Below are 144,179 nucleotides of genomic sequence, written 5' to 3' on the forward strand. Positions count from 1 at the left end.
TTACCTCTTGACGGGAAATTCTAGGAAAAGTTCGTTACAGTGAGTTTCTCATAAAGTTTAAATTAAAAAGAAAATACCTTTCCATTTTTGTTATTGCTTTATAATTTTGGGCACGCTAATCTCTCATAATTTTAGTATTTTTGTAATTTTTATATGCCATCAAAATTTGCTTTTAAAATAAAGTCTTGACTTGATAAATTAATTTTAAATTTAATTTTTTTGCATAGTAGTAAAATTTATAATATATATTAATAAAATTTAAAAAAATAAAAATAAATTTTATAAGATGAATCAATATTTGATACTCTCTTATAATTTTTATACTCACCCAAGTAAAAAAAAACATTAAAAAGCACCCAAAAAATAAGGAATATAAAAATTTGACGTATACCAATTTTGGTTCTTCTTACTAAATTTATTTCATTTATTTAATTTTTTATTCTATTTTAAAATTATCATGAAATATATTTTTTCCTTATAAAATTTAGCATGAAAATAATAATTTAAAAGTTACCCAATTTTTCGTTACATAATCCCATTAAACTTTCTTAATATTTAGAAATAATATTTTTTATTTTAATATTATATCTCATACCAAATCATTATTTCAAACTAAAATTTTGAGGTATACTAAAATACAAGTGCCAAAAAATTGAGGGAGTAAAAATTTTGAGGAAATATAAAAATTATGAGAAATACAGAAAAGTATAAGAAACTACCAAAAACTTGAAGAACCACAAAAAAAATGAAAGAGGAAGTACTAAAAATTATTAGAGAATACTAAAATATACGAGGAACTAAAAAAACATGCGAAACTATAAAAAATATAAGAAAGTATCAAAAATCGGAAGAAGTACAAAAAATGAGAAAGTGCGAAAAGGTATGTGAAAGTACCAAAAAATGAGGAAGTGTAAAAATTATAAGGATGTACCAAACCATACAAAAAATAAAAAAATATGAGGGAATATTAAAATATGAGAAAATAACAAAAAAAATTATGAGAATGTATCAAAAAATAGGAAGAAATACAAAAATTATGAAAATATCAAATAACATGAAAGGTCATCACAATAATTTTTGCATTTATTTAATTTTTCATATATTTTAAAATTATCACGAAATATAATTTTTTACTATTTTTAGAATTATAAATTATAAATTTTTTAGTTATAAAATTTCATTGAAATTTCTTAATATTTAAAATAATTTTTTATTTTATTCTAAAATTATACCTCATACCAAACCAACTATCAAAATATTTAATTGGAATAAAAAATTATGAGTATACAAATATACCGATTATTACTTCAAACTTCACAAGTATTCAACTAGTTCGGACTTGTTTAGTGTTGAGTTGGAACCAAGACAACAAAAGTTCTTTCGCCGAAGTGGTCTGTGCTTCCTTTGTTGAAGTAAGGACAAATGGCCTGATTCGAGATTTCCTAAGAATCAACTTAGTGAAATCTCAAATTTTTTATATCAGAAAAAGAAATAATTCGTCAGGTTCAGAATTGATTTCTGGTAATAGGTCAGATCGTACCAATAAAAATCCGTTTTATTCAATTTATTCCAACGCAAGGATTCAACAATCGTTTAGCAAAAATCACGAAACTATTCATACGCTCTTGAACAGAAATAAGGAATCCCAATATTTGATAATTTTGTCATCATCTAATTGTTTTCGCATGGGCCCATTTAACGATGTAAAATATCACAATGTGATAAAACAATCAATTAAAAAAGATCCTTTAATTCCAATTAAGAATTTGTTAGCTCCTTTAGGAACAGCCCCCAAAATTGTAAATTTTTATTCATCATTTTACCCTTTAATAACTCGGAATCAAACCTCGGTAGCGAAATATTTGGAGCTTGACAATTTAAAATAGGCTTTTCAAGTACTTAACTATTATTTAATAGCTGAAAATGGGAGAATTTATAATTTCGATCCGTGCCGTAACATCTTTTTGAATGCAGTCAATTTGAATTGGTATTTTCCCTATCATCATTATTATCATAATTATTGTGAAGAAACGTCCACAATAATTAGTCTTGGGCAGTTTATTTGTGAAAATGTATGTATAGCCAAAAGCGGACCACGCCTAAAATCGGGTCAAGTTTTTATTGTTCAAGCTGATTCTATAGTAATAAGATCGGCTAAGCCTTATTTGGCAACTCCGGGAGCAACTGTCCATGGGCATTATGGAGAAATATTTTACGAAAAAGATACGTTAGTTACATTTATATATGAAAAATCGAGATCTGGTGATATAACGCAGGGTCTTACAAAAGTGGAACAAGTGTTAGAAGCGCGTTCAATTGATTTAATATTGATGAACCTAGAACAGAGAATTGAGGGTTGGAACGAATGTATAACAAGAATTCTTGGAATTCCTTGGAGATTCGTGATTGGTGTTGAGCTAAGTATAATGCAAAGTCGTCTCTCTTTGGTTAATAAGATCCAAAAGGTTTATCGATCTCAGGGGGTACAGATCCATAATAGGCAAATAGAAATTATTGTACGTCAAATAATATCAAAAGTATTGGTTTCAGGAGATGGAATGTCTAATGTTTTTTTACCCGAGGAATTGATTAGATTATTGCGAGCGGAATGAACGAGGCGTGCTTTAGAAAAAGCTATTTGTTATCGAGCCGTTTTATTGGGAATAACGAGAGTATCTTTGAACACTTAAAGTTTTATATCTGAAGCAAGTTTTCAAGAAACTGCTCAAGTTTTAGCAAAAGCTGCTCTCCGGGGTCGTATCGATTGGTTGAAAAGCCTGAAAGAAAATGTTGTGCTTGGGGTATGATACCCGCATGGTGCGGATTCAAAGGATTAGTGTACCGGTCACAGCAACAAACAACATTCTTTTGGAAACAAAAAAAAAAGAATTTTTTCGGGGGAGAAATGAGAGATATTTTCTTCCACCACCGAGAATTATTTGACTCTTGCATTTCAAACAATTTACATGATACATCAGGCCGCTCTTTTATAGGTATAGAATTTAATGATTCTTAAGATAATTTGTTGTGGTCATTTGAGTTGTTAATTTGTTAATAGTAATAAAGAGAATAACGAATAGAAAGTAATGGCTTGGCTCGTAGATAAACGACCAATCCCCGGTAGAAGAGAAGGTTCCATTAGAACTATTATTTATTTTAGGGTGTTTTGTCTCTCTTTTTTTTACTTAGAGAGAGAGAGAGAGAGAGAGGAGGGAGGGAGGGAGGGAGAGAAGTGAAAACAGAAATGGCAAGAAGATATTGGAACATAAATTTGGAAGAGATGTTGGAAGCAGGAGTTCATTTTGGTCATGGTACTGGGAAATGGAATCCTAGAATGGCACCATATATCTCTGCAAAACGTAAAGGTATTCATATTACAAATCTGACTAGAACCGTTCGTTTTTTATCAGAATCTTGTGCTTTAGTTTTTGATGCAGCAAGTAAGGAAAAACAATTATTAATTGTTGGTACCAAAAATAAAGGCGCTGATTTGGTGGCGCAGGCTGCAATAAGGGCTTGGTGTCATTATGTTAATAAAAAATGGCTCGGTGGTATGTTAAGAAATTGACCCACTACAGAAATGAGGCTTCATAAGTTCAGGGACTTGAGAACAGAACAAAAGATGGGGGGACTCAACCATCTTCCGAAAAGAGATACAGCTATGTTGAAGAGACAATTATCTCGCTTGCAAACATATCTGGGCGGGATTAAATATATGATGAGATTGCCTAATATTGTAATCATTGTTGATCAGCAAGAAGAATATACGGCTCTGCGAGAATGTATCACATTGGGAATTCCAACAATTTATTTAATCGATACAAATAGCGATCTCGTCTCGTAGATATTTCGATTCCATCAATGATGACGCTATAGCTTCTATTCGATTAATTCTTAACAAATTAGTAGTCACAATTTGTGAGGGTCGTTCTAGCTATATACGAAATCCTTGATTAATAATAAGATAAATAAATTATTTTTTGGAACTACATAGATTTATGAAACCGGTTACTATATCTTGAATCGCACAAAAGAGATAAAAAAACTGTGAATATTGTGTGATTAGTTTCGTCGGTGTAAAAAATATAGAATTTGAGTAGGCAAGAGAAGATTTAATCAAAATAATTCTTTTTTTAAGTAAAGTTCTATTTCTGTTAAAGGGCAATATGAATGGTATATCAAACGCACTAAACGGGTTATACGATATCTTTGATATAGAAGTAGGCCAACATTTCTATTGGCAAATAGCAGGTTTCCAAGTCCATGCCCAAGTATTTATTACTTCTTGGGTTGTAATTGCTATCTTATTAGGTTCCACTGTTATCACTGTTCGGAATTGACAAACCATTCCAACCGCCGGTCAAAATTTCTTCGAATATGTTCTTGAATTCATTTGAGACGTAAGCAAGACTCAGATTGGAGAAGAATATGGTCTATGGGTTCCCTTTAGTGGAACTATGTTTCTATTTATTTTTGTTTCTAACTAGTCGGGTGCTCTATTACCTTGAAAAATCATACAATTACCTCAGAGAAAGTTAGCCGCACCCACGAATGATATAAATACTACTGTTGCTTTAGCTTTACTCACGTCAGTAGCATATTTCTATGTGGGTCTTTCAAAAAAAGGATTGGGGTATTTCAGTAAATACATTTAACCCACTCCAATTCTTTTACCTATTAACATTTTAGAGGATTTCACAAAACCCTTATCACTTAGTTTTTGACTTTTCGGGAATATATTAGCTGATGAATTAGTAGTTGTTGTTCTTATTTCTTTAGTACCTTCAGTCGTCCCTATACCTGTCATGTTCCTTAGATTATTTACAAGTGGGATTCATGTTCTTATTTTTGCAACTTTAGCTACGGCTTATATAGGCGAATCCATGGAGGGTTATCATTGACTAGTTTTTGTTTTTGAAATAGTCTAGCCCTTTTTCAGCTTAGCTTGGTCCAATCCAATGTATGCGCAACTCAAGATAATCTACTTACTTAGGGACCATAAATATACAAATACGACGATCTAGAGTAATAACAAAAAATATTACGATATTAGAGAATTGTAATAAAAAAAGGAAAAGGATCTAATTGAAAAGATATTTTTCCTAAAATTCAGGGTTGGTCCATTTTTTATTACTTATATTTATATCATATTTACCTTCAATCAATACTATCTTTATCTTGATATTGTTTTTGTTTATTCAATTTTAATATTATAAGTCCTAATTAGAACAAGAATTCTTATGATATTAATTTAGGGTCTATGATTTTTAAAAGTTGTTCTTTATATAGAATGATTTCCATTTCAGTCAATTTCTTCATTCAATTCAATGATTGACCAAAAGAATTTTTTTCATAAATAATAAAATAAATTGCATGAACTTAGCTCAATCAAATACTGATATTGATGTTTTATTTGTATACAATGATTTGGTCTAATGAATCCATCCATTTAGATTGTATCCATGTGAGATAATGGTAAATAAAAATAAAAGGAAGAGACGAAATTACATTACAAAAAGCGATATAAAAAATGATTAGGAAAAGAAAGGGGGTAAAATTAGGTATATGGGATCTAATCGCTATAAAACAACTCTTGTCTATCCTTTGAGGAATAATTCTAGAATCCAATTGAATCTAAGACATGAATAGTTGGTTTATGTTATGTAAGAAACACATGTATATGGGATATTAGATATTGACTAATTATATACGAACTCAAAATATTTCTAATCCAACCTACTACTGTCGATTTAGATGGGTATTCCAATAGAAGAATAGAAGTTCCTCTGTTTCGTCTTTGACTCTGAATTGAATGAATAAAGAGATAAAATAAAGACAAAAACAAATAATTCAAAGCAAAGAATGGGTTGGAAAAAAGAAAGGGAAGAACAAAGTATGTGCAGATTCAAAAAAATCTAGCGGATAGGACCTAAAAAAAGATGTCGAAATAGTTCAGACGGATCAATAATCTTCTCACTTCCATTCAGAGTTCTTCGTTACTTCGGCAGGTTAAATCTTAGCGATGGAATAATATAAAAAAGTCAAAATTCATTAGATGATTGTATCATTAACCATTTTTTTTATTTTGGTGCGAGGAACATATCATGAATCCACTGATTTCTACTACTTCTGTTATTGCTGTTGGGTTGGCTATCGGGATTGCTTCTATTGGACCTGGAGTTGGTCAAGGTACTGCTACGGGCCAAGCTGTAGAAGGTATCGCAAGACAACCCAACGCGAAGGGAAAAATACGAGGTACTTTATTGCTTAGTTTGGCTTTTATTGAAGCTTTAACAATTTATAGGTTGGTTATAGCATTGGCACTCTTATTTGCGAATCCCTTTGTTTAATCCTATAAACGTGAGAATTTTGTATTTTTTTTCTTATTTTATAGCTTGGGACTTACTCCTCGCTTTTTTGAATTCTATCAAGATTTCACCCTACAATTAATTATTTGTTGGGACAATAATCCATGGGAAGGATTAATTTGAAGATGAGGAATTATCACACTGACTCGCTTTCTTCCTTCCCCTTCTTAGTTTCAGGGTTAATACCGATATTTTAATAACAAATCGAATATATCTAAGTGTAGTACTTGGTGTATTGATCTTTTTTGGAAAGGAAGTGTGTGCGAGTTGTTTATTTCAAGAATAGGCTAGATTCACTCAGTTGTACTTTTTTTCATTATAACTAGGAAAGAAAAGAGTGCATGATCTCGCAAATTACTTCTGAATAAATTTTTAAAATCATATTATAGAACCATAGCATTTCATGATTCATTGGTACATCGACTTTGATTCTTTATTAACCAACAATCTGGGACCATTAACATGGTTAAGGCCAAACCCGTGTGAAGTTCAGATGTAGTAGGGTACTCTTTCTACTACTATGTTACTAAATACAGAAATATTTTCAAAACAAAAATGTTTTTTCGATGTAAAACACTCATGTCGATAAAACGATTTGAGCCCCTTTTTCCAATGCTGAATCGATGACTTATGTATAAAGGGAGAAGAATTCTTTGAATTTGAAGAAAAAAAAAGAAACAACTTTGCTGAAAAATTACAATTATACATTATACAATTCTAAGTCCAATTAGAAATTCCAAATTATATGTAAAATTTTTATTTTTTATTTTTTATTTTTTATTTTTTATTATACTTTTTAGTTTTTTGATATATTTTCTATTTTGGTCAGAAGAATCCTCCGAATATTCTGGTCTTGGATTAGCAATCAGTTTTGATATTTTGGAATATGAATAGAGACGAGAAGGAGAGGGTAAGCTCATTACATTAGAAAAAAAAAGATATTGGGAATTAATTCCCAATAAATAAGAAATAAATGAGCGTGAGAGCCAAATGAATTGAAAGGTTCATGTTTGGTTCGGGAAGGGATCATGGAATTTTTGAAATAAAAAAATGAATGGAAAGATAATCTAATTTCATTAAGTGATTTATTAGATAATCGAAAAGAGAGGATCTTGAATACTATTCGAAATTTAGAAGAACTACGCGGGGGGCTATTGAACACCTGGAAAAGGCCCAGGATCGCTTACGAAAAGTAGAAATAGAGGCGGATCAGTTTCGAGTGAATGGATACTCTGAGATAGAACGAGAAAAATTGAATTTGATTAATTCAACTTATAAGATTTTGGAACAATTAGAAAATTACAAAAATGAAACCATTTATTTTGAACAACAAAGAGCGATTAATCAAATCCGACAACTGGTTTTCCAACAAGCTTTACAAGGAGCTCTAGAAACTCTGAATAGTTCTCCATTAGTGCTAATATTGGCTTGTTTGGGGTGATGAAAAAAATAACTGATTAGTCCTTTTTTTACCCTTTACTTTATTGTAGATTGTAGGCATTATTTTTTTTCTTCCAAAAAATAATTAGGAAATGCTCATGGTAACTATTAAAGCCGACGAAATTAGTAATATTATCTGCGAACATATTAAGCAATATAATAGAGAAGTAAAGATTGTAAATACTGGTACCGTTCTTCAAGTGGGCGACGACATTGCTCGTATTCATGGTCTTGATGAAGTAATGACAGGTGAATTAGTAGAATTTGAAGAGGGTGCTATAGGCATTGCCCTAAATTTGTAATCGAATAATGTTGGTGTTGTATTAATGGGTGACGGTTTGATGATACTAGTGAGTGAAGCTTATTTGGGTCGTGTTATAAATGCCCTAGCTAAGCCTATTGACGGTCGAGGTGAAATTTTAGCTTTTGAATCACCCCAGGTATTATTTCAAGATGTTCCGTTTATGAGCCTATTCAAATAGGCCTTATTGCTATTGATTTGATGATCCCTATAGGACGTAGTCAACGAGAATTAATTATTGGGGATAGAAAGATCGGTAAAATAGCAGTAGCCATGGATACGATTTTCAATCAGCAAGGGCAAAATGTAATATGTGTTTATGTAGCTATTGGTCAAAAAGCATCTTTTGTGGCTCAGGTAGTGACCACTTTCCAAGAAAGGGGAGCAATGTAATATGTGTTTATGTAGCTATTGGTCAAAAAGCATCTTTTGTGGCTCAGGTAGTGACCACTTTCCAAGAAAGGGGAGCGATGGAGTACACTATTGTGGTAGCCGAAACGGCGGATTCCCCAGCTACATTACATTACCTCGCTCCTTATATAGGAGCTGCTTTGGCTGAATATTTTATGTATCGTGAACGACACACCTTAATCATTTATGATGATCTTTCCAAGTAAGCATAGGTTTATCGCCAAATGTCTCTTCTATTACGAAAACCGTCGGGCCGTGAAGCTTATCCAGGAGATGTTTTTTATTTTCATTCGTGTCTTTTAGAAAGAGCCACTAAATCAAGTTCTCAGTTAGGTGAAGGAAGTATGACTGCTTTACCAATAGTTGAGACCCAGTCAGGAGAATTTTCAGCGTATATTCCTACTAATGTGATTTCCATTATAGATGGACAAATATTCTCATCCGCCAATCTATTCAATACTGGAATCAGAATTGCTATTAATATAGGGATTTCCGTCTCCAGAGTAGGATCGACGGCTCAAATTAAAGCTATGAAACAAGTCGTTGGTAAATCAAAATTGGAATTGGCCCAATTAGCCGAATTAGAAGCCTTTGCACAATTTTCTTCTGATCTTGATAAAGCTACTCAGAATCAATTGGCACGAGGTCAACGATTATGTGAGTTGCTTAAACAATCCCAATCAGCTCCTCTTACGGTGGCAGGACAGGTAAGTACTATTTATACCGGAACGAATGGTTATCTTGATTCATTAGAAATTGGACAAGCAAGGAAATTTCTCGTTGAGTTACGTACTTACTTAAAAATTAATAAACCTCAGTTCCAAGAAATCATATCTTTTACTAAGACATTCACGAGGAAGCGGAAACGCTTCGAAAGACGCTATTCGAGGACCAAATGGAGCGTTTTCGACTTGAGAACAATTATAAATAGGAAATTCTAACTTAATGGAATATAGAGAAATTGATTCTAAATTGCGTCCAATAAGATTTGAACCTATACCAAAGGTTTAGAAGACCTCTGTCCTATCCATTAGACAATGGACGCTTTTCATTAGGATTTTTTGACATTTTGACTTTTTTTCTCTTGTTCGGTTTCTTCTTTTCTCTTGGTTGGAAAAACTAAAGAACATGTGAAAAATTGTATTGTTAGGAATTGCGTATTTATTAATTCAATTCAATGATGCTAATGCATCGTTGAATTGAATTAATAAATATTCAAATAGATAGAATAGATAGAATTCGAATATTGAGTGGGTAGCAGGAATCGAACCCGCATCGTTAACTTGGAAGGCTAGGGGTTATAGTCGATGTTGATTCATTATTTTTAGAGTTTCTAATTCAAACCCGAACATGAAATTTTGGTTTCATTCGACTCCTTTATGGAAGATGGATAAATAAAATAAATAAATAAATAAAATAGAATATAAATAAGATAAATATAAGGCAGGAACGAAATGAAATAAGAATTCGGCCTATAACATCTATGTTAGCTTTTCTGTCTGAATGCATTCAAAATAATTCGCTTTCTTGATGATCCTTCTAGAAGAGTGGGATTAGAATAGAACAATTTTTCTAGTTACTTCGTTCTCTATTTCTATTTGAGAAAATCCTTAGGAAAATCATTTTGTTTCCGTTGAGCTAAGACAAGATGTAAATGTCTCTAATAAACCAAAGTTATCATTTAATAGCTATTTTGCTTCAATCTATCCCATTAAAAAAAACTGAAGATTTAGTTACGATTAGAAATACATTTTTCTATCTTTATCCATGGATTTTTTCCTCATACTTATTCAATTGGAAGTATTGATCCAATTGAAAAAAAAATTTATGTTTCGTAATTTCATAATCCAATTTTTCAATTTTTAGTTAGAATATAATTAAAAAATTATATATAATTTAATTGGCCCTTGGATCCAAAACACGAGAATGTATATTCTTCCTTAAATCTTTCGTTGAGAGGTAAAAGATTAAATCCTTTTAAGAAATAAAGTTTTTGCTCAAAATATGAATCAAACCGAGGGACCCCTTAACTCTTAGGGGGATTAATAGAACGAATCACACTTTTATCACAAACTATACCCGCTAGAATGCGATTATTGTATTTATTGTATATTTATTGTATATAAATGGACCCTTTGTCGAACAGGGGAATTGGGCGTAATCAAGATAGGATTACAAGATAGGAGCCTAAAAAATCCTGAAAATTAGGGCCTTGCCACCTTTGGTCAGAAGACTTTTGTTATAGGAGTTTTGATAGATAGGATTCGACAAAAGGACTTAGTCATAACATAAATAACATAAAAATGGATTGTGCAAAAATCCATAGTTTTATTATTATTATTTATTCTAGTTATTCTAGTAAAATATAAAATAAATGGAAATAAAAAGAAATAGGAAGAAAGAAAAAGAATAGAAATAATATTTTGATTCTATATCATAGGAAACGAAAATAGGACTTCTTCTGCTTCTGATTGTTGATTCAATGCAATAACAAGATTTTTTTTGTTACAACAAGTCAGATCGTAGAATCATAGAAAAAATGAGTTATTTGAGTTGAAAATAAAAAATGAGCCCCACCGGGTACTAACCAAGCCGGTCTGTGGAAATTGGAAATTAAAAAGTCCATTTTGTGCGAAATCAAAGCGATATTCTTTTTTTTTATTTGAGATATTTCTTTAGAGCCATTTTTTATTTAAAAATATAAATGATATAGAATATAATATAAATGAAATGGAATTACTGATAAAAGTTCTATATCTCTATAGAAAAGTTGGATATATCTATATAATCAATCTATATCTATATAATAATAAAATTTAAAATCTATATATCTATGGATTAGTAATACTCTATACAGATAAATAATAATCTATATAACATGATTTATATAACAAAGTAAAAAAGGGGTTTTTTCAAGCCTTTCTTTTTGCGTGCTGTAACATAGTAATTATCTTTTCTCAATTAGGAGAGATGGCTGAGTGGACTAAAGTGTCAGATTGCTAATCTGTTGTGCGAGTTATTCGTACCGAGGGTTCAAATCCCTCTATTTCCGTTTCGGTTTTTGGTAGTGTAATAGATCAAATTCTAATACCATTTCTAAAAATGAAGCAAGGAACTCTCCCTTTTTTATTCTTCGCGTCCAGGATTACGTCCCAGATCATTAGATAGGAATTCGAAGATGAAGAGAGAAACAAAGAATAATACTACGGTGTAAACAAAGAGTTTAAGAGTAAGCATTACACAATCTCCAAGAGCATTTTTTTGGAAAAAGAAGAGAACAGATTCCCCATTTTTATACCACATATCCTATTTTCTTTTGATTTTAGCACTAAGAAATAAAGTGATTTCTAGAATTTCTAGAAATCGAAAAGAATTTTCAGAAATTCACTTGTAATAAGAGTTGAGTTTTTCATTACAAAAGAAAATTCTTTCATACCAACAATTATATATTGTGGCGGACTCTAATCTATATAGGGTTCTTCGGCGAAAAGGGTCAGAATGAGGAAATGGGATGATCCAGATTTATCAGGGCTATCTAAGAATTTTAATCTTTGAAATGAGGGTTCGTTCATAATGTAAGACTTATCTGATCTTTTCAATTGTTAGAATTTTTTTCTTGAATCACTCATGAATTTAAGACTTATCTGATATTTTCAATTGTTAGAATTTTTTTTTCTTGAATCACTCATGAATTTTTCTAGGACAGTATTAAGGATCTCATCGAAAACTTATAGCAGCTTGCCAAACAAAGACTAAGAGAACAGATATTACTAGCATAAAATCTACAATTGGATTCAAAAAAGCATCGGCCTCGGGCAGTTTGGCGAATAAAAACCTACTCGAAAAAAGGGCAAAATTAAAATAGATACAGATCAAATTAAATATATTAAGCATAACAAAATCTTGTTCTTGGAGATAATTTTGATTGAGTTATTAATATGTTTTTTGATAGAAGGAAAAAATGAAGAAAGGAAAATAAGGCAGACTAAACAATACTTCTTTGAACTCACCTAATCAAAAAGCCTTCAATTCTTACAAGAGAATAGAAGAAATCATACTTTTATACAATATCTTAATTCGATTTAATTCTCTATCCATACGTGCAAAAAGCGTAGCAAGAATCTATTCCATAGCTATAGCTATTTGGAACTGGAATTGACGAACAAGGAATACCCATATTAGTGTTTAGTAGTTTCAAATAGAAATCTAAATAGGGCGTGGCCAAGTGGTAAGGCAACGAATTTTCGTCCCGCTATGCGGAGGTTTGAATCCTTCTGTCCCAAAGCATATTCTTGAGTCAGTAATGAGTTCGCTTGAAAATCATTTTTTTCGTAATGAATTAATCTGTCTTTTTCATCTGAATCCCATTTTGTTAAATCTTTATTTTGAGCCAGATAGTGTTGACTGACTCTATTTTGCCATTGTCTTGGTACTAATTTTAGCCATCTATTCTGAACTATACTCTATTTATATATCAGAATAACCATATCCAAATCTAAAGTTACTCAAGTAAATTTCTTTAAAATATCGTTTTTTAAAATAATTATTGGATTAGAAAGTATTTTCTAAAAATTACAGGATTAGGCCGAAATAGCGAAAACGCTTATAGAGAGTATTGATAAATAAAAAAAATACTTCCAATTGGAAGCATTTTTTGTCCCTAATATCTTTTTGTTTTAGTGTCACTTATAGTGAAAATATAGATTCATATCTCATATCAGTTAAGAAAACAAGAAAAATGAGACTTGAGCATTATATAAAAATATGTTTTTGTAAGTTTTATTTTTAAAATAAGTTGCACAATAAAATAAAAAAAATATTCGGTAAAGAAACTCACAGCAGAACCTCTCCCTTTTGACCTTTGTCTAGTTTCAAAAGAAGAATAAAGTAACAGAACAGGAAACAACGGCGGTGAATGCCAAAAATTGTGCTTGAAAAAACCAATAAATTTGATCAATATTAATTTATTGCTAAAATAGAAAAGTTGGTAACTTTACTTTTCACTCAATGGATAAAGATAAAAGAATAAAAAGAATGATTATTCCAATTTCCGACATCCAAGCAGAGCAGATAGAGAAAACAAAAGGTTAAGTGAAGATGGGAGCAGAGCAAGCACTGAAGAGAATTCCACGCATTAAGTTTCCTCAAAGACACCCTAAACCCTCGCCTTCAGGTTGCTCCTCTCTTCTCTTTTTTTTAATTGAATTTATTATCTTTTGTTTTAATTCTTGCTTTGTCTTCTGAATTTCAACGTCAAGGTACTAAGCTTGTTCTTTGTTTCTTTGATCTGTTGCAAACGTGAAGTACAGATGCTGAATTTAGTATATACTGAGTTAGATTATTTCTTTTTTTTTTTTTTCCTTCGGTCTCGTTCTTGGGACTTGCTATTTTTGTGCCTTTGATGGAAGGAGCGAGTCAGATGAGATGGATATTTGCTAACAGCATATACTGATCGTTTTGATAGAAATTAGATGGTATGCACAGTAGAGCTTGAGGCAAGTGGGATAGATTTGATTAAAGGTCGAATTCCAAATTAGATTTTTGTTGATGGGAGGATTTTGGACTGCATTGGCGATGAAGTCAGAGTTGAAGATCGAATTCATGCTTTTATTCTTTTGAAAATGGTGAGGGGAAGATGTCCCTCCCTCTATGTAACCACATTCCAATGCTTAACTAGTCGATGTGGGATTGTTTTTCCCTCTCAAAACTAGCCTCTTAGGTAAGCGTGTGAACTGTCGAGATCTGGATGGATCCAAGACACGTTACCACAGGTAGCGTCGTTTGTTTACACTTCTTCTGGTAGAGAGCTGAGCTGGAGGTCGAGTCTTTGGACATGTAAGTTGAAATGGAGCTGCTGAGCTTCCTACAAGATGAAGGTGAGCTAAGGGGCGTAATAGTTTGTCTAGGGGTCAGGTCTACTAATAAGGATTGGACTGTGGCTACATATAGCAAGGGTCACCTTTTCATCATCATTGGCTTTTCTCGAAAGGACAAAAGCATAAAGATAATCTTCTCCTTCAAAGCAGATATAATTACCTACAGTATTGAAACATTGCTGTGATAGTATTACTTTTCTTTTTGGATGAGGATGGGCTATTGGGATAAGTTTAGTGATATTGCAAGTTCCTAGGTGGTTTCCAATTGTTTTTCGGGTTTCTCAAGTTTAGATTTTTACTTTTTTCTCAGATTGGATTTGGGATTTGTGTTTAGGCTTGTTAGATCATTTTTGAACTTTTTATAGAATATGTATTGACTTTAGCTTATTTTTCGAGTTTGGGTTTGGATGGGATGAAGTTTTGGATTTGGATTTGAGCTTTCTGAAATTGGGGTTTGTTTATCGCCTCTACTTCTAACAGCAGAACCAGATTGAAACCACATTTACTTGAACTTTGCTCTGTTTGTTGGTCGACTGAACAGGATAGAATTAGGATATTTTAGTCCCTGTAGTGGCATGTGGTCTTTAAGTTGCCATTTTATATTTTAAACCACTTTTAAGGTTGTGTTGCTGTATAGGTTCAATCTCTGAAACACAAGCAACACGCAAAGATGGAGGTGTCATTGGTAACTTCATTGCAAGGTCAAGGTTGAGCTCAGATGTTCCTGCTCCGCCCAGCAACACTGCTGTAGGAGGAAAAGCATCTCTTTTGCCAAAACGTACTCCTGTCTCTGAGAGGGAAATCGAGGCTATTCTGGTAAGTAAAATTGATCTCCTGACAAGCCGCCTCTCATCATCGTAAATGCAGCTAATCTTTTCGAAATTCAAATCTCAACCTCTACAATCTCTTCTCTTATTCGTGAACTTCCACTTTTGAAATACCAAATTAAGGCCTATAGATGATTCTAACATGTATTAAATCTTACCACCTTGCAGTTAGGCGGCTGCTTCTGAATTTTCAGCTGTCAAAGCTAGCTTTCCCGAAGCTCGAAATAAAATTTCTGATCTGTTATTTTTCTCCCATCTTAGGTCTCTGATATGTAAAGAACTGTTTACTGAAGTTTAAAAAGCTCAAAAGAATCAAAATTTGTCTTAAAAAATCATTGTGGGATGAGACTTCATTCTCAGTGAAATAATATGTTGAAACTCTATTTCTATTTCGACTCTGTTTGATCTTCTAAGTATTATTCCTTCCTATGCAGCAAATATGAAGTACCACTCAAATACCTGGGTTAATATTATTAACACGTCAAAATAGAATAAATACAAAAGAAATACAGGATTTATCAGTTCTATATTTTAGGCATCATACTGCTGAGCTGCAAACCTTAAAACAAGCTGGGCAAAAACTATAAACAAAGATGATAAATAGGACGATGTTTATTGATTATGGTAAACCTGTCTTTACCCTACGAAACCTTCCCAAATCATTTATCTCTACTAAAATATCCCATCTGATTTATCCACAAGACGATGGTTAATTCCCCATGGAAGCTGTTTCAGCACGTTTTAGAAAACAATGAAGATCACCTTTTGGTGCCATCAACAGCAGTGAGGTATTTGTCAACTTGTGCAGCTGCTTGCCTTCCCTCTGAGACTGCCCACACAACTAATGATTGACCTCGTCGACAATCTCCAGCTGCAAACACTCCTTCCACATTGGTTGCGAAACGCCCAAACTCTGCCTTAAAGTTTGATCGGTTGTCTTGCTCCACACCTAGCTTCTCTGCCACCGTCTGTTAAAAGAAAGCAAATTACATACAATAGCTGGATCTTGAATGGTTCAATGAATTAACAATGCTGTTCCCTTTTTTAATATTTGTAAAAGTTTTAATACTCACCGACTCAGGCCCAAGGAAACCCATGGCTAGCAGGACTAGGTCAGCCTCGATTATTTCCTCGGAGCCCTCAACTTCCTTGAATTGAAACTTCCCACTGGCATCCTTTTCTCAATACACACGTATCATCTCTATCCCTTTCACAGCTCCATTCTCATCTCCCACGAACCTCTTTGTCAAAACCTCATACGATCTTGGGTCTTTTCCAAATTTGGCTGCAGCTTCTTGGTGCCCATAGTCTACACGGAATATCCGAGGCCACTGCAGTTCCAACAACAAGTGGAAACAAACGCAGAAGATCAAATATTCCACTTCAAATGCTATTCCATGTAGCATCTTAATACATTTTGGTTGTCTACAAAGATTAAGCAAAAAAGGAAAATGAAAATAAATAAAATAAATGACAATTTCTGTCATCATTATTAATCTAACACGAGCTTTCATTTCACATCCGAAGCTATAGCATATAATTTGATAAAAGTATTATGAAGCTCTTTGTATTAAGAACTAGATTGAATTTTGTCTTCTTTATTAAAAAAAGACAAATTAATCCCTATAAATCAAATTAAAGAATAAATTAATCATTTCTATCAAAAATTTAATTCATTTATACTATTAAAAACTGGTATTGTTGACAAAATAACTAATAATGACATTTGACGTGCCATGAGTACCTCATGCTGACGAAACAAAAAGACCAATTCACCTAATGTACAATGACTAATTTGTCTATTTTTCAAATAAAGAAGATAAAATGCAATGTGACTCCTAATGTAGGGGCCTCGATGATACTTTTACCCATATTGTTGTTGGAGAAATAAGATAAACTGTAACCTGTGGCCAGGAATTGCCAGGAGCTCTAGTTTGTGGCGGCCGAGGAAGCAACTCTAGGTTCACAATACTACTACATCCATGGCGGATGGATGTCCCTATGCAATCTGTACCAGTGTCACCTCCACCAATGACCACTACTTTTTTGCCCTTAGCAGATATATAGTGACCATCTCGGAGATTGCTATCTAGCAAGCTTTTAGTGTTTGCATGAAGCAATTCCATCGCAAAATGAACACCGGATAACTGCCGCCCAGGAACAGCAAGGTCCCTGCATCATGCAGATAAGTGCATTAAATTATTCAACCATAAAAAAATAATGAATATCAAGTACTGACTATCTAAAGATATAGTTTTCTTTGTGGCTAATCAATCCACCATCATCTGATTGTGGAGACAATAAAGAACTCAAAAAAACAAACAAAAAAAAAAGCTATTAGAAAAGAAATGAAAAACATCTCCTAAGATTATCACTAATCAACAGCTTTCTTCCCTCTAATAGTTACCTGGGTTTTGTGGCTCCAACTGCCAAAACAATGGCATCATTATCCTCTAGTAGCCGGTCAAGGGAGTAGGACGGGTCAAGTCCAACATCTGCGTTGACCACGAATTTAACTCCTTCATCAGCCATAATGTTAACCCGCCGCTGAACGATATTCACCTTGTCAGTCTTCATGTTAGGGACTCCATACATCATAAGCCCCCCAATTCTATCGGCACGCTCATACACAGTCACCGAGTGACCCGTTCTGTTCAGCTGATCAGCAGTAGCCAAACCAGCCGGTCCGCTTCCAATAATAGCTATGTTTTTGCTGTGGTCATATATTCAAGTCATACTCTTTAGTCTTTAGTAAATGCTTAAACTTCAAAAATACATCAATCTTGCAATGCAGCACGCATCTCAACTGAACCATGCCCAGGAACTGATTTTTAAATGTGAATACCACTAACGAAAACCAAATGTAGTGGTTTGAAGTGAACAAGTATAGAAATAGCATAGCCTTCTAGATAGGGCAAAGCAGGGCCGTACCCTGTTCTCTTGAGAGGAGGTCGTGGCACCATCCACCCTTCCTCAAATGCCTTGTCTATGATAGAACATTCAATTCTTTTGATGGACACAGGGTTCTCAATAATACCCAGAACGCATGACCCTTCACATGGAGCAGGGCATACTCGGCCAGTGAACTCCGGGAAGTTATTTGTCTCTAGAAGACGATCCAGTGCTTCACGCCACCTGTTTTGGTACACTAGCTCATTGAATTCTGGTATTTTGTTTCCAGGAGGGCATCCAGAGTTCTCCTGCATTTTAGATTTAAGTTATCTTTCGTTCAATTAAATTTCCAAAATGACGAACAAGAGTAAAAAACAGTAATACCTGATGGCAGAAAGGAGTACCACAGTCCATGCATCGAGCAGACTGTATTTTCAGAACTGGGCCAGGTCTTGATTCCTCCATGAACTCCTTCCAGACATTCATCCGAACATTAGGATCCCTATATTGAACGCCTTCACGATCATAAGCAATAAAACCACGATTTTTCACAGCATCTGAAACCTGAGTAGGCTTCTTGACTGGTTCAGCCTCTACTTTCTACAAATTCCACAAAGTCAAATTAGTATGTAAAAATACATATAGCGCAGGGTAAAAACAGGATAGTATGTTGAAAATAGTGAAAACATTTGGAAATAAGTTAACACAAAAGTTCAAAATAAAGAATGCAAAAGAAATGGGGAAAGAAGAAAAGAGGAAGAAGGCAGGTTTACCTCATCAACACGAATTTTAATTTAAAAAAAACTTAAATTGGAAAATGTGGAAAGAGTTGTTCATTCAAGAAGCAAAAGCATAGACCTTTTAAAGAGATATGACTTAAATAAGAACAGATAATACATACTTGACTTGCTTTCTCGTTCAAGGATGCAGCTGCCAACTTTTTGAGTTGTTCAAAAGCATCTTTTTCCACCAACTCCACCTCATCTTCATTTTCAGCGCGTTCAAGTGCCTCCTTGGAGGCTTCTTCATCTTTCATCTTTGCTAGAACACGCTTGTAATCCCTGGGGAAGACTTTAATGAATTGGGGCAGAAGATTCTCAAAGTCAGCAACTACTTCTCTGGCTAACTGGCTGTTTGTATGACGCTGATGTTGCTGACTCATTGTTCTAAGAGTAAAAATATCCTCTTCTTCTTCAACTTTATCAAGGTCTACCAGCTCAGGATTGCATCGAGATTGAAATTTCCCATCCAAATCAAAGACGTAAGCGAGTTTTCCCAAGCACAACAACAATCTCACCTGTCATGTACTCACAACCATGATCACCAACACCTTCTACAACTGCTTTGGCACCTGAATTACGAACACAAAATCTTTCTTCTGCTGTTCCATTGAAATATGCTTCCCCAGTAATAGCTCCATAGAGAGCCACATTACCAATTACTACGTTTTCCTTAGGATCAAAATGACTTCCTTTTGGAGGATAAACAACAATTCTGCCACCTGATAATCCTTTTCCAACATAATCATTGCTATCACCCTCAAGCTCCAGCGTGATACCATGGCACAGGAAAGCTCCCAGGCTCTGCCCTGCGCTTCCAAAGAGTTTGATATGAACCATACCAGCAGGAAGTCCCGCCAGATGGTAACGCTTAGTAACTTCATGGCTAAGCATTGTTCCAACTGCACGGTCCACATTGTGTGTTGGTATTTCAATGTATACAGGAAGACCTTTCTCTAGAGCAGGTTTAGATAGCTCTATGAGCTTTTAGTCCAAAGCCATATCCAAGCCATGATCACCTTCGAATACAATATTGAGCGACTTGAGGCGAATGTCGTGAGCAGTCCGAGAAGCAAGGAGAGTTCAATATTCTGAAGCTTCTCATTATCACTAAGGATTTCCTTATCAACTTCAAGCATATCTGACCGGCCAACCATCTCATTAAGTGTTCGGAAACCAAGTTGAGACATTATTTGTCTGACCTCCTCAGCTAGCATAAAGAAAAAGTTAATAACATGTTCCGGTTCTCCAGAAAATTTTTTTCTAAGCACAGGATCTTGGGTAGCAATGTCCTGGGGCATTTTCGCATCATGATGCAACCCATAGTTATGAGAGAGGCAGTGCTGAAGCCAAACTCTTCAGCACCAAGAAATGCTGCAATGGCAACATCTCTTCCTGTTTTAAGTTGGCCATCAGTCTGGAGAACTGTGCGACCACAGAGATCATTGGCAACTAGAGTTTGGTGGGTCTCTGCCAAACCAAGTTCCCATGGGAGCCCAGCATGTTTTATGCTGGTCCATCTAGCAGCCCCAGTACCACCATCATGACCAGATATTAAGACATGGTCAGCATGTCATACAATCTCGCCTCGGTGAAGATTTGAGTCATTTAGATTGCCCGATCGTTAAAATGAGAAGTATCGTTCAATTTAGAACAAAGGGGTTAAATTTGGCTAAGTGTGGTATTTAGTTTCCTAAAAAGGTTCAAAATGGCTGAGTAAGTTATGTGATGGATTCGGCTAAGCAAATAAAGAAAAACTTATAAGATAGAAGGTGGAGACGGAAGTTAGAACTCAAGCGTCAAGAACGATTCGATACTATAGCGAGTATCGCCTCGGAACTTATATGGCTTAAGGGGAATGATGGAAAAGGTTGATGGACCTCGACCCGTTACTTAGCAAAGTAGGAACCGAATGTATATTTAGATGGACGAACGCCACACCAGGGTTGGTGATAAGTTCGGAAATAAACAGAATGATGCCACTAGCAAGCTAGATAAGTCACGCTGAGTCTAAAACGAAATAGGAGAGTTGAAAAACTCACAAAATGTTATAAAAATTAATCAAAGGAGCAAAAGTCTAAACAACTAGCAAATAACACAATGTTTATAGCAAAAATCCTAAGGCTAGCCGAATAGTCTTTTAGTAACTAAATGGACATTTGATTTCAGCTTTTAATGAGTTGAAAATTCCAGAATATATTCATGAAGGTTCCATGAAACTTCTCCAGCCTTGAGAACGTCATTGGACAACTTCTAAGGTGTCTTCATGCAGCTAGAATTAATTGGAATGAATGAGAGCTGATTAGCCACATAGGTAACCGAATGGGCAGCTTGTGATTCAGCTAAAAGAGCTGAAACTTCCTTGAAGGTTCCTAGCAACTTCCTAGAAGTTTCTCCAGCATTGGTGATGCCAATGGACAAGTCTTTGATGATTTCAATCAGCTAGAATTAAACAAAATTAATTGAGGTGCTGAATGGAGCTGAATGAGGTTGCTAGATTCGGTCATAGTGCTTGAATGACTTAATTGTGCTGCTTTGGTTAGCTGAACAACCTTGTTGATTTTAATGGTGTCTTGAGCACTCCAATGGCCATCAGGTGTGAAAGCTGAATGTGAGCAACCCCTTGTGTGTGAATGCACAAAACCGAACAGCCATGCCTTGTGAAAAGAACCTCCAACAATGTGAAAATAATTAAACAGCTAAATGGTCAGCTTGGGAAGAGAAATCAACAGCTCTTTTGCCAAAAGGTTGCTTGGAAAAACTGAATCACCAGCACACCATATTCATACAGTCGATGCATGTACCTGAAGCAAATAAATCTAGCAAATTAATTCTCTGTTAGACATATTAATTCAGCAACTAAAAACACATTAATATGATGCATTCAGCTAGGACACATTAAAGCTATTAATAACTAAGACATTAAACAGAAATAAACTAAGACACATTTAAAATCTGCACTTAAAAGTTCAGCTTAAGACACATTAAAATGTTGTAGCTAGACATATTAAAAACATGTATTAAAAATTAAACACATTTAACATTACATTAATAAGACAAATTTATTAACACTTATTTATTAACTTAAACTAAACTAACTGAATTAACTAAATGCATTTATTTTATTCCAGAATTGCACACATGAGCTAAAGCATGAAATTATTCCAGCAACTACGAAATGCATAAATTAAAATAAAATAGCATCGAGCTCAATGAGCTAAGATTGAGCTGAATTGAGCTCAAGGAACTGAAATGTGAGCTGAATCAAGCTCAATAAGCTAGGATCGTGCTGATCAACTAGAAAAAGATTGGAATGCTCGCTTGGGAAGCTTGGCCAAGGTCGTTCGTAAGGCGTAATCGTATCATCCCCTCCCTCTTTAAGGCGATTTGTCCTCAAATCGGGCCACTTGCTCGAAAAAAATTTTCATCGTCACAGCCCCCCTGGTTGACGAAGTTGGCAACGCTGCTCCCGATATCCTAAAATTCACACTTAGCTTGAACACAAGTCAAGTTATTTGCAGGCCCTCCCTCTTTAGGAGTGATCCATTCCGACGTGCCACCTACACGAAATTTAAATAGATTAGCGGTAGCATGGATTGTAGGCTCAAAAATACTTGCTGTAATCTCATTAAAAAATGAAACATATGAATCGATGGCAGGATAAAAAATATGAATTAGCCTTACCGTTTCACAATGGATAAAAAGGCCTATCATTGACGTCAAAACAGAAACATAAAGCGTTCGAGAATTATGATTTTGGAGAAAAAAAGTCCATGACTCAAATCCTTTGAACAACAATGTAGAAACAAAGCTTTGATTTAGCATTTGCAACTTACCATAGTTCAACATCTTCATTTTCAGTTTTAAAGTCATAACATCAAGCAAGCACAAATGGTTCACACATCTATTCACACGAAATTCAGAGTGCTTGATTGATCTCAATAATGATCCAAAATAACAAAGCCTTCGATAGTTATAGTCATGAAAATCAAAATCCATTGGTTCAAATCCTTCAATCAATAATAAAGAATAATAATCACCGGGATCAAAAACGAAGTTTTTGCTTACCATATCACATTGACTTGAATATTTCTTGGCTGGCAGCATGGTAGGAACACGTAGCAAACTACAGTTATAAGTATGCAATTCATGTTCGAATCCCTTAAACCACAATATGAAGCAATTTCTAGAATCATAAATCGAATTTTGTCTTTGCAAGCCAACGATATTCACATGCTTTGCCTTCACACATAACGATAAAATTCAGAAAAGATGAGAAAGTTCAACACATTTATTCCAAACAAAATCACAGTACTCACCTTTACTTAGCAACAACTTAGGTTCGCATACTCTAGGCTTAAAAACATAGTTTTGGTCACTCGTTCCACAATGCAGCAAGAATTTTGTTTTCACAAGGAAATCACACATGCCAAATAGAGAAGATTTTGGCATAAACAAATTCAAGCAGTCAAACCTCTTAAAATTCTTCCACATACATGAGGATTCTATATGAAACTTTAGAAAGTTCACATTAACATCACATTCAAACAAATTAATCACTTTACGTGAAAACTCATTATTAAACAAGATCATATTTTGTATTTGCCGATTTAACCGAACGTCATCAACAGATTTTTCAACACAAAACACATCAAGTGAACAACTTTTTATACCTCCACTTAAAACGAATTTATCAACCAAATCAAGATGAATAGCTCTTTCACACCCTAAGTCTCCGACTTTCTCATCAATACCATTCAAACAAAATTGTTGAGACTTACCTTTAGAGGCTTGGGATCTAAGGTTATCGATGTTCTTACCTGTCTCGATCAATCGAAATCGCCTCTCACCAGAAAGGTAATGAAGCTGGAATTTATCGACCGATTCTTTAAAAACCTGAGAAGAAGCAACATGAGGAAAACTCATATGTTGGTTAGTAAGAATGTTCCTTGCTTGTTCACTTCCATCTTTTTCACTTACTTCTTTTTCTAACTCATTTTCAAATCCTCTCTCTATTTCCATAACATCGTTTCTTTTGCACTCTCATTTCTTTCTTCAATCTCACTCTCTTTTTCAGTTTTCTTTTCTTCTTCACACTCTTTTTCTTTTTCTTTCATTTTTCTTCTCTCAATTTCATTCCATATTTGTAATGACCCAAATTTAAGGTTATCAAAATTTGTGGTTTCGTAACCACAAATCCAATTTAAAGAGAAAATTATTATTAATTTTAAGATTTATCGAGTGATTAGATATAAGTATTAGAGTATTGATAAGAAATTTTATTGATTGCATGCCTAAATTGCCTATTAGGACTTAATTGCAAAAGTGGGTAAATATGAACTTTAGATGATAAAGGATTTATTTGAAGTTCATAATCAAAGTAGGCATGCATAGATAAAAATAACTAAAGTTTTAATGAAGGGTATTTTAGTAAATGAATAATAAAAAGAATAAAAAGGGAAAAAGATGGCAAAAATAGAATCTTCTCCATAGCTTGCTGCCAAATTTGGAAAGACACCATAGCTAGGGTTTTCACACTTTTTCAAGCTCATAGTAAGTGATTCTAAATCCCGTTTTTAATGCTTTTTACATTTTTGAGATCCTAATAGCTTAATTTAGCTTATTCTAGCAATAATTTAACCTAGGGTTTATATTTGGAAAAATACCCATAGGTGAAAAGTGTTTATTTTGATGTTTTATGATAGAATATGAAGCTAGAAATTATGTTAAACAACTTTTGCTAGCCGATTTTAAGCGAAAACGAGTAAGTTGACATAATCGGTAAAAATCCCTAATGTACATAAGTAAGTGTTAGAGTGAGAATTTGATGTTGTCATAGAAGAGAAAAATGTTCAGCATGTTATATAACATAAGAATATGAGATGAAGTTTAATTTTCGAACTTTGGGGCAAAAGCATAATTATGTAAAAGTTTAGGAGAAAAATTGTAATTTTGCCAAAGTTAGAGTCGAGGGCTGTTTTAATGAATGTGAGTATTAAATAAGTTAAATTTGCTATTATAGATCAAGAAGAACGGAATTTGAGGTTAGATCGAGGAAAGAATAAAGTTGAAGACTAAATTGATAAGTTTGGCTATATTTGCTACCGAGGTAAGTTTACGGTAAATAAATGTAATATTTCAATAATTATTATTAATGCTGCTATTTTCCAGCAATTATGTATTTATTTCATGAAATTATTTAATGTTGACTTAAGTATGAGATGACAGAGAATCAGTGATAAAAGCCTCGTTGAAACATTAGGAGTGTATTGGATACAAATGTCATGACATTTGGGTAAAGTGATCCCATGTAATACCATGTCTGGGACATGGCATTGGCATCCTTGAGATCATGAGAGGTCCCATGTAAGACCATGTCTGGGACATGGCGTTGGCATCGAGACAAGAGGTCCCATGTAAGACCATGTCTGGGACATGGCGTTGGCACCGAGATGAGAGGTCTCCCGTAAGACCATGTTTGGGACATGGTATGGGCACCGATATGAGAACTTCCATGTAAGACCATATCTGGGATATGACATTGGTAGTACATGAAACATCCCATGTAAGGCCATGTCTGGGACATGGCTTTGGCATGTTATTATCAGAAAGAGACCCAAGTATCCTTATTATTCCAATGTGGTTCAACGGGCTAGTAAATAACTTATGTCCATGAAAGTTCAGTTAAAATCATAAATGGCAAGTTCAAGTGAGTTATAAGAGTTAAGAGTATATTATGTTACCCATTGAGAATCAACATTTCAGCAAGAGAAAATTAAATCACAATTATGAGTTATCTAAGTAAACAAGTAAGTGAATGAGTAAGAGATCAAGTAAAGAGGAAATTAAAGATTATGTTACTTGGTTATTATTATTTGTGTTTAATATTGCTATTTATTTACTTGTAAACTTACTAAGCATTATGCTTACTTTGTTTATTTTCTTTTTATATAGTATTATTAATCAAAGTCGAGGATCCTTAAGATGTCGGAGATCGTCCACACTATCAACCACAACGACTCGGTATTTTATGATGAACTATATTTGAACAATGGCATGTATAGGGACTTACTTATTTTGAATGTTGTATTATGATTTTGGTAATGAATGATGTGTAAATATCTAATGATGGATGGTTGTGAAAATGGCTAAGTATGAAGGTGTTTGTTGTTATACATGTCTATGTCATAAATTATGCATAGAAATCATGAAAGAGTAATAATTTGCAAAGAAACAGATTTCGAACAGCAGCAGTGACGTGATTTTGAAAAATCACTTAGGATAGTATAAAATGAATTAGAGGGTGTATGATATATAGAATGAAATCTTGTTGAGTCTATTTTCATGGAAAAATAACGGTTTAGCAAAAGAAAGTTTATATTTTGAGATATGTGAATTTTGGTGAGACAGGGTTAGAACTGTTTTTGGAGTCCCCTGTTCTGAGTTTAGAAAATCACTAAAAATTGTAAAAAAATAGTTATGAGTTTTAATTTATATTTATAGATTTCTTATTGAGTCTATGTTCTTTAGAAACAAGTGAGAACACCATATGAAAATCTTACAATGAGAAAACTTATTTTTAGTGGCAAGAGGTCAGGACAGTCGAGTGGTGAAACAGGGAAGATTTTAAATAATAAACTGTACTAATTGGCTAAACAATTTATGGTAAGAAGATATTTGAGTCTAGTTTTAGGAAAATTTTACGTATTTAAATTTTGAGTTCCGTAGATCGAGTTATAAATGATTTAGTGACTGCTGCGCTAGTGGACAGCTTTATCATAAATAGTGTGATAAATTTTAAAAGCAAATTTTTATGCCCCGAACTAATAAGTTAAGTAAAGTAATGCCTCAAGTTCGACTCCGGATACGGTCTCGGGTAAGGGGTGTTACAATATTCACTCATTTTCCTTTATTAACAACTGTTGCCTCTCTTTTCGTTTTATTTCTTTTTGTCTCTTCATTTCATTACAAGATAGAGATGTTACAAATGAATCAGAATGGAAAGACTCTTGTTGGGTATGTATGGAATGACGTACATACAAAAAATGATCACCTTTTCAAGATTGATTCTCGGTGGACGAGTACCTTGGTGCATACGAAGGATTACTTGTGATTTCTTGTTCGTCACTTTGAAAAGCTTCAAACTCGAAACTTGCTTTGCATCGTCTTGAATTCCTCGTTGAATAAGAGTCATGATATGAATCTCTTCTCACCAAATCATTGGATATTTGTCTCCCCGATGATCTTGTTTTCCTCCCTCGACTTGAAGAAATTCGCTCCCATTGGAATCGTTCATCCAATTGCTTCAATCGTTCTTTAACGGGTTCCAATTTTCTTTGATGCATTTGACCCACCTCGTGAATAATTGCTTGATACGTTAGGTCTGACAACACATCGCCATAATCATCAATCCATTCGGAACTTCTTAACATTTTGTTAAATCACACAACAAACCTCACACTCCTTTCTCAAAGAAAATTCACACAATTCAGCTTTTCAACACTCTAATAATCTCACCGAACTCTCGTGCCTTTTACCACTCGATTCTCCTCTCGAAGTTCGTAGAAGACTCGTTTAGACTTACAAGCTAGTCTAGGGGTCAGCTTCAAAAGGTTTCAAGGGTAGTTGACATTTTTGGGTGTTAGGTAGGCTGAAAGAAAGATTATGGTGCTAAGTGTGGCGATTGGTTTGTTTTTGGTAGGAAAGAACTTTTGACGATCGAAAGAAACTATGAACACTTTCAAAACACTTTTTTTTCTTTTTCTTTTTGAAATTTCAAATTTCACTCTTTTTTTTTTCTAAAATGCTGAATGTATATAGATTCTTCGTTGTACACGATTTTTTATTTTTTTTTCAAAATTTTTTGTTTTTTTTCAAAACTTACCCCGTGATGCTCGAACGTCCGTACTCCTCGATTTTATCTAGCTTTGATACCACATGATACGATCTCACCTCAGTGAAGATTTGAGTTGTTTAGATTACCCGATCATTAAATTGAGAAGTATCATTCAATTTAGAACAAAGGGGTTAAATTCGGCTAAGTGTGGTATTTAGGTTCCAAAATAGGTTCAAAATGGCTAAGTAAGATATGTGATGGATTCGGCTAAGGAAATAAAGAAAAATAGATAAGATAGAAGGTGGAGATGGAAGTTAGAGCTCAAGCGTCAAGAACGATTCGATACTATAGCGAGTATCACCCCAGAACATATATGGCTTAAGGGGAATGATGGAAAAAGGTTGATGGACCTCGACCCGTTACTTAGCAAAGTAGGAACCGAAGGTATATTTAGATGGACGAATGCCACACTAGGGTTGGTGATAAGTTCGGAAAGAAACAGAATGATGCCACTAGCAAGCTACATAAGTCACGCTGAGTCTAAAACGAAAAAGGAGAGTTGAAATACTCACAAAATGTTATAAATATTAATCAAAGGAGCAAAAGTCTAAACAACCAGCAAATAACACAATATTTATAGTAAAAATCCTTAGGCTAGCCGAACAGTCTTTTAGTAACTAAATGGACATTTGATTTCAGCTTTTAATGAGCTAAAAATTCTAGAATAAATTCATAAAGGTTCCATGAAACTTCTCCAGCCTTGAGAACGTCATTGGACAGCTTCTAAGGTGTCTTCATGCAACTGGAATTAATTGGAATGAATGGGAGCTGATTAGCCACATAGGTAACCGAATGGGCAGCTTGTGATTCAGCTAAAAGAGCTGAAACTTCCTTGAAGGTTCCTAGCAACTTCCTAGAAGTTTCTCCAACATTGGTGACGACAATGGACAAGTCTTTGATGATTTCAATCAGCTAGAATTAAACAAAATTAATTGAGGTGCTGAATGGAGCTGAATGAGGTTGCTGGATTCGGTCCTAGTGCTTGAATGACTTAATTGTGCTGCTTTGGTTAGCTGAATAGCCTTGTTGATTTTAATGGTGTCTTCAGTACTCCAATGGCCATCAGGTGTGAAAGCTGAATGTGAGCATCCCCTTTTGTGTGAATGCACAAAACCAAACGGCCATGCCATATGAAAAGAACCTCCAGCAATGTGAAAAGAATTAAACATCTAAATGGTTAGCTTGGGAAGAGAAATCAGCAGCTCTTTTGCCAAAGGGGTGCTTGGAAAAACTGAATCACTAGCACACCATATTCATTCCGTCCATGCATGTACCTGAAGCAAATAAATTTAACAAATTAATTCTCTTTTAGACACATTAATTCAGCAACTAAAAACACATTAAAATGATGCATTCAGCTAAGACACATTAAAGCTATTAATAACTAAGACATATTAAATGAAATAAACTAAGACACATTTAAAATCTGCACTTAAAAGTTCAGCTTAAGACACATTAAAATGCTGTAGCTAGACATATTAAAAACATGTATTAAAAATTAAACACATTTAACACTACATTAATAAGACAAATTTATTAATACTTATTTATTAACTTAAACTAAACTAACCGAATTAACTAAATGCATTTATTTTATTCTAGAATTGCATGCATGATCTAAAGCATGAAATTATTCCAGCAACTACGAAATGCATAAATTAAAATAAAATTGCATCGAGCTCAATGAGCTAAGATTGAGCTGAATTGAGCTCAAGAAATGAAAATATGAGCTGAATCAAGCTCAATAAGTCAGGATCAAGCTGATCAACTAGAAAAAGATTAGAATGCTTGCTTGGGAAGCTTGGCCAAGGTCGTGCGCAGGGCGTGATCGTATGAGCATGCCCCTTGACAACCCCACTAGCAATTACTCCCACTTCAGCTTCAGATACCAATTTCACACTGATTTGAGCCCTCGGATTAGAATTCTGAAAAACTAGAGAATAACCATTGAATACTGACATCATAGAAAATTGCACCTAGGAAACGAGTACCATAAACCAACTTTGAAAAAGAAAGGAGGAAAATAATATGCTTGAAGAGCATATATGAATAATGCATGCAGAAACAAGTGAAAGAGCAGAAAATGCAATGACGTTGTGGTTCGTTGAACAGTGATAGATTCATAGTTCAAATTACTAGGATTAAATCCCCGGTAGCCTCAAATATTTTTTTTTAAAAAAGGACAATAGAAGGCAGTAGATGCTCTTACCTTAAGATCATGAATTAGCTGTAAAAGGTCTTCAATTGAATAGATATCGTGATGGGGAGGTGGACTGATAAGTCCCAGACCAGCTGTAGAGTTTCTAGTAACTATAATATCTTCTATAACCTTATGACCTGGAAGTTCACCTCCTTCACCAGGCTTGGCACCCTATATAACAAAGAAAATTGAAGTTAAAAATAATCAATCTACAGATAAGAATTTACTTTAGTTCCATCTTTTAATCTCACCAAATATTAAATATGGTATCAGTTAAAGATGCAAAATCATTCAGAAGTACATTGTAGATACAATATCATCTGTCAAGAACATAAATCCATAAATAAGAGGAACCTCTATTCCAAATGGAATACAAGCACTAAATACAAATAGACAGGCGGCGACCGAAACAACATACAATAGGTACATATACCATAAACAATATAATAGACTGATACCTGAGCCATCTTTATTTATAGTTCATCAGCATTTGTAAGGTAATAACTTGAAACTCCAAACCTTCCACTTGTAACCTGCTTGATAGCACTTCTTTTTGGATTCCTTGAACCATCAGGAAGAGGTTTCATCCGAGATGGTTGCTCGCCACCCTCACCTTTCAGCAAAATTTGAATAAGAACATAGAAAAAGATGATGAAGAAAAAAATGTGCATTCGAGATAAGAATATTTTGTAAGAGTCCAGGACTTAAAACAACAAAATTTCCGCAAAATAGGTTCATAACCATTTTTAGAATAAAAGTTGGACATAGGGATCTAGAATGTGCACAGTCTATGTGAACCACTTTTCTAACAATACTTGTATTTGATTTGCCCCCAATTGCATTCATAGCAATTGTTAGGGTTGTGTGTGCTTCCAATGATATTGATCCATAACTCATGGCCCCGGTAGAAAATCGTTTCACAATTTCACTGGCAGGTTCCACCTCATCCAATGGAACTTTCACCTCTGCCTCTTTGAACTTCAACATCCCGCGTAGATTGCAGATTTTGTTCAATTCATGAATACGTTTGGCATATTCCTTATAGGCAGCAACACTATTACTCATGGTAGCTTGCAGATTTGCTATAGCAAGAGGATCATTCAGGTGAACTTCACCACCTTTCCTCCAGTGATAATCTCTAAGATTGGGAAGCGCTACAGCTTCAGCACTTCCTGGAGTGAAAGCCCGAGATGAAAATGCTAACTCATGCAAGTGAAGCGCATCACGAGCCAACATCTCAAATGTTGCCCCTTCAACTCTGCTTGGAGCGCCTGCAAAGCACTTCTCAATCATTTCTGAAGAAAGGCCCAGTGCTTCAAAGATCTGAGCACCCTTATAGGAGGCCAAAGTAGATATCCCCATTTTGGAAAGAACTTTCATCATTCCATAGTTGCTTGACTTGAAATACTTCTTGACCAGCTCATTCTTTGAGTAGAACTCACCACTTGATTTTGGAGGAATCTTCCCATCTACCTGCAATCTCCAAATGGCTTCTATGGCCAAATATGGGCATATGGCATCTGCACCAAATCCAACCAGTGTGCAGAAATGGTGCACTTCACGTGGTTCTATAGATTCAACTCTTAGTCCCACTCATGTACGCTCAAGTTTTTTAACAAGATGGTGATGAACAACACCAACTGCCAAGAGGGAGCTCACAGCAACACGCTTCAGCGAGAAGGCTACACATTCAAAGTGGGGTTTTGGGGGTGGGGGTGGGGGAATTAGTACATTTTAAGTATGATACGTGAACCATAATATATAGGAAGGGAAAAAATGGAAGGGGAGTCCCGTGCCACATAAACTCTAGTTTTATCATTTACTATTGGGAAATATGTAGTACCTCTGTCAGAAAGCACCAATAAAGAATAACCATCCTTAATTGCATCTTGTGCTTCGGCACAAATCCTGTTTAGGGTTTCCTCTAATCCCTTCCTCCCATGGTACTTTGAATAAGTTATGTCAAGAACTTTACTGCGCCAACCTCTGTAATTCATCTTTTTAATTGCTTCTATCTCTTCAATTGATAAAAGAGGCCCCTTCAGTGAAAGACGATGACATTGCTCTTCCGTTGTTTCCGTTAGATCTCTTTCTGGACCAATCATGCATTCCATAGATGTCACTATTTTCTCTCGAAAAGGGTCAATAGGAGGATTCGTTACTTGAGCAAACATTTGCTTGAAATATTCAAATGTTAACTTCTCTCTGTTGGACATAATAGCCAGAGGAGTATCATTTCCCATTGAACCAAGGGCCTCTATACCATCTTTAGCCATAGGAAGAAGCAGCATCTCCAAAGCCTCAGTAATGTATCTGTGCATGTGCATGAAGACCAGAGACGAATATTACAGATTGTTCTATAATGGCATTGTGATAGATACAGAGTTAGTAGCAGAGCAGGACATGCATTCTATGTTACTCCAGTTCTTTATTATTATTATTATTATTATTTAAGTACCTGTGTCCAACACTCATGTTTCACAGATGGATATGGAGATATAACCTCCAAGAATCATCTAAATAACTGGAAAACCTTTAAAAAGTCTGACCATATTGTGCCAGACACATTCGTGAATGACACTTACACTCGAGCCCAAGTAAGTCAGATGACATTTACATACCCAAAAGCCTTCAATGGAGCTAATAAACCATGAATTCCCATGTTTTCCAGGTTGTCATCATTATTATAAGCCTTCACAAGTTACAGAGATTCACACATCAATGACATTTGATCAGAAAGAGAACTCTACTTGGTGAAGATGCAAGAAATAATTATAATAAGAAAATGAAGAACTTACTGGCATAGTTCCAGCTATTGCTGGAATGGCCCTTTCTGATTCCTGAACTGAATCAACTATGTCATTGAGTTGAATTTTTTGCCTCTCAAGCCATTTACCGTAAGGCCTAGCAAGTGAATATTGTTCCTTTAGTTCATCATCATCAACAACAATATGCTTATCAAAATCTACCAAAAGAATCATCCCAGGGTTTAGTCTTCCTTTTCTGAGCACATCTTCAGGTGGGATATCCACAACACCAACTTCACTGGCCATTATAACCCGTCCATTATGCATTACATAAAATCGACCAAGACGAGTCATTGCGATCCAATGTAGCTCTAAGGTAGTGACCATCAGTAACTACAGATAAGTTTTTCATTAGTTGAAGAAAGTTAAGCATCATATTAAGGCTTTTGACAAGTAATCTCAATTACATGATATGAGAGCAGGCCCATCCCATTGCTCCATTAGAGCTGAGAAATACTCGTGCAAGGCCTTCCGATGAGGATCCATATTTTTTATTATTTTGCCAGGCTTCAAGGTGTTAGAGTATGCCCAAAGATCAATCATGAGATGGTTGTAATAACATACTTGATTTATCATGTTTATTAATATAAGGCGTTACCATTATTATTTCAGTTTCTTTTCTGTGTATATAAATAAACTGTTTTATAATAATGTCCTGAGAATAATATGATTATTCTTAAAAGTTCCTTAGTCAAGTATTGTTGTTGGATAGGACAACGATAATGCATTAAGACTAACATGTAGTTGATTGATGATAAAGAGTTATCATTGATATGGAATGTCAGAATCGATGCATGAATATGTGTGTTAGAGAACAACATATTGGACTGACCCATTATGAGTATGTTTCCTAGATTATTATGTAATTGTCACAACATTACTCGTAGTGATTAATATGTATATGATCCTCAGACTTGAGATCATCATAATCCCAACGTCGTGAGTAGTATATTTTGATACGATCAAGCGTGCAATCGTGAATCGGTTGTTCTATAAAGGCTGATGTTGGATATACCACAATCGATGTAGAGGGATATGGTTGGTCGATATAGAATAAGTCCCTCCTACATAATGGGAGTAATATCTTGGGCCACTTGATTAAGTGAGACTAGAAATGCATGGCCATGCTCAAATAAGTTGATATGATATGTCATACTTATTTGTATATTGTAGTCTGCTTAAGGTATCAAGGAACATGGAATGGACTATACTAGTGTGACTATTCCATGACTTGTGTCCAATCTAGAGATAAAGGACTTAAGGATTATTGCATAAAAGGTTAATCATAAAAGGTTATGTCGAATCATGATCTCTTGTGACTTAGGTAGCAATGATGCATTGCTAGATGCCACTCATTGTTTGTAACATTGGAATCGTTCTAGTATTACTTGCTAATGTTACAGAACCTCTGAGGTCACACCTATAGTTGAAATGAACGGAATAAACCATAGTTGGTATTATTTTTGGGTTTCGCTTGAATTAAATTAATTATAGAATTAATTTAATTGGTAATCAAATTTCCAACACATTATGTACAAGTTTGTTGTACGCATAATGAGGCATGAATTTGGTTAGCATATGAATTCAAATAAATATATGGTTTACCGAAATTATATTATTATTAATGTAATTATAATATTCGGTTTAAATTATTATTATATTTATTTAATGCCTAAAAACCCTAAAATAATAAGATATAAGAATCCCGTTTTTCTTTATTTTTGGTCTAGCAGCCGTCAAAAGAAAAATCACTCTCAAAATTGTTTTGGGGATTTCTTCCGTTCGTAGTCAACTGGGTGGATTACGTAGAGGTCGGAGTCTCGATAGATTGCGGCTTGGTTCGACTGTAAATCAGACTACACATTGTTGAGAAGTTGCTGTCTACTCAGAACAAACATTAGGTAATTTCGTAACCCTCTTCACCTCGATTCATTCCTCACACATGGATCCGTGGTTAGGGTCACCGATTATTTTTTTCGCTGCGCCGTAGGGGTGCCGGTGATCCAACAGTGGTATCAGAGCCACTTGTGTGATACAGACTCGGGTTTAAATACTTGGGTGATGCAATTGTATGAGATGCATGCTTTAATTTTAGTAAATTTTGACTGTTTAAATCGTTTAATAGTAACCTGATAACCATTCCTTTTGACAATGGATTAAATGTTAATCATGATGTTATGGCCTATTTGGTTTTATGTTATTACAGTTAAGTGTTAACAGATCTATAATGGTGCGACGGTGGTGTTGACAGTTTCCAGAATGGATTACATGTTTGTGGAACAAGGGTTGTTCCGGCATGAAACCTCAGGGATTAAAATCCCAAAAACACGATTTTGTTGATAAAAGTTATCAAATCGTGAGGTTTCACTTGAATGGCCCGCTCCCTCTGTCGCCTCAGCCCCCATCTTCTTAAATTATGTTTATGATAAATAAAACTTGGTAGGCCATAAAAGTTGAAAGGATATGTTATAATTCACCTTAATAAAGTGTTTAATTATGTATGCTATTTTTGACTTGCACGGTGTTTGAAATGCATAGTTATAGCCCAACGGCCCATTTGATAAAAAGGTTGTAATTTTATAAATACGGCCTGCGTGTCGTGCCTTGCTACTATTCTATTGTATTTCTCTTCTCATCTTACTCCCTCGTATGTAAAACGAGTTTCTACATATTGTAATTTGTAAGAGTTGCTGTGGGCTAGCCGAGAAGGAAGATGGGCCAACCAGTGTGGACTGATAGCTTGAAACTGGCTTACACCTTTAGGTTTCCTTTTGGTTCTCCCATTGGCTTGGGTTACGCCACCATAGTTTATGGGCTATAACTATTACATTTATTTATTGCTTTTTTCATGTATGAGATGCTATGGATGTCTAAAGCATGCCAGATTTTAAACATGTTAAAATTTGATAATAATAAACCACATTAATTGATGAGATCAATTAAATGGCTAAATGGACTATAGTAAACCATAATTGGTGAGATGAAACGATCTTAATAAAATCCCTCTATTAAAATATTAAGTCAACATAGCCTTCCAATTTTGCCCTCGTTAAGGCCTCGATCAATACTGTGTAGGTTTTGCTAAAGCGAAGTACTAGTATTTATCTTGGTTAAACGCGAAGAATAAACAAGTGATATTTGCTGGTTAAAATTGGTTAATGACTTAACTAGGTTATTCTAATAGGATTAGAAACCTAGAGGCGAGTGATTTGGATAAATCATAAGATGATTAGAACAAGAGTTGTTCACCAAACTTTAGGAGTTACATATGATGTAATTAGCAAAGTGTTGCTTACCTAGATAGCCATAATCTTGAGAGTAAAGCCAAAGCTGACTTAAGAGGAGGTGAAATATGGATCCTTAACCCACTTGAAATGCTTTTCGAGAAAGCCTTTCCGAAACTAACGTATGAGGGTATTAGTTTTGTAGTAAAATAGTGGGAACATCATTTAATTAAGTCCTTTTAATGATTAATATAAATTTGATAAACTTTCACACGCATAATTTCATTGTTGTAGATATATTATGGCTGCAAACACAAATACATTATCATTGCGATCGGTCCTTGAGAAGGACAAGTTGAATGGTTTAAATTTTCATGACTGGTTCCGTAACTTGAGGATTGTCCTCAAACAAGAACGGAAATTATATGTCATTGAACAACCAGTTCCTAACGAGCCACCCACTAATGCCTCGAGGGCTGATAGAGACGCTTACAGGAAGCATCTCGATGACATGGTAGACGTTGGATGTCTTATGCTTGCCACTATGAATCCTGAGCTTCAGAAGCAACATGAGGACATGGTTGTTTTTGAAATGATTGAGCACCTGAAAGAACTTTATCAGGGGCAAGCACGGCAAGAGAGGTTCGATATCTCTAAGGCCCTATTCCAATGTAAGCTGGCTGAAGGAAGCCCAGTAGGACCTCATGTCCTTAAGATGATTGGCTATATTGAAAACCTGTCTAAGCTTGGGTTTCCATTGAGCCAAGAGTTGGCCACTGATGTTATTCTGCAATCGTTGCCAGATAGCTACAGTCAGTTTGTCCTCAATTTCAATATGCATGAAATTGATAAGACTCTGCCACAGTTGCTCAGTATGTTACGAACTGCTGAAGGCAAATGAAAAAGGTTGGACCCAAGCCTATACTGATGGTCCGTAATAATAAGGGCAAGGGAAAGGCTAAAGTTCAGACAAAGCCCAAGGTCAAAGGTAGGCCCAAGCCTGGAAAAGTAATGGCTGGATTGAAACCTAAAGGAGGGGTGGCTAAGGAAGAAAATTGTTTTCATTGTGGTGTGACTGGACATTGGAAGCGGAACTGCCCTATCTATCTTGAGGAAGTCAAGAAGGCCAAAATAAGCGGAACGTCTGCTTCAGGTATTTATGTTATTGATATTAATTTATCAACTACTACTTCATGGGTATTAGATACTGGTTGTGGTTCTCACATTTGTACTTCTGTACAGGGACTGGAAAGGAGTAGGACTTTGGCTAGAGGAGATGTGGACCTACGAGTTGGAAATGGAGCAAAAGTTGCTACATTAGCTGTGGGAACATATAATTTATCTTTGCCTAGTGGACTTGGTTTAAGTTTAGAGGATTGTTATTATGTGCCCAGTTTGACTAAAAACATTATTTCAATTTCTTGTTTAGACAAAATTGGTTTTAAGATAATTATTAAGAATAATTGTTGTTCCTTTTATCTCAATAATGTTTTCTATGGTTCGCCACAATTGAATAATGGCCTCTATGTTTTAGATCAAATGAATCCCATCTACAACATAAATACTAAAAGATCAAAAATAAATGACTCAAATCAAACTTATCTATGGCATTGTCGTTTGGGCCACATAAGTGAGGAACGCATATCCAAGCTCCATAAAGATGGTTTCTTGGATTCATTTGTTTTTGAACAATTTGAAGTATGTGAATCTTGCTTATTGGGAAAAATGACTAAGTCTCCTTTTACTGGTAAAAGTGAACGAGCTAGTGATTTATTGGGCCTAATACATTCTGATGAATATGGGCCAATAAATATACAGGCTAGAAGAGGATTTCATTACTTCATCACTTTTACTGATGATTTCAGTAGATATGGGTATGTTTATCTCAAGCGCCATAAGTCTGAATCCCTTGAAAAGTTCAAGGAATTCAAAAATGAAGTACAAAATCAACTAGGAAAAACTATCAAGACACTTCGATCTGATCGAGGTGGGGAGTATATGAGCTTAGAGTTTGATAATCTTTTGAAGCAATGTGGGATTGTCTCACAACTTACTCCTCCTGGTACTCCTCAATGGAATTGAGTTTCTGAAAGAAGAAATCGAACTTTGTTAGACATGGTTCGATCCATGATGAGTCATGCTGATCTGTCGACTTCCTTTTGGGGACATGTACTTGAGACAGCTGCTTTCACACTAAATCGTGTTCCATTTAAATCGGTTCAAAAGACACCATATGAGATATGGACAGCAAACATCCCAGTATGTCTTTTATGAAAATTTGAGGTTGCGAAGCTTATGTTAAACGTCAGACGTCTAATAAGCTTGAACCCAAATCTGAAAAATGTATTTTTGTGGGGTATCCAAAAGAAACCAAAGGATATTATTTCTTTAATCCCACTGAGAACAAAATACTTATTGCTCGGACTGGTGTCTTCCTAGAGAGAGAATTTGTTTCTAGAAAAGGAAGTGGGAAAAAGATTGAACTTGATGAAGTTCGAGAATCGCAAAATACCACTGAACCAGAGATAGAACAACAGCAAGTTCCACAAGGGGTTGAGGAACAAGTAATTGCTGTAGAAACACAACCACCGCGTAGATATTTGAGGGAATGCCAAGCACCTGAGAGATATGGATTTCTCGTTACAACGCATGGTGACGTTCTACTGATAGATCAAGATGAGCCTAGGACTTATCAAGAAGCGGTGACAAGCCCAGAATCTGAGAAATGGCTTGAAGCCATGAGATCTGAGATGGATTCCATGTATGAAAACCAAGTATGGACTTTGGTTGACTCACCCGAAGGGGTTAAGCCCATAGGGTGCAAGTGGGTTTTCAAAAAGAAAACTGACATGGATGGTAATGTACAAACATACAAGGGGCGATTAGTCGCTAAAGGTTTTCGCCAAGTTCATGGTGTTGACTATGATGAAACCTTTTCTCCTGTAGCTATGTTTAAATCCATCAGGATCTTGCTAGCTATAGCTGCATTTCATTACTATGAAATCTGGCAGATGGACGTCAAAACAGCTTTCCTTAATGGGAAACTTGAAGAGGATGTGTACATGACACATCCTGAAGGTTTTGTCAATCCAAAGGATGCTGGAAAGGATGTAAGCTACAAAGGTCGATTTATGGATTAAAGCAAGCTTCTCAAAGTTGGAATCTTCGTTTTAATGATGTAATCAAAGAGTTTGGTTTTATCAAAAATGAAGATGAGCCATGTGTTTACAAGAAAGTTAGTGGGAGCACTATAACATTCTTGGTACTGTATGTGGATGACATACTTGTCATAGGAAATGACATACCTACCTTGCAGTCTATTAAGACTTGGTTAGGAAGTTGTTTTTCTATGAAGGACTTGGGCGAAGCAACTTACATCTTAGGAGTAAAGATCTATAGAGATAGATCAAGACGACTACTCGGTCTAAGCCAAAGTACATACATAGACAAAGTACTGAAAAGGTTCAGTATGGAAGAATCTAAGAGAGTATTCCTACCTATAAGACATGGTATTTCACTCTCGAAGGAAATGTGTCATTCAACTCCACAGGAGAGAGAACGCATGAGTAAAATTCCATATGCTTCCGCTATTGGATCTATCATGTATGCCATGTTATGTACCCGTCTAGATGTCTCATATGCCTTAAGCATGACGAGCGGAATCTTGAGTAGATCCGGTGAAGGTCATGGACCACGATCAAGAATATCCTTAAGTACTTGAGAAGAACTAAGGATGTTTTCCTAATATATGGAGGTGAGGAAGAGTTAAGTGTAAAAGGTTACACTGATGCTAGCTTCCAAACCGATCAGGACGATTCTCGATCACAATCAAGTTTTGTGTTTTGCCTTAATGGTGGTGCTGTGAGCTGGAAGAGTTCAAAGCAAAGTCGATGAGTCGATTCTACAACAGAGGCCGAGTATATTACTGACCGGTGAGGCAAAGAAAAGAAGTCATTTGGATCAAAAAGTTCATTACTGAACTAGGGGTTGTGCCTAGCATATTAGATGCTATAGAACTCCGATGTGATAACAATGGAGCCATTGCACAAGCTAAAGAACCTAGATCTCACCAGCGATCCAAACATATACTTAGGCGCTACCATCTTATTCGAGAGATTATCGATCGAGGGGATGTAGAGATATGCAGAGTACCTACAGATGATAACATTGCTGATCCCTTGACCAAGCCTCTGACACAGCAGAAGCATGATCGTCACACTAAGTCACTTGGTATTAGATATATAAGTGATTGGTCTTAGTGCTAGTGGGAGATTGTTAGAGTATGCCCAAAGATCAATCATGAGATGGTTGTAATAACATACTTGATTTATCATGTTTATTAATATAAGGCGTTACCATTATTATTTCAGTTTCTTTTCTGTGTATATAAATAAACTGTTTTATAATAATGTCCTGAGAATAATATGATTATTCTTAAAAGTTCCTTAGTCAAGTATTATTGTTGGATAGGACAACGATAATGCATTAACACTAACATGTAGTTGATTGATGATAAAGAGTTATCATTGATATGGAATGTCAGAATCGATGCATGAATATGTGTGTTAGAGAACAACATATTGGACTGACCCATTATGAGTATGTTTCCTGGATTATTATGTAATTGTCACAACATTACTCATAGTGATTAATATGTATATGATCCTCAGACTTGAGATCATCATAATCCCAACGTCGTGAGTAGTATATTTTGATACAGTCAAACGTACATAATCAGAATCGGTTGTTCTATAAAGGCTGATGTTGGATATACCACAATCGATGTAGAGGGATATGGTTGGTCGATATAGAATAAGTCTCTCCTACATAATGGGAGTAATATCTTGGGCCACTTGATTAAGTGAGACTAGAAATGCATGGCCATGCTCAAATAAGTTGATATGATATGTCATACTTATTTGTATATTGTAGTCTGCTTAAGGTATCAAGGAACATGGAATGGACTATACTAGTGTGACTATTCCATGACTTGTGTCCAATCTAGAGATAAAGGACTTAAGGATTATTGCATAAAAGGTTAATCATAAAAGGTTATGTCGAATCATGATCTCTTGTGACTTAGGTAGCAATGATGCATTGCTAGATGCCACTCATTGTTTGTAACATTGGAATCGTTCTAGTATTACTGCTAACGTTACAAGAACCTACAGGGTCACACCCTATAGTTGAAATGGACGGAATAAACCATAGTTGGTATTATTTTTGGGTTTCGCTTGAATTAAATTAATTATAGAATTAATTTAATTCTGTAATCAAATTTCCAACACATTATGTACAAGTTTGTTGTACGCATAATGAGGACATGAATTTGGTTAGCATATGAATTCAAATAAATATATGGTTTACCGAAATTATATTATAATTAATTTAATTATAATATTCAGTTTAAATTATTATTATATTTATTTAATGCCTAAAAACCCTAAAATAATAGGATATAAGAATCCCGTTTTTCTTTATTTTTGGTCTAGCAGCCGTTAAAAGAAAAATCACTCTCAAAATTGTTTTGGGGATTTCTTCCATTCGTAGTCAACTGGGTGGATTACGTAGAGGTCGGAGTCTCGATAGATTGCGGCTTGGTTCGACTGTAAATCAGACTACACATTGTTGAGAAGTTGCTGTCTACTCAGAACAAACATTAGGTAATTTCGTAATCCTCTTCACCCCGATTCGTTCCTCACACATGGATCCGTGGTTAGGGTCGCCGATTATTTTTTTTCGCTGCGCTGTAGGGGTGCCGGCGATCCAACACAGGGATCATCATCATCATGGCTTCTGGGAGACTTCTACCAACTTTAACCAGAACCTCAAGTACACAATCAGAAGCCCCTTCAAGGCAAAGAAACGAACAAAAATAATCAAGTAGATGTCAGTTTAAATACACTCGGAATCATCTACTTGGCATCCAAAACTTTGAAATAGGAAAATGGATAATGCAAGCATCCTGCAAGAATATATTTAAGAGATACCCACAAGAAAAGATGTAGAAGTTTACCTGAATCAGATGAACTTACATCCACAATGGGCAAAAGCTTTTTCCTTGCATTCCTCGATAGCCCAAGCTCCTTTCACTTTAATAATCCCTCACGTGCCTTCATCCTGATAAAATAAAAGGATTTCAGCCAAAGCCCTTCAATCATAAAAGATGCAAACAGAAAGGAAAACAACCTATTATATACCGTTTCACCAAACCAGCCAGTAAAATATTTTTAAGCTTTTGCACAGATAAAACTTAATTAACAGTAGAAAATTGGCAAAATAAAGATGTAGTTAGCACCCAAGTTATGAACCATCAAGAACATAACGTAGACACAGAGATTGTCATTCCAGGAATCATATGGCATCATATACCTGTTTATTGAGATTCTTTGATTTATTTGAGAGCATTGAATACTTAATCTTTTGGAATTATAGCTTAGAGATATTATTTCCTTACATGATTCAATACTTCATGTATATATATTTGTATATATAGATAATATTTTAGTGAGTTTTTTTTCAATATATTAGAATATTTATCTCTAATTTCAACATGGTATCAGATTTTTAATCCATTTTTTTGGATAATTATTTTATTTTATTTTTAAAGTTTTGTTCCAAAAACCTTATAAACATTAAATTTGTACTTTCAACCCTAGCCTTTATTTTCTCTCCCGTCGCCCCTACCATTGGGGTCAGAATCCACTCATCAACCAAACTCCAAAGTCCGGTGAACAGAAGACCTGTGCGTGGGCTTTATGGGTCATCACAAGGTTTTGCCTCTTTATTTCATGCGCCACGCATGGCCTTCGCCTGCTGTCCCCGTGTTTTTCAACGTTGTCGCAGTGCTCTCTGTTCCCTTTCGGTCATTCTCCTCTGATTGGTGGCGTATTTCGACTAAGTTTTTTGTCTGAGATCTCTTTTGTGTTTTCTTGGAGTTATAATTTTTCCAAGCAGATTTTTTGGGATATTAGTTGTTTTTTTCAGCATTATGTCGAAAGACGAGAAGCTCGTGATTCCAACATGTGAAAATAGGACAACGATAATGGCAGTGTATCGCAAATAAAAGAGAAAATAGAACACACATAATTTTACGTGGAAACCCTTTCAGGAAAAAACCACAGCTAGAAGAGAAGAAAATTCACTATGTTGAATTCGAATGATATAAGAGGAGAGACGATTACGTCTATTTATAGGTTTAAAACCTTATTCTAATCAAAGTCAAATAGAAGTAATGCAGTAAGGTTAAAACACCTTATTCTATTCAACACCAAATAAAGGAAGTAAACTTCTATACAGATTCCACTTGTGCAGCCTGTACCGTACCGCGGGAGTTTTCGCCCTTATAGATCCCCTTATCTTGCCACTTGTATTTTTTGTTTAACAGGAATTTTGGTCAAACAACTTCTAATACAACTGATAATCTCTTGTTGCAAATTAGTCCTGTGGAGCTTGATGGACGTAATTACCTTGCTTGGTCAAGGTCTTGTTTGTTGTTTATCAAGGCTCGTGGATTGTAGGGATACATCACAAGTACCATGTTGAAACCTGAACACACATTCAACTTTTAGTCAGTGAGATTCAGCGAACTCTCTTGTTATTACATGACTTATCAACTCTATGCAACCCCATATTTCCAAAACTTATTTGCTACTTGATACTGTGGAAAAAAATTGGAATGCTACTGTTACCACCTACTATCATATTGGAAATGATGAGTAAATTTTTGAGATTCATAATAAAGTTCATGGTACAAAATTGGGGGAGCTAACGATTTCTCAATATTTTGCTGAATTAAGTAGCTTGTGGCAAGAACTTGATTATTATCAAGATTTTTAGGCAACTTGTACCAATGATGCCGGGAAATTTCAGAAGATGATGGAGAAGGAGCGAGTTTTTGATTTCTTGGCTGGGTTAAATACTGAGTATAATCATATTTCGGTTCAAGTTCTTGGCAAAAATTTGTTCCCTTTTCTCTATGAGGCATACTCTTATGTACAATAGAAGGAGAGTTGACGTGCTGTTATGCTCTATAATCCACCTATTGAGAAAGCTGGTCTCATTGCTAACCAAGATGGTCCATCGGGTGGTAAGTCTAACAATGATCACTTAACGTGTGACTACTGTGGTAAGCCTCAACATACTAAATATTCGTGCTGAATGTTACATGGTCGCCCTGCTTAAGGTCGTAGTGGAAAGCGATGGGGTAATTCTTGGTCTTACGCAATTTTGTCAGGACCTCCAGAGAAGGAAGACAATTGACAGTGGTAGATTGTGTGATGGCTTATATCTTCTGGATCGATCGTCCTGTAACATCCCAAAATAGGGCCTTAACGGAACAGGGGTTATGAAACCACGGATCTGAGATAGAAAAGTTTATTGTGATTAATTTTTATGATTTACCGATTGATTGGATGCATGTGTTAGAGTACCGATAAGAAATTTCAGCGATTGCATGTCTGAATTGCATATTAGGGTCTAATTGCAATAGTGGGTAAATATGAGTTTTAGATGATAAAGGATTTAATTGAAGTGCATAAATGAAGTAGAGGTCCTTAAATGGTAATTAAACCATTAGATTTTCATGGACAAAAATAGGCATGCAAAGATAAAAATAACTAAAGTTTTAATGAAGGACATTCTAGTCATTTGATAATAAAAAGAATTAAAAAGGGAAAAAGATGGCAAAATGTGCTCATCTTCTCCATAAGGGCCGAATTTTAAGAGACTCTATAGCTACGGTTTCTTCACTTTCTCAAGCTCATAGTAAGGGCATCCAAGCCCTGTTTTTAATGTTTTTTTTATGTTTTTGAAGTCCTCGTAGCTCGATTTAGCTTATTCTACCATTAATTTATGTTAGGGTTCATATATGGAAAAACCTATAGGTGAAATGTGTTTATTTTGATGTTTTATGGTAGAATATGAAGCTTGAAATTATGTTAAACAACTTTTTCTAGGCGATTTTAAGTGAAAACGAGTAAACGATATAATTGGTAAAAATACCTAATGTTGATAAGTAAATGTTAGAGTGGGAATTTGATGTTGCCATAGAAGGGAAAGATGTTCAGCATGTCATAAAACAAAATAATAAGGGATGAAGTTTAATTTCCGAGCTTTAGGGCAAAAGTGTAAATATGCAAAAGTTTAGGGGCAAAATCATAATTTTACAAAGTTCGAGTCAAGGACTGTTTTGATGAATGTGAGTATTAAATAAGCTAAATTTTCTATTATAGATCAAGAAGAACGAAATCCAGAGTTAGATCGGGGAAAGAAAAAGGTTGAAGACTAAGTTGCTAGATTGAATCGTATTTTGTACCGAGGTAAGTTTATGGTAAATAAATGTGATATTTCAATAATTAATATTAATGTTGTCATTTTCTAGAAATTATGCATTTATTTCATGAAATTATTTAATGTTGACTCAAGTATGAGATGATAGAGAATCAATGATAAAAAGTCCCATTGAAACCTTAGGAATGTGTCAGATTCAAATGTCATGACATTAGGGAATGAGACCCCATGTAAGACCATGTTTGGAACATGGCATTAGCATTATTGAGGTTATGAGAGGTCCTACGTAAGACCATGCCTGAGACATGGCGTTGGCACCGAGATGAGATGTCCCCTGTAAGACTATGTCTAGGACATGACATGGGCACCGATATGAGAACTCCCATGTAAGACCATATCTAGGATATGACATTGGCAGTACAGGAAACATCCCATGTAAGATCATGTCTGGGACATGGCTTTGGCATGTTATTATCAGACAGGAGTCCTGAGTATCCTTAGTATTTCATATGGTTCAACGGGCTAGTAAATGGACTATGTTACGTGAAAGTTCAGGTAAAAGCATAATAAATATATTCAGGTGAGTTATAAGGGTTAAGAATATTTTAGTTATCAGTTGAGAAAGAAATTTCAGCAAGGGAGGAGTAAGTTATAATCATGAGTTATTTAAGTAAGCAAGTAAGTAAACAAGTAAGAGAGTAAGTAAAGAAGAAGCAAAGACCATGATACTTGATGATGATTTATGAGTATAATTATTTATGATAAATGTTGTTATTTATTTTCTTGTAAACTTACTAAGCTTTACGCTTTATCCCGTTATTTTCCTTCTTTTTTCTATAGTATCGCCAAGCAAATTCAGGGATTATAAAAACGTCAGAGATCGTTTCACACTATCAACAGATCAACTCAGTATTTTGTGGTTTGAAACCTTTTAAGTTATGGCATGTATAGGGACTTAGTCATTTTGTTTGTGTGTCCGTATGATATGGATAATTAATATCGTGTAAATATTTGATAATAATTAGCTATTTAAATGGCTATTTAAGAACATGTTTTAGTGTCATGTACGCCTAAATGATAGTTAATACAAAGAAATTATAAAAGAGTAAAAATTTGAAATGGAACAGTTTTTGGACAGCAGCATTGACGTGATTTTGAAAAATCACTAAGGATAGTAGAAATGGAATTAGAGAGTGAATAAGATATTGAATTAAAGCTTATTGAGTTTATTTTCACACGAAAGAAACGATGTAGACAAAAAAATTTATATTATGAGATATTAGAATTTTAGTAAGAGAGGGTCAGAATGGTTTTTGAAGTCCCTTGTTCTAAATTTAGAAAATAATTAAAATTTTACATAAATAATTATTATTTATAATTTATATTTCAAGATTTCTTAGTGAGTCTAGTTTCAATAGAAACAAACGATAACATTATCCAAATTCTGTACAATGAGATAATTGATTTTTAATGAAGAGGGGTCAGAACTGTCGAGTAGTGAAATAGGGGAGAACTTAACGAATAAACTGTACTAATTGGCTAAACAAAAAAATTCTAAAAATTTTATGGTAAGAAGATATATGAGTCTAGTTTCAGGGGAAATTTACAGATGTAAATTTTTAGTTTTATAACTCGAGTTATAATTAAATTAGTGACTATTACGCAGGTGAATAATTTTATTATGAATAGTGAAATAAATTATTTTGATTTGTTTAAGTATTTGGAAAATTTTTAATGTTACCGTTTGGACCTGAACTGTTTTCATTGCAGGTTTTAGGGTCTTAAGGGTCCTTTTTAGGGACATATTTATTGAACGTGAGCGAATTAATTTTAAAAGCAAATTTTTATGCTCCGAGCTAGTATGTTAAGTCAGACAACGCCTCGTGCTCGACTCCGGCAACGGTCTCGGGTAAGGGGTGTTACACGTCTAGTATGTCTCAAGCCTTATTTGGATAGAATAAAAATGTCAACCAGGAGATAATTCAGTGGCATAGGCGGTTAGGACCTCCATCATTTACTGTTCTTGCCGAGATATTTCCTACTTTGCTTTCAAGAACTTAGTTGGATTCTTTAGTTTGTGATGCAGGTGAGTTTGCTAAGCATACAAGAAACAATTATCCTTTACGTAATAATAGAAGTACTATTCCTTTTTAGATTATTCATTCTTATGTTTGGGGCGCTACTTGCCTTATTTATTTATCTGGTAATATTTGGTTCGTTACATTTATTGACTCTTACACTTGGATGATATGAGTTTTTTTTATTAAAGTCCAAAAGTGATGTTTATTCATGTTTCCATTCTTTTCATAAATTGATTACTACTTAGTTTGATTCTAAGGTTAAGATTTTACGAATTGATAATGGATCCGAGTACAACTTTAATGATTATTTAGAATCATATGGATTCTACATTAGACTAGTTATGTTGGTACAACTGCTCAGATTGGTGTTTTTGAAAAGAAAAAAATGACATCTTTTGGAGGTTGCTAGATCACTTATGTTCACTATGAACCTCCCAAAGACTTACTGGGGGGATGCAATTTTTCTTGCTACTTATCTCATTAATCGGATGCCTCTTCGAGTCCTTGATTTTGAAAGTCTCATTGAAATCTTACAAGACAAGATAGATTACCTGGTTTCACCAAAGGTATTTGGTCGCGCTTTCTTTGTCCATCTTCAACATGAAAGCAACCTAAATCCTTGTGCAGTCAAATGTGTTTTCATTGGATACTCTCCCACACAGAAGGGTTACAAATGTTATCATCCGCTATCTAGAAAGTATTATGTAGCCATGGATGTAACATTTTGTGAAGATGAACCCTAATTTTCTTCATCACAACGATCTCTTCAAGTGGGAGTTATTGAAAATTGTAACATCTCGAAATAGGGCCTAAACAAAACAGTGGTTGCAAAACTACGAAGCCTAAATAGAAAAGTTTATTGTGATTAATTTTTATGATTTATCGATTGATTGGATGCATGTGTTAGAATACCGATAAGAAATTTTAGCGATTGCATGTCTGAATTGCATATTAGGGTTTAATTGCAAAAGTGGGTAAATATGAGCTCTAGTTGATAAAGGATTTAATAGAAGTGCATAATTGAAGTAGAGGTCCTTAAATGGTAATTAGACCATTAGATTTTCATGAACAAAAATTGGCATGCATAGATAAAAATAACTAAAGTTTTAATGAAGGGCATTTTAGTCATTTGGTAATAAAAAGAATTAAAAAGAGAAAAATATGGCAAAATGTGGTCATCTTCTTCCATAAGGGCCGAAACTTCAAGGGACTCCATAGCTAGGGTTTCTTCACTTTCTCAAGGTCATAGTAGTGCATCCAAGCCTTGTTTTTAATATTCTTTTATGTTTTTAGAGTCCTTGTAGCTCGGTTTAGCTTATTCTACTATTAATTCATGTTAGGGTTCATATTTGGAAAAATACCCAGAGGTGAAATGTGTTTATCTTGATGTTTTATGGTAGAATATGAAATTTGAAATTATGTTAAACAATATTTGCGTGGCGATTTTAAGTGAAAACGAGAAAAATGACATAATCGGTAAAAATACCTAAAGTTCATAAGTAAATGTTAGAGTGGGAATTTGATGTTGCCATAGAAGGGAAAGATGTTCAGCATATCATAAAATATAAGAATAAGGGATGAAGTTTAATTTCTAAGCTTTTGGGCAAAAGTGTAAATATGTAAAACTTTAGAGGCAATATTGTAATTTTGCCAAAGTTCGAGTCAAGGACTATTTTGATGAATGTTAGTATTAAATAAGCTAAATTTGCTATTATAGATCAAAAGGATCGAAATACGGAGTTAGACTGGGGAAAGAAAAGGGTTGAGGACTAAGTTGCTAGATTTGATCGTATTTTGTACCGAGGTAAGTTTACGATAAATAAATGCAATATTTCAATAATTGTTGTTAGTGTTATTATTTTTCCAGCAATTATGTACTTATTTCATAAAATTATTTAATGTTGACTCAAGTATGAGATGATAAAGAATCAGTGTTAAAAGTCCCGTTGAAATATTAGGAATGTATCGGATACAAATGTCATGACATTAGGGGGATGAGACTCCATGTAAGACCATGTCTGGGAAATGGCATTGGCATTATTGAGGTTATGAGAGGTCCCACGTAAGACCATGTCTGGGACATGGCGTTGGTACCGAGATGAGAGGTCCCCCGTAAGACCATGTCCGGGACATGGCATGGGCACCTATATGAGAACTCTCATGTAAGACCATATCTAGGATATGAAATTTGCAGTACAGGAAACATCCCATGTAAGACCATGTCTGGGACATGGCTTTGGCATGTTATTATTAGACAAGAGTCCCGAGTATCCTTAGTATTCCAAATGGTTCAACGGGCTAGTAAATGGACTATGTTACATGAAAGTTCAGGTAAAAGCAGAATAAATAGATTCAAGTGAGTTCTAAGGGTTAAGAATATCTCAGTTACCAGTTGAGAAAAAATAATTTCAGCAAGACAGGAGTAAGTTAGAATCATGAGTTATTTAAGTAAGCAAGTATGTAAACAAGTAAGAGAGTAAGTAAAGAAGAAAGTAAAGATCATGATACTTGATGATAATTTATGAGTATAATTATTTACGATAAATGTTGTTATTTATTTGCATGTAAACTTACTAAGCTTTATGCTTACCCCCTTTATTTTCCTTCTTTTTATAGTATTGCTAAGCCAATTCGGGGATCATAAGGGCGTCGGAGATCGTTTCACACTATCAACAGACCATCTCGGTATTTTTTGATTCGAAACGTTTTAATTTATGACATGTATAGGGACTTAGTCATTTTGTGTGTGTGTCCTTATGACATGGCTAATGAATAGCATGTAAATACTCGATAATGATTAGCTATTGAAATGACTATTTGAGAACATGTTTTGGTGTTATGTACGCCTAAATGATAGTTAATACAAAGAAATTATAAAAGAGTAAAAATTTGCAATGGAACAGTTTTTGGACAGCAACATTGACGTGAGTTTGAAAAATCACCAACGATAGTAGAAATGGAATTAGAGAGTGCATAAGATATATAATTAAATCTTATCAAGTCAATTTTCACATGAAAGGAACGGTGGTGGCAGTGGAATTTTATATTTTGTAATATTTTAATTTTAGTGAGATAGAGTCAGAATGGTATTTGAATTCCCCTGTTCTAAATTTAGGAAATCATTAAAAATTATACAGAAAGAATTACGAGTCATGGTTTATATTTATAGATTCCTTAGTGAGTCTAGTTTCAATAGAAAAAAGCGAAAGCACCATATGAAGCCCGTACAATGAGGTAATTAATTTTGGTGAATAGGGGTCAGAACCATCAGACAGTGAAATAGAGGAGACTTTAACGAATTAACTTTACTATTTGGCTAACCCAAAAATTCTGAAAATTTTATGATAAGAAGATATATGATTCTAGTTTCAGGAAAAAATTACAGATCTAAATTTTGAGTTTTTTTTAACTCGAGTTATAATTAAATTAGTGACTGTCAAGCAAGTGGACAGTTTTATTGTAAATAGTGAAATAAAAATTATTTTGATTTGTTTAAGTATTCAGAAAATTTTTAATGTTCCCGGTTTGGACTTGCACCATTTTTGTTGCATGTTTTAGGGTCTCGAAGGCCCTTTTTAAGGACATATTGATTGAACGTGAGCAAATTAATTTTAAAAGCAAATTTTTATGCTCTGAACTAGAAAGTTACGTCAGATAATGCCTTGTGCTTGACTCCAGAAACAGTCTCGGGTAAGGGGTGTTACATTTATTTCTATTAGAGCGAGAGTTTAGTCAGTTCTCAAAATATTCAATATGAATAAGAGTCTAGCTATACATGTCATACTTGTAATTTGATAGTGTGACGACTCTTGACGATTTTAAAATGTTTTTCTTTTATAGTTATGGATCCCGAACGAGTTGGTACAGATGATGTAGAGAATAATGCGCCTGTTCCCGCAGAAGGGACGGTGCAACCAGATAGTAGTGAAAGGCCCGTTACAGTTAGTTAGGGAGGAGGGGCTCGAGAATCCTTCTTCCAAGCTATGAATGAATGGTTTATCGAGTTAATTCGTATGAATTCGACTGTTAGACCTCCACCCCTCATGATTCTCTGATCCCCCATGTAGCTGCCCCAGTCACAGGTACAGTTATAAGAGAAAGGCCACCAGTTGATAAGATCAGAAAATAAGAGGCTGAAGAGTTTCGGGCTACTAAAGATAATGATGTAGAGAGAGGAGAATTTTGGCTCGAGAATACTATCAGAATCTTTGATGAGTTATCCTGTACACCTGAGGAATGCGTGAAGTGTGTTGTGTCACTCCTTAGAGATTCGACCTATCGTTGTTGGAAGACTCTTGTGTCAGTAGTACCGAGCGAGAGAGTTACTTGGGATTTCTTTCAGGAGGAGTTCCGTAAAAAGTAGATCAGTCAGAGGTTTTTTGACCAGAAAAGAAAAGAGTTCCTTGAGTTAAAGTAGAGTAAGATGACTGTAACCGAGTATGAACATGAATTTGTTAGACTCAGCAATTATGCTTGAGAGTTTGTGTCTATAGAGGCTATCATGCGCAAAAGATTTGAGGATGGGCTCAATGATGATATCCGACTATTAGTTGGCGTTCTAGAGATAAAAGAGTTTGTTATTCTAGTTGAAAGAGCCTATAAGGCAGATGAGTTGTTAAAAGAAAAAGAAAAGGGAAAAGCTGAAATTGAGGTTCAAGACACGAAAAAAAGGCAGATGAGCAGATCATTTCAATCTACATCCAAGAGGCCTAGAAAGTTCTCTATTAGATCAAATTTTTCAGCCGGGTATCCTAGCCAAAACAGAGGTAGAAGATTTGTGGGTTCAAGAGCTCAGACTACTACAGTCGCAAGTGTGGGTAGTACTCGACCACCTAGAACAGAGAGTGCTCAATGTGGTAGACGTCATCTCAGTGAGTGCTGAGCAAATGAAAGTTCTTGTTTCAGATGTGGTGCACTAGATCATTTTATTTGGGATTGTCCCAAAATAGTTAAAAGAGAAGCCATACCGAGTGCAAGATCGGGAAATGCTCCCAATAGATGCAGACCACAGAGGAATCTAGGAGTTGGAGCAAGTAACAGGGGTACGTCCAGAGACTCAGCAGCTAGACCAGATGTTAGAGCACCCGAAAGGACTTATGCTATTCGCGCTCATGAAGAGGCATCCTCCTCCGATGTGGTTACGGGTACATTTTCTCTCTATGATACTAGTGTTATTGCTTTGATTGATTCGGGTTCAACCCATTCCTATGTTTGCATTAGATTGATGCCTAGTATGAACATGCCCATAGAATCTACTGAATTTGTGAGTAAAGTATCGAATCCATTAGGTCATTATGAGTTAGTAGACAAAGTATGTAAAAAATTCCTTTTGATGATTAGAGGTCATTGTTTTTCGGCTGATCTCATGCTTTTGCCATTTGATGTGATTCTTGGTATGGATTGGTTGACTGCCCATGAAGTGATAGTGAATTGTGGAAAGAAATACATTGAGTTTAAATGCAAAAATGGTGATATTATCTGGGTTAATCCAGATGAATCAGATAGTTCTCTTGCCATGATTTCTATTATGTCTGCTCAGAAATGTTTGAGAAAAAGGTATGAAGCTTATCTTGCTTTTGTATTAAAAAATTCATAAATGAAGTAATTAATCGTGGGGTTACCATTATCCTATTTGTAGTGACAAAGCTTGTATGTGTTCCTAATACTAAAGATCCAAAGTTTAAAATTGAATCAGTGCCAGTAGTTTGTGAGTTTTTTGACGTGTTTCCAGAAGAATTTCCAGGTTTGCCTCCTATCGGAGAAGTTGAGTTTGGTATTGAGTTGGTTCTAGGTACCACTCCCATTTTTATTACTCATAGAATGTCCCCGTTGGAATTGAAAGAATTGAAAGCTCAGTTGCAGGAATTAACTGATAAAGGTTTTACAAGGCCTAGTTGTTCTCCGTGGGGCGCACTAGTGCTTTTTGTGAAAAAGAAAGACGGTTCGATGAGGTTGTGTATAGATTATCGACAACTTAACAAAGAAAAAATAAAGAATAAATATCCACTACCTAGAATTGATGATCTGTTTGACCAATTGAAGGGAGCCACTGTGTTCTCCAAGATAGATTTGAGATCTGGTTACTATTAGTTGCGGGTTAAAGAGTCAGATGTTTCAAAGACTGCTTTCCGGACTAGGTATGGTCACTATGAGTTTCTTGTGATGGCATTTGGCTTGACTAATGCTCCTGCCATATTCATGGTTTAACGAACAGAATATTTCAACCGTATTTGGACAAGTTTGTAGTTGTGTTTATTGATGATATTCTGATTTATTCTCTTGATGAGATTGAACATGCTGAACATTTGAGAACAATTTTACAGATTTTGAGAGATAATCAATTATATGCCAAGTTTAGCAAAAGTGAGTTCTGGCTTTGAGAGGTCAGATTCCTTGGACACATTGTCTCAGGTGATGGTATTAAAGTTGATCCGAGTAAAATTTCAGCAATTGTTGAGTGGAACCCAAAAATGTGTCAGAGGTTAGAGGTTTTATTGGATTAGCTGGTTATTACAGATGATTTGTAGAGGGATTTTCCATGATAGCTACCCTATTGAAAAGGTTATTGCAGAAAGATGTCAAGTTTAAATGGACTGAGAAATGTCAGCGGAGTTTTGACAAGTTAAAGGAATTGTTGACTGAAGCTCCTGTTTTAGTATAGCCAGAACCGGGTAAAGAATTTGTGATTTAGAGTGATGCATCCTTGAATGGATTAGGTTGTGTACTTATGCAGGAAGGTAAAGTAATAGCATATGCTTCTAGACAGTTAAAGGCACATGGGAAAAACTACCTGATGCACGATTTAGAGCTAGCTGCCATTGTATTTGCGTTGAATATCTGGAGACATCACTTGTACGGTGAGAAGTGCCGAATATTCACTGACCATACAAATAATTGATGACTTAGAAATATTTGAACTTGAGGCAAAGAAGATGGCTAGAGTTGATTAAAGATTATGAGCTAGTGAACTATTATCACCCGGGTAAGGCAAACGTTGTTGCTAATGCCTTGAGTAGAAAGTCTTTATTTACATTGAGGGCTTTGAATACTGGTTTGGCTTTATCAGATGACGATTTTATTTTAGATGATTTGAGAGCTAAACCGATGTTTCTTGAAGAAATCTGTAAAGCTCAGAAAGATGACAGTTAGTTGCAAGCTAAAAGAGCTTAGTTCGAGTTAGGTGTAGAGTCTAATTTTCAGATCGGTTCTGATGGTTGTTTGATGTTCAAAAATAGGATATGTGTACCGAAGAATGATGAGCTTATTCAAAAGATCTTACAGGAAGCACATAGTAGTTCTTTGTCTATTCACCCAGGTAGTATAAAGATGTATAATGATTTGAAGAAAACGTACTGGTGGGTAGGAATAAAAAGAGATATTTCAGAATTTATTTCTAGATGCTTGATTTGTCAGTAGGTAAAGGCCGAATATCAGGTACCTTCAGGTTTATTACAGCCTGTGTTAGTTCCTGAGTGTAAATGGGACCGAGTTACCATGTATTTTGTGACAGGGTTGCCATTGACATCAAGAAAGAAAGATGCAATATGGGTTGTGATTGATAAGCTAATAAAGTCGGCCCATTTTATCATAGTTCGTATGGATTATTCACTTGACAAGTTGGCCGAGTTGTATACTTCAGAGATAGTCAGACTACATGGAATACCGTTATCAATGATCTCAGACAGAGATCTGAGATTTACTTCGCGGTTTTGGAAGAAATTGTAGGAAGCTTTGGTCACAAAGTTGAGTTTTAGTACATATTTCCATCCTCAGATCGATGTTCAGTCAGAGAGAGTTATTCAGATACTTGAGGGTATGCTCAGATGTTGTGTTTTAGAATTTCAAGGTAGGTGGGAGAAACATTTGCCGTTGGTAGAGTTTGCCTATAATAACAATTATCAGTCGAGTTTGAAGATGGCACCTTATGAAGCTTTGGATGGACGTAAGTGTCGTACACCTTTGTATTGGACATAGCTTAAGGAAAATTAGATTTACGGGGTTGATCTAATCAAAGAAACAGAAGAGAAAGTAAAAGTCATAAGAGATTGCTTGAAAGCAGCTTTAGATAGACAAAATTCCTATGTAGATTTGAAAAGAAAAGAGATTGAGTTTCAGGTTGGTGACAGGGTACTTTTGAAAGTATCCCCGTGGAAGAAAGTTCTCAGAATTGGCAAGATAGGCAAACTAAGTCCACGTTTTATTAGACAATTTGAGGTGACTGAAAGAGTTGGGCCCTTAGCATATCAGCTAGCTTTGCCGACTGAGTTAGAGAAGATTCATGATGTGTTCCATGTGTCTATGTTACGCCGTTATCGTTCAGATCCATCACATGTGATTTCTCAGACAGAGGTTAAGATTAAGCCAAACATGACTTACGGTGAAGAATCGGTAAAGATTCTAGCTCGAGAGGCCAAGCAACTAAGGAACAAAAGTATTGCACTTGTGAAAATATTATGCAATAGGCATGGGGTAGACGAGGCTACATGGGAGTCCGAAGAGGCTATGCGAAAACAATACCCAAATCTCTTCACAGGTAAGATTTTTGGGGACGAAAATCCTTAAAGGGGGAGAAATGTAACATCTCGAAATAGGGCCTAAACGGAATAGTGGTTGTGAAACCATGAATCTAAGATAGAAAAGTTTATTGTGATTAATTTTTATGATTTATCGGTTGATTGGATGCGTGTGTTAGAATACCGATAAGAAATTTTAGCGATTGCATGTCTGAATTGCTTATTAGGGTTTAATTGCAAAAGTGGGTAAATATGAGCTTTAGTTGATAAAGGATTTAGTAGAAGTGCATAATTGAAGTATAGGTCATTAAATGGTAATTAGACCATTAGATTTTCATGGACAAAAATTGGCATGCATAGATAAAAATAACTAAAGTTTTAATGAAGGGCATTTTAGTTATTTGGTAATAAAAAGAATTAAAAAGGGAAAAATATGGAAAAATGTGCTCATCTTCTTCCATAAAGGTCGAAACTTCAAGAGACTCCATAGCTAGGGTTTCTTCACTTTCTCAAGGTCATAGTAGTGCATCCAAGCCCCGTTTTTAATTTTTTACATTTTTAGAGTCCTCACAGCTCGGTTTAGCTTGTTCTAACATTAGTTCATGTTAGGCTTCATTTGGAAAAATACCCGTAGGTGAAATGTGTTTATTTTGAGGTTTTATGGTAGAATATGAAGTTTGAAATTATGTTAAACAACTTTTGCTAGACGATTTTAAGTGAAAACGAGTAAAGCGACATAATTGGTAAAAATACCTAATGTTCATAAGTAAATGTTAGAGTGGGAATTTGATGTTGCCATAGAAGGGAAAGATGTTCAACATATCATAAAACATAAGAATAAGGGATGAAGTTTAATTTCTGAGCTTTGGGGAAAAAGTGTAAATATGCAAAAGTTTAGGGGCAAAATCATATTTTTTGCCAAAGTTTGAGTCAAGGACTGTTTTGGTGAATGTGAGTATTAAATAAGCTAAAATTGCTATTATAGATCAAGAGGATCGAAATCCGGAGTTAGACCAGGGAAAGAAAAAGGTTGAGGACTAAGTTGGTAGATTTGATCGTATTTTGTACCGAGGTAAGTTTACGGTAAATAAATGCAATATTTCAATAATTATTGTTAATGTTGTTATTTTCCAACAATTATGTACTTATTTCATGAAATTATTTAATGTTGACTCAAGTATGAGATGATAGAGAATCAGTGTTAAAAGTTTCGTTGAAATATTAGGAATGTACAGATACAAATGCCATGACATTAGGGGCATGAGACTCCATGTAAGACCATGTCTGGGACATGGCATTGGCATTATTGAGGTTATGAGAGGTCCTATGTAAGACCATGTCTGGGACATGGCGTTGGTACCGAGATGAGAGGTCCCCCGTAAGACCATGTCCGGGACATGGCATGGGCACCTATATGAGAACTCTCAGGTAATACCATATCTAGGATATGAAATTTGCAGTACAGGAAACATCCCATGTAAGACCATGTCTGGGACATGGCTTTGGCATGCTATTACTAGACAAGAGTCCCGAGTATCCTTAGTATTCCAAATGGTTCAACGGGCTAGTAAATGGACTATGTTACATGAAAGTTCAGGTAAAAGCAGAATAAATAGATTCAAGTGAGTTCTAAGGGTTAAGAATATCTCAGTTACCAGTTGAGAAAAAATAATTTCAGCAAGACAGGAGTAAGTTAGAATCATGAGTTATTTAAGTAAGCAAGTATGTAAACAAGTAAGAGAGTAAGTAAAGAAGAAAGTAAAGATCATGATACTTAATGATAATTTATGAGTATAATTATTTATGATAAATGTTGTTATTTATTTTCTTGTAAACTTACTAAGCTTTATGCTTACCCCCTTTATTTTCCTTTTTTTTAGAGTATCGCTAAGCCAATTCGGGGATCGAAAGGGCATCGAAGATCGTTTCACACTATCAACAGACCATCTCGATATTTTGTGATTCGAAACGTTTTAAGTTATAGCATGTATAGGGACTTAGTCATTTTGTGTGTGTGTCCTTATTATATGGCTAATTAATAGCATGTAAATACTCGATAATGATTAGCTATTGAAATGACTATTTAAGAACATGTTTTGGTATTATTTATGCCTAAATGATAGTTAATACAAAGAAATTATAAAAGAGTAAGAATTTGCAATGGAACAGTTTTTGGAATGGAACGATAGTAGAAATCGAATTAGAGAGTGAATAAGATATAGAATTAAAACTTATCGAGTCTATTTTAACATGAAAGAAACGATGTAGGCAAAGGAATTTATATTTTGTAATATTTGAATTTTAGTGGGGTTGGGTCAGAATGGTTTTTGAAGTCCCCTGTTCTGAATTTAGGAAATCATGAAAAATTGTACAGAAAGAATTTTGAGTCATAATTTATATGTCTAAAGTCCATAGTGAGTCTATTTTCAATAGAAAGAAGCAGAAGCACCATATGAAGCCTGTACAATGAGATAATTGATTTAATGTGAATAGGGGTCAGAACCGTCTGACAGTGAAACATGGGAGACTTTAGCGAATTAACCGTACTATTTCGCCAATCCAAAAATTATGGAAATTTTATGATAAGAAGATATATGAGTCTAATTTCATAAAAAAATTACGGATCTAAATTTCAAGTTTCATAACTCGAGTTATAATTAAATTAGTGACTGTCACACAAGTGGACAGTTTTATTGTGAATAGTGAAATAAATTATTTTGATTTGTTTAAGTATACGAAAAATTTTTAATGCTCCCAGTTTGGACCCGAACAGTTTTTGTTGCATGTTTTAGGGTCTTGAGGGCCCTTTTTAGGGACATTTTAATTGAACGTGAGCAAATTAATTTTAAAAGAAAATTTTTATACTCTGAACTAGTAAGTTAAGTCAGGTAATGCCTCGTGCTCGACTCCGACAATGGTCTCGGGAAAGGGGTGTTACAAAAATTAAGAGATGACACCTTCCCTGTTACTCTTCTAAGGGAGAATTTAGTTCCAGCCAAGTCTTTGGTTCAACAGAACACTAGTGGACGGTTGGTTGATGGGCCTAATTTAAGGACATAAATTAGAGAAGGCAAGAAAGAAGATGTCATCATACAATCTACTTTGTGCCCTGACTATTCACTACTAGGTGAGTCTTTTTTACCTGAATTTGCTACTGATTTAGAATTATCAATAGCCCAACGAAAAGGTGTTAGAACTGTCACTTTACATCCTATTTTTGACTATGTCTTTTATGTTTATCTCCATCCTATAGAGCTTTTGTTTTGTCCTTGTCCTCTATGTCTGTTCCATAGGATTGGAGATAAGCTATCACTGATCCAAGATGGAAGAAGGCCATGATAGAAGAAATGTAGTCTTTAGCAAAAAATGAGACGTGGGAACTGGTTAGTCCTCCTAAGGGGCTAAAAATGGTTGGCTGCAAATAGGTGTTTACTATCAACTATAAGGTTGACGGTTCAATTGAAAGACTCAAAGCCAAATTATTAGCGTAATGATTCATTCAGACATATGAAACGAATTATTAAGAAGCATTTGCTCTGGTTGCTAAATTGAACATGATTAGGATGTTCGGGGTTGATAAAGTTATCAGTATGAAATGAATTATCAGTACATGTTAGTTGATAAAGTTTGTAAAAACTTTCCTTTAATGATTCAGGGTTGCAACTTTCTGGCTGATATGATGTTACTACCCTTTGATGAGTTTGATGTGATTTTGGGTATGGACTAGTTAACTCTGCATGATGCTATTGTGAATTGTAGATGAAAGCATATCTTGTTGAAATGTCAGAACGGTGAAAAGCTTTGAATTGAGTCAGATAGATTGGACAGTGTATCTAATGTTATGTTGGCATAGAAATAAGTTAGAAAAGGTTGCGAATCGTATCTTGCTTATATATTTGATCCTAAAGTTTCTGAGTTGAAGCTAGAACCGGTTCCAGTGGTATGTGAGTATATGGGTGTGTTTCCAGAAGAGTTACCAGGGTTATCACCAATCAAAGAAGTTGAGTTTGCTATTAAGTTAATGCCATGAACATCTCCGATATCGATAGCTCTGTATAGAATGACGCTTACTGAATTGAAAGAGTTGAAAGCACAGTTGCATGAGTTGACATATAGGGGTCTTGCTCGACCGAGTTTTTCTCCTTGGGGTGCTCTTGTGTTATTTATTAAGAAAAAGGATAGATCCATGCGGTTATGTATTGATTATTGACAACTCAACAAAGTCACGATCAAGAAAAAATATCCATTGCAATGTATCGATGATCTATTTGAGCAATTGAAAGGTGCGACAGTATTCTCAAAGATCGATCTTCATTCTGGTTATTATCAGTTATGGGTTAAAGACTCAGATGTTGCAAAAACTACATTCAAAACCAGGTATGGATATTATGAGTTTCTTATGATGCCATTTGGTTTGACTAATGCACCTGCTTTATTTATGGACTTGATGAATAGAATATTTAGACCGTTTTTAGATAGATTTATTGTTGTGTTTGTTGATGATATTCTGATCTATTTGCAAGATGAGACAAAACATGTCCAACATTTGAGAATTTTTTTGCAAACATTTCGCGAAAAACAAATGTTCACTAAGTTCAACAAATGTGATTTCTGGTTTCGAGAAGTCAGATTTTTTGGACATGTAGTACCGACCAATGGCATTAGAGTTGATTCGAGAAAAATTCAGTTGTGGTAGACTGGAAACCTCTGAAAAATGTATCTGAAGTCAGAAGCTTTCTAGGTTTAGTGAGATATGATAGAATATTTATTAAGGGATTCTCGACGATTTCTACACCGTTGATGAGATTGTAACAAAAAGATGTCAAATTCGAATAGCTTGAGAAATGTCAACAAAGTTTTAATCAGTTGAAAGCTTTGTTAACTGAGGCACCTGTGTTAGTTTAGCTAGAGTCCGACAAAGAATTTGTGATTTATAGTGATGTTTCATTGAATGGTTTGGGCTGTGTTTTGATACAAGAGGGAAAAATGATAGCGTATGCTTCTAGATAGTTGAAACCACATGAAAAGAATTATTCGACTCACGATTTAGAGCTTGCAACTATTGTTTTTGCTTTGAAGATTTGACGACCCCATTTGTATGGAGAAAAATGTCATATCTTCATGGATCATAAAAGCCTGAAATATTTGTTGTCACAACAAGATCTGAATTTGAGATAGCGCAGATGGCTTGAGTTATTGAAAGATTACGACTTGGTCATTGACTATCATCCGGGAAAGGCTAATGTTGTTGCGAATGCTTTGAGTAGAAAATCTCTATTTGCTTTGCGAGCTTTGAACGCGCGGTTAACACTGATTGATGATGATTCAATTTTAGCTGAATTAAAAGCTAGACCGACGGTTCTGCAACAGATTTGTGAAGCTCGGAAATGTGATAATGTTTTGATAGCTAAACGGAAATAGATTGACACGACACCTGATTCAGATTTTCATGTGGGTTCAAATGACAGTTTGTACTTCAAAGACAAAATTTGTGTTTCAAAAAATTTTGATCTTGTTCAAAAGATCTTACAAGAAGCTCACAATAGTAGCTTACCTATTCATCATGGTAGCAATAAAATGTACAGCGACTTGATACAGATGTATTGGTGGCCAGGTATGAAACAAGAGATCTTAGAGTTAAAGCTAAGCATCAGGTACCTTCAAGTTTATTAGAGCTAGTGATGATTCTAGAGTGGAAACAGGAATTGACACGATGGATTTTGTATCGGGATTGCCTCTATCTCTGAGAAAGAAAGATATTGTGTGGGTTATTATTGACTGTTTGATGAAGTCCGCACATTTTATTCCAGTGCGTATGGATTTTTCACTCGAGAGATTAGCAGATTTGTATGTTGCTGAGATCGTTAGATTGCACAGTGTACCGGTTTTTATTATTTCTAACAAAGATCCGTGGTTTATGTCTTGATTCTGGCGCAAGTTACATGAAGCTATAGGTACACGATTATATTTTAGTACTTCATTTCATCCTCAGATCGACGGTCAGCCCGAGCGAGTAATTCAAATACTTGAGGATATGCTTCGATGTTGTGTTTTAAAGTTCGAAGGTAATTGGAGAGATTTTTACCGTTGGTTGAATTTGCATACAACAACAGTTATCAAGCGAGTATTAAAATGACACCGTACGAAGTTTTGTATGGTCGAAAGTGTCGAACTCTGTTATACTGGACTGAGCTCAGTGAGAAAAATTTATTTGGTGTTGATTTGATACGAGAAACTAAAGAAAAGGTTAAAGTGATACGTGACAGTTTGAAAGCAGCTTCGGATTGACAGAAATCCTATGTAGATTTGAAAAGGAAAGATATCGAATTCTAAGTCGACGACAAAGTGTTTTTGAAAGTATCACCTTGGAAAAAAGTTCTTCAATTTGACCGTAAAGGCAAGCTTAGTCCACAGTTTATCGGGTTGTATGAGATCATAGAGAGAATCAGACATGTAGCTTACATATTAGGTTTGCTGTCAGAGTTAGAAAAGATCCATAATGTATTTCACGTATTCATGTTACGACGGTATTGATCAGATCTTTCACACATGATTTCACTTGTTGATGTTGAGACTCAGCCAGATATGACATATAGTGAAGAACCGGTCATAATTGTAGCTTGAAAGGTTAAAGAATTGAGAAATAAAACCATAACTTTAGTGAAAATTCTTTGGCAGCATCATGGTATATAAGAGGCCACCTAAGAACCAGAAGAAGCTATGAAAGTGCAATACCCGAACCTCTTTTTTGGTAAGATTTTAGAGGACAAAAATTCCTTTGAGGGGGAGAGTTGTAACAACCCGTTTTCAATGAAATCAGAGCAATGATTTTAGAACCACAAATCCGATGAGTAAATTATTATTTTAATGTCTATGGGATGTTAGTAAGATCATATTAAAATATCGTTAAGAAATTTTGACGTTTGTATGCTTAATTATGTGAAAAGGACTAAATCGTAAAAGGTGTAAAAGTGGAGTTCTATTAGTTTAAGGTATCAATTAGCTATGAAATTTAAATGTGAGTGGACTTAGATGGTAATAAGACCATTTAACTTGTTAGTGGACTTTTATGAACACAAATTAAGTTCTTGATAAGTTAAAATGAAAGGTTAATAAAGTAAATTCATAAATAAGTTAAAGTAAAATATCATAAACAAATGTATTATCTTCTTTAACTTTTATTTCCACCGGAAATGAAGGAGAAGCCATAGCTAGGGTTTGAAGCTTTGGTTATTCATTTAGCTTGCATGTAAGTATAACTTTGTCCCGTTTTTAATGATTTTTATGTTTTCGAGATCGTTGTAGTTTAATCTAGCTAGCCTGGGGATTAATTTGCAAAACTGTTAAAGGTTTAAGGTTTGGCATGTATGTTCTTGCATGATTCTTGATGTTTTATGAAAGATTATGTGTCCTTGTTGATAAATAAACAAGTTTTGTAAAGTGATTTTTGATGAACATGTCATTTAGGGACTTATTTGTAATTGTAGTAAAAGTTCTTGGTAAATTTGTGAAATGATAAATGGTATGGATTGATATGGGTTCATAATAAATTCGAATAGCATGAAATGAGGATGAAAATGCTTAGATTTCAATTTATGAGCTTAAGGACTAAATTGTGAAAATTTAAAATATTAGGGGCAAAATAGTAATTTTGCAAAAATATGAAATATGGACTGAATTGAATAATAGAAATGTTAAATGGATTGAATTTGTATATTTAGACCAAGATAGACCTCATACGGATTTGGATCAGGGAAAAGCTAAAGCTTCAATTAGTCGACTTCGTTTCTACGTCTTTGTTATCGAGGTAAGTTTGTATGATTAAATATCTTTTTAATCTTATAGTAATCTATATGTTAATGTGTTATTTTCCATGCAACTAAAATATGTATATCCAACGATGTCACGATGATTATCGAGCCCCGTTTGAACCTTAGGAATTCGTAGGATACAAATGACATGTCATTGGGGTTTTCATGTTTTGGGTGCTGGTCTTGAATGTCCTGCTGATGGCTGAGATCCTGCCTTTGTTGCAGGTACTCCACAACTCGTGTGAGCAGTATCGTGTAGCTTACATTCCAACCCATAGCTCATGTGAGCAGGCTCATTTCACAGCTCGTGTGAGCAATGATGTAAATGAAAAGGAAATGTTACGGTTATATGTTTAGCACACTTTGTGTGGGCTTTCCCGTATATCTGATATTATTATAAATGGTTCAACGGGCATGAAAAGAAAAGGAACGGTAAGTGTCAACTGAACTATTTCATGAATCTATAAAAAGGATTGAAATGGAAATGTTCAATGAAAGTATATCTATGTTTATGAAAAGGATGAATTCAAAAATAGTATTTTCATGTACAATTAGCTCATCTTATGATAATTCAAGTGAATTATGTGTTAATTCACTAACATGTGTTGTTGATGATGCTTAGGCTTGCGCCAAGCTTATGGTTGGATTATATTATGCTTAATCTTAATGTTATGCATTAAATTGGTAAGTTATGTTCATATTTTACGAACTTACTAAGCATTATGTGCTTACGTAGTTTTCTTTCCTATGTCTTATAGATAATTGGAAACTCGATCGGTTTGGAAGCTCGTCAGAGATCTATCACACTATCCAACGATTATATCGGTAGCTTTTGATGTTTTGGTCAAGGTTATAATGGCATGTATAGGTGGACTTGTGTTTAATGTTTAGTTGAATGCTTAGATGTTGATTTTGGTATGTATGAGTTGGTTGTTTTGGTATCATTTTGATGATGGTTGAATTATGTCAATTTGGTACATATGATGCAAGAATGGTAGGGCTCAAATGGTAAGTTTATGTTAAAGTGATATAGGTCAAGTTATGATATGCTTTGAGATGGAAATGAGCTAAATGATTATGAATGAAATGTGGTCAAGTATATGTATATGTTTAAGTAAGTTTGTATATTTGCATTTGAGGTGCCTTGTATGGCATATTGGTTGAATGGATTTGGTCTTTTGAATTGGTCATTTCATACATATTTTGGTAAAGTTTTTATGCTTTGGTCATGGGTATAAAATGCTTTTAGGTACATACTTAATTTGGTGTTGGAAATGGGTTGATTTTGGCCAATTTCATGTTCATATGGCCTGAGACATGGGCGTGTGATTCAGCCGTCGTGACACACGGCCATGTTGAAGGTTTTAATGCATGCAAGTCAGGCTGTTACATGACGTAGTACACAGCCTGGGACACAGAGAGTTACACGGCCTGGCACATGGTTGTGTGGCTTGGTTGTGTGACTCAGAGAGTTACACGGGCACAGACACGGGTTGGGACACAACCGTGTGTCCCTATTTCGAAAGATAGATGACCTGAGACACGAGTGTGCGTCTTAGCTGTGTGAGTCACACGGTTGTGTGACCCCTACAGTTCAATTTTTCCAACTTTTTCCTAAATGTTCCAAATGTTCCCAATTTAGTCCCAAATTGTTTCTAAAGTGTTTTTAAGGCCTTGAAGGCTCGATTAAGGGACGATATGCATGTAAATGAATGAATTATGCTATGTTAATGTTAATGTATGAGATGTATGTTTTAAAGTTATGTTTTTACGATAATGCTTTGTAACCCTATTCTGACGATGGATACGGGTTGGGGTGTTACACTCAAAGTGTTTGTGAGCTTTTATGGTTGCGAAAGATATTGGAAGAGCTAAAGTTGTTGAAGAAAAATGGATCAACTTTGTACTGTGATAGTAAAGCGGCCATCAACATAGCTTAAAATCAGTGCAACAAAATAAGGCCAAGCACATCGAAATAGATTGCCATTTTATCAAGTAAAAATTAGCTAGTGGTGTCTTAAGTCTATTTTATCTAGTATCCCAAAAATAGTTGGTTGATGTTTTTACTAAAAGGCCTAGCTGTAAGACTTATCATAATCTTCTTTGCAAGTTGGCCGTTCGAGACATCTATGCACCAACTTGGGGGGAGTGTTGAGAATCTTTGATTTATTTGACAAAATTGAATAGCTAACCTTTAGGGATTATAGTTGATTTTTAGAGATATTAATTAGGGATATTCTTTCTTTACATGATTCAATGCTTCATGTATATATATCTATACATATTTATGAGAAATAGATAATTTTTGAGTAAATTTTTCCTCAATATATTAGAGTATTCATCTCTAATTTTATCAGTGTTAAGCATGCACAATCCGTTTCATTTATCAGTTGTTGCCATAAGAGGAGCAGAATGGCAGGTGACAAACGACAAATCAAAAGGTGGGATGTAAAACTTAGACAACCAAAAAGTTATGATAGAAATGAAACTATTATGTTGCTTCAGTTAAAAGAGTATCATCTTTTCTAAGATTTATATTAGTTTTGAAATTTAAATATATATTCTCAACTATTCCAGGAAAAACAGAAATAAGAGTAAAACCGTACATATAAACCAATTAATCCAAAATTCACAAACTTCACGGATACATACCAGTTCACATTGCCTTTTAGTGTATTAGTTTCCCCGTTGTGCCCAAGACACATAGTGGTTGGGCACGTTCCTAGTTAGGAAATGTATTTGTTGAAAACCTAGAGTGTACCTGCATCAAAAGGATCAGAATTGTCATTTACAATTTCCTCGCCTCTACTAGGAATGTAGGATTTGGTTCAATCGGCATACGATTTCATTTAAGTTATCAAGGGAGTGGAAGAGCTTAAGAGATCATTCAAATTTCGATGCCTATGAAGTCATCCCTCAACCTTGCATCTCTTCAGTTACTGATTGTTCCATGCTGTTAGTAGATAAAGAAAGAAAGTAAGTAAATGGATAAAATATTTACCAGGGCCATGTAGCTGGTAAACCTTTCATTGCCAAGATCAGCATAATAGTAGTTTTGTAGTTGATCAGGCTTTAACTGGCCCTTATAAACAACATTTTTGTACAAGCCAGATCATAATTTTCACGTGCATAATCACTGGGCAAATTTTCTTGGATATTAGAACTCAGCTTTGTTAAAGACAAACCTTGATGAAAGAGAACATATATAGAAGTCCCTAACACCACCATGTTGGAGGTTTAGAGCAGCTCGGATAGCAACCATTGAAACCCTCCTTAGTATATACATCTGTAAAAAATTTACTATGTTAACAATCTACTTGAGAAATAGAATCAACTTGTCTGCACGTTAGTCTTATTACTTAATTTCCCTTGAATAACTCCACTTTTCAAATATCTGTACTCTAGTCCAGATAAAATCATGCTTACCATTTCTAGCGTTAGTATCTCGCATTGGGGTGCACCAGTTTTGTTCGTTAAGAAAAAGAAAGGATCAATGACATTATGTATTGATTACCGTCAACAGAATAAGGTTACGATCAAGAATAAGTATACATTACCGTGAATTGAAGATTTATTTGATCAGTTGAAAGGTGCAATGGTATTTTCGAACATTAATTTACGTTCTGGTTATTATCAGTTGCGGGTTAAAGATTAAGATGTGCCGAAAACTGCATTTAGGACCAGGTACGAACATTATGAATTTCTGGTGATGTCGTTTGGTTTAACTAACGCACCTGTAGTATTTATGGATTTGATGAACACAATTTTTAGACAGTATTTAGATCAGTTTGTTGTGGTCTTCATAGATAATATTTTGATTTATTCTCGAGATGAGTTTGTGCATGCCAAGCATTTGAGAATTGTATTGCAGACCCTACATGAGAAGCATTTGTTTGCCAAATTTAGTAAATGTGAATATTGACTCCGGGAAGTCAGTTTTCTGGAACATATAGTATCAGCTGAAGGCATCAGAGTTGACCTGAGTAAAATATCAGTATTTGTTGATTAGAAATCTCTGAGAAATGTATCAGAAGTTAGAAGCTTTTTGGGATTAGCTGGTTATTAAAAAAGATTCGTCAAAGGATTCTCGATGATAGCTACTCCAATGATGTGATTATTACAAAAAGATGTGAAGTTTGAGTGGTCCGAGAAATGTCAGCAAAGTTTTATCAGTTGAAAGCAGTGTTGACCAAGGCACTAGTTCTAATTAAGCTTGAATCGGGTAAAGAATTTGTGATTTCCAGCGATGCCTTTTTGAATGGTTTAGGTTGTGTTTTGATGCAAGAATGCAAAGTGATAGCTTATGCTTCCAGACACTTATGCTTCCAGACAGTTAAAGTCGCATGAAAAGAACTATCTGACACATGACTTAGAGTTAGCAGCTATTGTGTTTGCATTGAAGATCTGATGACATCATTTATATGGCGACAAATGTCATATTTTTACCAATTATAAGAGTTTGAAGTATTTAATGTCACAGAAAGATTTGAACCCGAGATAGCGCTGATGGCTCGAGTTGTTGAAACACTATGATTCGATTATTGATTATCATTCGGAAAAAGCAAATGTAGTGACTGGTGTTCTAAGTAGAAAATCTTTGTTTGCTTTGAGAGCGTTGAATACGCAGTTGTCATTGTCTGTTGATGTTTCAATGTTAGTTGAATTAAAAGCTAAACCGTTGTTCTTACAATAGATTTGTGAGGCTCAGAATAGCTAAACGAAAATTATGTGAGTCGACTCCTGATTCAAATTTTTAAATTGGATTTGATGATTGCTTGCTTTTTAGAGACAAAATTTATGTACTGAGGGATACAGAGTTAATTTGGAAAATTTTACATGAAGCTCATTGTAGTAGTTTGTCCATTCATCCTGGTAGTACTTAAATGTACAATGATTTAAAACGAATGTATTGGTGGCCAGGAATGAAGCGTGAGATTTTAGATTTCGTATCGAGATGTTTAGTATCTCAACAAGTTAAAGTTGAACATCAGGTACCCTTTGGTTTGTTGTAGCCAATAATGATACTGGAATGGAAATGGGAATGAGTTACTATAGACTTCGTATCAGGTTTACCCTTATCTCTAAGAAATAAAGATGCCATTCGGGTTGTCATTGATCGTTTGACGAAGTCAGCACATTTTATTACGATATGTACAAATTACTCCCTTGAGAGACTAGCTGAGTTGCACATCTCTGAGATTATCAGATTTCACGGGGTGCCAATTTCTATTATTTCAGATATAGATCGGCGGTTTACATCACGATTTTCAAGCAAGTTACAAGAAGCTTTAGGTATGTAGTTACATTTTAGTATTGCATTTCATCCCTAGATAGATGGTCAATCCAAGCGAGTAATTTAGATACATGAAGATATATTTAGTTGTTTTGTATTAGAGTTCGAAGGCAATTAAGAGAAATATTTACTGTTGGTTGAGTTCGCGTAGAATAACAATTATCAGTTTAGCATAAAGATGGCACCGTACGAAGCTTTGTATGGTCGTAAATGCCGAACTCCTTTCTATTCGACCAAGCTTAGTAGAAAAAGATAATCCGTGATAGTTTGAAAGCAACTTCAGATCGACAGAAGTCATTGTAGATTTGAAACGTAAAGATATTGAATTTCAAATTGGCGACAAAGTATTTTTGAAAGTATCGCCTTGGAAGAGAGTTCTTCGTTTCAGTCGCAAAGGGAAGTTTAGTCTGCGATTTATCGGGCCGTATGAGATCATTGAAAGAATAAGGCCAATGACGTATCGGCTAAATTTACTGTCAGAGCTGGAAAACATTCATAATGTGTTTCATGTATCCATGTTACGATGGTACTGATCAGATCCTTCACATATCATTTCACCGGCAGATGTTGAAATTTAGCTTGATATGTCGTACAGTGAGGAACCAATCAGAATTTTGGCCCGAGAGGTTAAAGAGTTAAGAAATAAAAACATAGCTTTAATAAAGCTTCTTTGGCAACGTCACGGGATAGAGGAAGCCACGTGGGAGCCCGAGGAAGCTATGATAAAGCAATATCTGGATTTATTTTTTGGTAAGAATTTCGGGGACAAATTTTTCTAGGAGGGAGAGTTGTAACAGCTCATTTTTAGTGAAATTAGAATAGTGGTTTTAAGACCACAAATCTGACGTCAAAAAATTTATTTTCTTATTATTTTAATTTCTACAGCATGTTAGTAGTGTCGTATAAAAATTTCGTGAAGGAATTTTATCGTTTGCATGCTTAATTTGATAAAAAATACTAAATTGCATAAAGTGTAAAATTAGTGTTCTATTAGTATAAGGTGTCAAATCGCTATGAAATTGAAAGATGAGTGGCCTTAAATTGTAATTAGACCATTAATATTAATGGTGGACAAAGGTGGACATCTTGTAATGATTTTAATGGTTTAATGATAAGGTTAATTTAGTAATTAATAAAATAAACCAAACTTAAAGTAAGAAAAAGAAAGGTATCATCTTTCTTCTTCATTCTTCAACCGAATATAGCAACTAAGAAGCTATTAAAGACCCTCCAAGCATTCGGCCAACATATCTTAGTGCATGTAAGTGCATTTTTATTCGGTTTTTGCAATTTTTATCTTTTTGGAGTCATTGTAGCTTAATCTAGTTAGCCCGGGGACTAATTTCCAAAACTGTTAAAATTTTAGGGTTTTACCATGAATGTATGTTAGTTTTTTTAATTTTTACTGGATGAAAATGAATGTTTGATAATAGTTGAACAACTTTTGTGAAAGGATTTTTGATGAATTTGTCAATTAGGGATTAAATTGAAAAATAGAAAAATGCCCATAGTGGAAATGTGAAATAAATGAAATATAGGGCTTGCTATAGTCGGTTTGTACTAATTTGCATGAATTTTCATTTTTATGAGCTAGGGACTAAATTGAAATGAATTCAAAACTATAGGGAAAAAGTGTAATTTTGCCAAAACATGATTTTTGGATTAAATTGAATAGAATGAAATTTGAATGAGTTAAATTTGATTATATAGATCAAGAAAAGCAACGTAAGAATTTAGATAGGGGAAAAGAAAAAGTATTGGATTAATCGATCGTGTTTCTCCGTTCGTATTTGAGGCAAGTTTGTTAATTTAAATAACAATGAATTATGTCGATTTAAATGCTTTTATGCTATATATATTGATATTATAACTCTACTCAAATATCCAACGAAGTTTCGACAACTTTCGGATCCCGTTTGAACCGTAGGAATATATAGGATACAAATGACATGTCATTAGGGGTTACCATGTTATGGCTGGTCTTGCATGTCCTACTGGTGGCTGATTTTCGGGCATGTGTTGTGGTTACTTGACAGCTTATGTGAGCAACACTGTGTAGCTACGTCTTGACCGACAACTTGTGTGAGCAGATCCATTTATGGCTTGAGAGAGAGCATTGATATGAGATATGAGAAAGTAGTGGTTTCGACCATGTGTTAGCACATAGTGTGCGAGATTCCCGAGTATCCAATATTATTCTAGTGGTTCAATGAATATGTAAAAGGGAATGTTCGACAAATGCTTCGATAAGTGATGCTATAAAAATATGAAAACGTATGAGTTGATGATGTTTTAAATATGCTTAGCCATGTGCATGAAAGTATGAATGCTTATAAGTAGTGTGCATAAAAGCTCTGATGTTTTGAGATGATTTACTAAGCTATGTGGTTATCTAACTTGAAAGACTGTTGTTGCTTAGGCTAATGCCAAGTTATGTTAGATTGTCTCAAATTATTTTTATGCTTATATATTGAAAAGGTAAGCTTTGTTTATGAAATTTAGTCATGATATATATATGTGTGATAATAATAATGTATGGATGATTATATTATTGAGTTGCATTTATTAATTCGGTTTAGGTGATGGAAATGTCAAGAACATTTGTCTTTGATATGTGACGATCATGTAATGCCATGAAAATTTGTTTAATTGTGTGGTTTAAAATGTATCTATATTTTGTTATGTAACTTATTTTGTAATCTATTTGACAAATGATAAAAATTAATTCGGTTACTAAGTGAGGTGAATTATGATTTGTGAAGCATATCTATATTCGGCTGTAGAAGCCCAAATTTGTTGGCCCAGTAAAAATAAAAACAATGGCCCAAAACAAAAATTAAAAAAACCTAGCCCAACTAAACCCAAAACCAACAGCAAAAAGATAGCAGAAAAAGAAAAGAGAACCCTAGGTGCGCCGCACCTAGGGCATATAAGGCTCCGCCATTGCCACTTGCCTCTTTAAATGCCGCCAAGACGCCTCCTCCACGCGTGTCGACACTGCAAGAGACCACTAAACAAGGCAACAACAGTAATAAATGGCAAAAGACAAGGATTGGAAACAGAACGGTTTTTGTAATTTGGCTATAAAAAAGCCACAATATCTCTTTGTACTTTTTTTACGAACACCCATCGATAAATCGAAAATCAGAAACTGAAGCTCCAAAAGGTTGTTCTTCTTTAAAAAAATTGTTATCTTCGTTCTCTTTTTCATAGTTTTTGTTTTTTTTTCTTTTCTTTTATTTCAAATCTATTTAAAAGTAATTAAAAAACAAAAAAAAGGACAAAGGAAGGTTACCTGAATCGGCCCCTAGGCTGCCGTCGATGGTGATTCACCGTCACGGATGTGGGTTCAAGGAGGGGCCAAGTTCTTCTCTTTCCCTCGTCTCTTCGCTCCATGGCCTCGTCCCATGAGCGCGCTTTCAAAGCGCCGATAGGAGCCTCTTCAGACAGCCTCGATCACCGGGCGGTGGGAGGCGTGATTGCCCATGACGGGCTCGAACCCAAGCAGAAAAAGGGAGACCTACCTTTTATTTTTTTTATTTATTTATTTTTTGTGTTTTTGCAAGGGAATGAAACTGCAGAAAGTTTTTTTGTTGTTGTTGTTTTTTAGCTTTTAAGGTAATTAAATTGGTGCCGTTTGAAGGAGTCGGACCGGCGCACTCATGCCCTAATAGGTAATTTCGCCTTTGGTCCCTCTAATCCTGCGGTGCATTCAATGGCGCCTTTTGCTTCTTTTTAATTTTGGCCACCTATTTTTTCGCTTATTCCAATCTGGTCCCGCGCAAATCAATGCACATACGGGACGGGAATATTATGTAATCGGTCCCCTGTGTCCTCAAAGACCTATTATTTCAACCCTTTACCACCTATTTCAGATATTTGTAGTTTAAGACCCGTTTTTTTATTCTGCTTCAACCACGTCCTTAATATGTTTAATTTTTTTATATATATGCTATTTTACCATTATTTGTTTTAAGCCTTTATATTTATCATTTATTTGAAATTGCTTTGCATTAAATTTTTTATATATTTAAAAAAACTGCTTTTTATTGTTTAAGATTTTCTTTTGTATATTGTTGTATTTTAAACTATTTTGGATTGACTAGTATTTATCTAAAGTTTTATCTTATTTATTTGGTTTAAATTTATATATTATCATCTTATATATTATTATCTATGTTAAAATATTTTAATATTAAATTGTTCATACATTTTATAATATATATTTCCGTACATACTTTTCATTTATTATAAATATATACTTTTTATATTTTATATTTCATATTTTCATATATACATAGATATAGGTATAAATATACACATTTTAATTCATATATATATATGTGTACTTGTACATATTTAAATATATTTTTCATATTTCATAATTTTATATACTTACATATATGTATACATATTTTACTTCATATACATACTTATATATATTCTTTATATTCTCAAAATATTTTTAATTCACATATATATTTTCTTACATTATTACAATTTGTAAATATATATACACACACATACTTACATTTTATTTTACAATACTTATGATTTTTTTTTATATGTATATATTTATATACGTTTTCATACTCTATAATTTATATGCATTTCTTATTTTCATGGCTTAAAATTATACATGCATACACATTGTTACATAATTGTGTTTATTGTCATCATTGTTATTTGGTGTTTGTTTCTTTATTCATGTACACTTTCACTTTTCTAAAATGTTAGTTCTATCTATTTATTCGTTTGCGTTGTTTATGTAATCGCCTCGTCATTTCATTTTGCCTATTGTATTGTTGTTACTCACATTACTTTGTTTACCTTGTCGTATTCGTTATTGTTTTGTCATGCATTAACACCAAACATCAAAAGGAAAGTTTTTTCTAAATAAGGCAATATTTCGCGTTTGGAAAATCAAGAAAACGTGCCCTAACGTGTTGGGTTTCGATTTCTCGTTCGACCAAATAGCCAAATATCCTTTTTAAACTTTTAAAATAAGGCAGTATTTCGCGTTTGGAAAATCGAGGAAATGTGCCCTAATGTGTTGGGTTTCGACTTCTCGTTTGACCAAATAGCCAAATATTCTTTTTAAACTTTTAAATTAAGGCAATACTTCGCGTTTGGAAAATCGAGGAAACGTGCCCTAACGTGCTGGGTTTCGATTTCTTGTTTGACTAAATAGCCAAATATCCTCTTAAAACTTCAAAGTATGGTTTCATTAAATTATAAGGTGATCTTGGTTTCGATGGTTTAGAGTATCGTGTCCTAACGTGCTGGATGTGATATTACTTCGGAACAAGAGAATCTTATATTTCAATTCACGTTATCAGAGTTTCTTTCAAGGATCGTATTTTTAAAACTCTTCAAATTTTCAATTTTCAACACTAAGACAATAATTAATCAACTAGGTATCAATTTTGGGCGTATCGAGGGTGCTAATCCTTCCTTGTGCGTAACCGACTCCCGAACCCGTTTTCTGAATTTCGTAGACCAAAATCGTTGTTTTAATAAAAATTAAATCGTTTATTAAAAACAACCACTTTTCGAGGTGACCCGATCACACCTCATCAAAAAAGGATTGGTGGCGACTCCCGTTTTCATTCTTTTTTCAAAATCCAAGTCGACCCCGTTTTCATCCAAAAAATGGTGTCAACAGCTTGGCGACTCCACTGGGGACGTAAAATAAGAGAGTCAAGCCACGAGTTGATTGCTTTTTGTCTTTGTGTCAAAAAATTGAAAACTTGATTTAAAGATACGATCCTTTTATTACATTTCATTTGCCTTTATTCTGGCTTTTATTATTTGTTTATAATTACTGCTTTGTTTAGCGTTTAGGTGTATATTTCTGCACATTCCATTGCATGACCGTTGGTCACACCTTTTAAGTGGGAGTGAGAAACTACGCCTTCGTGAGGTTTTCACCTCCGCATGGGATAGTGAATCGCTTCCGGGATACATTCGTACCTATGTCTTTGTGAGATTTTCATCTCCGCATGGCCATAGAGAAATGTATCCCCCTGAACTGAACTCGGTCCGCATGAGCCTATAATGGGTGAGGATCGAGGAATCTGCTGGTTCGGGTACCCTTACTTTAGAACCAAACCTCATGTAGTGAACCTTAGGAGCCCACCCTAGGTAGAACCACTTCGAACCCCTAGTATTCACCCAAATAGGTGTTCTATTTATTCTTGCTTGCTTTTGCTTTGTACTAACCTGTTTCTTTTTGTTATGATTGCATTGCATTTTCATCATAAAAAGAGGTGTTGATTCACGTTCGGTTGTTAAATAGAGAGCTTGTCATAAGGAAATGGGTTTCTTGATAAAGTGGATAATAATACGGTTGTCCGAATATGGTCCAAGAAAACGTGATAAGGGAGGGGTGGTAGTTTAATGGAGAACTACACGACTATTGCTCCGTTGCCCGAGGATTCAAGATGACAGATTATTCGAGTGTCGCTGAACTTTCATAAAGAAAAGCCAACGAGCATCACGAGGATGAGTGAGCAATGAGTCGCGGCCTGGATCAAGCGAAAAGGAGATAGAAGAGACATCCATTTTGAAAAGTTCGTGAGATTTATCTTAACGGTCGAATGAAGAAGAAGATAGAATGTCCCTGCCTATTAGGGCAAAGCTGTATATATATCTACTTTATGTAAAGAAATCTGTTTTCTAGTAAAGTTGTTCTAATGGAATTGAACCAGAATCAACGTCTTTTTTTTTTGCATTCATGCATTAACATTACATTTCATTACATTCAATAAATTTCCTAAAATCCAAAAATACGCATTCATGCATTAACATTACATTTCATTACATTCAATAAATTTCCTAAAATCCAAAAATACGGATTCATGCATCAACATTACTTTTCATTGCATACAATAAATTTCCTAAAGTCTAAAAGTACGTCGTATTTAGAACTTTAGTGCCGAGCCATATGGATGATAAAGAATTAGAATTCTTTGAAAATATCGATGGTTCAAAAGGGAAAGATGTTTGTGCCTTTGAAGAAGGTACTAAAAAACCTATCAGGAATTTGTTTCTACATCCCTAGAGGTGTTCTAAACAATGAGAATGTGGAGGAGATTCTCGTAGTTTCTAGGACCATTTCAAAGTAATGTTTAGAACACTCGTATTGCTCTAAGCCTAGGAGCAATAAGGTTCCTTTTGTGAGATAGGCTTATGTTCAATATCATTGTTTCAATAAAAATGCATTTTTGTCTCTAACTTTGAACAAATATTCTTTCATTGTTTACATTTCATTCATAATCATACTGTACAGATAAATATTTTTAGATTCTTTTATTCTTTGGATCTGCTTTCGTCTCTACAACAGGTCTCCAGATATCAAAGACATGAGCGATACTGCTATTCACTCAGGATCTCCTTTTGAGCAAGATATGTGGCTAGAAGAACCTCGAGACTTCGAAGATGATCAAGACTGTAGTATATCTCCTGATTTGTTAAGGATGGTAGAGCAAGTCGAAAAATAAATCCTACCTTACAAAAAAATCAGTAGGGAATTGTGAGCTTAGGATAAGAGAAAAAGGTTAAGATCAGAGCCTGTATCACCGTGGAGACAAAGCGAGACGTCATTGAGTTACTTTAAGAATTCAAGGATGTTTTCGCATGATCATATCAAGATATGCCTGAGCTACTAAGACGTGTGGACGATCTTGAGGCAAAAAAAGATCTTGGAAGAGGACTATACGGGTGTTTGAGGAACACATACTAATGGTTTTGCAATGGCCAACAAATTATGAGATTTGGGTACTGCTGGTCCACCATGGAAGGGGATCGCATCAGTTATACCAAGAAACGCCACAAGGGCCAAATTTACGGAGACAAGATTTATGTGCTTCCTTTATCTCTTCATGTTATGACTTTTTCATGGACTTTCTCTATGAGGGGCATGGATGTCATTTGAGCCAATCTCGCCTAAGGCTCTTGGCAATCATCAATTCATCTTTATGGTCGTCGAGTATCTCACTAAGTAGGTATAAGCTGTTTCATATGCCAATGTCACGAAGCCAACGGTCAGCAAATTCCTGAAAAAGAAATCATATGTCAGTATGGAATGCCAAAAGGCTCATATTAGGCCATGTATTGAATTTGAGCAACAGCACGACATCAGAAGTTTGCAGTCTATTCAGGATTAACACCATGTTGCCCCCAAAATGAACAGTTCAGTGGAGGCAAAAAAAAGAACAAAAAAAATAAAAAAATAAAAAACCCAAATAAAAAAAAACAAAAGCAAAAAAACAAGAGGAAAAAAACTCTACTGGGGCAACTCATTTCTCATTGTCATATGGAATAGGGACAATTCTTTCCCTTCGAGTCTTGTCAGAGCTGAAGCTGGATAACGCAGAATGGATCCAAGCCCGATATAATCAGTTAAAATTTGAAGAAGAGAAAAGGTTAAAGGTTATCCGTCATGGTCAAATGTGACAAAAGCGAATGATGCAAGTTCACCAAAAGGTTTACCCCAGAGAATTCTATGAGGAGCACCTAATACCGAGAAGATCCTTCCTATACAAAGGGGACTTCAGAAGAAAATAGATGACGAACTGGAAAGGGCCTTATGTGGAGGGCCTTATTTGAAAAAGCGTCGATATTGACCAGGATGGATGGCAAGAACCTGTCTAATCTTGAAAATTCTGATTCAAGAAATAAACACTTCACTTGAAAAAAAAAAGAAAAATAAAAAATGAAAAAAGAAAAGAAAAAAGAAAAACAAAAAGAAAAAGGAGAGGCCAAGGTGAAAACCCGCAAAGGGCGCCTTGAGACCAAAGGGGTTTTGAATTGAAAACCCAAGAATGGGCAGTTCAAATTTTGATCGAAGGTGGGGCATGCAGTAGTCTTGTCCTATCTGAATTAATAAAAAAGGAGAGATGCTACATCTTGGGGCATCAAAAAAGTCTTCTAGGACTTCTAAACATATATCAAGTTCAAAAAGGGTCCTCAAGAAGTTTGTGCGGAGAAGCTCATGCTGCGATATCTGGGGCACCTGTTTTTATCTTATTCATTTTTATATCTTAGAAAATTTTCTATTTGTTCATATTAGAGCTTTTCTCTCAATAAATTTTCATCTTATCCATTGTGATAATCTTTTTCATCTTATTCATCTCGTATCTCAGCAAATTTTGCTATCTTGATTGATTTATTTGTTTAGAGCTTTGCTCTCAACAAAATTTCATCTTGTCCATTTTGATAATCTTTTTCAAGCATTTTTTATTAAAATAACGATTAATGGACTGACAATATTCAAGCAGAAGGAGTTCTGCATATTACTCTGAAAGTTTCTAAATAATACAAGGACCTGAAACAGGACTATTGTTTAGAACTGACCAAACCTGAGGGTTGGAAATATTGGAGAAAGAATAGTCTAAATTGCGACTATTTCTATCAAAGATACTTGTTGAACGAGAAAGCATCAGTGATAGAACCTTGATGAACAACGAGGAATGACAACCCAAACATTAAAAAGGGATCATTCTCATGACATTTTGCATTCATGCAAATATGTATTCATTCAAATCTAGTTAGGAGCACTTGATTCATTCTAATCATGACGTCCTAAACACTAGGCATAAGTAGGTCCATGAAATGAATTTTGCAGGTCATGTTCCCCAGAGAACAGATCAAAGAAACAGATCCTATACCCCTGAAGTTGCAGTGGGATGGATTGGAGTCATTAAAGTAGATCTTGTCTTCATGTATTGGCGTGAAGTAGATCGAAGATAGTAGGTCCTGTCTTCCTATATTGGTAGGAAGTGGATTGAATATGCAGATCTTGTCTTCCCATACTGGTGGCGAAGTAGATCGAAGAAAGTAGATCTTGTCTTCATGTTTTGGCGTGAAGTAGATCGAAGATAGCAGGTCCTGTCTTCCTATATTGGTAGGAAGTGGATCGAATATGCAGATCTTGTCTTCCCAGACTGGTGGCAAAGTAGATCGAAGAAAGTAGATCTTGTCTTCATGTTTTGGCGTGAAGTGGATCGAAGATAGCAGGTCCTGTCTTCCTATATTGGTAGGAAGTGGATCGAAAATGCATATCTTATCTTCCCATACTGGTGGCGAAGTAGATCAAAGAAAGCAGATCTTGTCTTCATGTTTTGACGTGAAGTGGATCGAAGATAGCAGATCCTGTCTTCCTATATTGGTAGGAAGTGGATCGAAAATGCAGATCTTGTCTTCCCATACTGGTGGCGAAGTAGATCAAAGAAAGCATATCTTGTCTTCATGTGTTGGCGTGAAGTAGATCAAAGATAGCAGGCCCTGTCTTCCTATATTGGTGGGAAGTGGATCGAAGATGCAGATCTTGTCTTCCCATACTGGTGGTGAAGTAGATCAAAGAAAACAAATCTTATCTCTCTGAAGTTGCAGTAGAGAAGATCTTATCAAACCTTATCTTCCATGGTGATGTAGTGGAACGGATTAAAGCTACGACGGCAAATCTTGCTTCCCTGATATTGCATTTAAAAAGATTGAAGCCGCAACGGCGAATCTTACTTTCTTGGCGATGCAGTGGATCAGATTGAAGCTACAACGGCGAATCTTGTTCCTCGACATTGTAATTAAAGAGATTAAAGCCACAACGGCGAATCTCACTTCCCTTGCAGTACAGTGCAGCAGATTAAAGCTACGACGGCGAATCTTGCTTCCCTGATATTGCAATTAAAAAGATTGAAGCTGCAACGGTGAATCTTACTTTCATGATGATGCAGTGGATCAGATTGAAGCTACAACGACGAATCTCACTTTTCTGGCAGTACAGTGTAGCAGATTAAAGCTACGACGGCGAATCTTTCTTCCTTGATATTGCAATTTAAAAGATTGAAGTCGTAACGGTGAATCTTACTTTCTTGGCGATGCAGTGGAGCAGATTGAAGCTACAATGGCGAATCTTATTCCCCGACATTGCAATTAAAGAGATTGAAGCCACAACGGCGAATCTCACTTCTCTGGCAGTACAGTGCAGCAGATTAAAGCTACGACGGCGAATCTTGCTTCCCTGATATTGCAATTTAAGAGATTGAAGCCGCAACGGCGAATCTTACTTCCTTGGCGATGCAGTGGATCAGATTAAAGCTACGACGGCAAATCTTGTTCCCCGACATTGCAATTGAAGCCACAACGGTGAAGCTCACTTCTCTGGTAGTACAGTGCAGCAGATTAAAGCTACGACGGTGAATCTTGCTTCCCTAATATTGCAATTTAAAAGATTGAAGCCGCAATGGCGAATCTTACTTTCTTGGCGATGCAGTGGATCAGATTGAAGCTACAACGGCGAATCTTGTTCCCCGACATTGCAATTAAAGAGATTGAAGCCACAACGGCAAATCTCACTTCTCTGGCAGTACAGTGTAGCAAATTAAAGCTACGACGGCGAATCTTGCTTCCCCGACATTGCAATTTAAAATATTGAAGCCGCAACGGTGAATCTTACTTCCTTGGTGGTGCAGTAGGGCAGATTAAAGCTACGACGACAAATCTTGCTTCCCCGACATTGCAATTTAAAATATTGAAGCCGCAACGGTGAATCTTACTTCCTTGGTGGTGCAGTGGGACTGATTGAAGCTACAACAGTGAATCTTGTTCCCCAACATTGCAATTAAAGAGATTGAAGCCACAACGGTGAATCTCACTTCTCCCTAAGTAGTAGTGGAGCAGACGAAAGAAACCAATCCTATCTTCCTGGAGTTGCAGTGGAGCGGATTAAAACCACAAATCTCATCCCCTAAAGGCACAGTGGACTTGAATGAAGCTACTTGAAGAGAAGCACCCAAAGAAGTCAAGCCCCGGCGAGACCAGGCAAATTTGGTCCTTCTTACTCTTTGCTCTGTTCTCGTTACACAAGAACGAGCAAAGAGGGCAATGAGAAGCCCAAATTTGTCGCCCAAGAAAATAAAAACAATGGCCCAAAACAAAAATTAAAAAACCTAGCCCAACTAAACCCAAAACCAACAAAGAAAAGATAGCGAAAAAGAAAAGAGAACCCTAGGTGCGCCGCACTGGCCGCCTTAGGCCCGCCATTGCCACTTGCCTCTGTTAAGTCGCCAGACGCCTCCACGCAGTTCCGACACTGCAAGAGACCACCAAACAAGGCAACAACAGTAATAAATGGCAAAAGACAAGAATTGGAAACAGAACGGTTTTTGTAATTTGGCTATAAAAAAGCCACAATATCTCTTTGTATTTTTTTTTACGAACACCCATCGATAAATCAAAAATCAGAAACTGAAGCTCCAAAAGGTTGTTCTTCTTTAAAAAAACTGTTATCTTCGTTCTCTTTTTCATAGTTTTTGTTTTGTTTTTCCTTTTCTTTTATTTCAAATCTATTTAAAAGTAATTAAAAAACAAAAAAAGGAAAAAGGAAGGTTACCTGAATCGGCCCCTAGGCCCGCCGTCGATGGTGATTCACCGTCGCCGGATGTGGGTTCAAGGAGGGGCCGAAGTTCTTCTCTTTCCCCTCATCTCTTCGTTCCATGGCCTCGTCCCATGAGCGCATTTCAAGGCGCCGATAGGAGCCCTCTTCGCACATCTCCGATCACCGGGCGGTGGGGAGGCGTGACGGCGGCGACTGGGCCTGGAACCTAAGCAGAAAAAGGGAGACCTCCCTTTTTTTATTTATTTATTTTTTGTGTTTTTGCAAGGGAATGAAACTGCAGAAAGTTTTTTTGTTGTTGTTGTCTTTTAGCTTTTAAGGTAATTAAATTGGTGCCGTTTGAAGGAGTGGGACCGGCGCACTCATGCCCTAATGGGTAATTTCGCCTTTGGTCCCTCTAATCCTGCGGTGCATTCAATGGCGCCTTTTGCTTCTTTTTAATTTTGTCCACCTATTTTTTCGCTTGTTCCAATCTGGTCCCACGCAAATCAATGCACATATGGGACGGGGAATATTGCGTAATCGGTCCCCCAGGTCCTCAGCGCCTATTATTTCAACCCCTTTACCACCTATTTCGTATATTTGTAGTTTAAGACCCATTTTTTTATTCTGTTTCAACCACGTCCTTAATATGTTTAATTTTTTTTATATATATGCTATTTTACCATTATTTGTTTTAAGCCTTTATATTTATCATTTATTTGAAATTGCTTTGCATTAAAATTTTTTATATATTTAAAAAAAAACTGTTTCTTTTATTGTTTAAGATTTTCTTTTGTATATTGTTGTATTTTAAACTATTTTGGATTGACTAGTATTTATCTAAAGTTTTTATCTTATTTATTTGGTTTAAATTTATATATTATCATCTTATATATTATTATCTATGTTAAAATATTTTAATATTAAATTGTTCATACATTTTTATAATATATATTTCCGTATATACTTTTCATTTATTATAAATATATACTTTTTATATTTTATATTTCATATTTTCATATATACATAGATATAGGTATAAATATACACATTTTAATTCATATATATATGTGTACTTGTACATATTTAAATATATTTTCATATTTCATAATTTTATATACTTACATATATGTATACATATTTTACTTCATATACATACTTATATATATTCTTTATATTCTCAAAATATTTTTAATTCACATATATATTTTCTTACATTATTACAATTTGTAAATATATATACACACACATACTTACATTTTATTTTACAATACATACTGATTTTTTTATATGTATATATTTATATACGTTTTCATACTCTATAATTTATATGCATTTCTTATTTTCATGGCTTAAAATTATACATGCATACACATTGTTACATAATTGTGTTTATTGTCATCATTGTTATTTGGTGTTTGTTTCTTTATTCATGTACACTTTCACTTTTCTAAAATGTTAGTTCTATCTATTTATTCGTTTGCGTTGTTTATGTAATTGCCTCGTCATTTCATTTTGCCTATTGTATTGTTGTTACTCACATTACTTTGCTTACCTTGTCGTATTCGTTATTGTTTTGTCATGCATTAACACCAAACATCAAAAGGAAAGTTTTTTCTAAATAAGGTAATATTTCGCGTTTGGAAAATCAAGAAAACGCGCCCTAACGTGCTGGGTTTCGATTTCTCGTTCGACCAAATAGCCAAATACCCTTTTTAAACTTTTAAAATAAGGCAGTATTTCGCGTTTGGAAAATCGAGGAAATGTGCCCCAATGTGTTGGGTTTCGACTTCTCGTTTGACCAAATAGCCAAATATTCTTTTTAAACTTTTAAAATAAGGCAATACTTCGCGTTTGGAAAATCGAGGAAACGTGCCCTAACGTGCTGGGTTTCGATTTCTTGTTTGACTAAATAGCCAAATATCCTCTTAAAACTTCAAAGTATGGTTTCATTAAATTATAAGGTGATCTTGGTTTCGATGGTTTAGAGTATCGTGTCCTAACGTGCTGGATGTGATATTACTTCGGAACAAGAGAATCTTATATTTCAATTCACGTTATCAGAGTTTCTTTCAAGGATCGTATTTTTAAAAGTCTTCAAATTTTCAATTTTCAACACTAAGACACTAATTAATCAACTAGGTACCAATTTTGGGCGTATCGAGGGTGCTAATCCTTCCTCGTGCGTAACCGACTCCGAACCCGTTTTACAATTTCAGAGACCAAAATCGTTGTTTTAATAAAATTAAATCGTTTATTAAAACAACCACTTTTCGAGGTGACCCGATCACACCTCATCAAAAAAGGATTGGTGGCGACTCCCGTTTTCATTCTTTTTTCAAAATCCAAGTCGACCCCGTTTTCATCCAAAAAATGGTGTCAACATTGACAATAATGGATAAAATACATTTATGTCATGGGTGAATGGTTAAACACTTGGGTTAGTACAAATTTTATATTTAGTAAGGTTTGTTGGAAAAGAAATAACATGTTTTGGTTTATATCGAATAGAGAAAATTTGTACCATCTTTGTGGCTAATTTTGTTAGCTGTATAGGAGATGAATGGGTAATGTATGTATGTGACAATTACCTTACCAGATAGTGAACGAACTATTGATATACTAAAATAGTTAAAAAGGAAAATTTGACGATATGAGAATATGTAATGATACAGATCAATTTAGGTACTCTGGACGAATTCAACAAGTAAGTGAAAATTTGTAAATTCATAAGACGAGGAAGTGAAAGATTGTGACTATATTCAGCCAAGTAAACCCTAATTAACAACCCAATAATAACAATTGGAAAGTTTTAATTTTGGATAAAATTTTATAACTCAGATTAATGTCTATAAGTGTATTTATTTGGTAATGCCTCGTACCCTATTCTAGCATTGATACGGATAAGAGGTGTTACAATGTGACATCACCAGATTCCGTCCTAATGTTTAGGCCGGGTTTGGGGTGTTACATTTAGTGGTTCGGTTTAGGTGATGGAAATATCACAAACATTTGTCTTTGATATGTGATGATCATGTAATGCCATGAAAATTTGTTTAATTGTGTGGTTTAAAATGTATCTATATTTTGTTATATAACTTATTTTGTAATCTATTTGACAAATGATAAAAATTAATTCGGTTACTATCTGAGGTGAATTATGATTTGTGAAGCATATCTACATTCGTCAATAATGGATAAAATACATTTATGTCATGGGTGAATGGTTAAACACTTGGGTTAGGATAAAATGTACATTTAGTAAGGTTTGTTGGAAAAGAAATAACAGGTTTTGGTTTATATCGAACAGAGAAAATTTGTACTATATTTGTGACTAATTTTATTAGGTGTATGGGAGATGAATGGTTAATGTATGTATGTGACAATTACCTTACTAGATAGTGAACTATTGATATACTAAAATAGTTAAAAAGGAAAATTTGACGATATGAGAATATGTAATGATACAGATCAATTTAGGTACTCTGGACGAATTCAACAAGTAAGTGAAAACTTGTAAATTCATACGACGAGGAAGTGAAAGATTGTGACTATATTCAGCCAAGTAAACCCTAATTAACGACCCAAGAATAACAATTGGAAAGTTTTAATTTGGATAAAATTTTATAACTCTGTTTAATATGTCTATAAGTGTATTTATTCTGGTAAAGCCTCGTACCCTATTCCAGCGTTGATATAGGTAAGAGGTATTACAATGTGACATCACCAGATTCCGCCGTAATGTTTAGGCCGGGTTTGGGGTGTTACATTTAGTGGTTCGGTTTAGGTGATGGAAATGTCACAAACATTTGTCTTTGATATGTGATGATCATGTAATGCCATGAAAATTTGTTTAATTGTGTGGTTTAAAATTTATCTATACTTTGTTATATTACTTATATTTTAATCTATTTGACAAATGATCAAAAATAATTTGGTTTTTATGTGAAGTGAATTATGATTTGTGAAACATATCTATATTCGGCAATAATGGATAAAATACATTTATGTCGTCGGTGAATGGTTAAATACTTGGGTTAGTATAAAGTGTATATTTAGTAAGATTTGTTGGAAAAGAAATAATAGGTTTTGGTTTATATCGAACCGAGAAAATTTGTATTATCTTTGTGGCTAATTTTTTTAGCTGTATGGGAGATGAATGGTTAATCAATGTATGTGACAATTAGCTTACCAGATAGTGAACTATTGATATACTACAATAGTTAAAAAGGAAAATTTGACGATATGAGAATATGTTATGATACGGATCAATTCAGGTACTCAGAACGAATTGAACAAGTAAGTGAAAATTTATAAATTCATACAACGAGGAAGTGAAAGATTGTGAGTATATTTAGCCAAGTAAACCCTAATTAACGACCCAATAATAACAATTGGAAAGTTTTGATTTGGGTAAAATTTTAAAACTCGGATTAATATGTCTATAAGTGTATTTATTCTGGTAATGCCTCGTACCCTAGTCCAGCGCTGATTCGGGTAAGAGGTGTTACAATGTGACATTACCAGATTTGGCCCTAATGTTTAGGCCGGGTTTGGGGTGTTACATTTAGTGGTTCGATTTAGGTGATGGAAATGTCAAGAACATTTGTCTTTGATATGTGACGATCATGTAATGCCATGAAAATTTGTTTAATTGTGTGGTTTAAAATGTATCTATATTTTGTTATATAACTTATTTTGTAATCTATTTGACAAATGATAAAAATTAATTCGGTTACTATGTGAGGTGAATTATGATTTGTGAAGCATATCTATATTCGGCCATAATGGATAAAATACATTTATGTCATGGGTGAATGGTTAAACACTTGGGTTAGTGTAAAGTGTACATTTAGTAAGGTTTGTTGGAAAAGAAATACCAGGTTTTGGTTTATATCGAACAGAGAAAATTTGTACTATCTTTGTGGCTAATTTTGTTAGGTGTATGGGAGATGAATGGTTAATGTATGTATGTGACAATTAGCTTACCAGATAGTGAACTATTGATATACTACAATAGTTAAAAAGGAAAATTTGACGATATGAGAATATGTAATGATGCGGATCAATTTAGGTACTCAGGACGAATTCAACATGTAAGTGAAAATTTGTAAATTCATACGACGAGGAAGTGAAAGATGTCACATATTCAGCCAAGTAAACCCTAATTAACGACCCAAGAATAACAATTGGAAAGTTTTAATTTGGATAAAATTTTATAACTCGGTTTAATATGTCTATAAGTGTATTTATTCTGGTAAAGCCTCGTACCCTATTCCAGCGTTGATATGGGTAAGAGGTATTACAATGTGACATCACCAGATTCTGCCCTAATGTTTAGGCCGGGTTTAGGGTGTTACATTTAGTGGTTCGGTTTAGGTGATGGAAATGTCACGAACATTTGTCTTTGATATATGATGATCATGTAATGCCATGAAAATTTGTTTAATTGTGTGGTTTAAAATGTATCTATATTTTGTTACATAAATTATTTTGTAATCTATTTGACAAATGATAAAAATTAATTCGGTTACTATGTGAGGTGAATTATGATTTGTGAAGCATATCTACATTTGTCAATAATGGATAAAATACATTTATGTCATGGGTGAATGGTTAAACACTTGGGTTAGGATAAAATGTACATTTAGTAAGGTTTGTTGGAAAAGAAATAACAGGTTTTGGTTTATATCGAACAGAGAAAATTTGTACTATCATTGTGACTAATTTTGTTAGGTGTATGAGAGATGAATGGTTAATGTATGTATGTGACAATTACCTTACTAGATAGTGAACTATTGATATACTAAAATAGTTAAAAAGGAAAATTTGACGATATGAGAATATGTAATGATACAGATCAATTTAGGTACTCAGGACGAATTCAACAAGTAAGTGAAAATTTGTAAATTCATACGACGAGGAAGTGAAAGATTGTGACTATATTCAGCCAAGTAAACCCTAATTAACGACCCAAGAATTACAATTGGAATGTTTTAATTTGGATAAAATTTTATAACTCAGATTAATGTCTATAAGTGTATTTATTCTGGTAATGCCTCGTACCCTATTCTAGTGTTGATACGGGTAAGAGGTGTTACAATGTGACATCACCAGATTCCGCCCTAATGTTTAGGCCGGGTTTGGGGTGTTACATTTAGTAGTTCGGTTTAGGTGATGGAAATGTCACAAACATTTGTCTTTGATATGTGATGATCATGTAATGCCATGAAAATTTGTTTAATTGTGTGGTTTAAAATTTATCTATACTTTGTTATATTACTTATATTTTAATCTATTTGACAAATGATAAAAAATAATTTGGTTTTTATGTGAAGTGAATTATGATTTGTGAAGCATATCTATATTCGGCAATAATGGATAAAATACATTTATGTCGTGGGTGAATGGTTAAATACTTGGGTTAGTATAAAGTGTATATTTAGTAAGATTTGTTGGAAAAGAAATAACAGGTTTTGGTTTATATCGAACCGAGAAAATTTGTATTATCTTTGTGGCTAATTTTTTTAGCTGTATGGGAGATGAATGGTTAATCAATGTATGTGACAATTAGCTTACCAGATAGTGAACTATTGATATACTACAATAGTTAAAAAGGAAAATTTGACGATATGAGAATATGTTATGATACGGATCAATTCAGGTACTCAGGACGAATTGAACAAGTAAGTGAAAATTTATAAATTCATACAACGAGGAAGTGAAAGATTGTGAGTATATTTAGCCAAGTAAACCCTAATTAACGACCCAATAATAACAATTGGAAAGTTTGAATTTGGGTAAAATTTTAAAACTCGGATTAATATGTCTATAAGTGTATTTATTCTGGTAATTCCTCGTACCCTAGTCCAGCGTTGATTCGGGTAAGAGGTGTTACAATGTGACATTACCAGATTTGGCCCTAATGTTTAGGTCGAGTTTGGGGTCTTACATTTAGTGGTTCGATTTAGGTGATGGAAATGTCAAGAACATTTGTCTTTGATATGTGACGATCATGTAATGCCATGAAAATTTGTTTAATTGTGTGGTTTAAAATGTATCTATATTTTGTTATATAACTTATTTTGTAATCTATTTGACAAATGATAAAAATTAATTTGGTTACTATGTGAGGTGAATTATGATTTGTGAAGCATATCTATATTCAGCCGTAATGGATAAAATACATTTATGTCATGGGTGAATGGTTAAACACTTGGGTTAGTGTAAAGTGTACATTTAGTAAGGTTTGTTGGAAAAGAAATACCAGGTTTTGGTTTATATCGAACAGAGAAAATTTGTACTATCTTTGTGGCTAATTTTGTTAGGTGTATGGGAGATGAATGGTTAATGTATGTATGTGACAATTAGCTTACCAGATAGTGAACTATTGATATACTAAAATAGTTAAAAAGGAAAATTTGACGATATGAGAATATGTAATGATACGGATCAATTTAGGTACTCTGGACGAATTCAACAAGTAAGTGAAAATTTGTAAATTCATACGACGAGGAAGTGAAAGATTGTGACTATATTCAGCCAAGTAAACCCTAATTAACAACCCAATAATAACAATTGGAAAGTTTTAATTTTGGATAAAATTTTATAACTCAGATTAATGTCTATAAGTGTATTTATTCTGGTAAAGCCTCGTACCCTATTCCAGCGTTGATATGGGTAAGAGGTATTACAATGTGACATCACCAGATTCCGCCCTAATGTTTAGGCCGGGTTTGGGGTGTTACATTTAGTGGTTCAGTTTAGGTGATGGAAATGTCACGAACATTTGTCTTTGATATATGATGATCATGTAATGCCATGAAAATTTGTTTAATTGTGTGGTTTAAAATGTATCTATATTTTGTTATATAACTTATTTTGTAATCTATTTGACAAATGATAAAAATTCATTCGGTTACTATCTGAGGTGAATTATGATTTGTGAAGCATATCTACATTCGTCAATAATTGATAAAATACATTTATGTCATGGGTGAATGGTTAAACACTTGGGTTAGGATAAAATGTACATTTAGTAAGGTTTGTTGGAAAAGAAATAACAGGTTTTGGTTTATATCGAACAGAGAAAATTTGTACTATCTTTGTGACTAATTTTGTTAGGTGTATGGGAGATGAATGGTTAATGTATGTATGTGACAATTACCTTACCAGATAGTGAACTATTGATATACTAAAATAGTTAAAAAGGAAAATTTGACGATATGAGAATATGTAATGATACAGATCAATTTAGGTACTCAGGACGAATTCAACAAGTAAGTGAAAATTTGTAAATTCATACGACGAGGAAGTGAAAGATTGTGACTATATTCAGCCAAGTAAACCCTAATTAACAACCCAAGAATAACAATTGGAAAGTTTTAATTTTGGATAAAATTTTATAACTCAGATTAATGTCTATAAGTGTATTTATTTGGTAATGCCTCGTACCCTATTCTAGCATTGATACGGGTAAGAGGTGTTACAATTTGACATCACCAGATTCCGTCCTAATGTTTAGGCCGGGTTTGGGGTGTTACATTTAGTGATGGAAATGTCACAAACATTTGTCTTTGATATGTGATGATCATGTAATGCCATGAAAATTTGTTTAATTGTGTGGTTTAAAATGTATCTATATTTTGTTATATAACTTATTTTGTAATCTATTTGACAAATGATAAAAATTAATTCGGTTACTATTTGAGGTGAATTATGATTTGTGAAGCATATCTACATTCGTCAATAATGGATAAAATACATTTATGTCATGGGTGAATGGTTAAACACTTGGGTTAGGATAAAATGTACATTTAGTAAGGTTTGTTGGAAAACAAATAATGTGTTTTGGTTTATATCGAATGAGAAAATTTGTACTATCTTTGTGACTAATTTTGTTAGGTGTATGGGAGATGAATGGTTAATGTATGTATGTGACAATTACCTTACCAGATAGTGAACTATTGATATACTAAAATAGTTAAAAAGGAAAATTTGACGATATGAGAATATCTAATGATACAGATCAATTTAGGTACTCTGGACGAATTCAACATGTAAGTGAAAATTTGTAAATTCATACGACGAGGAAGTGAAAGATTGTGACTATATTCAGCCAACTAAACCCTAATTAACAACCCAAGAATAACAATTGGAAAGTTTTAATTTGGATAAAATTTTATAACTCGGTTTAATATGTCTATAAGTGTATTTATTCTGGTAAAGCCTCGTACCCTAGTCCAGCATTGATATAGGTAAGAGGTATTACAATGTGACATCACCAGATTCCGCCGTAATGTTTAGGCCGGGTTTGGGGTCTTACATTTAGTGGTTCGATTTAGGTGATGGAAATGTCAAGAACATTTGTCTTTGATATGTGACGATCATGTAATGCCATGAAAATTTGTTTAATTGTGTGGTTTAAAATGTATCTATATTTTGTTATATAACTTATATTTTAATCTATTTGACAAATGATAAAAAATAATTTGGTTTTTATGTGAAGTGAATTATGATTTGTGAAGCATATCTATATTCAAAATAATGGATAAAATACATTTATGTCATGGGTGAATGGTTAAACATTTGGGTTAGTATAAAGTATACATTTAGTAAGGTTTGTTGGAAAAGAAATAACGTGTTTTGGTTTATATCGAACCGAGAAAATTTGTATTATCTTTGTGGCTAATTTTGTTAGGTGTATGGGAGATGAATGGTTAATCAATGTATGTGACAATTAGCTTACGGATAGTGAACTATTGATATACTACAATAGTTAAAAAGGAAAATTTGACGATATGAGAATATGTTATGATACGGATCAATTCAATTACTCGGGGACTAATTGAACAAGTAAGTGAAAATTTATAAATTCATACAACGAGGAAGTGAAAGATTGTGAGTATATTTAGCCAAGTAAACCCTAATTAACGACCCAAGAATAACAATTGGAAAGTTTTAATTTGGGTAAAATTTTAAAACTTCGATTAATATGTCTATAAGTGTATTTATTACGGTAATTCCTCGTACCCTAGTCCAGCGTTGATTCGGGTAAGAGGTGTTACAATGTGACATTACCAGATTTGGCCCTAATGTTTAGGTCGAGTTTGGGGTCTTACATTTAGTGGTTCGATTTAGGTGATGGAAATGTCAAGAACATTTGTCTTTGATATGTGACGATCATGTAATGCCATGAAAATTTGTTTAATTGTGTGGTTTAAAATGTATCTATATTTTGTTATATAACTTATTTTGTAATCTATTTGACAAATGATAAAAATTAATTTGGTTACTATGTGAGGTGAATTATGATTTGTGAAGCATATCTATATTCAGCCGTAATGGATAAAATACATTTATGTCATGGGTGAATGGTTAAACACTTGGGTTAGTGTAAAGTGTACATTTAGTAAGGTTTGTTGGAAAAGAAATACGAGGTTTTGGTTTATATCGAACAGAGAAAATTTGTACTATCTTTGTGGCTAATTTTGTTAGGTGTATGGGAGATGAATGGTTAATGTATGTATGTGACAATTAGCTTACGGATAGTGAACTATTGATATACTAAAATAGTTAAAAGGAAAATTTGACGATATGAGAATATGTAATGATACGGATCAATTTAGGTACTCGGGACTAATTCAACAAGTAAGTGAAAATTTGTAAATTCATCTGACGAGGAAGTGAAAGATTGTGACTATATTCACCAAGTAAACCCTAATTAACAACCCAAGAATAACAATTGGAAAGTTTTAATTTTGGATAAAATTTTATAACTTCGGATTAATGTCTATAAGTGTATTTATTACGGTAAAGCCTCGTACCCTATTCCAAATTGATATGGGTAAGAGGTATTACAATGTGACATTACTAGATTTGGCCCTAATGTTTAGGCGGGGTTTGGGGTGTTACATTTAGTGGTTCGATTTAGGTGATGGAAATGTCACGAACATTTGTCTTTGATATATGATGATCATGTAATGCCATGAAAATTTGTTTAATTGTGTGGTTTAAAATGTATCTATATTTTGTTATATAACTTATTTTGTAATCTATTTGACAAATGATAAAAATTCATTCGGTTACTATATGAGGTGAATTATGATTTGTGAAGCATATCTATATTCGTCAATAATTGATAAAATACATTTATGTCATGGGTGAATGGTTAAACACTTGGGTTAGGATAAAATGTACATTTAGTAAGGTTTGTTGGAAAAGAAATAATGTGTTTTGGTTTATATCGAACAGAGAAAATTTGTACTATCTTTGTGACTAATTTTGTTAGGTGTATGGGAGATGAATGGTTAATGTATGTATGTGACAATTACCTTACGGATAGTGAACTATTGATATACTAAAATAGTTAAAAAGGAAAATTTGACGATATGAGAATATGTAATGATACGGATCAATTTAGGTACTCAGGACGAATTCAACAAGTAAGTGAAAATTTGTAAATTCATACGACGAGGAAGTGAAAGATTGTGACTATATTCAGCCAAGTAAACCCTAATTAACAACCCAAGAATAACAATTGGAAAGTTTTAATTTTGGATAAAATTTTATAACTCGGTTTAATGTCTATAAGTGTATTTATTTGGTAATGCCTCGTACCTATTCTAGCATTGATACGGGTAAGAGGTGTTACAATTGACATCACCGATTCCGCCCTAATGTTTAGGGTTTGGGTTTGGGGTGTTACATTTAGTGATGGAAATGTCACAAACATTTGTCTTTGATATGTGATGATCATGTAATGCCATGAAAATTTGTTTAATTGTGTGGTTTAAAATGTATCTATATTTTGTTATATAACTTATTTTGTAATCTATTTGACAAATGATAAAAATTAATTCGGTTACTATTTGAGGTGAATTATGATTTGTGAAGCATATCTACATTCGTCAATAATGGATAAAATACATTTATGTCATGGGTGAATGGTTAAACACTTGGGTTAGGATAAAATGTACATTTAGTAAGGTTTGTTGGAAAACAAATAACAGGTTTTGGTTTATATCGAACAGAGAAAATTTGTACTATCTTTGTGACTAATTTTGTTAGGTGTATGGGAGATGAATGGTTAATGTATGTATGTGACAATTACCTTACGGATAGTGAACTATTGATATACTAAAATAGTTAAAAGGAAAATTTGATGATATGAGAATATCTAATGATACGGATCAATTTAGGTACTCGACTAATTCAACATGTAAGTGAAAATTTGTAAATTCATACGACGAGGAAGTGAAAGATTGTGACTATATTCAGCCAACTAAACCCTAATTAACAACCCAAGAATAACAATTGGAAAGTTTTAATTTGGATAAAATTTTATAACTCGGTTTAATATGTCTATAAGTGTATTTATTCTGGTAAAGCCTCGTACCCTAGTCCAGCATTGATATAGGTAAGAGGTATTACAATGTGACATCACCAGATTCCTAGTAATGTTTAGGCCGGGTTTGGGGTCTTACATTTAGTGGTTCGATTTAGGTGATGGAAATGTCAAGAACATTTGTCTTTGATATGTGACGATCATGTAATGCCATGAAAATTTGTTTAATTGTGTGGTTTAAAATGTATCTATATTTTGTTATATAACTTATTTTGTAATCTATTTGACAAATTATAAAAATTAATTCGGTTACTATGTGAGGTGAATTATGATTTGTGAAGCATATCTATATTCAGCCGTAATGGATAAAATACATTTATGTCATGGGTGAATGGTTAAACATTTGGGTTAGTGTAAAGTATACATTTAGTAAGGTTTGTTGGAAAAGAAATACCAGGTTTTGGTTTATATCGAACAGAGAAAATTTGTACTATCTTTGTGGCTAATTTTGTTAGGTGTATGGGAGATGAATGGTTAATGTATGTATGTGACAATTAGCTTACCAGATAGTGAACTATTGATATACTACAATAGTTAAAAAGGAAAATTTGACGATATGAGAATATGTTATGATACGGATCAATTCAGGTACTCAGGACGAATTGAACAAGTAAGTGAAAATTTATAAATTCATACACCGAGGAAGTGAAAGATTGTGAGTATATTTAGCCAAGTAAACCCTAATTAACGACCCAAGAATAACAATTGGAAAGTTTTAATTTGGGTAAAATTTTATAACTCGGATTAATATGTCTATAAGTGTATTTATTCTGGTAATGCCTCGTACCCTAGTCCAGCGTTGATTCGGGTAAGAGGTGTTACAATGTGACATTACCAGATTTGGCCCTAATTTTAGGCCGGGTTTGGGGTGTTACATTTAGTGGTTCGATTTAGGTGATGGAAATGTCAAGAACATTTGTCTTTGATATGTGACGATCATGTAATGCCATGAAAATTTGTTTAATTGTGTGGTTTAAAATGTATCTATATTTTGTTATATAACTTATTTTGTAATCTATTTGACAAATGATAAAAATTAATTCGGTTACTATGTGAGGTGAATTATGATTTGTGAAGCATATCTATATTCGGCCATAATGGATAAAATACATTTATGTCATGGGTGAATGGTTAAACACTTGGGTTAGTGTAAAGTCTACATTTAGTAAGGTTTGTTGGAAAAGAAATACCAGGTTTTGGTTTATATCGAACAGAGAAAATTTGTTCTATCTTTGTGGATAATTTTGTTAGGCGTGTGAGAGATGAATGGTTAATGTATGTATGTGACAATTACCTTACCAGATAGTGAACTATTGATATACTACAATAGTTAAAAAGGAAAATTTGACGATATGAGAATATGTAATGATACAGATCAATTTAGGTACTCAGGACGAATTCAACATGTAAGTGAAAATTTGTAAATTCATACGACGAGGAAGTGAAAGATTGTGACTATATTCAGCCAAGTAAACCCTAATTAACGACCCAAGAATAACAATTGGAAAGTTTTAATTTGGATAAAATTTTATAACTCGGATTAATATGTCTATAAGTGTATTTATTCTGGTAATGCCTCGTACCCTAGTCCAGCGTTGATTCGGGTAAGAGGTGTTACAATGTGACATTACTAGATTTGGCCCTAATGTTTAGGCCGGGTTTGGGGTGTTACATTTAGTGGTTCGATTTAGGTGATGGAAATGTCAAGAACATTTGTCTTTGATATGTGACGATCATGTAATGCCACGAAAATTTGTTTAATTGTGTGGTTTAAAATGTATCTATATTTTGTTATATAACTTATTTTGTAATCTATTTGACAAATGATAAAAATTAATTCGGTTACTATATGAGGTGAATTATGATTTGTGAAGCATATCTATATTCGGCCATAATGGATAAAATACATTTATGTCATGGGTGAATGGTTAAACACTTGGGTTAGTGTAAAGTGTACATTTAGTAAGGTTTGTTGGAAAAGAAATACGTGTTTTGGTTTATATCGAACAGAGAAAATTTGTACTATCTTTGTGGCTAATTTGTTAGGTGTATGGGAGATGAATGGTTAATGTATGTATGTGACAATTAGCTTACCAGATAGTGAACTATTGATATACTACAATAGTTAAAAATGAAAATTTGACGATATGAGAATATGTAATGATACGGATCAATTTAGGTACTCAGGACGAATTCAACATGTAAGTGAAAATTTGTAAATTCATACGACGAGGAAGTGAAAGATTGTGACTATATTCAGCCAAGTAAACCCTAATTAACGACCCAAGAATAACAATTGGAAAGTTTTAATTTGGATAAAATTTTATAACTCGGTTTAATATGTCTATAAGTGTATTTATTCTGGTAAAGCCTCGTACCCTATTCCAGCGTTGATATGGGTAAGAGGTATTACAATGTGACATCACCAGATTCCGCCCTAATGTTTCGGCTGGGTTTGGGGTGTTACATTTAGTGGTTCGGTTTAGGTGATGGAAATGTCACGAACATTTGTCTTTGATATATGATGATCATGTAATGCCATGAAAATTTGTTTAATTGTGTGGTTTAAAATGTATCTATATTTTGTTATATAAATTATTTTGTAATCTATTTGACAAATGAGAAAAATTAATTCGGTTACTATGTGAGGTGAATATGATTTGTGAAGCATATCTATATTCGGTAATAATGGATAAAATACATTTATGTCATGGGTGAATGGTTAAACACTTGGGTTTGTATAATGTGTATATTTAGTAAGGTTTGTTGGAAAAGAAATAATATGTTTTGATTTATATCGAATAGAGAAAGTTTGTACTATCTTTGTGGCGAATTTTGTTAGGTGTATGGGAGATGAATGGTTAATGTATGTATGTGACAATTAGCTTACCAGATAGTGAACTATTGATATACTGCAATAGGTAAAAAGGAAAATTTGATGATATGAGAATATTTCATGATACGGATCAATTCAGGTACGCATGACTAATTCAACAAGTGATAAGTTATGAATTCATACGACGAGGAAGTGAAAGATTGTGAGTATATTTAGCCAAGTAAACCCTAATTAACGACCCAAGAATAACAATTGGAAAGTTTTATTTTGGATAAAATTTTATAACTCGGATTAATATGTCTAAATGTGTATTTATTCTGGTAATGCCTCGCACCTTATTCCAGCGTTGATACGGGTAAGAGGTGTTACAATGTGACATCACCAGATTCGGCCCTAGTGTTTAGGCCGAGTTTGGGGTGTTACATTTACTGGTATCAGAGCTACTGTTTAGTCGGTTCTCGGACCAAACATAGCATATGTGAGTCTAGCTGTACATGCCATGTTAGTACTCGTGATGATGTGGTATCTCCGGGCTCTAACGAAATTGTTTTGTTAAGACAGAGATGATTTTCAATCGACCTATTTTCGATAATACTGAAAATGATATTGAGATGAATGAAATATGCTCACGTTATGTTGGAATTTGGAAAGGTAAGAATAAAAATTCGTGATATGTATGTTTTCATGTATGAAAAGAGATGATCATAAGTTAAAAAAAAAGTTTATGTTGTGATAAGCTCATCCAAGTATGTTGGTGATTATATGATGCTATGTGCTCAACATATTTTATTAAGTTAATATATAAGCGAATTTACTTAAATAGATGGAATGTGCGTTTATGTACATCTGCTTGAATAAGTGAAATCAGTACGTTCATATGATAGAATCTTATGTTTAATTGTTAAATTAAAGATAGTAAGATATTTTGTTTTATGTCTTTACTATTAAACCATGAATATTATAATAGCATGAAAATTGAATTGGAAGATTAAATTGAGTAGAACGCAAGAATGAGTACTTTCGTTCAGTGATCTGTAATGAATCGACAAAAAGGACCATGGTTGGACCATGGCAACATGTGATATGTGATTTCCGTATAAGGCCATATATGGGATATGGCATTGGTGTGATATGTGCTACTATGTAAGGCCATAGCTGGCTATTGCATCAATATGTAAATATGTGTAAGACCATAGTTGGACTATGGCATAGGGAAAACGAAGTACTCAATTTTGTAAGACGTTCTCTAATTGAATAAATGTCGGTCAGTAAAATGGAAGCTAAGTATTGGAATTTAATTAGATATTAATATTGAGCTCGAGTAAGTAAATTCATGTGTGAAATTGTGGGTGACAGAAAATATTCATAATACATAGATGTGTTAATTTGCTTGGAATGAATTACGTGGTTATGATGGTATTACATTGATGATGAATGCAAAGTCATATATATATGTATTTATGAGAGCAAGTTAAAAGCTTTATGACCTCAACATCACCCCCTCATTAGTGATGTGAGCTTGCCTACGAACCAAGTAGAGATCGAACAAGAAGATATCAAGCTGCCCATTGGTCCGATAACGCGAGCTAGAGCTAAACGATTAAAAGATGCTATTTCAGCAATGGGGAACGAATTGAGGAAAATGATAGCAAAGAGCTTAGAGACGAGCTGAACATTTTCAACTTCTTTGAAGCTGAATTTCGTTCCAGCTAATTAATTAATTGCTGGAATTTTTGGACCATTTAAATAAGCACTTAATTAAGTTTTACTACAGCTTATAAATATGTCTTTAATTAGTACAAGTGTTTAATATGTTATTTTAGCTGAATTGAATGTGTCTAGATGTTATTAAATTTGTCTGAATATAAGACATATTTAATTAAGTCTAGCCGAATTAATGTGTCTTGTTTAGTTCATATTTAATTTGTCTTAATGTTAATTAGTGTGTCTACATTATGTGTTAAATTAGTTCAGCTGAATTTGTTTTGAATTAATTAAGTTCATGTGTTTTATTTTAGGTGCAGCCGAATTTGGAGATTCATTGGGAAGATTCATGCATGAAGATTCAATGAATGAGAAGATGCATGTGCAGCTGGTACAATTCATGCATTGAAGCTGAATTAATTTTGTCACTTTTCAAAGGAACTATTCAGCCAATTCATCACCCCAAGTCATGGCAGATTCTCTTCTTAAGAAGTCTTTAAGATGTTCACACCATGTCCAGCCATGTTTACACCTTATGGCCCTTCAAAACCGTCCATTCACACTTCCAAATGGCTGTTCAAGTTGCTAATTATTGCTGGTACTTTTTCAGCAAGAGTTGCTTCATGAATGACCTTATTAAACTCCATTGGCCGAATGTAGCTGCTGCCAATTTTCCAAGTTCGTTGAAAGCTCTTCCAAGGTCTATATTCAACCGAACATTGATTTAAGACCATTCATGAATTTCAACTCAAGATTAGTTCAATGTTTACTTAGTTTTTAAGTTTTGAAATTGTTCATTCAGTTACCAGCACTTAAACTATAAATAGTTGCTGAATTTCTTGTAAAAGGACTTTTTGCCAAATTTCTAAATGAAATATAATTTTAGTGAGTTAATTCACTCTCCATATTCTCCAAAGCTCAATTGACTTATCTTCACAAGTGGCGTCAATCTGACTTTGTTTCGAACTTATCACCATAAGGTGTGGCGTTCCAACTATACCGAAGGTTCCTATTTTGCTAAATAGAGGGTCTCGATTTTATCTACCATTTCTTTCCTTTTCTTTGAAACCCTTAAGCCCGGGTCCTTATTTGCTAATAAGGGTTCGTTCTTGTTTCATTAGAAACCATCAAACTACCTTATTGCTTCCTAAGTTGTTAAAACCTATTTAACTCAAGAGATTGAATTTGAATTAAACCGACACTACCTAATTTCGATCGGGAACGTATTACGACTCGTCACAACTTCTGAAACGAGCTCGTATCAGTTGGTATCAGAGCTGGTTAAATTAGGTACGTAAATTGTAGTATTGAAAAAAAAAGTTCGAAAAAAAAATTCGAAAAAAAAAGTTTGTGTAAAAAAAAAGGATATATATATTATGAAATTCATTCAAAAAAAAGAATTTCGAATTAAAAAAAGAATTTGGAAAAAAAAATTACAAGTGTTGATTGTTGTTCCGAACAAGTGCTTCTTCTTTTCCAAGTATTGAATTCATTCTATACGCTACATCCTCAACCCCTTTCTTTCTTTCGAGCCTACCCTAAACCAAATCATATTCCTTTGTTTAGCCCTTGAAGCCGACCCACAAGTGTGTATAAGTCTAAGTAGCTTTTTAGAATATCGAGAGTTGGATTTGAGAGGTAAAAGGCAAGAGAGTACATCAAGATAAAAGTCGGAAATAGAGTGAAACACGAGAGGAGTGAATTTTTTTCTTGTGAGAGAATTGTGAGGTTTTGTGGTGAGGATAATTTCTTAATTTTAATCATCATGTCTAGGAGCCTCGGAACGACGAGCAACAAGTGGAGAAGCATCGAATGCTGCTGGTGGAGGAGTTAACCTTCAACCGAGAAGAAACGTTCCCAGAGGTGGAGTGCTTGACCTTCAAGTTCAAGCAATAGTGCGAGAAATTTCTCGTTTGTTCCAACCCCAATTCGATTCCCTTAATGAACGAATGGAACAAATGGAGGAAAGGAGTTAACATGCGAACACCCCTCCTATCCCGAGAAGAGAGCAAGAACGTCCTTGGCAACATGCAAATGATTTATACGAACCAAGTGATGTTGAAAGTGAACGAGGTTCGCGACAAAGTGCAAGGAGATGAGGTCATCGAGTACGGGAACAAAGAGATCAAGAGCGGCCTGATGATTATTTGAAGAATATTAAAATGGCGATTCCTGCTTTCCAAGGAAGGTCGGATCCCGAGGCCTATCTTGAATGGGAGAAAAAAGTCAAGTTAGTCTTCGAGTGTCACAATTACTCCGAGAGCAAGACGGTGAAGCTAGATGCTATAGAATTCTCCTACTATGCCATAATATGGTGGGATCAACTCACGATGAGTAGAAAACGCAATGGTGAACGTCCCGTGTCTACATGGGCGGAAATGAAGGCAATAATGAGAAAACGATTTATTCCTACTTACTATCACCGGGAGTTGTATCAAAAACTCCAAAGCTTAACTCAAGGCCAACAAAGCGTGGAGGATTATTACAAGGAAATGGAAGTGGCCATGATTCGCGCCGATGTGGAGGAAGATCGGGAAGCCACCATGGCTCGATTTCTCGCCGGCCTTAACCGTGATATTGCCAATGTCATCGAACTACACCACTATGTCGAGGTTATTGATGTGGTCCATATGGCCATAAAGGTTGAAAAGCAACTAAAAAGAAAAGGTACGTCACGAATTTTCCCTAACACTTCTTCTATGCCTAGGTGGGGGCAAGGGACCAACAAACGTGACATACCGAGCCGAAATAAAGAAGTGAGTGGCTCGACCAAGTTCAACAAACCGAATGCGGAAACGAGTAAGGGAAAGATGGAAGCCCAACCAAATCGATCCTGAGATATTAAGTGTTTCAAATGCTTGGGAAGAGGCCACATCGCGAGCCAATGTCCAAATCGAAATGTGATGTTTGTTCGAGACGATGGCGAGATTGAATCTGAAAGTGAACAAGAGAAGGAGGCCATTGAACAAACCGAAGATAAGGAGGACGTTGAACAAGCCGAAAGTGGAGAGATATTGGTGGTGAAAAGAAGCCTTACTTTGCAAGGTGCCGAAAATGATCAACAATGCGAAAACATTTTCCATACGCGATGTCAAGTGCAAGGTAAGATTTGTTGCGTTATAATTGATGGGGGAAGTTGTACAAATGTGGCTAGTACGATGATGGTGGAGAAACTCGGGTTGGTTACCACAAAACATCCCCATTCGTATAAACTCCAATGGCTTAACGATGGTGGAGAATTGAAGGTAACAAAGCAAGTGTTAATCTCATTTTCAATCGGAAAGTATCAAGATGAAGTGATGTGTGACGTTGTACCAATGCATGCGGGGAAACTTCTTTTGGGACGGCCTTGGCAATTCGACAAAAGAGCAATTCATGATGGATACACCAACAGTTTCTCTTTTAAACACATGGGACGAATGGTGACGTTAGCTCCGCTAACACCTAAGCAAGTGTATGAAGATCAGCTCAAAATGAGGAGTTCTATTGAAAAATCAAAAGAAAGTGAGCGAGAGCAAAAAAATGAAAAGAGTGTTGAAAAGAAGAAAAGCAAAAAGACGAGTGATAAAAAAAGAGAGAGTGATTCAAAAGAGAAACAAAAAGAAACGAGTGACGAAAATGAAAAAAAGAGTTTTTATGTAAAAGAAAGAGAAGTTAGAAAATCGATGTTGCTAAAGCAACCATTGTTGGTTCTTTTGTTACAAGGAAAGCTTATTTGGTACTAACGAACTTGATGACAAGTTACCCTCTTTTATTTTGTCTGTGTTGCAGGATTTTAAAGATGTTTTCTCGGAAGAAATCCCGAGTGGGTTGCCACCTATTCGTGGAATTGAACACCAAATAGATCTTGTGCCGGGAGCCGCGATTCCAAACCGTCCTGCTTACTGAAGCAACCCTGAAGAGATGAAAGAACTACAAAAGCAAGTAAATGAACTTCTTGAAAAAGGCTATGTGCGTGAAAGCCTTAGTCCATGCGCTGTGCCTGTTTTGCTTGTTTCGAAGAAGGATGGGACGTGAAGGATGTGTGTGGACTGCCGTGCTATAAACAAAATAACTATCAAGTATCGACATCCTATACCGCGATTAGATGATATGCTTGATGAATTGAGTGGCGCAAGTCTATTTTCAAAAATTGATCTTAAGAGTGGTTATCACCAAATACGGATGCGTGAGGGTGATGAATGGAAGACTGCGTTCAAAACGAAGCATGGGCTTTACGAATGGCTCGTTTTGCCATTTGGCTTAACAAACGCCCCAAGCACATTCATGAGGCTTATGAATCACGTTCTAAGACCTTCTATTGGTAGATTTTGCGTAGTATATTTTGATGATATATTACTTTATAGTAAAAATTTGGATGAACATGTTTTACATTTAAAGGCTGTTTTGGAAGTATTGAGGAAAGAAACCTTGTATGCTAATTTAAAGAAATGTGATTTTTGCACTAACAAGGTTGTGTTTTCAGGTTTCGTTGTTAGCTCGGAGGGCCTTGAAGTTGATCAAGAGAAGGTCAAGGTGATCCAAGAATGGCCCCGTCCGACGAATATCTCCCAAGTTCGAAGTTTCCATGGATTAGCAAGTTTTTACCGTCGATTCGTGCCAAACTTCAGCACCTTAGCCGCACCCTTGATTGGGGTTATTCGTAAGAATTCCAATTTCATTTGGGGAGAGGAGCAAGAAAAATCATTTCTGAAAATTAAAGATTGTTTAACTCATGCACCGTTACTAGCATTGCCTAATTTTGATAAAACTTTCGAGTTAGAATGTGATGCATCAGGTTTAGGCATTGGAGGTGTTGATGCAAGATGGACGCCCTATCGCCTATTTTAGCGAGAAACTCAATGGTGCCGTCTTAAACTACCCGACATACGACAAGGAGCTCTACTCGTTGATTCGAGCCTTAGAGACGTGGCAGCACTATCTTTGGCCCAAAGAATTCGTAATACACACCGACCATGAGTCCTTGAAGTATTTGAAAGGGCAACACAAGTTGAATAAGCGGCATGCTAAGTGGGTAGAATTTCTCGAATCTTTTCCATACGTTATTAAATATAAGAAAGGTAAGGAAAACGTAGTGGCTGATGCATTATCACAAAGGTATGCTTTATTAAATGTTTTGTATGCCAAGTTGATGGGGTTTGTATTTCTTAAAGATTTATATGTCAATGATATTGACTTTGGTGAATTCTTTAGGTTATGCGCAAAGGGAGCCTACGAGAAGTACTATCGACATGATGGGTACTTATTCCGAGAAGGGAAGCTTTGTATACCCCAAGGGTTCATTCGAGAGGTGTTAATTGAGGAAGCGCATGGTGGTGGGTTAATGGGGCACTTTGGTGTTGCTAAGACTTTAGCTACACTCCATGAACATTTTTTTTGGCCCAAGATGCGAAGAGATGTCGAACGATTTGTAATCGATGCATTGCTTGCAAACGGGCTAAGTCACGAATAAAGCCTCACGGTTTGTATAAACCATTGCCCATTCCCGAAACCCCTTGGTTTGATATCTCAATGGATTTCGCGCTAGGTTTACCAAGGAGTAAAAATGGCCGAGATTCAATTTTTGTGGTTGTAGATAGGTTTTCTAAAATGGCCCATTTTATAGCATGTCATAAAACCAATGATGCCGTGAATATTGCTAACCTATTTTTCAAAGAAGTGGTCAGGTTGCATGGCATGCCTAGAACGATAGTATCCGATCATGATGCGAAGTTTCTTAGCCATTTTTGGATGACACTATGGGGGCACCTTGGAACGAAGTTTCTTTTTTCAACCACTTGCCATCCGCAAACGGACGGCCAAACCGAAGTGGTCAACCGGATCTTGTCTACATTGCTTTGAGCTATCATCTGAAAAAATTTGAAGGCTTGGGAAGATTGTTTACCACATGTGGAGTTTGCGTATAATCGAGCTGTTCACTCAGCTACCAAAATTTCTCCTTTTGAAATCGTTTATGGTTTCAATCCGTTAACACCACTTGATTTAATGCCATTGCCTTCTAACCAACTTATTCATGTAGATGGAAAGCGCAAAGCTGATTTCGTCAAGCAATTGCACCAACGAGTTCGAGACAACATTGAGGCAAAGACAAAGAATTATGAACAACATGCTAACAAGGGTCGTAAACGAGTTGTGTTTGAGCCCAGAGAATGGGTTTGGTTGCATATGCGCAAGGAGAGATTTCCTATGCAACGAAGATCTAAACTACTTCCAAGATGGGATGGACCATTTCAAGTCCTCGAACGAATTAACGATAATTCTTATAAGTTAGATTTGCCTGGTGAATATAATGTTAGTGCGACCTTTAATGTTTCTAATTTGTCTCTATTTGATGCAATTGCGATTTGAGGACAAATCGTTCTGAAGAGGAGGGGAATGATGTGAGCTTGCCTACGAACCAAGTAGAGATCGAACAAGAAGATATCAAGCTGCCCATTGGTCCGATAACGCGAGCTAGAGCTAAACGATTCAAAAATGCTATTTCAGCAATGGTGGAACAAATTGAGGAAAATGATAGCAAAGAGCTTAGAGACGACTGAACATTTTCAACTTCTTTGAAGCTGAATTTCGTTCCAGCTAATTAATTAATTGCTGGAATTTTTGGACCATTTAAATAAGCATTTAATTAAGTTTTACTACAGCTTATAAATATGTCTTTAATTAGTACAAGTGTTTAATATGTTATTTTAGCTGAATTGAATGTGTCTAGATGTTATTAAATTTGTCTGAATATAAGACATATTTAATTAAGTCTAGCCGAATTAATGTGTCTTGTTTAGTTCATATTTAATTTGTCTTAATGTTAATTAGTGTGTCTACATTATGTGTTAAATTAGTTCAGCTGAATTTGTTTTGAATTAATTAAGTTCATGTGTTTTATTTTAGGTGCAGCCGAATTTGGAGATTCATTGGGAAGATTCATGCATGAAGATTCAATGAATGAGAAGATGCATGTGTAGCTGGTACAATTCATGCATTGAAGCTGAATTAATTTTGTCACTTTTCAAAGGAACTATTCAGCCAATTCATCACCCCAAGTCATGGCCGATTCTCTTCTCAAGAAGTCATTAAGATGTTCACACCATGTCCAGCCATGTTTACACCTTATGGCCCTTCAAAACCGTCCATTCACACTTCCAAATGGCTGTTCAAGTTGCTAATTATTGCTGGTAATTTTTCAGCAAGAGTTGCTTCATGAATGACCTTATTAAACTCCATTGGCCGAATGTAGCTGCTGCCAATTTTCCAAGTTCGTTGAAAGCTCTTCCAAGGTCTATATTCAACCGAACATTGATTTAAGACCATTCATGAATTTCAACTCAAGATTAGTTCAATGTTTACTTAGTTTTTAAGTTTTGAAATTGTCCATTCGGCTACAAAGACTTAAACTATAAATAGTTGTTTGAATTTCTTGTAAAAGGACTTTTGCCAAATTTCGAATGAAATATAATTTTAGTGAGTTAATTCACTCTCCATATTCTCCAAAGCTCAATTGACTTATCTTCACAAGTGGCGTCAATCTGACTTTGTTTCGAACTTATCACCATAAGGTGTGGCGTTCCAACTATACCGAAGGTTCCTATTTTGCTAAATAGAGGGTCTCGATTTTATCTACCATTTCTTTCCTTTTCTTTGAAACCTTTAAGCCCGGGTCCTTATTTGCTAATAAGGGTTCGTTCTTGTTTCATTAGAAACCATCAAACTACCTTATTGCTTCCTAAGTTGTTAAAACCTATTTAACTCAAGAGATTGAATTTGAATTAAACCGACACTACCTAATTTCGATCGGGAACGTATTACGACTCGTCACAACTTCCGAAACGAGCTCGTATCAATTAGTATTGTTTTATGATGAAAATTATCTTGATGAGACAATATGTTTTTCAACTGAGTTAATTCTGATAGTATAGAAGTAAACACTTAAATGTTTGAGTGAAAATGTATTGATTATGAGTTGAAACTGATAACATTTTGTTATTTATAAATGTTATAGTTATATGAGCGTATGAGTTATGATATTTGGATTATGATGCTATATAGAAATTTTGATTGTGAATTAGTGATTTGAGTTGGCATATGAATTATGTGTTGAGAACAAAAGTGATTAAAAGCAAATGTTTATTAAATGCTTTGAGAATGTGAAATTAGTAATGACTTGGCTATTTGTGATAGTATGTGTTATGCGCATTTATGTGTAAGATAAATTTGAGGCTTTACTACACTCACCTCCCATATCAGTAAAATGTTACAATAAAATTTGTGAGATTTTGGTTGAATAAGCTTACGAGTGTAGTGTTACAGAAATTTATCTACGGGAGATTAATAATGTGGTCGGAAAAGTGAATGAATTAGCAAATGAAGACAATATAAAAAGAGAGAAATATTGATAGTTCGAAAACTACTCAGATTATGCAAAGTTATTGTCACAAAAGAAGTTAAATCGATTAAATAATTTATTTAGGTATGTTATTTAAAGAAAAAAATTAACCGAAGTTTTTCTAGATCGATTTACATTAGTAAAAAGATAATGTGAAAATTTTGATGATGTAATTAGATAATTGAGTAATGTTTGTATTATAATAATAGTTTAGTACAGTAGTTATAATGGGTAATTACTATGAATCCTTTTAGACATTCTGTGTGTACAATTATCGTCGAAGTATATGCGACTGTTTAGTTTCAAAATGAATTCTTATTGTATGAGAACATTAGCTAAACATATTAATAGATGAAAGAATTATTGGTTTGTTTGGGTTATGTTCGACATCACCATGTCTTTTTCTGGTATTTATTCCCTTGTATGAATATGAAAATTGACGGTAAAGTCTGAGTGAGGCTAATATTTTATTTCTACTGGCTATTGTTCTGTTGAATATATGTGAAGATTATATTGCTTTTATTACTTTGGATTTTAATATCTATGAGAGACATTGAGAGACATTGATCTTTTAGACATCTTTTGGGATATCATCAGAATTGATATCATTTTATATGATGGTTGGGGCTTCTGTATAATGATATGTGTGGGTTATATGAGGTTGAATATATCTATCGGACTTGAAATAAACTTTGAGTGTATATATATAGATTGAGGATTAATCTAGAAGAAGAATTTGTATTCTTGAAGACTTGATACAAAATTATATCTATCATAATGATTCTAATTGAGAAATATTGAGGTAAATTAAAGTTAATCTGATTGTTGAAGCTTTCTTTTGCACGAAAATATTGTCAACTGAAACATCATTTATGATTCAGCCTAAGTTGAATAAAGAGTTATTGATTATCAACATACATTACTGAACTGTTTGAAGAGTGTTCTAGTGAAAGAGTGTACAAAGGTATTTTCTGATTTTTATACTTAAAACTGCAGGAAAATAGTTATGTAACATATTTAATAACTATAGGAGTTTAAAATGTTTAGTATCAGCGAAAAATCTAAAGTTCTGTATGAATTTGAAATGTATTAAGTGGAAGCAGATCATTAATCTACTTTTTGATAAGATTTTTGGGGACGAAAATCCCTAAAGGGAGAGAGTTGTAACAGCCTGATTTTAGAACTAGTCAGAACAGTGGTTTCGGGACCACAAATTTGACGAGGAAAAATTTATTTTTTATTATATTTTTATGGTCTACAATTTCACGGAATGATTTCGTAAAAATTTTATTCAAAAATTTCGACGTTTGGGCACTCAATTTAGACAAACGGACTAAATTGTAAAAAGTGTAAAAGTTGAGTTCTAGAAGCTAGAGGTGTTAAATTGCTATGAAATTTTAAATTGGAGGTCCTTAAATGGTAATTAGGCCATTGGTTAACTTGTTGGACAAAAATGGACAAGAGATAAGTGAAATAGGGTTTTTTTTAAGTTGGGAGCATTTTGGTCATTTAGTAATTAAAAGAATTAAGAAGGCCAAAATAGCCAAAAATTTGTCCATCTTCTAGCTAAGGCTGAATTTAGCAAGGGGAGAAGCCATAGTTAGGGTTTTCAAGCTTCCAAGATCCATGGTAAGTGATTCTAATCCCCGTTTTTAATGTTCTTTACGTTTTTGGAGTCCCGGTAACTTATTTTAGTTATTTCTAGCAATAATTTAACCTAGGGTTTATATTTGGAAAAATATCCATAGGTGAAATGTGTTTATTTTGATGTTTTATGGTAGAATGTAAAGCTAGAAATTATGTTAAACAACTTTTGCTAAGCGATTTTAAGTGAAAACGAGTAAAACGACATAATCGGTAAAAATACCTAATGTTCATAAGTAAGTGTTAGAGTGGGAATTTGATGCTGCCATAGAAGGAAAAAATGTTCAGTATGTCATAAAACATAAGAATAAGAGATGAAGTTTAATTTCTGAGCTTTGGGGAAAAAGTGTAAATATGCAAAAGTTGAGGGGCAAAATTGTAATTTTGCAAAAGTTTGAGTTAAGGACTGTTTTGATGGACGTGCATGTTAAATAAGTTAAATGTGTTATTATATTTCAAGAAAGAAGAGGAATCAACCTTGATCGGAAAAAAGAAAAGATTAAAGACTAAATTGCTAAATTTCTATATTGTTGCACCAAAAGTAAGTTTGTATTTGAATTAATGCATTGTTTTAATGTTATTCAATATATTGTTGGGATTTGAGTGAATATAGATTAAATATTTGATGTAGATTATAAAAAAATGTAGTTAAGTTTGAGAAAGGTGGTAAAATGTTAAAAAACAAGGTTTCTAATTGAACACTCAGAATAGACTGGAATACATTGGATAAAAAGGGGTCGCTAAGTGCAGATTCCCCGAAGGGTTGCTAAGTGTCGATTCCATGAATTATTGATTCTAAAGGTGGTTGTTAAGTGCTGATTCCACCGTATATTTGATTGTGAAAGGGGTTGCTAAGTGCTGATTCCACCGTATCTTTGATTGTGAAAGGGTTTGCTATGTGCTGATTCCCTATACCACTGAATTTAAGGTGGTTGCTAAGTGTTGAATCCACCGAGTAACGGATAATATTTCGAGTGTTCAACAGGGAAATTGGAAAGTGAATGTACATATGAAATGGACAAGATTATGTGAGGAATATTGGGTTTGATCCTTAATCGACCCATGTGCAAGCAAAAGAGTTATATAGTTTGAAATATTTGAATTTTAGTGAGACTGGGTTGAATTGATTTCGAAATCCCCTGTTCCAAGAGGAAGAAACAAGAACATCGTTTGAATTCTGTACAAAGAGTTGAGTAAATTTTAGTGAAGAGTGGTCAGAGCTGTCGAGCAGTGAAACAGAGGATTTTTAAAGAATAAACTGTACTAATTGGATATACCAAAAATTTTTAAAATTTTATGGTAAGAAGATATATGAGTCTAGTTTCGGGGGAAATTAACAGAACTTAATTTGAAGCTCTGTAGTTCCAGATAAAAATAATTTAGTGACTATAACTCGACTAGATAGCATTAAATTTAAATATAAGTGGATAGTGAAATTATGTATAATGCTATTTAAGCATGTTATATACATAAAGAATGTGGGATGGAGAGGAGGAGGAGGACAATAAAATGTATGAATGAATTGTGTATAAATGGTCATATGCCCGATTATAATCGGTAAATGTTAAATTGAATGGTAAATACGTATTGGTACTGAAGGAGCTATTGCGGTATTGAAAAGCAAATGATCAAATGTTTGATAATAATGATGTATGGATGATTATATTATTGAGTTGCATTGATTAATTCGATTTGGATGATGGAAATGTCAAGAACATTTGTCTTTGATATGTGATGATCATGTAATGCTATGAAAATTTGTTTAATTGTGTGGTTTAAAATGTATCTATATTTTGTTATACAACTTATTTTGTAATCTATTTGACAAATGATAAAAATTAATTGATTACTATGTGAGGTGAATTATGATTTGTGAAGCATATCTATATTCGGCAATAATGGATAAAATACATTTATGTCATGGGTGAATGGTTAAACACTTGGGTCAGTATAAAGTGTATATTTAGTAAGGTTTGTTGGAAAAGAAATAATAGGTTTTGGTTTATATCGAATCGAGAAAATTTGTATTATCTTTGTGGCTAATTTTGTTAGGTGTATGGGAGATGAATGGTTAATGTATGTATGTGATAATTAGCTTACCAGATAGTGAACTATTAATATACTACAATAGTTAAAAAGGAAAATTTGACGATATGAGAATATGTAATGATACGGATCAATTTAGGTACTCAGGACGAATTCAACAAGTAAGTGAAAATTTATAAATTCATACGACGAGGAAGTGAAAGATTGTGAGTATATTTAGCCAAGTAAACCCTAATTAACGACCCAAGAATAACAATTGGAAAGTTTTAATTTGGATAAAATTTTATAACTCGGATTAATATGTCAATAAGTGTATTTATTCTGGTAATGCCTCGTACCCTATTCCAGCGTTGATACGGGTAAGAGGTGTTAAAATGTGATATCACCAGATTCGGCCCTAATGTTTAGGCCGGGTTTGGGGTGTTACAGTCCTATCGATGGCTGAGGTCCTACATTTGTTATGGATACTCAAAAGTTTGTGTGAGCAGCATCGCGTAGTTTATATTTTGACTGGCAGCTTGACCTATTTCATAGCTCTAGTGACTAATGATGTAAAGTTAAAGGAAATGTTATGACTATATGTTTGGCACACTTTGTGTGAGCTTTCTCGCGTATCCAATGTTATTTTAAATGGTTCAACGAGCATAAAAAAGAAAGGTACGGTAAGTATTCGAATGACTTATGTCATAAATCTGTGAAAAAGATTGAAAAGGAAATGTTCAATGAAAGTATGTCTATATTCATGAAATTGATGATTTCAAATGATGTTGTTCTTGTATAATGGCTTATGTTATATTTTTTCAAGTAAATTATGAGTTGATGGACTAACATGTGTTGTTGATGATGCTTAGGCTTGTGCTAAGCTTATGGTTGGATTATATCATGCTTAATCTTAATGATATATATCGAAATGGTAAGTGTCCAAATGGCAATATGCTTATGTGCATGAAAAGGTTGTATGAATCAAAAGATATATTTTCTTATGAAATGGCTTATCATGTGGTTGATCCCAAAAAAGTTATGTATAAATGCACTAACTTGTGTATTGATGATGATATTAGGGCTTGTGTCAAGCTTGTATAATTGGTTGATGTTTATGCTTATGTCTTGTATTATGCAAATGATACGGGTAAAAAAAGGAAATGAAAGGGTAAGTCCATAATTGAGATGTAATACGATGATATAAAAGGATTGAAGAGTTAATGGACTTACTTATATGAGAGAAATTTACTTAGGCTATGGATGAATTTACATATGTCATAAATAAACACACTAATTTATGGATTAATAATGTTATTTAAACTTATGCTAAGTAAATGGAATGGAAAGTAAGTAAATTAAGTGGAAAGTAAGTAAATGGAATGGTTCATCGTCTTAAGAAAAGGTTGATGATTATGTAATACAACTTATAAAATCTTATTATGTTATGAATGAAAAGTATACATGATGTTGAGGGATTTACTCATTTGTGAGTTGATGGTTATGCAGTTTTATAAATCTTATGGCATTGGTATAGGTTTATAATTATCCTAAAAAGTTCATCATTGAAATGAAATATTATGTTTAAAGTTTATACGAGCTTACTAAGCATTCGTTGCTTACATAGTTATTTTCCTTAACTTTACATCGGTAGCTCGATCTGTTGGAAGTTTGTCGGAGATCTATCACACTATCTAATGATTATATCAGTAGTGTTTGATTTTTAGCCAAGGTTATAATTGCATGTATAGGTGGACTTCTAGTTGATGTTTTGTTGAATGTTATTTGATGAGTTTGGCATGTATATGTCATTTTGGTTTATGTAATCTTGGTACTTTAGATGCCTTGTTGATGTGTGTGAATATGGCTAAGTTATGGTGCATGTTTGAGTGACTAAATGGTATGTTTGTGTGGAAGTTTTAATGCTCATAATTATGGTATGTTTTAGAAGTAGTATTGAATTATATGAGTACGATGTAAATGCGATAAGTATACATGTTTAGGTGAATTTATATGCTTGCTTTTAAGATGCCCTATATGGCATATTACTTGAATGGATTTGGTCATTTGAATTGGTTGTTTCATGTATGTTTTGGTAAGTTTTGGTGCTATGAAGTTGTGCACAAAATTCTTTTACATAACCATATGTGTTGGTATTGGAAATGTCTTAATTTTTGGCTAATTTCATGTCCAGACGGCCTGAGACACGGGCATGTGACTCAGTCGTGTGTGACACACGGCCATGTGTCTCTTGTAGGTTTTAAGTTTTACAATTTAGGTAGTTATATGGCCTAGTACATGGCCTGGCACACGAATGTGTGAGGCCATTTTGAGAGTTACATGGCCAGACACATGGGCGTGCGGCTTGGCCGTGTGACCCAACTTCAAAAGTTACACTGGCATGGACACGAGCTGGGACACGGCTGTGTGTCCGTATTTCGATTGTTACACAGCCTGAGACACAGGCGTGTGTCTCAGTCGTGTGAGTCACACAGCCGTGTGACCTCTGCAGTTCAAATTTTCTAACTTTTTCCTAAGCTTTCTAAATGATTCCAATTTAGTCTCGAATTGTTAGTAAAGTGTTTTTAAGGCCTCGAAGGCTCGTTTAAGGGACGTTATGCATGTAGTGAATGATTTATGCTATGATTATGTTGATGTATGAGATGTATGTTTTAAAGATACATTTTTACGATAATGCTCCGTAAACCTAATCTGGTGACGGATACATGTTAGGCGTGTTACAGAAGGCAATTGAGAGAGATTTCTGTCATTAGTTGAATTTGCTTAGAATAATAGTTATCAAGCGAGCATTAAAATGGCATAGTACGAAGCTTTGTATGATCGCAAGTGTCGAACCTTGTTATACTTGACCGAGCTGAGTGAGAAAAAGGTATTCAGTGTTGATTTGATTTGAGAAACCAAAGAAAATGTCAAAGTGATACGTGACAGTTTAACAGCAGCTTCGGATCGATAGAAATCTTATGCTGATTTGAAAAGAAAATATATTGAATTTCAAACTGGTGACAAGGTATTTTTGAAAGTATCGCCTAGGAAGAAAGTCCTTCAATTTGGTCATAAAATAAAGCTTAGTCCGGGGTTTATTGGGTCGTTCGAGATCATTGAGAGGATTGGACCAGTAGCTTATCAGTTAGTATTGTTATCAGAGTTAGAAAAGATTCATAATTTATTTCATGTATCGATGTTATGACGGTACCGATCAGATCCTTCACACATGATTTCACCTGTTGATGTTGAGATACAACCAAGTAAGGTTTACAGTGAAGAACCGATCAGAATTCTAGCTCGGGAAGTTAAAGAATTGAGAAATAAAAGTACAACTTTAGTTAAAGTTCTCTGGAAACGTCACGAAATAGAATAGGTTACCTGGGAACTGGAAAAAGCTATGAAAGTGCAATACCCAAACTTATTTTCTGGTTAGATTTTCAGGGACGAAAATTCCTTTAGAGGGAGTTGTAATAGCTAGTTTTCAATGGTTTCAGAACCACAAATCCAACGAGTAAATTATTATTTTAAAGTCTATGGGATGTTAGTAAGGTCGTATTAAGATTTCGTTAAGAAATTTTGATGTTTGCATGATTAATTAAGTGAAAAGGACTAAATCATAAATAGTACAAAAGTAGAGTTCTATTAGTTAAAGGTGTCAAATAGTTATGAAATTTAATCTAAGGGTCTTGGATGGTAAATAGACCAATTGAGTTGATAATGGATGTTTATGCATATGGTTTTGTTGAAATTATTAAAGTTTTTAAAGGCTAATTTGGTAATTAAGTAATTAAAGTTAAAACAACAGTAAAGAAAAGATATCATCTTTTATTTTGGCTTCATGTTTGACCAAATTTTGAGAAGTGAGACTCCATTTTTTATAGCTTGTTCGGCCAAGCTTAGATTGTTTGCATGTAAGTGTTTTAAACCAATTTTTAGTGATTTCTATGTTTTTGAGGTCGTTTTAGCTTAACCTAACTAGCCCGAGATCAATTTGTAAAACTGTCAAAGATTCAAGGTTATTCCATGAATGCTATTGAATGATTCTTGATGTTTAATGATAAATAATGAGTCCTTGTTGATAAATAAACAAGTTGTGCAAAGCGAGTTTTGATGAAAATTTCATTTAGGGACTTCTTTGTAAAAATAGTAAAAGTTCATGGAAAATTCATGAAATGATGGTTTGTATGGGTTGGTTTAAGTCCGTAGAGAAATCAGCTAGCTTGAAAGGAGGATTAAAATGCTTAGATTTCAATTTATGAGCTCAAAGACTGAATTGTGAAAAGTTAAAATGTTAGGAGCAAAATGGTAATTTTGCATAAATATGAATTATGGACTAAATTGAATACTAGGGTTATTAAATGGATTCAATTTGTCTATTTATATCAAGATAGACCACATACGGTTTAGATCAAGGAAAATCTAAAGCCTCGGATTAGTACGACTTCATTTCTATTCCCTAGTTGTCGAGGTAAGTTCATCTGTACGGATTACTATATTCATGTAATTCAATTGTATGTTATTATGTATTTGTAATGCTATTGAACAATGTATATCCAAAGTAATGCTATGACAGTTATTGAGTCCCGGTTGATCCTTAGGAATTCGTAAGATACAAATGACATGTCATTAGGGATTTCATGTTTTGGGTGCTGGTCTTGTATGTCCTACTGGTGGTTGAGGTCCTGCATTTCTTGTGGATACTCCACAACTCATGTGAGCAGTATTGTGTAGCTTATATTTCGATCCACAGATCGTGTGAACAGACCCATTTAACAACTCGTGTGAGCAATGATGTAAAGGAAAAGTTACGGTTATATGTTTAAGCACACTTTATGTGAGCTTTCCCAAGTATCCGATGATATTCTAGTTGGTTCAACTGGCATGAAAAGAGATTGAAATGGTAAGTTTCCAAATGGAATTATGTATATGGTCATGAAAAGCATGTATGGATTAAATAATGTATTTTCCTATGAAAATGGCTTACCATGTGGTTAATGTTTTTTAATGTTTTTTAATGTTTTGACCAAGGTTATAATGGCATTTATAGGTTGAATTGTATGTCATTGTGATGAATGTTTAGTTAGTGGATTGGCTTGTAAAAGCTGTAAATGTTTTCTTGGTTTGGTACCCTTGATGCCTTGATGGTTTGTGTCATTGTGATATTTCATGTTGCATGTTTTGGAATGGCTTATGTTGTATGTTTTGAGGTAGTTTGAATATGGTAAAGTTATGGCATGTTTTGAAGGGCATTTGAACTAGTAGTTGATGATGGAAATGTGGCTAAATAAGGATGTTTAGGTAAGTCTTAATGTTTTCATTTGAGGTGCCTTGAATGACATATTGGTTAGTTGATTTTAGGACTCTTGAATTGGTCATTATGTGTATGTTTTTATAGGATTTTGATGCCTTGTTCATGTGCACAAAAGGCCTATAGGATTATGCATGATTTGGTGTTGAGAATGACTTGATTTTGGGTAAATTTATGTCCACAGGACCTGAGACACTGGCGTGTGACTCATATAAAAATCGATACCATTTTAGTTTTTAGTTTGTTTTAAAAACTATTCATATGGTCAAGTATTGATACAAAATACAAAAATATCGATACCTAAGTTCAGAAATGGTTAAATCCTATCTTTAAATTGTTCATTTCATGCCCAAGTCACATGCAATTCAATTCATCACAATATCAACCGAAGGCATACCAAAAATATCATCTATACTATCATCTTATGTGTCTAACCAATATACCACAAATGGGCACTTCAATTCAATAATTCAAAGTCATTCAAGATATATCATTCAACCATACGAAACATGCATGAATTCAATCATTCAAACTATCTCACATTTGGTCTCACATTAGTCCTATAACTTAGCTACTAGAACTACCAATTCATTTCCAAGGTATAACCTAAACCTATCATCCATTATTCCATATCAAAGCATCAAAACTAAAAACATACCATATAGTAAAATATTTCTCAAACATTAAAACATTAGGTACAAAACCAAACAACCTAATCAAACATCAAAAACAAGACTATTATCTTCATATATGTATATACATACACTTCTAAGCATAGTAACCAAATGCCATCAAGGTACAAAATGAGCATTATAACCAAAAGACTCCTAGGTACATGCTAGGACCAAAATGAACACATCATCAACACTTAAGTTCAGGATTACCGTTGGATGCTGTGTCGACGATCAAATTGATAAGTACCTAACCTGTGCACGAAAAAACAAAATCATAAACTGAGTATATCTTAATTGCATTTCTATAATCCAAACATTAAACATAGAATAAGTCATTTAAATGCATAAAGTAAAGTAGATGTTGATATACAATATAGCAATTCAAATATACCAATTCACTTCTTCTTCGATTAAAACTAACTCACCTTTACCAATACCAAGTCATGGAAAATACATTTCATAAGAAATTTTCCATCTCCACATCAAATTTCATAAGTTCATAGATCACAACTCCACCTGGTTTCTAACTCAATCCACAAGATCATATATCAATTCTTACTTCGATCCCATTTATCATCTATTAGTTATTTCAAGAATCAAATAACTTATTTTATCATTTATTTCCCTATTAACACAACTCGGGACTCGAACGGATACACGGATCAAACCAACACACTAATTTGGCACCTAGTGCCTCATCAGATAAATCTGAAGCAAACAATTGCGGTCAGTGCTATCAATATGTTTGACACCTAGTGTCCCATCGACTAACCCAAAGTAAAATGGCACCCAGTGCCTCATTGACTAGTGGTAAAAGTAACCTTAAAATTTTCCTATCCTATGCCATGCAAACTATATCTGACTTTGTCTGAATAGTTAATAAGGTATTCATTATTTATTTTAATCCCAAACAATATATCAATCGACTTTGATTCTTATCAGGGATAGCAGTATCAAACATCTTATTATGTATTCAATTTCATATTTATAAAAATACACATTTCACATGTATTCAATTTAATCCCCATACTTATCAACCAATTCAAATAATTTCCAATGAACCAGGAATCTCACCTTACATTCTTACCATGTATAAACAATTCAAAATGCAAAAATTACAAGTTAGTTCAAATTATAGAAATACAAACCGTGAACTCCGAGCTATTCATCAAAAACTTTGCCTTTTCCTTTCTTTTTTGAGGAATTTGGGTCGACATTAGCTATTGATTAAAGCAAACGTATAAAATCATCAGTACACAGCCATATTCAAATTCAATTCAAATTCATACAACTCTTGCATTTTATTTAATTTAGTCCTTAAAATCGGGACTATCATAATTTCCAAATTTAACCCCCAATTTTTATATTGATCTCACTCTAGGCCTAATTTAACTTCCTACTTCACATTACTAATACAAAATTTGAAATTTGTGCACTTAAGTCCCTATTGCACAAAATCATCATTCGGCTTTACAATTTAGTCCTTTTTCAATTCTAAACTTAAAATCTATCAAATTGGTCCCCAAAGCTTTAGTTATTCAACCAAGGTAACATCCTCAAATTTTTAACAATAACACAAAATACAACATGGCTCAGCTAACTCAAAGTACAGGGATGATGAAAACATAAAAAATACTAGAAAATAACTAAATTAAACATACCAATTAAATTATTGAAGAGTTTGGAAGTCTAGGGCCGAATGTTTCTCTTATCTTTTTCTCCCAAACTGGTTTTGCATGTAAAGATGAATAAAATGTTTTTTTCCCCACTAACTTAATTTTTTATTACAAATGGCTTTATTTTAATTATTAACTTAATTTAGTTTATAACATTTTTAAACATTAAAAGCCATATTGTTGTTCACCACTATTAAACGAATGGTTTAATTACCCTATAAGTCCTTTAGCTAAATTCTACCTTATAATTTAATAATAATTCACACTTTTGTCACTTGCGTGATTTAGCCCTTGTACGCTAATTAAGCCCTAATTCTATAAAATTATCCGATCGAAATTCAATTCACTTCTAACATAACTCTGTAAATATTTAAGAAAATATTCACGAGTCCACTTTATGAAAACGAGTTTTTGAAACCACACTTTTCGACACCACTGACTTCCAAGTTGTTACATTCTCTATCTCTATTGGAATCGTGAAGCTACCCAGATTTTTTAACTTCGGGGGTAACTTTTTAGTGATTAGTGAACTACACGAGGCATCAATGTCAATTTGCTTTCCCTTTTTCATTTTCTCATGTCGTGTCATTATTTTCTTTAGGTGCTTGGCATATTTAAGGATCTTATTGATAAGATCTAAGAGTGGCAGATTGACATTAAGGGATTTAAATAAATTTAGAAAACTTACAAAATCTACTTTGTCTCACTTTTTCTTGTCCTCTAGTCTCGTTGAGAATGGCATCTTCGTTGTGCTTGGTATCGTTATTATCGAATCAAACACCGATTCAACTACTTCCTCGATTGGCTTATGGTGCTTAGGTTCCTCCTCTTCCATGGGTTTGTCTACCTCTTCAGGAACCTCCTCTTCATGGATGGGTTTACTTGGCGACTTCAATTTTTGCTCGACCGCAAAGCGGTCACTTTGACATGCTCTTTCTCACATCTCTGAGGGTTGTTCTCTGTGTTACTAGGGAGACTCTAGCCATTTTAAAATTGAAATATTGTCATTAATTGGCTCATTCGGTGATAGAGGCTATCCATTCAGGATTTGAGTCGTCCATATGTTGCTTGGACTTGTCAAATATCCATTTTCATAGTTTGCATCTGCCCCTCTAGTCAGTCGAATCTTTGACCACATGTAGCATGGCCATTCCCCATGAATATTTTTTGTAATGGTGGAGGTTGATAATGAGGGTTTTTTAGGTTTGAGCTTGATTTGAACCTCCTTGGTTGCCTCCCCATTTAAGATCCGAATGATCCCTTGTAAATGGAAAAATATTTAGGATTTTTCCTATATAATTCATCACCTTTTTACTTAAAATTGTTGTTAAAACCAAGTAATTTTTTAATAAATTAATAAAATATGTGAAAATATGAAATTAGGACATAGAAATTATTAAAATGTGATTTTATGTTTTATTATATAGTTTTCATGCATAAAATGACTTATTTTATATTAATTTAAGCATATTATATTTTAAGCTATGAAGTGGGCCATGCATGATTAAATTAAATAATAAATTATAAGGTTATATTTTAATAATTCATTTTAAATATTTATTAATAAAATTGGGTTTAATTAATTAATTAAAGTGGTTAAATTAATTTATATGGTCCTCTAAACTATCTGTTATTTTTTACAAGTCTGAGAGTTTTCTTCTAATTGCAAAACCGTCCACAGTGGGGACCAAGTCAACCCAATTTTCGGTTGCACATGGCTGATTATAAACCAATTTTTTGTTTAATTACATACGGCCCTCAAAGAGTGGAAACGCGAAAATTTATGTGTTTTTACATGCCCTTTTTACCATAAAATCATGCTATTTCAGTTAAATTCTTGTCAAAAAATAATTAAATATTATAAAATAATTAAATTATGTTAAAAATATGAACATTATGAATTTTAATTAATTTTATAGTTAATTTTGATTAATTTTGACTATTTTCGATAGATGCGCACAACGGGCGAAAATTGGCTTGGCAGACAATGCTCAAAGAATAAAATTGAGAAGCAATTTGAAGCATCATGGAAAATTTATTTTCAGCCTAAGATGGTCCAAAAATGTGTGTTAATTCATAATATAATTAATTTTAATTTATTCCAAATTTAATTTGGGCTAAATAAATTCTTATTAATTAATTATGGAAAAAAAGTGTCCAGTTGAACCGCATTGGTTGAACAGAATCTAGTGAACCAAACCATTCACCAATTGGGCTGCCCAGAACCGCCCATATGCTACCCAAAATCAGAATTTTAGCTGACTAAATAAGCTTGCAAAGAATCCCTTGAAGAACTTTCAACCTTGCATTCAAACCCCTCAAAAAAATGTGGCTTTATGGATTTGCCCTAGACTATTTTTAGCAAAGTTGAATCTCTCAACTTTGCCATGTGTCTGGCCAGCCAAGGGGGGTCTCTTTGGCTGGTGGAATTTTCTATATTTATCAGCCACAATCAGCTATAAAATCCACCTCTTTCTGATCATTCAACTCATCCCTCACACTCTCATTCTCTCTTCTCCTCTCTCACTTTCTCTCAACTTTTCCTTTCCATTTCCCCTTTTGTTTAAGTGCTGATTTCTTCTCTTGGGAAAGAGGTCCTCATCAGCCATTGTTGAGCAGCAATTAAAGTATTCATAAGCCACCTTGATAGCCTAGGACAACGGAGAACAAAGAACGGAGCAATCAGTCAAGCCATAGAGAAACACCGGATTTGCTTCTTATTCCCGATCTCTTTAAATTTCATTGTTTTGAAAAACATGTTTATGAATATTTATGCTATTGAAATGGTTATTTTAATCAATTTAGCTTGAATTTAATCCGTGTTGGGTTGATTATATTTTCTTGCTTGAATTATTGAAATTGTGTTTGTGCTATTATAGGCCTAGGTAAGATGCTTGATTAAGTAAAATCATACCTAATTTATTCTTGCAATATTAATTGGTAGATAACTAATGAATTAATTATTAAATCGTATTTAAATTGTAATTAATCGACACAATACTTAATCAGTGCATGTTTATTCTTCTGAGGTAGCTGAAGTTAATTTAGCATTGTCTTTGGCGATACATATGCCTTGCATAACTTGCAAGATTATTGTGATTAAACTGTTTCAAGGTAGAGATACTCTGTTACCTCACTTGATCTTTTATATGCTTATGAATATTGATTAATCGCTTGGATTGAGATTGAAAAATGTTCAAGAGATTGATTAATTTAATAAGTATGTATGAGCAGTAGTTAGCAAATTACCGAGTTGCCGTGAATTTGTTCATAACAATATAAACATAAGTTTAATAATTCTAAGTTAAATGAATGTAATTAATCCAACACAATTATATCCTCTTGATTAAACCTTATTTGAAATCGTGCATTACAACCTTTTTATTTTTAAATTTTTTTACTTAGTTTTTAACCCTTATTTTTTAATCATCTTTAAACCGAAATATTTTCCCTCACCAAATTGTTTAACATTAATTTCATAAATATTCCTTTTTACAGTCCCTGTGGGTACGATAACTCGACATTTACTTGTCACTTTATTACTTGTTGCGATTGTGTACACTTGCACATTATCGCCGTTCCAAGTTTTTGGCGCCGTTGCCGGGGACTATTTAAAAAAAAACCATTATTTGTGAATCTGTTTTTACATTTTGGTTTATTTATTTTCCTGTTTAAATCTTTACTTACTTAATCTTTCTGTGATTATTTTAGGTGTTTATGAGTATTGACCAGATTATCGACTTACTCCCTGTGGACCCTGAAATAGAACGAACCTTTCGACAGTGAAGAAGACAAGCGGACTAGTGAAGGACCGAAGAGATAAACTTTAAGAATATGAATCAAGGAAATGGAGTAAACCTTGCTCAGAATCCTATCCTTATTGCTGATGATACGGATAGAGCTTTATGACAGTATGTCGTGCAAGTATTTAATAATTTTAATCCGGGTATTAGGAGACCCGAAATCGAGGCACAACAATTCGAGCTGAAGACAGTAATGTTCCAGATGCTTAAGACTGTGGGCCAATTCAGTGAAATGCCTATTGAAGATCCTCATCTTCACTTAAGACTATTTATGGAAGTGAGCGATTCTTTCAAGTTAGGCAGAGTACCTGAAGATGCATTACGACTGAAGTTGTTCCCATATTTGCTAAGAAACAGAGCTCGTGCCTGGTTGAACTCATTGCCACCGAACTCCATTTCTACATGGCAAGAGTTAGTCGAGAGATTCCTTATGAAATATCTCCTGTCGAGCAAGAATTCCAAGTTGAGGAATGAGATCATTGCCTTCCAACAAATGGATGGTGTGTCCCTGTATGAGGCATGGGAAGGGTAAAAAGAGTTATTTTGAAAGTGCCCTCATTATGGAATCCCACATTGCATTCAACTTGAGACATTCTATAATGGTCTCAACGCTCACACGAGGATGGTAGTGGACGCCTCTGCTAATGGTGCTCTACTTTATAAGTCTTATAATGAGGCTTACAAAATTATTGAGAGGATTGCTAGCAACAATTATCAATGGCTAACCAATCGAGTAGCGTCAGGAAGACGAGTCGCTGGAATACATGAAGTGGACCCTCTCACTTCACTCGCATCTCAGGTATCTTCAATATCCTCAATGCTTAATAATCTTACCACTAATGGGTCTAACAGTTTTGCAGCCCAACCATCTAACCAATTTGAGAATATAGCCTGTGTGTATTGTGGGGAAGGACATTTGTTTGAAAAATGTCCATCGAACCCCGAATCCATATATTACATAGGTAAACAAAACCAAAACCGAGGGAGGCAAGGACTGCAATCCAACTTTTATAACTCATCGTGGCGAAATCACCCAAATTTTTCCTAGAGTAACCAAGGGGCTGGAACCAATAACACTTATGCCCAACCTAGACCAACTCAGTCGCCTAGTTTCCCCCAACAAGTTCAGAAACCAACCTAAGCGGAACCATCCAATATCTTAGAGAATCTATTGAAGGCATACATGTAACACCCTAAACCCGGCCTAAACATTGGGGCTGAATCTGGTGATGTCACATTGTAACACCCCTTACCCGTATTCTACGCTGGAATAGGGTACAAGGCATTACCAAAATAAATACACTTATAAACATATTAAACCGAGTTATAAAATTTCATCCAAATTAAAAACTTTCAAATTATTATCTTCGAGTCGCTAATTAGGTTTTACGAGGCCCAATACATACCCATTCATATGCTCAATATATCCGTTAAATCAATCCAATATTGAAGAATCCACTTTAAGTCAGAATCAATATTAATCACAATCATAAAGCTTTTCATGTTATTTTCATATATCACTAACTAAACTTCGATTGTCAATTTACGAATATGTAATTCACTAACACATTCTGGTATACACAATGTTTAATTGATGAAATCATTTAATTGAGCTAAATTTCATATTCAGTCCAAATTTTCTTCTATATCCATAAATGCTTTCACTTACCATTTGCCTAACCAATTTCTCGAACCAAGCTATCACACAACAATAATACATCACTTGTGCTTCATGAATTCAATGTTCGAATCTTATCACCATCAAATCCATGTCATTCAAATACTTAAAGTTTATTCAAGCATATATTATTACGTTTCATATACCAAGCATATGTCAAAATTACGAATACGCAATCAATTCATTTTTCATTTATTTGACTAGCAAATTAATCTCAAAATTCATAACATTCCATTACTTAAGATATGCCATAAAACACTCCTTTAACATAAACTAGCACCATGGCTGAATTTTTAGTATGCTATTTATTCCCCTTTTTCCGAATCACAGAGCAAAATATTACAAATATGTATATATTTGAATACTATAATTATGCATCAAATTACCAACATGAGTTAATTCATGAGCCACTCATGACATGATTCCCTGCCAAATATACCACACGAATATGCTATGAAACTTTATTTTCTCTTATGAGCTTACCATGACCAGTAATGCACCAATATAAGCATCACTCCTATTTCAACATTTATCGATTATAATCAGACATTCAACCAATTATACACAATTCATTCATATACTTTATTGTCCTCCTCCTATCCATCCCACATCCTTTATGTATATAACATGCTTAAATAGCATTATACATAATTTCACTATTCACTTATATTTAAATCGAAAGCTATCTAGTCGAGTTACAGTCACTAAATTCATTTTATCTAGAGCTACAGATCTCCAAATTAAGTTTTGCTAATTTTCCCCAAAACTAGAGTCACACATCTTCTTACCATAAAATTTTAAGAATTTTTGACTTAGCCAATTAGTACAGTTTATTCTTTAAAGTCACCCCTGTTTCACTGCTCAACATCTCTGACCTCTCTTCACTAAAAATGAATTATCTCATTGTAAAAAATTCAAATGATATTTCCATTTATTTAATTTGAAAATAGACTCATTAAGGATTCTAATAATATAAATTATAACTTGTAATTAATTTTTTACAATTTTTAATTATTTTCCAAAGCTAGAACAGGGGATTCCGAAATCAATCCAACCCTACCTCACTAAAATTCAAATATCTCAAAATATATAACTGTTTTGCTTGCTCTGTTTCATTTATGTAAAAATAGACTCATTAATATTTCATTTCATATCTTCTTCACTCTCTTATTCAATTTCCACCATTTTTGGTGATTTTTCAAAATCACACTATTGTTACTGTCCAAAACTGTTTTGTTGCTAATTTTACTTTTTCATAATTTCACTTTTTCACTTTCAATCATTATTCAATTCAATTCCACATATATTCATCATTCAATCACACTTAATTGTTACATGATCTCATGTATTTTCACTTAGTCAATTTCCGATGAACACTTGAATAATAATGATACACGGTGGATTCAGCACACAGTAACCACCCTTTGTAATCAATGATATCCGGTGGGATCAGCACATAGCAACCACCTTATAATTAATGATACCGGTTCACATAGTAGCCTGCACATAGTACTACATATGTGACCATCACTGTCCAATACACGTGGTAGCCTGCACATAGTACTACACACGTGATCGAAGCTATCTGGTACGCATAGTTGCCTGCACATAGTACTACACGTGCGACCTATCATTCTGGTACACGTAGTGGCCTGCACATAGTACTACACATGTGACCATCACTTTCACTTTCACATAGTGGCCTACACACAGTCCATGCCACACATGTGATCATTTATGTCACTTCATTCATATCCCTTTTTATTCTGAATGTTCAATCGGGAAATTTCTCACTTTTTCTCATTTTTTTTCTTTTTCACTAATCAAAGTCAATTCCTTGTCTTTCTTGACTTATAATAACACATTTAACTTATTTAACACTCACATTATTCAATCCAGTCCAAAAATTACATTTTGGAAAATTACATTTTTGCCCTTAAAGTTTTACAAAATTATGATTTTGCCCCTAGGCTCAGAAATTAAACTTTATTCCTTTTTCTTATGTTTTATGACATGCTGAAATTTTCTCTCTTCTATGGCAACATCAAATTCTCACTCTAAGACTTACTTATGAACATTAGGTATTTGTACCGATTATGTCAATTTACTCGTTTTCACTTAAAATCGGCTAGCAAAAGTTATTTAACATAATTTTAAGCTTCATATTCTACCATAAAACATCAAAATAAACACATTTCACCTATGGGTATTTTTCCAAATATGAACCCTAGGTTAAATTATTGCTAGAATAAGCTAAATCAAGTTACCGGGACTCCAAAAACGTAAAAACATTAAAAACGGGGCTTGGAATCACTTACTATGGAGCTTGGAAGTTTGAAAACCCTAAATACGGCTTCCCCCTTACTGATTCCGTTCACCATGGAGAAGATGGACAAATTTTTGGCTATTTTGGCCTTTTTAATTATTTTAATTACTAAATGACCAAAATGCCCCTAACTTAAAAATTTCCTATTTCACTTATCTCTTGTCCATTTTTGTCCAACAAGTTAACCAATGGTCTAATTACCATTTAAGGACCTCCAATTTAAAATTTCATAAAAATTAGACACTTCTAACATGTAGAACTCAACTTTTGCACTTTTTACAATTTAGTCCTTTTGGCTAAATTGACTGCCCAAACTTCGAAATTTTTGAACGAAATTTTCACAAAATAATTCTGTGAAATTGTAGACCATAAAAATATAATAAAAAATAATTTTTTTCTCGTCAAATTTGTGGTCCCGAAATCACTGTTCCGACTAGGCCTAAAATCAAGCTGTTACAATTCATGTCGAAAAACGATGCCACTCTAAGGAATTTGGAGAATCAAGTGGGTCAGCTTGCTACTAAACACAGGAACCGACCACAAGGTGCTCTACCTAGTGACATGGAGAATTTGAGAAATCTGGGGAAGGGACATTGTAAAGTGTTGACATTGAGGAGCGGAAAGACAGTAGAGCCCAACACTGTCGAAGTTGAAAAGGAGCCAACTGACGCTCAAGATTTAGAAGAAGTTCAACCAAGTGTTGAAATTCCAGTTTCACCAGAACCAAAATCTGTAAAACCCAACAAAGTAACCTCAGGACCAGTTAATTTTGATCAACTAACAATGTCGTTAGATGCAGAATTGACGCCAAAGACGAATCAACCAGAACCAATCCCAGTAATGAATTCACCACCACCCTACCCTCAAAGACTTAAGAAACAAAAGAAGAAGACTCAATTCAAGAAGTTCCTTGACGTACTCAAGCAACTTCACATCAACATCCCATTGGTTGAAGCACTTGAGCAAATGCCGAACTATGTCAAGTTCATGAAAGATATCTTATCTAAGAAACAAAGATTTGGAGAATTTGAGACGGTAGCTCTGACGAAGGAGTGCAGTGCATATCTTCAAGGCAAACTACCCCCAAAATTGAAGGATCCTGGATGTTTTACCATACCGTGCAAGATTGGAGCAACATATTGTGGTAAGGTATTATGTGACTTAGGTACAAGTATCAACTTGATGCCTATGTCAATATTTAAGAAGTTGGGGATAAGAGAAGTTACACCAACTACAGTTACGCTTCAACTAGTAGATCGATTCTTAGCACATCTAGAAGGAAAAATCGAGGACGCTTTGGGACGTGTACATAAGTTTATCTTTCCTGCAGACTTCGTAATTCTAGATTTTGAAGCAGACAAAGAAGTACCAATCATCCTAGGAAGGCCGTTCCTAGCAACAGGGAGGACCCTTATTGATGTACAGAACGGCGAGCTCACTATGTGTATTCAGGATGATCAGGTAACATCTAACATCTTTAAGTCTATGCGATTTCCTGACACAATAGATGATTGCTCTGCAGTGTCTGATTTAGAGGATTTAATAGTGGAGAAGGAACTTGATGTGATCTCAATCGCATCATGTTGTGGCACCACTCGTTGCTATCGTGATTGGCTTAAACACGAGGGCCCCAAGTACAAGATGAAGCTCAATCTCAGCTCAACAAGCTCAATCTTAGTTTTTCCCAGCTCGATTTATCTCACATGAGCTTAATTTAGCTCGTTTGAGCTCAATTTAGCTTACTTTAGCTCGTTTGAGCTTGGCTTAAGTTTATTTCAACTCATTTATTTTAATGTCCTAATAAATTAAGTAATTTATTAATTTAGCTTAAATTACTACACTCATAATTATGTTTTGACTTATTACATGTTTTAAATGTGTCTTGGCGAATTTAATATGTCTTGTTAGGACTTTATTAAATTTGTCTAATTTAATTTATGTTTTAATTAGTGTGTCTAAATTATATTAATGTTTGTTCATTGAATTTTATGTGATTTAATTTTGGTTCATGTGTTTTTGTAGGTGAGCTGAATTTGGAGAGTAATTAAACAAGGTTCATGCATGATAGGTTCAATGTATGGGACGGTACATGTAAGGCCTCTTTCAATGAATGGTGGCTGATCCATTTGGCTCCCCAAGGCACCTATTTGGCCAAAAGGTGTCCAGCAACTTAAAGCACAAGCTTGGCGATCGTATTCCCAAGGCAAGATCTAAGCCATTCACACCTCAATTTGACCAATCAGCTCCTATACATGTATGGGTGGATTCATGAACGTCCAAAGGGAGGAATATTACCTTAATTCATCACATTGAATGTATAATGTGCATGTAGAAAGGGAGAACGAATTTACAAGGTACATGCTTCCATTCATGAACCACCCATCATTAAAGCTTTAATTAAGAGAGATGCATGACCCATGCACCTAGCATTCGCCCAAGGGGTTGGATATGAATTGAAGATGCACATTCATGGAACAAGGAAGCTTTCTTATTGGTTAAGCATGCATGAACGGGTTTTGGGAAGAAACATGATTATTCAACCATGCATGAACTTACACTATCCATGAACAAAGATTTAATGCTTGAAGTGTGAACATTTTTAATTGTTGTGTGAACACATTAGTAGCTGAATTTTAATAGGCATTAGAGAGCCTATAAATAGTTTATTTTGTTTATTGTAAAAGGTTACAGAATTTGATCAATTAAAACTTAATAGAACTTTGTTCTTGTGAGGTTACCTCATCTCTTCTTTCGTTCGAGTCTCGAAGCGACTTATCTAGCTTGCTAGTGGCGTCAATCCGAACTCCATTGAACTTATCACCGAACCGGTGTGGCGTTCAACCATATTATTATACCTTTGGTTCTTACCTCCATATAGGTAACGGGTCAAGGTCCGCTTCTATCTTTCATCAAATTTCACCTTAAGCAATATAAGACTAGGGGCAATACTTTTTAGTATTGAATCATTCTTAAAGTTTGAGTTCTTTATCCATTTCCATTTATCTATCATCTTTGTAACTTAATTCTTTGTTAAACCGAACCTATCTTCCATCAAACCAAAACCCATCCTTTGAACCCATTTGCCTACCTTTCGCTTATAAAACATTCAAACTCCATCTATCTACAAATTTGAACGAGCTTCTCGTCGACGATCGGGCATCTTAAGTGAACCCGACTCAATCAACTGGGCCGGATCGCATCAGAACTCAACTGTGTTGAGGATCCACTGGAAAGAATTTTGACATTGGATCCTCCAAATGATGAAGAGGATGATGAATACTTAGCTTTGGTAGAAGCTAATCAAAGGGGATTTAATCCCCAATCCCGTTTTGAATTTTTAGAGTTAGAAAAGAGGGACTATTCCCAACCAAAAGCATCGATCGATGAGCCACCTAAATTAGAACTCAAGGTATTACCTTCTCATTTAAAATACGTTTATTTAGGTAACGCTTCTACTTTGCCTGTGATTGTTTCAGGAGAATTGACCACTAAGCAAGAAGAGAAACTTATCTTAGTTCTGAAACAATTCAAGAAGGCCATTGGATGGACCATAGCCGATATTCGCTATATTAGCCCATCTGTATGCATGCACAATATTATCCTGGAAGATGGCAAAAAAGGGACGACCGATGGACAACGGAGACTGAGCCCCATCATGAAGGACGTAAAAAAAGAGATCATCAAGTGGTTAGATGAGGGTATCATCTATCCCATCTCAGACAGTTTATGGGTAAGCTCGGTCCAGTGCAAGCCAAAAAAAGACGTATCACAGTCGTAGAGAACGAGAACAACGAGTTGATACCGACTAGAACGGTTACAAGATGGAGAATCTGCATCGATTACCGGAAGCTAAACAAGGCGACTAGGAAAGATCACTTTCCTTTGCCATTCTTGGACCAGATGCTGGATAGACTCGTAGGACGAGATTAATACTATTTTCTCGATGGATACTCAGGGTATAATCAGATTACAGTAGTACCGGAAGATCAACACAAAATGACATTCACCTGCTCGTACAGTACGTTTGCATTTAAACGCATGCCATTTGGTTTATGTAATGCACCTGCTACATTTCAAAGATGTATAATGTCTATTTTTACTGACATGGTTGAGAAATATTTGGAAGTTTTTATGGATGATTTTTAAGTATTCAGAGATACTTACGATGATTGCTTAGCCAATCTAAAGAAGGTACTAAGGCGATGCGAAGAAACGGATCTCGTACTCAACTAGGAAAAGTGTCATTTTATGGTACGAGAAGGAGTTGTTCTAGGGCATTGGATAACGAGACATGGGATTGAGGTAGACAAAGCAAAGGTAAACATTATTGAGAGACTCCCACCTCCAACATCTGTAAAAGGTGTTAGGAGCTTTTTGGGCCACGTCGGTTTTTATCAAAGATTTATCAAGGACTTCACAAAGTTGCTAAACCCTTATGTAAATTATTGGAGAAGGACTCCATATTCAAGTTTGATGAGGAATGCTTAAAAGCCTTCAACAATTTGAAGAGTCGATTAGTCACGGCACCCATAATTGTCACACCAGACTGGGACTTGCCATTCGAATTGATGTGTGACGCAAGTGACTTCGAAATTGAAGCTATCTTGGGCCAGCGAAGGTACAAAGTTTTCATCCCATCTTGATACGAGTCACAAAGGCCCAACTCAAGCTCAAGAATGTGATGGGCTCAAATTACCACAAGGCCCAATAACGAGGTCAAAGGCTAGGCAAATGCGTATGAAACTAAATGGAATCGTTCAAGACTTCATTAGCAAGGCCTTAGATGCGTATACAAAGGAAAAAGAAAATCAAGATTCACTTTCTTGTTTTCAAGAAAATCAAGAAACCGAATCTTGGTCCAATTTTGCCATTTTGAGCGATTTCAAGAATCAAGAAAATCAAGATTTTAAATCTTGGAAATCTTGGTCCAATAAACTGAATCTTGCAGCTAATGTGCATTGGATCTCAGTTACGAGCATCAACGAACCAATTTCGGGTGAGAACAGATTACAAGCCCAAGTTCTTAAAGATACGACCCAAAAAGATGTTCCAAGCCCAACCAAGAAGTTTAAATTAGACTTTATGAATAAATTTGTAAAATTTTAATTCTTTAAATACTTAGTTTTAATTTTTAAACTTTATGAATAAATTTCTATGTAAGAATTCAGTCCAAGAGGCCCATTTAAAGGCCTTAGACGAAATTCCCTTGAAAGGCAACAATTAGGGTTTTTTTTAGTTTTCCTAGTAGGGATAGGAAAGTAGTTAAAGGCCTATATATATAGCTTGGTCGGCCACCCTTATGGAGGATATATTGAATTCAGATTTTTTTGGAGTGAAAACTCTCTTTGAGTTTCTCCAAGAATTCTCCCTTGAGTTTTCTTTAGAAGTAGTTTTAACAATCTTTTTTATTGTGGGAGCCATCTTCAACCTTCTTCTTACCGTGTTTTTACATTGGAGGGAAGGTTAAAGCCGTTTGAAGGGAGTTGTGAAATCTTTCTTGATTTCAAGGCTTCTTAGGACTTTATCCATCTTTTTTAATTATTTTTGTTTGTGTTGAATTGTTGATTAACTTGGTTTAATTGTTTCTTGTTGCGTTTCCAGCCATTCCAAGCTTCAAGGATCTGTTTTGCAACATTCTTTAGCGTCAAGAAACGTTCTTTCTTCATCCTTTCTTGCCGCCCAAGTATCATTCTATTTCAATTTGGTTTTCTTGGTCTTTTAAGTTTAATTTTTCTGTTTTCTGTTTTCGTTTCAGCTCTAATTGTCGACAGATTTCGTAATGCTTTTCCTGTCACTTGGCAACTCGATCTTGGTCCACGCGCAACCCTCTATCATTTGGTATCAGATTTTGGGTGTTTTGGGTGTTCTTGTTTGATTTATAAACTGATTTCCTTTAAAAAAAACAGTATATAGCAGTTTTTACCTAGAAAAGTTTTTGAAAAAAATTCATTTGAGTGAGTAAACATTGTCTGATTGGTCTGAAATTTTATATTCATATTTGTGGCACTGTGATAGAACATTAAAAAATATCTCCCGCAAAAAAAATCAGTAGAAAAAGTCAAAAAAATTGAAAAATATGAAATCAAATAAAAATTTAAAAAAAATATTCAGCGGGTTAAGTTTCGTGCCGAAACTTTCCAAATAAAATATAAAATATTTAAGGCCATTCCAATTTAAATTTCATGATTTTTGGAGATCGGGAACTCCTCGAACGAAGTTGTCAAGTTACTCCGTAGTTTTTTCGGGTTTTCGGGTGTCTGCAATTTTTATTGATTCTTAGCTGTAGGTTTTCATTTGTTTTGCTTTTATTATTCCTTTACACTATCTAACACCTTCTTGTTTCTTGTGTTAGTAGGATTTAAAAGTGTGAACAATTCTTCCTCGGTGCGACACAAATCAATCGGTGTCTCGTCACTTTTTGGACTCCTAGTGCAATTAAGATTCTTTGGTAGTTACGGTTCATACAATTTCTAATTGACTGATATAGACTCTACTAAAGAACTCACAAGACTGAATTCTACGTCTTTGAGAATTTCATTTTCCTTTTTGAGTGATTAATGGTGAGGTTTGTTAATTTTTGAGTGTTGAGTGTTTGTTTTGCAGGTATTCCAAAAAAAAAAGATGTCTAGAATTGGTCAAGTCGTTGATTTTTTAGATTTGAGGACGAATATTTTTAGGAAGGGGGGAATGATACGAGTCACAAAGGCCCAACTCAAGTTCAAGAACGTGATGGGCTCAAATTACCACAAGGCCCAATAACGAGGTCAAAGGCAAGGCAAATGCGTATTAAACTAAATGGAACTATTCAAGACTTCACTGGCAAGACCTTAGATGCAAAAGAAAATCAAGATTCACTTTCTTGTTTTCAAGAAAATCAAGAAACCGAATCTTGGTCCAATTTTGCTGTTTTGAGCGATTTCAAGAATCAAGAAAATCAAGATTTCAAACCTTGGAAATCTTGGTCCAAGAAACTGAATCTTGCAGCTAAGGTGCATTGGATCTCAGTTACGAGCATCAACGAACCAATTTCGGGTGAGAACGGATTACAAGCCCAAGTTCTTGAAGATACGACCCAATAAGATGTTCCAAGCCCAACCAAGAAGTTTAAATTAGACTTGTTGAAAATCAGGCCAAATTGTCAAAGTGGCCCAATTTGTAAAATTTTTAATTCTTTAAATACTTAGTTTTAATTTTTAGACTTTTAGAATAAATTTCTATGTATGAATTCAGTCCAAGAGGCCCATTTAAAGGCCTTGGACGAAATTCCCTTGAAAAGCAACAATTAAGGTTTTTTTTAGTTTTCCTAGTAGGGATAGGAAAGTAGTTAGGAGGCCTATATATATGGCTTGGCTGGCCACCCTTATGGAGGATATATTGAATTCAGATTTTTTTGCAGTGAAAACTCTCTTTGAGTTTCTCCAAGAATTCTCTCTTGAGTTTTCTTTAGAAGTAGTTTTAACAATCTTTTTGATTGTGGGAGCACTCTTTAACCTTCTTCTTGCCGTGTTTTTACATTGGAGGGAAGATTAGAGCTGTTTGAAAGGAGTTGTGAAATCTTTCTTGATTGCAAGGCTTCTTAGAACTTTATCCATCTTTTTTGTTGTTTGTTCTTTTTTAATTATTTTTGTTTGTGTCGAATTGTTGATTAACTTGGTTTAATTGTTCATGTTGCGTTTCCAGCCAGTCCAAGCTTCAAGGAACTATTTTGTAACAATCTTTGGCATCAAGAAATGTTCTTTATTCATCCTTTCTTGCTGCCCAAGTATCATTCTATTTCAATTTGGTTTTCTTGGTCATTTAAGTTTAATTTTTCTATTTTCAGTTTTCGTTTCAGATCTAAGTGTCTATAGTTTTCGTAACACTTTTCCCGTGACATGGAAACTCGATCTTGGTCCGCGAGCAACCCTCTATCATTTGGTATTAGATTTTGGGCGTTTTGGGTGTTCTTGGTTGATTTCTAAGCTGATTTCCTTTAAAAAAAAGCATATAGCAGTTTTTTCCCAAAAAAATTTTTGAAAAAGTTTCATTTGAGTGAGTAAACATTGTCCAATTCGTCTGAAATTTTATGTGCATATTTGTGGCACTGTGATAGAATATTCAAAAATATCTCCCACAAAAAAATCAGTAGAAAAAGTCAAAAAAATAGAAAAAGAAAAAATCAAATAAAAATTAAAAAAATATACAACGGGTTAAGTTTAGTGCCGAAACTTTCCAGATAAAATATACAATATTGAAGGACATTCCAATTTAAATTTCATGATTTTTGGAGATCAGGAACACCTCTAACGAAGTTGTCAAGTTACTCCGCAGTTTTTTCGGGTTTTCGGGTGTCTGCAATTTTTATTGATTCTTAGCTGTAGGTTTTCATTTGTCTTGCTTTTATTCTTCCTTTACACTATCTAACACCTTCTGGTTTCTTGTGTTAGTAGGATTTAAAAGTGTGCACATTTCTTCCTCGGTGCGACACAAATCAATTGGTGTCTCGTCCCTTTTTGGACTCCTAGTGCAATTAAGATTCTTTGGTAGTTACGGTTCATACACTTTCTAATTGATTGATATAGACTCTACTAAAGAACTCACAAGACTGAATTCTACCTCTTTGAGAATTTGATTTTCCTTTTTGAGTGATTAACGGTGAGGTTTGTTAATTTTTGAGTGTTTAGTGTTTGTTTTGCAGGTATTCCAAAACAAAAGATATCTAGAATTGGTCAAGTCGTTGATTTTCAGATTCGAGGACGAATCTTTTTGAGGAAGGGGGAATGATACGAGTCACAAAGGCCTAACTCAAGCTCAAGAACGTGATGGGCTCAAATTACCACAAGGCCCAATAACGAGGTCAAAGGCCAGGCAAATGCATATGAAACTAAATGGAACCGTTCAAGACTTCATTAGCAAGGCCTTAGAAGCGTATACAAAGGAAAAATAAAATCAAGATTCACTTTCTTATTTTCAAGAAAATCAAGAAACCGAATCTTCGTCCAATTTTACTGTTTTGAGCGATTTCAAGAATCAAGAAAATCAAGATTTCAAATCTTTGAAATCTTGGTCCAAGAAACTGAATCTTGCAGCTAAGGCGCATTGGATCTCAGTTACGAGCATCAACGAACCAATTTCGGGTGAGAACGGATTACAAGCCCAAGTTCTTGAAGATACGACCCAATAAGATGTTCCATGCCCAACCAAGAAGTTTAAATTAGACTTAGTTGAAAATCAGGTCAAATTGTCAAAGTGGCCTAATTTGTAAAATTTTAATTCTTTAAATACTTAGTTTTAATTTTTAGACTTTATGAATAAGTTTCTATGTAAGAATTCAGTCCAAGAGGCCCATTTAAAGGCTTTGGATGAAATTCCCTTGAAAGGTAACAATTAGGGTTTTTTTTAGTTTTCCTAGTAGGGATAGGAAAGTAGTTAGGAGGCCTATATATATGGCTTGGCCGGCCACCCTTATGGATGATATGTTGAATTCAGATTTTTTTGCAGTGAAAACTCTCTTTGAGTTTCTCCAAGAATTCTCTCTTGAGTTTTCTTTAGAAGTATTTTTAACAATCTTTTTGATTGTGGGAGTCATCTTCAACCTTCTTCTTGCCGTGTTTTTACATTGGAGGGAAGATGAGAGCCGTTTGAAGGGAGTTGTGAAATCTTTATTGATTTCAAGGCTTCTTAGGACTTTATCCATCTTTTTTGATGTTTGTTCTTTTTTAATTATTTTTGTTTGTGTCAAATTATTGATTAACTTGGTTGAATTGTTCTCATTGCGTTTGCAGCCATTCCAAGCTTCAAGGATCTGTTTTGAAACATTCTTTGGCATCAAGAAACGTTCTTTATTCATTCTTTCTTGCCGCCCAAGTAACATTCTATTTCAATTTGGTTTTCTTGGTCTTTTAAGTTTAATTTTTCTGTTTTCTGTTTTCGTTTCAGATCTAAGTGCCGATAGTTTTGGTAATACTTTTATCGTGATTTGGCAACTCGATCTTGGTTCGTGCGCAACCTTCTATCATTTGGTGTCAGATTTTGGGCGTTTTGGGTATTCTTGGTTGATTTATAAACAGTTTTCCTTTAAAAACAAACAGCATATAACAGTTTTTACCTAGAAAAATTTGTGAAAAAAATTCATTTGAGTGAGTAAACATTGTCTGATTGGTCTGAAATTTTATATGCGTATTTGTGGCACTGTGATAGAATATTAAAAAAATATCTCCCGCAAAAAAATCAGTAGAAAAGGTCAAAAATTTGAAAAATACGAAATCAAATAAAAATTAAAAAAAATATTCAGCGGGTTAATTTTAGTGCCGAAACTTTGCAGATCAAATATAAAATGTTTAAGGACATTCCAATTTAAATTTCATGATTTTTGGAGATCGGGAACACCTCGAACGAAGTTCTCAAGTTACTCCGCAGTTTTTTTGCGTTTTCGAGTGTCAGCAATTTTTATTGATTCTTAGCTGTAGGTTTTCATTTGTTTTGCTTTTATTCTTCCTTTACACTATCTAACACCTTCTTGTTTCTTGTGTTAGTAGGATTTAAAAGTGTGCACAATTCTTCCTCGTTGCGACACAAATCAATTGGTGTCTCGTCACTTTTTGGACTCCTACTGCTATTAAGATTCTTTGGTAGTTACGGTTCATACACTTTCTAATTGATTGATGTAGACTCTACTAAAGAACTCACAAGACTGAATTCTTTCTCTTTGAGAATTTGATTTTCCTTTTTGAGTGATTAACGGTGAGGTTTGTTAATTTTTGAGTGTTAAGTGTATGTTTTGCAGGTATTCCAAAAAAAAAAGATATCTAGAATTGGTCAAGTCGTTGATTTTTCAGATTCGAGGGTGAATCTTTTTGAGGAAGGGGGAATGATACGAGTCACAAAGGCCCAACTCAAGCTCAAGAACGTGATGGGCTCAAATTACCACAAGGCCCAATAACGAGGTCAAAGGCCAGGCAAATGCGTATGAAACTAAATGGAACCGTTCAAGACTTCATTAGCAAGGCCTTAGATGCATATACAAAGGAAAAATAAAATCAAGATTCACTTTCTTGTTTTCAAGAAAATCAAGAAACCGAATCTTGGTCCAATTTTGTTGTTTTGACCGATTTCAAGAATCAAGAAAATCAAGATTTCAAATCTTGGAAATCTTGGTCCAAGAAACTGAATCTTGCAGCTAAGGTGCATTGGATCTCAGTTACGAGCACCAACGAACCAATTTCGGGTGAGAACGGATTACAAGCCCAAGTTCTTGAAGATACGACCCAATAAGATGTTCCAAGCCCAACCAAGAAGTTTAAATTAGACTTAGTTGCAAATCAGGCCAAATTATCAAAGTGGCCCAATTTGTAAAATTTTAATTCTTTAAATACTTAGTTTTAATTTTTAGACTTTATGAATAAATTTCTATGTAAGAATTCAGTCCAAGAGGCCCATTTAAAGGCCTTGGACAAAATTCCCTTGAAAGGCAACAATTAGGGTTTTATTTAGTTTTCCTAGTAGGGATAGGAAAGTAGTTACGAGGCCTATATATATGGCTTGGCCGGCCACCCTTGTGGAGGATATATTGAATTCAGATTTTTTTAGAGTGAAAACTCTCTTTGAGTTTCTCCAAGAATTCTCTCTTGAGTTTTCTTTAGAAGTATTTTTAACAGTCTTTTTGATTGTGGGAGCCATCTTCAACCTTCTTCTTTCCATGTTTTTACATTGGAGGGAAGATTAGAGCCATCTTCAATCTTTCTTGATTTCAAGGCTTCTTAGGACTTTATCCATCTTTTTTTATGTTTGTTCTTTTTTAATTATTTTTGTTTGTGTCCAATTATTGCTTAACTTGGTTTAATTGTTCTTGTTGAGTTTCCATCCATTCCAAGCTTCAAGGATCTGTTTTGAAACATTCTTTGGCATCAAGAAACGTTCGTTATTCATTCTTTCTTGCCGCCCAAGTAACATTCTATTTCAATTTGGTTTTCTTGGTCTTTTAAGTTTAATTTTTCTATTTTCTGTTTTTGTTTCAGATCTAAGTGTCGATAGTTTTCGTAATACTTTTCCCGTGACTTGGCAACTCGATCTTGGTCCGCACGCAACCCACTATCACATCTACTATGCAAGTCGAACCTTAACAGGAGCTCAACTGAATTATACGGTAATAGAAAAAGAGTTACTTGCTATTGTGTTTGCTTTCGAGAAGTTTCGATCTTATCTGGTAGGTACCAAAGTGACTATCTATACGGACCACTTGGCAATTAAGTATTTACTTGTGAAGAAAGACACTAAGTCGATGCTGATCTGATGGGTACTTCTACTTTAAGAGTTTGATCTAGAAATTCAAGATCGAAAGGGAGTCGAAAATCAAGTAGCAAATCACTTGTCCAGATTGGAGCCATAAGAAGGGAATTCTCCTCTTATACCAATTCAGGAGACGTTTCCAGACGAACATATCCTGAAGGTAAATCATGTCCATAATACCCATTGGTTACTGATATTGCTAACTATTTAGCTTGTGGTTTGATGCCAATTGATAAGACGTATCGACAAAGGAAAAAGTTTCTTCATGATGTGAAAAACTATTTCTGGGAAGAGCCATATGTGTTTAAAAAGTGTGCAGATCAGATGATCAGGAGATGCATGGTAGAAGATAAAATACAGAAGATTTTATACCACTGTCACTTAGCTCCAAGTGGGGGACACTTCGGAGGTACATGTACAGCGGCCAAAGTATTGCAAGCCGGATTCTTTTGGCGAACACTATTCAAGGATGCATATGCTTACGTGAAGAATTGTGATTGATGTCAAAGGCTTGGAAATGTCACCAACAGAAATGAGATGTCTTGAACAAACATCATTGAGGTAGAGTTGTTCGATATATGGGGTATTGACTTTCTTGGTCCTTTTCCTCCGTCTTGTGGTCACAAGTAAATACTAGTAGCAGTAGACTATATGTCTAAGTTGGTCGAGGTTGAGGGATATCCAAAAAACATGCTAAGGTTGTGATGAAGTTTCTACAGAAGCATGTGTTCACAAGGTTTGGAACCCTAAGAGCTACCATCAGTGATGAAGGATCCCACTTTGTGAACAAGTGGTTAAAATGGTTATTAGACAAGCACAGAGTGAAACACAAGGTTGCAACAGCTTACCATCTACAGACAAATGGGCAAGCTGAACTGGCAAATAAGGAGATCAAAGGCATACTTGAGAAGGTAGTCTGCCCAAACCGACAAGATTGGTCCACAAGATTAGATTATGCTTTATGGGCTTACAGAACACTCCTTATCGGTTAGTCTTTGAAAATGCATGTTATTTGCCATTAGAATTGGAGAATAAAGGTCACTGGGCTTTGAAGTAGTTAAATTTTGATCTTAAGCAAGCCGGTGAGAGAAGGATGTTACAACTTGATGAGTTGGAAGAGCTGAGGTTGTTTTCCTATGAGAACGCCAAAATGTGTAAAGAAAGATCAAAGAGATGGCATGATAGAGTTTAAAGAAGGTCAGAAGGTGTTGTTGTTTAATTCAAGGCTGAAGTTATTTCCTAGGAAGCTGAAATCCCGATGGAAAGGACCTTATACCATCCACTGAGTTTATCCTTATGGAGCTATTGAATTGTACGACAATTACGGAGGTATGTTTAAAGTTAATGATCAATGTCTCAAACACTACTGGGATGGTGAAGTTGAGCAAGTTGAATCTTCGTTCAAATTAACAAACCCTTGATTTTTCATAAACTCGTCTTGTAAATAAATAAATAATTATAATTTATTTTCTTAAATTAAGTACATTTAATTAATTCAATCTAAGGAGATTGGAACTTAAGCGGGACTGCTATGACCCCTTCAACCTTTCTTGGGAATTAATTTAATGTAATTTGTTAAGAAGAAATCTTCTAATTAGGTTTTAAAATATTTTTCTAGTTTAAATTATTTTGTTAAGTTTTAAATTTTATGTTAATAAAGGGGGTCAAATTTGGCCCAAGCACTAATAAGTTTTTTTAGTGAGATACAGTCTGAGTTTGAGGCCCAAGATAGCAAAAATGAGGGAAAAATTTAACCCTTGCTGTCACACCCATTACTTGCCGCCCAAGTAACTTTAATTTAGCTAAATTTTTGTTACATGTTGCCCTAATTTTTCCCTATATAAACCCCTCTCCATTCTACTAAATTTTCATATCCCTCAAAGTAATTTGCTTACACCCTAAAATTCCTTAAAATCTCTTTTTTTGTGCCACTAGCCTCAAATCCCGAAAGGAATCTCTAGCCCTTTTCTTTTCTTTGGCCGAAACTACCTAGTGTCGCCACAAAAGAACTGCTGAAGCATCGACGTCGCTACTGCACATAGCCGTTATCACTGTCGCATACCACAATTACTGCCACACGTTGTCGTCATCGCCACAACTCCTTCGCCGTCGCAAGGTTTGCCGAAACAAGTTTCACCTTCTTTTGCCGATTTCTCTTTTACCTCTGCAAGCAGAAACTTTTTTGAATTTTTGAGAAAACACCATGTCTCGCAAAAGAACTAGATGTTATGTCGATTAGAAAGACAATCAATCATGTGATGGTTGTCCCTATGCGGATTAGAAAGATAATCAATGCTCTCAAGTGGGAACGATTCTATGATGCTCGTTCACTTCCCGATGATGAACTAGTTCGAGAAGTCTATGCTAGTTTGACTACACAAGATGCTACTGAAGTCATCGTTCGAAAGAAAAAGGTATCTCTTACTTCTATGTCCATCAATGATTTGTTTAATTTACCTGATGTTGAGGAAGATGAGTACTACCCTATGATGAACAATATCAATTGGGATTTTCTTCAACAAGTGCTTGATGTTGTGACAAATCCGGGATCCCAATGGATTACAAGAAAGTATGGGAGTCATTCTTGTCGAAGAGAATATTTAAAAACAGTAGCAAATGTATGGTTTTATTTTGTTCGCTACAGTTTTATGCCTATCTCACATAGTTCCATCATCTCAATGGAACAAATGCTCTTTTTATATGCAATTTTGACAAAAAAGTCCATTAATGTTGGGAAAATTATCCCTATGGAAATTCACGATTATGCTAAAAAGAAGGCAGAAAGTGCTTATTTCCCATCATTAATCACTTCACTTTGCTTCAGGGCTCGTGTTAAAACACAAGCAAATATGAAGGGGCAGTATGTCCAAGGGTGCATCACAAGTCATGATCTTGAAAGGTTAGTAGAGAGAGTGCATGAGCTGAACCAAGGCGAGCAAGAGGAACCAACTGAGCTAGAAACCGAAGGGTCAACAAATAAAACTGAAATTGAAGCTGATTCAGCTACAGACACTGAAAAAGAAGAATCTGATAAGGAACCAAATAGTCCTCAACCAGTTGAAGGAGCTGAAAACTCTGAACCAAGGGTTGAGCTAGAAGAAGAAACAGTCAAGCTAAGTGTTGAACCAGAATTTACGACTCCAATGCCGACTCCTACAAATACTTCAAAGAAATCAGAGCTTTCAAATTTGATGGATATGTGCAAGTTCATGCACAATCAAGAACAAACTTACTGGAAATATGCAAAAATTAGGGATGATTCAATTCGAAATACTTTTAAGAATATCTCGAATACTTTTGTTCCTGAGTTCTCAGATGCTATCTTTGAGACATGGATGGAAGATACTGACAATGCAAGCGGAGATGGAACTAAAGAAGACTAGGGGAATGAGTCAGAAAAATAAAAGGGGGGATTCTTGTCTTGTTATTTATTTAATTATTTTTTTAGGTCTTTAGGAATTTATTTCTTTAGTAATTAGGATTTAATATTTGCAAAATAAAACATAGCAAGCATGAATAAATACTTTTTTAGAAAGAAAAAGACTAAGTGATGTGGCAATGAGAATGAACATGTCTAGGATTAGGTTATTAGGAAAGACTTGGTATTTAAGAAATCTTAATAACTCACCTCTCTTTCGTTACAACCCTACCTGGTGTTCAGTTTTCATTCATTACTTTGTTCTTGCAATAAGAACATTGCTTCTTTTTAAAGGGGGTAAGGCAAATAAATTGCTCAAATTTTTAAATTTTCAAGTATGATTCAATCATTTCTTTCATAAGTATGTTATAATAAATGAATGTTTAGAGAAATTATTTTTAATAAGATAGCTTGTATGCCAGTATGAATGATGATTTTATTTGAGTGGTTGTATGTTATCATGGAAAATGAAATGTTTTTATGATCTTAGTCTTAGGTAATGTTTGCCATGAAAACTTAGTTTCTCTTGAGATCAGACATGCATGAAGGCCTTCATAAAAATCCTAAGACTAAGATCAGACATAAGATAAATGGTCCAAAGATCAATGCTTTAGAATTGACTTAGTAACTTTCTTGAGGCGAAATCCTAGGGGACATAAAAATTTAAAATGATATAGGCACCATTTATCTTTGGACCGTTTGAGACTTTCTCAAGCCCACCTTATGATATTAGACCCTTGAAACTACAATTTTGAGCTTTAAGGCCTGTTTTTTAAATGAACCTACATTATAAGCCGGTTACCATATTTTTAAAATTATCCTAATTTTGTGCACCTATTTTAACTTAAGTGTCTTGGGAATCAACATTTGAGGAAATTTTCATAAAGATGTATATGCTCATGCTTAAAAAAAAATCACAATGACAAAGAAAGAGTGAAGAAAAGTTCGCCTAGTCTTCAAAAAGGAAAAATGTATGAGCTTGAGTTTGAAATAAGTTTGGGGGTGTTCCAAAGGTTCACTTGAAGAAAAAGGTTGAATTTCGAGAAATCCAGGACAAGTTAAAGGTTAAGATTTTTGAAACCGAAATGTCTCATCTCTTAAAATCCCTACCTTTAAACCAAGCCCCATTACAATCTTATAAAAGACCTATTGATTTGATGATTATGCCACCTACATTAGTGGAGAGGAAGTATTAAGTTCAACATATGAAAATCATAAATAAGCCTTATGATTGTTTGCTTGATTGATGAGAAATTGTATTGAATGAAGAATATTATCTATGGTTGAGACATACATGCAAACTATGATTCATGTTGACATACCTTGAAACTTAGAATAAAATTTTCAAAATGTTTGTATATGAGTTACTTGTTAATAAAGAAGACCTATGAGCATGAATTTGTTGATGCATGATTATGAGACGAAGATTGATGCTACTTACACTCTTAGCAAAATTTGCCTTAGCAAGACCTTGTCCTGTGCATGAACATTACTCGGGACAAGCAATGATTTAAGTTTGAGGGTGTGTAAACGAAAAATTATATAGGATTTTTCCTATATAATTCATAAACTTTTTACTTAAAATTATTGTTAAAACCAAGTAATTGTTTAATAAATTAATGAAATATTGAAGATATGAAATTAGGACATAGAAATTATTAAAATGTGATTTTATGTTTTATTATATAGTTTCATGCATAAAATGGCTTATTTTATATTAATTTAAGCATATTATATTTTAAGCTATGAAGTGGGCGTGCATGATTAAATTAAATAATAAATTATAATGTTATATTTTAATAATTCATTTTAAATATTTCATAAATAAAATTGGGTTTAATTAATTAAGTAAGTAAATTGATTAATTAAAATGGTTAAATTAATTCATTTGGTCCTCTAAACTATCTGCTATTTTTAACAGGTCTGAGAGTTTTCATCTAATTGCAAAACTGTCCAAAGTGGGAACCAAGTCAACCCAATTTTTGGATGCACATGGCTGATTATAAACCAATTTTTGGTTTAATTACATAAGGCCCTTGAAGAGTTAAAGAAATCAGAGATTTACTTGAAGATTTGTTGGAGACCGAGTCTTAGTCCTAAGTTATTGTGGCATTTAAACTGACCAAAAATTAAGGAAAAATCAGCCACATTTCCTCAATTCATGGCTGGCCACTCTTGGAGGACGTTTCAAAAGATGGACACTCATAATTTTAGCAAACTACCTCCCTTGCCTCACCTATAAATAAGAGCTCATTTCTCACTTTATCCCTCATCCCTCATCCCTCTCATCTCTCATCCTCTCTCTCAACTCTCTTAGCTCTCACACCTATCATCATCCTTGCATAAGGATTTTAGCAAATTAGCCTCTTAAAGAGCCCTTGGTCGGCCACCTTGGAGAACCATCAGCAAAGGAGCAACGCAAAGAAGCGAAGGAGCCTCGTCAATCAAAGTCTCGGGTGACAGCCACTCTGAATTGGGTTTAATCTTTCTTTTCTTTAATTTAATTTGAAGATGGTTGCTATGAGCTCTATGTTCTTGTTTACAACAATGATAGCTTAAATTTTATTTAAGCTAGGATGATTATTTTGATTAAATAATATTTATGTGATTCATGCTTATAATGTTTGTGCATCAATCAATCA

General features: G+C 34.4%; 1 protein-coding gene, 1 non-coding gene and 2 pseudogenes across 2 annotated transcripts; 2 read left to right on the plus strand and 2 right to left on the minus strand.

The window, feature by feature from the left end:
• The first annotated feature begins 7,867 nt into the window (after positions 1–7,867).
• Positions 7,868–9,874, plus strand: LOC128043113 (ATP synthase subunit alpha, chloroplastic-like; annotated as a pseudogene).
• A 3,654-nt stretch (positions 9,875–13,528) lies between these two features.
• On the plus strand, positions 13,529–15,612 carry LOC105791078 (uncharacterized). Its single transcript, XM_012618956.2, has 3 exons — positions 13,529–13,693; positions 15,034–15,212; positions 15,392–15,612. The coding sequence occupies exons 1-3, from the start codon at positions 13,618–13,620 to the stop codon at positions 15,407–15,409; spliced, it is 273 nt and encodes a 90-aa protein (XP_012474410.1). The 5' UTR covers positions 13,529–13,617; the 3' UTR covers positions 15,410–15,612.
• A 56-nt stretch (positions 15,613–15,668) lies between these two features.
• On the minus strand, positions 15,669–67,003 carry LOC105791077 (glutamate synthase [NADH], amyloplastic-like; annotated as a pseudogene).
• A 55,305-nt stretch (positions 67,004–122,308) lies between these two features.
• LOC128032203 (small nucleolar RNA R71) lies at positions 122,309–122,415 on the minus strand. The gene has a single exon (XR_008188331.1). It is a non-coding gene; the product is annotated as a small nucleolar RNA R71 (small nucleolar RNA).
• Positions 122,416–144,179: the final 21,764 nt, after the last annotated feature.

Source organism: Gossypium raimondii, chromosome 8, assembly GCF_025698545.1.
Source record: "Gossypium raimondii isolate GPD5lz chromosome 8, ASM2569854v1, whole genome shotgun sequence".
Classification (NCBI taxonomy): Eukaryota; Viridiplantae; Streptophyta; class Magnoliopsida; order Malvales; family Malvaceae; genus Gossypium; species Gossypium raimondii.

Bases quoted from the DNA above. Each gene is read 5' to 3' on its own strand.
- LOC105791078 (XM_012618956.2), top strand. From the start codon at position 13,618: ATGGGAGCAGAGCAAGCACTGAAGAGAATTCCACGCATTAAGTTTCCT. The intron at 13,694-15,033 runs GTTGCTCCTCTC...GTTGCTGTATAG, and splicing joins CCCTAAACCCTCGCCTTCAG to GTTCAATCTCTGAAACACAA.